The sequence below is a fragment of the Sardina pilchardus genome, chromosome 5 (assembly GCF_963854185.1).
Source record: "Sardina pilchardus chromosome 5, fSarPil1.1, whole genome shotgun sequence".
In the NCBI taxonomy this organism is placed as follows: domain Eukaryota; kingdom Metazoa; phylum Chordata; class Actinopteri; order Clupeiformes; family Clupeidae; genus Sardina; species Sardina pilchardus.
This window is the reverse complement of record NC_084998.1, coordinates 11165703-11276878: the sequence shown is the minus strand read 5'-3', so window position 1 is coordinate 11276878 and position 111176 is coordinate 11165703. Positions and strand designations below refer to the sequence as shown.

Sequence of the window (111176 nt, the reverse complement as noted above, 5' to 3'; positions counted from 1 at the left end):
GTGCAATGAACTTCAAAGAAATGTTGTGCTATTAGGCAAGACATACGCCTACAGGAAACAAAAACAAAAAAGGAGAACAACCACAATTCCTATTTTGGCAACAGTAAATACTGAGAGTAGGCCTATTGGAATCAGAGTTTATGTTTTTTATATTCATAAGTAGTTTCCGAAGCAGCAAACCAACATGTACTGTAAAACACATTTTTTCCAGTGTTATTTTGGTTACACACACATTCAGAATTCCTTCATACTGTACCTTTAGGTTAAAGTGCAGGTTTCCGATGACCCTTCTCAGACGTTCCAATGTCCAAAACGGTTCAAAATGTGTGTCAAACACATTTTGTGCATGTTGCAGAAGGGTGTGAAAAACAACTTTTGGGAAAAAAAGTACAATGCATTTATCATAAAGCCTCTGGGGTTTGCCATTATTTTGGCCTATGCTTTATAATAGCATTCATGAGATGGCCAATTCTACAACATCAGAAGATAGAGAGGACCCTGCAGTACCTTGATAGACTAGATATAGGCTACAGCATGGTGGTACAACATATGACTGCTGCTCAGTTCTACACATTCTCTCCACAAACATACAGTACATGTAAATGACACTTGTCAACTTTTCTGTATCTCCTGTTTGTGCAATTTATATGCATATACTGTATTTCATACTCGTGCAGCTCACATGTATATTGTAAATGAGTGTGTGCAAGCGTGAGTTTGCTTTTGTGTGTAGGAGTATGTGTGTGCGTGTATGTGTGTGCATGTGCGTGCGCGTGGCTCCATTGAGTGCAAGACAAATTCCCCTCTATTTCATGGAAGACATTAATAATAAGACCAAAACCCACTAATTTAATAGGTAACAGCCATTTTATTGGACAACATAAATGAAACAAAATTCACAATTTCATTTGCCTACAGAAAATTAATAGGAACTGACAAAATTGTATCATACAGTACACTCATGTACTGTATGTGAATCAGGCCGTGTACAACTTTTTCATTTAGATCTATGGAACAGGGTGCTGTGTATCATGTGTGGGGGGTGGGTGGGAGTATAAGTGTAGTAAAAATGTCAATCTGCAAGCAATATTAATTAGTGATATCTTTGGCTAATGCAGTGGCGTCACATAATTCACCACATTTTGAGATTTCAAAATATGGGTTGCTTAGCTGTTTCTGTGATATCAACAGCTACTATGTGATGATGCTACTGGTTGATATGATCTTGGGAATCATGGGAAGACGTTTGCTATAATGGTAGAGAAGGTGGTTGCTCGGATGTTTCTCTATGTGAATACATGAAATCTCTTCATAAGCTATAAAAGATACAGTATGTCCATAACAAAGTGCCATTAATTAATTAATTCAGAAAGGTATTCAGATTCAGGACAAGTGGACGATGTTTCTACCCAGCCACACAAAGAAGTTTGAGGGAAAAGACGCGTGCTGAAATAGGTTAAAGGAATCATTGCCCAAAGAAAGAATTGGATACTTGAGTAAGTCTGTGAGAGAATAGAAGAAAATATTTGTAACAATTATTGATTAGTCAGATAGATGGGAGATAAATACTGAGGTGGCCAGTTAACTGTTATGGTGCAAAAAGGACCATGGGTCCTTACATGCAACAAAGACAAAGGTTTGATTGCTAGCGCACATTCATTTGGCAATTTTATAACACACACCCAGACATAAGGGCCTAAGAGGGCAGACCAGCGCCTCATCTGGGTATATATGTCTGATTGAAAAGGTAAGTGGAAAGGTTCACAGAAACTGTTTTGAGGAAGGCGTTCTGCCAGTTCCCTTTTTGAAATATGACCTGCTATTGGTGCAGTTGTGAGTAAGACTGGAATATGTATTTACAGCTGAATGTGATATAGCCTTTGGGGGCAACTTCACTGCATCAAAAATAAATCAGCTATTAAAATAACCTTTCATTTTTAACTCAACAAAACAATAGCAAATTGTTATGTATAGGCTATGCAGCTATGCCGGAACCTGCACAGACTGTACACAAAACAAAACAGAACAGGGGCCTTATTGTGCAACAACAACAAAAAAATTATACAGAAAAGTATTATTTGAGTAATTTGCCCACATACAGTTTATAGCATAGTCCTCACTCTTAGGTCACTGAAAATTAGATAAAGACAGGGACAAGTGACAAAGGACAATTTCCCAAATGTCATAATTCTGTCAATAATCCTTTTGTTTTCTTGAATTTCCCCTTGGGGATCAATAAAGTATCTATCTATCTATCTATTTTAGTGCTCATTAAATATGTTTTTCTTGCAAATGTGGTTGTGAATGACCACATCATTGTCACAGAAAGACTGAATTGTTGCTATCTGCAAAGTGACTGGGTAACACTTATTTTTGCACTTAATGCCCTTTTCACATTTCATATAGCGTATGTTAAAAGTAAAATCTAATGCAAGACTTTCTTGTGAAAGACATGGGGATCAAAGCAATTTGTTTAAAAGATCATTTCTGATCACATAAAGTTAACACAGATGTTGAATGTAGCCTAAAATGCATTGTTAATGTGAAAAGCTGAATTTAGAAAATGTATTTAAAGTTTTTCAACTCATATTTAACAGTTGTACAGTTGTTCACAAAATTCACAAAGCTCCTATACAGCATGTTGAAGGGACAGTGATTTATAATGAGGACTAGATCATTTTCTAAATTATTATTTGCCCTGAAATCAATCCAATGTCTATACCTATAAATTAGGTCTCATTGGGTGTATGTAGAAATTGTGCTGCTGTGGACCACAATTGCTATAATTTAGAGGAGGAATCATCTTTTCCTAAGACGAAAAGGAATTATCAGTTACATAGTATATATATATATATATTATTGTATGTGGGATATAAGATTTTACAATATTAATATATTCACATTACTTAATATTTTCCATTGCAAAAAGCACATTTCTCTCAGCGACGGAAGTAACTTTGTAGTTCATCCAAAGAAAACATCCTGGTCATTAAAGCTGAATGAAAATACTGACACAAAATGCAACTGGGCACCAATACAGTCACATCCAGGAGCTCTCGACTGCCTGAATATGTTTTTGAGGTATACTGTGCTGCTCTGATGCTATTTGTTCTAACTAATGCATTCATCTGTAATCCTTGCTGTGAAATTACCTAAGAAGAATATGAATCGTGTCTTCTGTGCCTTCTGACCAAACAAATGTATTAGTGTGTACAGTTCTATAAGGTGTTTATAGTCTTTACCTACTGTATGTGCAAATAGAAGTTAATGGGCGGACTAAGAACATCCATAAGGATGTGTAATATGACAGAATGTGCAAGCATGCAGAATATTTGGTGTATCAGAAATACACACATATACATACATGTAAATGTATTCTGGGTGAAAAGTGTGACATTGCTCATCATCACTCATCATTTGGTGTCAAGTTTACATACAGTATGTGTATGTGTGTCTTTGAGTGCATTTCTGCTTCCATTCACTCAGAAGCCAGGAATGTGGCAGTATACCTCCAGACTGGAGAAAAGAATGTAGAGAAACCACAGGCCTACGAAAAGAAGAAGCGTGCAGATCCTAAAGCGCCGTGGACCCCCAAGTTCTCCCCCAACAGCTGGCTTTCGTCGAAGCATTAGCACACCGATACAGACAAAGGCAAAGATGGTGTAGAGGGTGACAGAGAAGGCTAACGATCCAGGTTCCACACGGAACACTTCTCCTTTGACTTCCCAGTAGACTGCTGCTGCTGACCATGCAACACCAATGCCCAAGAACACGTTCACAGCATTGCTGCCAGTCACATTCCCCACAGACGCGTCGGCGTACTGGTCCTGTACAGCAGCCACTTTACTCGCAAACGTATCTGAGGGATGAAATTGTTAAGAAGAAGCAAATGAACTAGACAGAAAATTCAAGTATTTTTCTCCAAGAAGTCATCATTTTCATTATACCACACCATACTAGCACAGGGACTCTTTGTAAAAAGAACAAACCAGCAATAAGTCCCAACCTCTTACTTTTTCATGCATGTAATTCGTTGATTGATCCTATACCATACTGTCTTACATAAAGTAAGCAAGTAAGTAGGTAAGTAAAGTTCATTTATAGAGCACATTTAACCACATGCTCACACTGTCCAAAGTGCTGTACATAGTGCCATAAAGGGGTACCCACCTGGTATGGACGTACCGAGGGCCACAAACACTATAGCAGTGACTGAGTCCTTTAAGCCTACAGTGCAGCCAAAGTGGGAGGCTAGGTCTCCAATGACAGCTGTAAGAAGACCTATCACACAGATTGACACAATGAAACAGGCCCAGCCATTCCAGTACTGAGTCGGCGGTACAAAGGCAAAGAGAACCTTCCAGAATACTGTGAGGATGTGCATGCAGTAGTCACAGCCAGATGGTTGCTGCTGTTCTCCTTCATTTTCTTCTTCACCTTCTCCGTCACCTGGAAACATGGACACTATTTTTCAAATGTGTTCCTATAAAGGCTAACTTTTGAATGAGATTAAAGGTGTGTAACTAAATTGTTTATATGTCTTTTGCAATACAATTGATGCATATGCTGCATATTTGTTGTTGACTGACACTGGGGTGACTTCATGTTTTGGAGATGACATGGTGCCAGTACAAAATTGCGATGGTTCCTAAAAAAGTTTGAAAAGTGCAATGCTTTTTTCATCTACAGATCAATTCAGAAGCATTTGGGGGGTTCTTCAATGTGTCAAGGGGGAGGGATGCTAAGTAAATATGCAGATGTACAAAGCTCAAGGTGCTACTCTGTCAGGATTGTCGGCCTTCTTTGTGAAATCCTTTTCATGTTCAACATACAAAAGCCTGGCCCCCAGAGGTCCTTCTTTGCGTGTCTGTTTGGACTTTAGTTCCATTATCTCTAAAATATGACTGTTGCAGCGGAGAAAAACAGAGGCAAGATCCTCGATTATTGACTGCCCCACATCAACCTCTCTGTACAGAACTTATCATCCAAAAATAGACCCCAGGTTATTCTTAGAGTGACATTGGCCTTTATTGGACTGAGACAAGTAGCAGCAAAATATCCCTCTTCTTGTCTCAGCCCAAGTACAAGCCCCACTCTCACTCATCTTATATATTTCTTCTATAATTCACAGCTTCTCAGTGTCCTCCGCTTCGTGTCGGGGTCCGGTTCGCTCTGTCGGTACTTATTTTCCCAATAATGACCAGCGTTCTATACATTATCCCTTACATAATCCACAGCTTCTCAGTGTCCTTGAGAAACCCGAGCACTTCATACATTCCAATTATGCTTAAAGAAGTATTTTGGCATGTACTGTAAATGAACACAATTAGTCCTGTGTACATGACATGCTACACAAAATACATTCGATCTTTTCTCTTAAATTATCTCACTACGGAGCTTACCTGCACGAACAGTTACAGCCTCAACAAACTGTTCCTTCCAGGAGCGAGTTCCAATCACTACAGCCATGTTGGTGTCCTTCATCAACTCATCCACGGTGGTCTGAGCACAAAAAATGTCATCAGCACTTGATATTTACAGATGGCTTTGCAAATACAGTCCCCTCCATAAGTATTGGAACACATGCTAAAGTTGACTATAAAGAGGAATATAAAATTCTCTTTTGGAAATTGATCTTAATGCCTTAAATTAGAAAAAAATATCCAACCTTTAAGGACATCAATGTTCTTGGTGAATGAATAATGTATCGTAAATAAATAAATGTTTTCCCTAAAATACAGGGGTCATAAGTATTGGAACGCCTATGTTAACCCTATGTGTTAAAATTCACAAAGAGGCAGGCAGATTTTATTTTATTCTTATTTTTTAAAATGCAGTTATTTCATGGATCCAGGACACGATATGCACCCTGATAAAGTCCCCTTCGACTTTAGGATTCAAATAACCCCACATCAACACATACCCTTCACCATACCAAGAAATTGGCATGGTTTAATTTCAGCTAGCCTATTAGCTAGTTTGAATTGCATTGAGCTCAATGAGAACGAAACCAGCTAGTGGTCTAACTGAAATATATGTATTGATTATAGCATATCACAATACAGTCTATACACAAGTTGTTTTATTCAACTCATTCTAATCATTCTAATCAACTCTCATCACTACATCAATAGAGTAAGCGTATACGGCCTGAGCAGCTTTGAATAATGCTAAGGTCACACCTTTTAAACTCACCTCAACATGACATTACATGTAATATTCTTGTTTTTATTATCATTATTAATATTATTATTATTATTATTATTATTATTATGTCACTATTGTATTGGTGGTATGTAGGTCTAATAGAGTGTTTGTCACTTTAAGGAGGTGACAGCAGCTTGATTATATTTTTGAATCGGAAGACTTGCATCTCACTGTTTTCTGCTGGGACTGCAATAAGTTATAATGTAAAAAGAATGTGCAGAAGAGGAAAAACGGACGGATTTCCGGTTGGACGCACCCTGACATATCAGGTGGTTGGTTACTTCACCAAAACAAAGTGCTGTGTTTTACCGTATGCCATCCTATAAGCTCATAATGGTTTTATTATTCCTCATACGTTTTTTAATTATTACTCTTTCAGGTATGCTAGTTGCAGTTGTAAACAATCACAAACTCACTTTCAACTCAGTGGATTCCTCTATGATGACCTTCACACGGCTGTGCTCTCCCAGGACAGGCTTCCCCATCTCGGCTATCCTCCTGGCCTCCTCCTCCTCCGGGCTCGGCGCATCTGCATGAGCAGATACAAAGTCATTTAGTCAATCTGTGTAAGTAAGTAAGTAAGTAAGTAAGTAAGTAAGTAAGTAAGTAAAGTTTATTTGTATAGCGCATTTTAACGTGCACAAGTGCAACCCAAAGCGCTTCACACACAAGACTGATACATAAGACAGTGCCGAAAACGCATTAGGCCTATGAATTATGTGTCTCATTAGCAAGTTAACACACTAACACAACACATTAACACAAAACTCCTTGGTCAGGTCTCGTTTCAATAAATAATAATTAAAAAAAGCACTGCAATCATTTATTGATTGTTCAATTAGCTGTCAACTATTGAATTAATTGGCAACTATAGTTTGGATTAGCCTGACACTGCCATAATACATTTAGAATGTGAGTCTGATACTGCACCACTGGGACGTGTTTATAGGGCGTGTTGCTCATGAACATGCTCCCTGAGTGTAGCTCTAACTGCCAGGCTGCTTATCTGTTGGCTGCAGTGCAGCAACTCAAGATAAATAAAACCTACTGTTTTTGCTTTTTACTGTACCGACAATACCAAGTAACTTCCAAGGAATTCTGCTTAGTAAGGCAGACTTCCTTCCTCGCCTCCTACTGTTTTTGCTTTTTACCGTACCGACAATACCAAGTAACTTCCAAGGAATTCTGCTTAGTAAGGCAGACTTCCTTCCTCGCCTGGCCTCACAGTTATCACTTCAGTTGCTTGCTCTTACTGAAACATGGACTAGACCAGAGAACATTGCCACACCAGCAGCAACTAATTTCCCCACACCAGTCATTCATCCCATTACTGACCACAAATATAGACCCCAGGTTGTTTTAACTCTTTGTGCTTCCAGTTAATACAACTATTCCCCAACATTCAGCTTGGCTCATCTTCACTAACCTCAAATAAAAAGATTTAGGAAGATCAGATCTTAAAGCAACACTTAAACACTTTTCGTCAAATGTGTAGTTTATTATGTCTCATTCCATTAAGCTACAGATCCACTACCCAATCTGGTAAACTTCAAACGGAGCATTTTCAGATGCTGAGTAGAGACGAAGGAATAGAAAATGTCCCAGAAAACTTAGTGAACAGTGAATGCAGCAATCCATAGTAGGCCTACAGTACATTTGTTTAAATGAGAACACCTAAGTCACAAGGAGTTTTGTTTGTTGATGTCACTTTTTAAAAACATGGCATGCTATTACACATAATAATAATAAAACATTATCATCTCCATACATCAGGCCCATTGTGATAAAAATGACAATAAAAATGTCAAAATGTTATACCTTCTATGGGCACATGCATAATAGGAACAATTTCATATTTTTGATCAGATTAGATAAATAATAAAATAGCAAAGCAAATTCACACTGATGTTGGCAGACCACAAGGATAGATATTCTTGAGAATAAAATCAGTGCAAAAAATCTTACCCTGATTAAGCAGTAGGTCTGCAGATAAAATAAGTAGATCAGCAATTAAAAAAAAATGATGTGATGTGATTTCACAAGTGATTTCAGTGCAATAATGGTAATATGATTCACACACACACTTTATTGACAATTATTGGGAGGTGCACACATACAGACACACACAAAGACATGGACAGATTATCATGACCATGGGCCTGGACATGAACTCCCCCCCCCCCCCCCCCCTCCCACACACACACACACACACACACACACACACACCACACATACAGTACACTGACCTGAAATTCCTCTTTTCAGCCATTTGGGCTCTTCCAGGACAATGTAGAAATTCTCTTTTTTTTCATGCTCATCAATATTAATAATGCGTACCTTCACCATGGCACTGTGAAGAGAGGAGTGAAATCAACATACTGTCAGTACTATCAAACATAGTTAGACAGACAGCCAGACAGACAGGGGCAGTCGTGGCTTACTGGTTAGGCTTGTAACCGGAGGGTTGCCAGTTCAATCCCTGACCAGTCCATGGCTGAAGTGCCCTTGAGCAAGGCATCTAACCCCTCACTGCTCCCCAAGTGCCGCTGTTGGGCAGTGTGTTAGTGTGTGCATAAAGGTGCAGTGGGTTAGTGTGTGTGCTTCACCTCACTGCATGCTGTGTATTTCGTGCAATTCACGAATTGGGATAAATGCAGAGACTGAATTTCCCTCACGGGATCAAAAAAGTATATACTTTACTATATGCTATATAGTTCAATAGCCATACAAATAAGGCCTAGTAATAGCCTAGCCTAATAATTTGGGTCTAGCACAGTGTCTTAAACTCTGCAGCATTCATACATGGACGACAGATATTACACACATTACACATACAATACACTAGAATGTGTTTATCAAACTGTGTGCCTGGTGTGCTGCAGGAAAATTTGGCTGAAATTGTAGGCTACAGTATATCTAAATCACATTATATTTACATTATATTCTTAGTGGTACCTGCGTTTTTGGAGCTTTGGAAATGGGTGTCAGTGCCTTCCGGAAAGGTCACTACATGCAATGCTGTACATCTGCCTAGTGTGCAGAACATGGCTGCATAACACTGGTTGGACTATAAAGCAACTCATGCACCCATGGCTTCCAATGCTCCTGCAAGCCTTTCCCCCATTTGTACAGCGTGAACACAGTAGTCCTTATTTCCACACCATAGCTGGTGCTTGTGGGCAGACTTACTACCTTGTGTTCAGACCATGTGCTCTCAATATGGGCTCATTGTCAGATGGACTTTACCCATCTTTATTCCTATATCAAATGCATGTGCTGAAGGGATGACAGAACATTTACTTTTTTATGAGCTTTGTGAGCAAACTGCATATTGAGGATGGATTGAGGATACAATATTGAGTACAAAACATCTGGCTCTCACAGTTAGGTCATAACAGTTCAAGGACATACTGTACTGATCAGTGTTATTAACTGAAATAGTTCCAAGCCTGAGCTTCCTACCTTGTCACTTCATTGATGAACTCTAGCTCTCCCTGTGTCGGCTCGTAGTCGATGCCGTGGCGTGCTGTTCCATCCTCAGTGTGATAAGGCACTGCGACAGTGCCCCTTACTCCTGAACTTCGTGTGACTGTCACTTCGATTGTGCCAGAACTTTCGCAGACCCTGAGTTCCTTCTGAACGAAGGAAAAGATGCCGGCGTGGTCATCATCCAAGATGGTCACCATCGCCAACTGAGGCTCTATCAGCCTGAGCTTACTGTTCTCTACCCCATCACCACTGGGGGGGCCTTCTGCCTCTCGTAAGTTGTGCAGACGAACAAAGAAATGCTCATCCTCTTCAAACATTTCATCGTCGATTATACCAACCTGAAGAGCAAAGAGACAGTTGAGCAAAGAGACTGTTCTTCCTCCGGCTATCAGGAAAACCAAACATAACTGTAATCTATGTTATTTTTCTCATCATCCTAGTGGTTAAAAATCTTTGGAAACTTTTCCTACTTCAATTAATCTCACCTTGATCTCTTTCCTTGTCTCCCCTGGTTTGAACTCCAGTGTTCCGTGTGAATACTGGTAGTCTGCCCCAGCATTGGCAGAGCCATTTTCTGTGTTGTAGTCCACAAGGCACGTACCGTTGCTTGTGCACCCCTGAAATGTCACCCACAAGCTGACAGTTCCACAATTTTCTGAGCACTGGTACTGTGCCTGCTCAAATGCAATGCAACTGCAGTTGGCCAAGTCCGGATCTTCGGGTGAGGATTCGGCAGCCGCTCGTCGAGCCTGCCCAGCTGCTGCGTACTGCTTGAGAACATTGCCGGCGCCAATCATCATGCGGGTAGCCTGAACCCGGTAGAAAGCCCGACTTTTGCGCTGTGCCATCATTGTGGAGTAGTTTGCCATTTCAATTAACTGGTCAAGGTCTTTCTCTGGGTACTTCAACCGCAGGTCTTTTAGCATACGTATCACCTGTTTGGGAGAGAAAGCATGTAGGACATATGATAGCTGAAGTCAACAGAAGCACAGAAAAAGTGAACGCAACAGCCTCAGTTGCTGTACAACTATCACTACAAACTTATAATCAAGGAAGTGTTAAGACTGACTAACTCCAACATCACTCCACACCTCTCAGGTAGACATAATCTTCTGAAGAATAAAGGTGAATAATAAAGGTGCATGGACACATACGTTTTGGACAATATTGCAAGGCAAAATGAAATGACTGAGGAATGGTGCTTGGACATGTTCCCATTGGCAACACATTTCTCTGAAACAGGCAGTAATGTGGTATCATTTTTATATACGGTATGTTTCTCATTTAATGAAATGTTTAGTTTGAGAATATGGCTCCCTTCATTCTTTGTCCCTGAAGCCTCCCTCTATCATAAGTCATAAGTGAGAATTATGTTTGTTGTAAGGTACCTGATGGTGTTGAACCTAGGGGGGATACCAACACAAACATGGCCTACAGTAGGTGAAAGGGTTTTGTAAATATTCTAATCTCTGTTAATACCAGCTGGTTAGATGGATGGATCATTGTTAGGGAGTCACATCTTGTGATTTTCTGTGGGTGTGTGTTAAGTATGCAGTAAGAACTGACCTCAAGGCTATAACAGACCATTTGTTTAAAGTATTCACAAAGTACAAAAATCAGACATTTTTCCCTCACTCTTTGTTTCTCTCACCTCTTCTCTGTTGGGTTCTTGTTCTTTGCTGTCCTCATCCAAGGATATGATGTTACTTGTGGAGTTACTTGTAGAGTTACTTGGATTTAATTCATGGAACTTTCCGTCCATGATGACGTCAATAGCCTTTGGAGCCAGGCCCCCTTCGGTCTCCACAATGATGCCATGCCGCTTGTCGGCACGGTAGCGCTTGTGGAGATACTTGTAAAAGAGAAGTCTGCGATCTGCAATCCAGGCCAGGAGTACACACACTGGGAAGAAGAACAGTGTGACAAGAGCCTCCCACACCTGCAACAAACAATCAAAAAGCACAGACTCTTATACACATCACTATACACACAGATACAGTACAGTAATATCGAGGACTAAACTCCGAAAATAAATGTTTCATTGTGGTAATCTCTAGTAGTCTCTTGGGGCACACACTGCAAAATCAGCCGTAACATTAAGACCACTGACAGGTGAAGTGAATAACAGTAATTACATGTATGTCATTATCACGGCACCTGTCAGTGAATTGGATCACAGCACACTGTGGAGCCGACATGAATAGGGCTCGGGATCATGACGTGAAAACTTCATGGGCACAGCCATATTGGCAGCCTCACTCCTTAGTTTACTATGGATTACTATGGATTTACTCCTGCCTATAAGTGTGTTCCTGTTACTTAGTTTTTGCCTTCTTGGTCGTACAGTATGTTGCTGTGTAGTGGGGTGTAACAGCGCAACCCACGATCGCAAGAGGAAAAGAATAGCTTATATATTTCTGCCTCTTGTCTTCTGCATCTGAATGAATGGATATTACATTCGGTGCGCTACCAACATGGCGGCAATATTCCTAGAATGCAAGGCGTGTGCCCGATCCCTATACACTGTCACTTTCCATGCATGTTAGCTCTGATGTTTTTAACTGGAAAACACCAGATAATCAATGGATTTTATGGAGTGGCGCCGGCAAAATGGATCTGAATGGCGAACATTGACATAGTGCAGTGAACAGAGGGAAACATCAAAAGCATTAAAACATACAATTACACCCCTCACACACCCTAACGCTAACCCTAAGAAAAAATACCACTGATAGTACATCAAAACAGACCTGAACAATGCCAGGGCTTATGACTGCCAAGATGAGATAAAGCCAGATGTAAGCAAAGATGCTCCAGAAAGCCGTCACAAAAAACACTCGCAAGTGCTTGATCTTCCGTGAGTCTTCATTAGGGATGGCCCATACACACAATCCAATAATCACAAACATATTGAACGCAGCACTGCCCACAATGGTTCCCGGACCAAGCTCCCCTGATTCAAAGCCATGGCCACAGACCTAGACACAAAAGAAGATTTAACAACTATCTCATGTTTTCAATTAACTATATGTATAAATCTTGCATTAATTTGTTCATATATGTAAGCCATTTTAGGACTTTGTGGTGGTCTTGATTATTAAGGAGGGTGTTTATGTGGCTTAATGTGAATGCATATTTGCATGTGAATGTGCAAATTTGTATGTACCTCTATAACAGATAACAGGATTTCAGGAGCAGAAGATCCTAAGGCCATTAAGGTAAGATTGGACACAGTCTCATTCCATATTCTTACGTTCATTATTGTTACCTCCCCATTTGCATTTGTCACTTTGACTTCTTTTTCCTGTGACAGAAAATTGAAAGAATATATCAAAGACAGACAAGAAGATTAGACAGAAAAGAGATTGAACAATACGCCTAACAACCATCTGAAATACTTTTAGATTTAGATAGATTTTCTACATACTCCATACTACTACAACTAGGCCTAACTTATTGCCTGTTTAGTATTAACTAACCCCAAATCAAATCTGCCCAAGCCTGACATTTCACTTAATCAAATATTGACATCCTTGAAAACACAGAAATATAATCAGGGATATATTCTGCACATGTGCGGGTTCTGAGGTAGATATAACTGATTTTACTGATGTGAAAATCACACTCTTTAAAACCTATTGCACTCCACTGTATACTGCCCACCTGTGGTGTAATTTTAGTGAGTCGAAAATGAAAAAACTTCAAGTGGCTTATAATGATGCACTGAGAATTGTGCTTAAAATTCCTAGGTGGAGTAGTGCCAGTGAAATGTTTGTATCCAACAATGTGCCCACTTTTAATGCTGTTTTAAGAAATTTTATGTATAGATTCATGTGCAGACTGACAGGGTCTAAGAATGAGGTTATTGTCTCCATAGTGGATGTTTCTAAGAGTGACACAAGGTACACATCTTGCTTTTGGAAACATTGGACCCATTGTCTGTATAGGTTATATAAATGATGCATCATATGCTTTATTCTTAAATGTCTTGTATTGTTATATATTTATTCTTATTTGTACTGTGTTGTCTCTATGGACCTTTGTGTCTTGAATAAACTTGATATATATATATAACAAATCATTACATCATGTGAGTGTGGTGCGTCACTGGACATAACCCTGAACGCAGCCCACGACTGTCCTCATAAAATCCATAAAAAAACACAAAGTCCAGTGTCCAGAAGTCCAGAAGTCCAACACAAAGGAAGGACCTCTGGCAACAGTGACTGAAGGAGGCAAAAAAACACCTATGGAACTGTTGACAGTGATTTTTGCAGTACGGAATTGCTGTAGACAACCACAGAAGTTTGTCAAGTCTGAGGTACACCTCATTGCATCCATACACTTTGTAAAAGAGTGTACTGCTAGAGATGGAGATGGCCAAATTGAGGAGCACATTGAATTTGAAGGCTCAGAAAGCGCTTCACAGGGCAGGGAACCTCACTAACCACCACCAGTGTGTAGCACGGCAGCCATTATGCACCAGAACCCTCCCCACACACCAGCTTGAAGAGAAGAGAAGAGTGTAGGAATGAATGAGCCAGTTACACTGGGGGATGATGAAGGGGCCAGGTTGAATAAACCAAGGTGGGAATTTAGCCAGGACACCAGGGGGACCCCCAACTCTCAAAGTGCCATGGGATCTTAAAGAGGAACTATGCAGGATTGGCGATTTCATCTCTGGTTTCGGTTTCGTTTTTCGTTTTCGCTCGTTTTATGCTTGCATTTTCTCTGCAGAGCTTCCCCGACAGCTTTAGCGTGTATATTTATACATGTATAGGCTATATTTAAATAAATAAATTGCAAGCGTGGGTCTTCCTCTCAGACTTCCAGATGTAAACAAGGAGCGATCGTCTCCTGCAGAAAGTTGCATAGGGTCTCTTTAAATGACCACAGTGAGTCAGCATTGGGGCATTGGCACACTGGCATCAATCTAATTTTGGACAGAGGGAAGAGTGCCACCTACTGGCCACCCACCAACACCACTTCCAGCAGCAACCTAGTTTTCTATGGAGGTCTCTCATTCAAGTACTAACTAGGCCCACAGCTTATAGCTTCAACAACTCAGCTAAGGCAGGGTATCCATTGGTCTGGCTGCTGGCCCATTGCTCAGGGTGGAAAGAGATGTGGAAATAAGCAATGGCGTCAATTTCTTTTAAAAAGAGATGGGGGCAATAAACTAGATTAGAGATTAGATTAAATTGTATTGTCATTTAGCAGAGGACAGGTACAGAGCCAATGATATGCAGTTGACATCCAACCAGAAGTGCAAAGAAGCATTAATTATCAAGAGCAGGTTGAGTACAGTTGTGTGGAAAATAGAGATTAAAAATGTACAGTGTATAGTAAATACAGGTTTTCCAGATGGGATGCATACAGATATAAGTAAAGTATAGCCTACATGAAGAGTATAAATAAACATTCTATATAACTAATATATATGTATATACATACAATAACCATCAACTTGTATGTTTTGAATAAGCATATGCATTTGCAATTAGTCTATGAAGCACGCCACCTATGTTTAATGGTGTTGAGCCTAAACATCACCACCACTCACTACGACTCTGCAATATTGCAAATATTGCAGCACATAAGTAATGTTAAAATAGTGTCAACATCAACAAGCTGTGCTCTTTCATGTCATATGCATGTAATATCTGCGTGAGGGGTACTCCGCTAGCAAGTAATGTTATTATGTTGTTGTTATGAAAGCTTGTATGGAAGTCTATGGTCAACGATATTAGGAAGAGGTAAAAGAAGCTTTATAATGCATTGTACTTCAAGCGAGGGCTTATGTGTTAGCCTACCAGCATAATGCTTTATGAGTGCAGTCATGCATATGTTTAGATAGCTCTATACATATTTCTTGAATTTCCCCTTAGAGATCAATATAAAGTCTCTATATCTTATGAGGCCTTACTAATACTTTATAGTCATATATTAATGCTTTGTGGATACTGTGTTAAATAAGCTTCATAGTTCATTGTGATATTTCAAGCTATAAGGCTTATCCAACATCATCATAATGATGATCATCATATGAGTGCAGTCATAATTATGTATAAAAAGCTATACTTATGTCAATAATTATGAGGCTCATGAATACTTTATAACCCTTTTATGAATGTGTTTATAAAGCTATATGGATACTATGTTCAAAGAAAGTGTTACTTGTGTCTGTGTGATGTCACTTGCAGTCTAAACACATTCTGTATTGCTTTGAAAACATTCTCTTCACTTACAAGCAATTGAGAAAAAGTAATGTACCTGTGAAGTGATGACCTCAATGGCAGCCATGAAGCGGTCTGCGATGATGGACACGCCAAGAAACATGTACAGGAGGCAGCTGAAGTAGAGCAAAGCCCGTCCTGCTTGCTCGCCCGTACTTACTTCCTGTGGCATCCATACAGGCAGCAAGATGCCCGGTTTACATATTACCAGCTCAGTGCAGGAGCGCTTTGGAGGCACACTGCTGGCAATACTGCTGCTGCTGTTCCCCTGAGATGATAGAGAGATACTGAAGGAGGCTGACACATTCAGCCGACAGAGCAATAAAAGGTACAGAAATAAGAGAGAAGACATTGTGTCTTTGCAGGGAGAGGAGAACTGTTTGAAAAAAAAGGAAAAAGAGAAAACACGGAGAGAAGAGGCAAAAATGTAATCAAATACAATATTCAAAAGACTGGGATTGGAATTGTACTTTTACAGAGCATGCAGCCAAAATTGATCATATTCATCACATTTCTGATGGTACTCAACAAAGGTTAATTTGACAACATAACATTTAATAAAACAAAACAGTCACATTTTGATATGTTTTACATTAGTATATTTATTTATTTTTTAGAACCACGCTTCTGACATGGATGAGAGAAAAATGGGTTTGTGTTTGATTTGTTTTTTGGGAAGCAAGAAAATACAGACTAACAGGGTGGAAAAGGACTGCAGGGACATATAATATATTACAAAACCAATGTAGTCCTACCAGATTTACTTATTTGACTAAACAAGGTCAACCCTAGTCTATCAAAGCAACAAAGAAAACGTTATTAGCATATTATAGTTTAAATGTATTGATTGCATTGGGGACTCACTGAATTTAATGCATAAGACAGACAAAAGTGCTTTAAAGAGACATAAAAAATAAAAGTCTTTTATGTTAAAGCAATAACACCTAAAAAGGTAATGTTGGCTCTTTCTGCTTTGTACCACCATGGGTATATTTCAGACTTGTGGGTCTGAAACACTGGTGTTGAGTTTGCGTTAGATATTTTGCCCATCTAACCAGCTTGAGTTGTTGAGTAATACCAAATTATCCTGCTCTCCAACATAACATCGACACCTAACCAGCCTCTTTATCTCTAACTCCAACTGAATAGCCAGAAAACAGTCAGACAATTATCATCAATTGAAGATAGGGACATGATGTTGGGCCTAACTGCATGTGTGGTGAAATCATCCCTTGCCAATTATAGATCTGGCTTGATCAGCCCAAGAGGCCACAGCTCAGTTAAGGGTTAATACTTGTTTTCTATTATTCAGATCTGTCCTCCTCTCTGACCAGTACTTGACCTTCCAATAATACTGGTCATTCCTCTGTCCTTTTATTGAATTTGGTATTTTCACAGAAGTCTTTTTTGTGAACAGCTATATAGGTAGCAGTTGCCTAACCAAACCTCTGAGGTAAAAGGTTGAAACACTTTATTATTTGACTAACCAATTTCAGATAGAACATTTACCTATTGATCTTTTTGTTCATTAACAACAGACATTGTGACTATATATGATCATCTACAGAATTCACTGCATTCACAGTGAGTCACTCCATCAAATAATCTCAATATATATATCCTCTACAGCCTGCTGCAGGTCTTCTGGGCAACTGTGACAAACAAAAAGGCAGTATCACATTTCTGTCTCTTTGCCAGGCATGTCCTGTTACATGGGTCCTGTTCTAATGCGGCTGCAAGGAGATACAATGAGCAGCAATAGTGAGAGGCAAGCTTGGGGTTTAGTGCCACGGTTCAATATGGTGGCTAAAACAGGAAGGGGATTTTCTAGAGTGTTGTTTGCTGAACACAACTGTGTTGCTAAACTGGGACCGCAACACTGAGAGGTGTCATTTCTGGATGTTGTGTCCACAGTCCTCCTCCCTCCTTTCAAACTCTAGAAATCTGTAATGGACTACTGCTGAAGGAGATGATTGCAATGATTTCTTGTAGCCTACATTTCACCCAAGAGACAATGAGACCAACACGTAAGTTCCAACAACATGCAGTACGTCGAATGTCCACCAGGGTCCCAGAGGTTAGTCAATTGCCATAGTCGAAATGGATATCATTATCATCATCATCATCATCATCATAGTCGAAATGGATATCATCATCATCAACCATTATTTATTCAGCAGATATTGACTGAGCATTAAGCTCCTCTACAGTAATGCCCTGAGTTTACAATCAAAAGTCAAGCGAAAACAAGGTGCCGGACAGAGAAGTGTGACTCGCAGTGTAGCTACTCGTAACCCACGTCAGCCAAAGATTCCGGCGCAGAGTCCACTAATAAAGTTAGTTCTCCATACTACTCCTGAACTAGATCTATGACACAGTTTTTGTCTGCAAGATACTCTGGCAATGAGCAATGATGCACATTACTTTTACCCCAGACTTTGCAGGTAACCAATCAAATCAGTGTGATATCGAACTAAACTGATGACGACAGCGCTGCAACGTTCAAAGTCAGTAAACATTGGTCATAGTGTTATCCAACTGCAGTGAGATTTTCAAATGCATGCTTGGTGCGGTGCCGCCCCTAGTTGGCTCATTAGGCCTACATTATTCGTGGCCAGACCCTTAATCTGAAAGATTACCAGGGTTTAGATTTTCCAGGCTACAGACACATCAGCATGTGCCATCACTACACAGGGACAGAAGTCAGGCCCAGGCACTCTCTATCACCCCCTTATGTGATTGGTCCTGTGGTTGGCATATTTCAGCTACACACACCATGTCGAGTGGGTTTGTGTATTTCCCCAAGATGAACAACTTTCATATGTACACTGCATTAGCCACACCCACTGGAAGTGAGGTATTAGGGATTTTGTGCATTGTGACACATGATCAAATTTCACACACTTTTCCTAAACCTAGAGGTTCTCAACTCAAAGGTTCTTTTGGGGGCTAAAACACACCAAAGAACAAACCAAAATGCCAAGGTACACAGGCTTATGTTTACTGATTGTACACATATACACACATTATTATCTTTGCAATAAAAGGAGTGTTCATTCGAGTGCCCATGTTGCTCCATACGGTGTTTTCATGAACTGAGACCAGAGATAGGCATATGTTCCCATGATGTTTATTGAGCTTTTTAATCAAGAAGCTGATAGAAGCTCTAGCATATATTAGCTAAGTTAGGGAGCTAGCGATTTAGCTAGATACAGTAGCAACAACATGTACGTATACAATCAAATTCTACCTTGCATGTTTTTAACACTCACTACTTTGGATGTTCAATGTTCATGTTTCAATGGAAAAAAGCATGTCAGTGTGAACGCCCTCGGGCTTCAGTTCATGGTTAGTTTTGACCTGATCAAGTTTTCCTGTAGGATTTGATCAGTGGCAAGTGGGCAGTAGTGATAACTTTAAGAAGTGGACATGTTGGTTGGTATTTCAAACCACAAAATAGTTGGTGAGAATTTCACATCATAAACAGTTTGACTTCTACTTTGAAGCCTTCCTCATGACCAGTGTTGGGAAGGTTACTTTAGAAATGTAATGTGTTACAGTTACAAGTTACCCTGTTTAAAATGTAATAGTAGTGTAACTATTTGAATTACTTTTTCTGAGTAACGTAACTAATTACTTTTGATTACTTTTTGATTACTTTTCAGATTTTTTTATGATATATATAGTCCCCAAATCCATGCGAAGATTTCGGCCTTGGTCTACAGGCTGCCGAGCAGTTCTGTACAAGCGCACAAGGCAGCAAGGGCATTCAATACATGAATTAGCATCACATTTTTTTGTGAGGATAATATAATGATAATCATAACACGTTTACAGGCAGGCATGTAGGCCTACGCTGATGGCTCTGTAGACGTGATAGAGCCTATCAGAAGGTCCCGTATCAAACTATGGCTGTGGAGGGAAACAGTTCTTTTTACATACAATATTCTTTGCAAGGTTTTGCTGACAATATTGAGATGTAATTCAAATTGTAATTTTGAAAAATTTCAAAAGTACCTGTAATTGAATTACACATTTTTCTACAGTAACTGTAATATATTACTGTTACATTTATTTTGTAATTAAATTACGTAACTCAATTACATGTAATGCGTTACTCCCCAACACTGCTCATGACATTAACTCTCCAAAGTATTCATGGGTTTCATCAGGTCCATTTGCACAGGTGTATCAATCAAGCACCATGCAGTCTGCATTGATAATCAAGGTGCTTGATTGTATACACCTGTGGAAAGGGACCTGGTGAAACCCATGAATAGCTTTGCTGGCCACTCTCAGATGCAACCAAGAACACCACTGTTTAACCAAGATTCAACAGCCCTCCTAAAGGAATGGAACTTGTGAGGTAATGGATCACTTACAATCACAATCAACATGCTTGACTGATGGTTCAAAGTCTGATCTAAGGAAAACATCCTTCACCAGAGCTTCTTCTGTTGTTGGATGAGAGAACTAACAGAATCCAAGGGGTTATGGATTAATGGTGTCGAATATCTTTTTCTTTTATTGAACACAAGTTTAAGTGTCAAATCTATTACAGAAGGAAGTGGGGAACTGTCACTTTATAATTTGTTGCTCTTGTTTGTGTAACATTTCAAATACATTTTTGGAGACGAGGAAAATGGTCAGTGCCTGATGGAATTCTCACCTTGACCAAATAAAACACACAAATCATAAAGGCTTTCTCTCAAATAGCTGTTATTCACTTACCAAGTAGCCTAACCCTTATCAAATGTTCATGCTGTCTTGAAAATGTGCAATTACTGTAGGTGTGGCCTGCATGTCACTTATACACTGCAATGCTGTAAAAAAGGCAGATCTGATCAACTTGAACATATTTAGAGATAAGGACCACAGAGAGAGGAACTTCATGCAGTGATAATGTTCCCATGGTAACAAAGGTCATGTCCAATGTAACATGATGTCTTTCAGAAAGTGACCATCTATGCCACCCCCTTGTGGCTTGGTTCAAACACATTATCTTTTAAACATTGTAGCATACAGTATGTTTTTTTTGTCTCTAGAGATAACCCTAGCCTTTTTAATGTACCACAATTGTTGACACCCTTAGGGAAATGTAGGCTATGAACAAAATGGAACCAGAGCCTGTCTCATTTATATTCAACTTCCTGAAGTTAATCAGAGTGTCTGTGAACTGTCAAGCAGTAATCCATGACTTCCTGTTTCACTAAGTTGTGAAAATAAAATGACAGAGGTCAAATGCCCTTGTCATTCTTTAACATGGGAAAGACGAGAGAATTCACAATTCAAATAAAGGGAAATTGTTGACCTCCATTGACCGCCAAGTCAGAGAATGGCTATAAAAAAAAAGGTACTAAAAATAGGTAATGAAAAGGAGAGTGAATAGCCACAATCTCCAAAGAATCTTTTCAATGCAAACAGTCATCAAGTGGAGACTTTGCATCATTTGACATGTTTATGTGAACTTAGTAAGTGTTCTCCTCAGATGTTACTATTGACACTTTACATGCCTCCTAAACATTCAAAGCTTTTCTTGAAGAGTTGGGTGATTGAATCAGTTATGGAACTACACAATTGATACCTTCAACCTAACACAGCATGTACAGGGGCCAATACACCTTCTTGGCCCTGTCATCACAAAGGGTCTCAATGGCTCTACAACTGTTAAGGACTTGGCCTTATGTGATCATTTCTGTGTGTGCTCTGATAAGTCTATGTCTCCACACACACACACACACACACACACACACACACACACACACACACACACACACACACACACACACACACACACACACACACACACACACACACACACACACACACTCAGAACAGATCTATGAGGGTAAAAAAGAGAAAACCAGAAATGATCACACTTGTTCTCTCTTTAAGAAAGCACTTTCATAGTCCTCAAGTCAGCGGTAAGACTCGGTAGATAATAACTGGATAATTCTCATTAAAAATGGCATATGTTATGAATGACATTGTTCCATTAAAGTTCAAGACAGGCACAGAAAGCACAGTGGTAACAAAAGCCAGTGGTTCTAAAAAAAAGAGGGCAGGAGGACTAAAAGACGAATACACACATAAAGTACAAATTTCAAATCCACTATGAAATCCATTCTGCACAGAAAACTCAAATATGCAAAGCAAAGCAGTCCCCTCACAATTAGCATCTGAACTTCTGAATTTTTCTGCAGATACAAGTATGGGCTTGTCACATACCATGACGTTGGCTGCCTAGAAAGGTCGCACTTTTGGCACATACGCTGTTTCTCAAAGTCAAGAGGGCATCCTTGATAGAATGCTTTCTTGCGAGTCGGTGCTAGAGGAACAAGGCTACACACCTTACCCTCCCCAGCCGTCAAGATCACATGCAATGGAACAGCCTAGCGAGTGAGGAAGTGCACGTCAACCGTGCACGGTTCCATAATTACAATCCGTAGTTAATAATTATGTTAGTGGCAATGAAAGTTTGGCAACGCCTAGTCTGTTAAACCTGTACAAACTTCGCATTGGGCGAAATTACTCACAGATCAATTAATAACAAAAGTCTATCAAAGCACAACTATTCATACACACTGACATGCATTTATGATGAACATGCACCATAATTTGATATAAATGCCTGAGCAAATACTATGATGACATTACAAAAAACTTCAGAAATCGTATTTAGCCCACATACTGCTTCTTTGCATCTTCTTTCCATCTCCCTCTCTACATCTTTAAAAAAAAAAAAAAAAAAAAAATCACACCACTAGAGAATTTCTAATCGTCCATACGCGAAGGATTGTGGGTTATTTCTTCACGCCGAGAATCCATCGATGCATCCTCCAAAATTCTCAGAAATTCTCAGAACGAAGGACTCAGTATACTTGATAGAATTGTAAAGCATCCTTGACTTTGGAACAGTGCTTAACGGGATTTGATGACGTAACGTCCTTGAAAAAGTGGCTTTGAAGGACCCATCCTTGACTTTGAGAAACAGCAAACGATTCTCTAGAACTCTGTTTTTCTTCGTTTTTCTCAGTTTACATTCATACGCGAAACGAAAGTTGTCCTAAATCTCCACTTTTGCCAGAGTTTTTTAGAAAGAATCGTATTCAGAGGCGAAATCACCGTTTGTGTGTAAACCGAAGGCACAAACGAAGGGAAAAGTCTCTGTTTTTCAAGATACCCGTGTATGTGTGAACGGGGCCTTAGTCGGTTCATACTGTCAGGTTTTAGGCAGGAGGACTCACGCGCAAGACTCTTCCAGGCAAAGTTTAGAAAAGCACACTTTATTGTGACGTGCAAACGTACTTAATAACAGACAGGATGACCAGAGAAACCGACAAAGGACAGAGGAACAGGGAGTTGACATACACACAACAGTTAACAGAAAGACAGAGGACTGGACGACACCAACAAGACATTAGGTGGATTCGACTTCATGTGGCCACCTGCAGCCGTCTTAAGCTGACTGCATACAGTACGTGATTATTTCTGAGATTCTGATACGTTTTCAACCCTTACGTCATGTACAATTCCAGTTTGACAACGTATCAGAATCTCAGAAATAATCACGTATGCAGTTAGCTTAAGATGGCTGCAAGCGGCTACATGAAGTCCAATAATAATGGGGACAAGTGCTAGCAGAAATGGAGGGAAATTAACAAGACAGGAAGTGCAGATATAAAGGGATGGGCGGAGACAGAGACACATGCTTGACAGGTTAACACAGAGCACATCAATAACAGCAATTCCAATAGTAAAAATCCCATTAATTTTCTCCACTGAGAAAGAAATTATAATTATAAGAGCATGAACATCCCAGGCAGACTTGCCACAAGCTATGAAATGGTGAAGTAATGTATGCGCTATCACAGACAGTAATACTCAGCAATACTGACTGTGTAGGCCACTGCCTTTTTTTTTTTTTTTTTTAAATAATGACATTCCAAAGGTTTAACACTTTATGAACACCACATGAAATATAAAAATAAGTTCACGGCATAATACAAGTTTATGTGAGACTTTTATTTGTCATTGAACAGTTGCCTGTACAATAACATTTTTGCCCAACTTTTGGATCAATGTTGAAATAGTTACATAAAATGTCATGGTTTGTCAGACCTAAAAAAGTGGCAGACCTCATTCTCCTGAAGGAAATACTTTTGCTAGCCACAGTATAATTGGAAGCAAGAGAGAAAGAGAGTCTGAAACAGACATGATGGTAGACAGACAGCCAAGCCAGCTGGTGTCCATTACCATGGTCACTCCTCCTGACAATCCTGTCACCTTAGAAGGAGGTGCAGTCTCAACTTCTGCACTGGTACTGAGTTGAACAAGTTATGCAATATTCAACACAAGAAAGCAGCAGTGAGGGAGAAGCATTTACTCTCAAACCACACACCACACACACACACACACACACACACACACACACACACACGCACACACACACAGAGAGACAGACAGACAGACAGAGAAAGAGTGAAAGAGAGAGAGAGACAGACAGACACACACACACACACACACACACACACACACACACACAAGCTTCAGGCATTGTTACTCTGTTACTAAATGGTTACTCTTCAGAGACTTACTCTGGTGTGAGAACAGCTAGAATTTCCTGCACTTATAAAAAGTACCAATTAAGTGGTGTGTTTCCACAGTTCTCTAATGGCTTAATGGGATATTCCGCCATTTTTGGAAATAAGCTAATTTTCCACCTCCCCTCGAGCAAAACAATTGATATTGATCTTTTTCCCGTTCATGCAGCCATTCTGTCTGGCGATACAACTTTTAGCTTCAGCCTAGCATAGATCATTGAAACGGATTAGACCAGTAGCATCTCGCCTGCTAGCATCATGTTTAAAAGTGACTAAGATTTCCGGTAATTTTCTCATTTAAAACGTCTCTTCTCAAGTTAGAAAGTGCAATAAGACCAACTGAAAATGAAACCTGCCGTTTTTCTAAGCTGATTGAACTACACTGTCATCTAGCGTAATAATCAAGGCAACTTGCAAACTACTGGCACTACTACTGCTTGTTGTCTATGGGGACTATTTTCAGATGATGCTGCGTGATATCACTGCGCCCATGGTACGTTTACAAGTTGCCTTGATTATTATGAGTGTTGTTTTGCTCAAGGGGAAAATTAGCTTATTTCCAAAAATGGCGGAAAGCATTATACTACAGAAAGCATTTCACTGGGCCTGTTAAGCTGACACCCTCCTTCATGGATGTTTCGTTAAATTATACCCACACAATCAGCCATGGTATGGTGCCCCTGATCCACTCATCTTCACACTTTCTTTGCCAACAAATACCGACAAATTCTTTGGTCATTCCTCTTCATCGCTGTGGCCGTTTTATGATTCGATCAGCAACATAACCAGACAAACTGCAGGCCCCTGCAGCGGGCACTGACAAATGGCAACAAACTCTTCAGTGGCCGTTTATGGTCTGCAACATATACAAACAAGATGCAAACCCTTGATGAGGGCACCAGCAAATTATTTGATTATTCCTCTTCGTTGCTGTGGCAGTTTATGATCCGATCAACATAACCAGACCGACCACAAGCCCTTGATGCGGGCACCCACAAATACCTACCAATTCTTCTGTTATTCCTCTTTGTTGCTAGCCTGGTAAATCCAGACCCTGGAATCTTTCAGATTAAGGGTCTGGCCATGAATAATGTAATGGCCCAACTCGAGGGGAGGCACCAAGCATGCATTATAAAATCTCATTGCATGCAACTGGATTACGGTACGACCAATGTTTACCAACTTTGAACAATGCAGCATTGTCATCATAAATTTAGTTTGCCTTTGGCTTGGTTGATTGGTTACCCGCAATGGTTGGGGTAAACGTAAACGTAATGCATCATTGCTCGTTGCCAGAGTATCTTGCAGACACAATTCAAATTGTGTTATCACGAGAACTCATGGATTTCCAGGGTACTTTGTTGCTGTGGCCGTTTATGATCCAATCAGCAACATATCTACATGCCAAGCAATATTATACATTATTCAGTCATTCCTCTTCGTTGAATTTAATGAATTGAATGTGGATAGCATCCATGGCCTTTAGCTCTCTCCAGCTGATCTTCCTCTCCTCAACAGGAAGCCACTTCATCCATTGTCCTTGCTTTGCTTGAGACATTACTGTTGAACGTCTAGTTTGCTGTTCTTGTACATGAACAAAGCTGGTCACCATTTGTCCCTTCTCCTGTACTGTGCTTTCCAACTTGTACCAAGCCACGCACTTCCACCTGTCCAACAATATCCAAATGTTGCAGTGTGCCTTGAGCATGCTTCACTGCTTCCCTTGGATTCCACGTAACTGCTTTCAGAGTGTCCACGACATCGTTGTTGCTAGCTACATGTAACTAGCAAGCTAGTAAACACACATTCACAGGAAAGCTGCTAGTCACTAATGAATGCCTCCCATCAGCTGCACACCTGGCTGCAACTCCTGCTTTTCACTAAGGCTGGGATTATACTTGCCGTTAGACCAAGCGTAAGCGTATGCGCCCGTGTGCGACCTGCTGTGTCCTGTGTACAGACTCGCTGCAGCATTACGCACCTTACTGGAGGTCTTCACCAGGGGGAGACTAGTAGCCTAATGTCAGATGTGGATGTGGCCATGTGCCATTGTTTACTCTCATGATTGCCCCCAGCTTTGATGTCGATAATGCATCTTGCAGTCACTTTGTTTTGGCAATGATCGCCCCCTACTTTCTTGTCAGTATTGCATCTCGCGGACGCGTCGTGTTCACTTGCGACGACGTGCACGACCGACGCACCAAACGACCGCAAAATACGCGAGGCAGCCATGATGCGTACACGAACGCGTTGTCTACAGCAAGTCTAAACGTGCCTTAATACAATCTCGGCCTATCCCTGGCCTCTGCTGAGAACCTCTGCCAGCCAACTCCACTCCACACCAGCCTGAGCCATGACACATAAGCAAGCATCATGGCAGGCAGACGCGACAACACTCAGGCCCAGTCCAACCTCTATGACTGGAAAACCGCTACACGATTCTGATGGATGATGAGGAGACCTTGTGACAACCCTCCTCTGCCCTCGCTGAAACCCTCATAGAGGCCTGCCCCCCCCCCCCACCCCCCGCGATGGACATAGGAAAACGTAAAGGAAAAATATCTAGGAGTCTCGTTACCGAAGAGTGTCAAGAGATGGTCCAGACTTAAACAGTATAGGCCTATCTACAAAGTTTCTACGTATTAAACAATGTTTTAACCATTTAACCAATATCAATCGGTTTAAATTCTGATAGTTGCTTTACAGTAAAATAGTTCATGAACATCCCTAAACAGAGATAGCTTTATAGAGATTAGAGTAATTTGAGAAAGCTATGGTTTATCATAGGCACTAAAAGGAATGCAGTGTGCTGTGGGGGAGATGGGATGTTTCAGAGTAGGCTTACCTTACTGGACACACACGATGGGGTAATGTTTCTAGTCTGAGTGTCAGGATGCTTTACCATTGGATTACTGCCTTTACAGTCCAGGAGTAATGATGGACAGGCAGTGTGTTGACTTTGGGGAAATGACATTGAGAAATGACCACACCGAGAAGTGTACGCGGCATTGTCAGGGTCTGCCCATATATATTATTACAACGATGCTTGTGGCTTCCTCATTTGGCACAGCACGTGCATATAGTGTGGGAGGTCATCAAATGACAAGATTTGTCACTGAAGCATAGTTTGCTATTTAAACTTGCTATAAAATTACCTATGAATTGGTTATACAACTGAGTGCTTAAAACATTCCTTACCTACAAAGCAATTCAAGTGACCATGCATGTCATAGCAATGAAACTGTTGTCCAAACAACCTTATGTGAACTGATGATATGCCAAATGGATTTGTTTTTAGCTTAATATTTCTTTCTTGAATTAAACAATGATTCAAACTAAAATCTCTCTGGCACCATTATGTTTCCAGACTTTCCTGTTTTGTTTCCAGACAACATCTTTAAGCATTCTCAAAGGATTTCCCCTTGCTTATTGGAAGGCAGTTGGACTGAATAAAAACATGTCTTTACATAAAGGATTGATCATTTCAAGCAAGCATATGTAACAGTGGCAAGGAGCACACTAACTACACAACTACACAATACTCAAGACTATGGGCTTGAGTTTGGCAGCGATATCATCAGCGGTGTATAGTGAGAAGCAAGGCGGGGACTCTGAAATGAGCAAGACCTCTCTAGTGAGGTGAAATTGAACAAACCAATCACACGCAACCAGTGTTCAATTCTGATCTATCTATCTATCTATATTTTATTAATTAACTTCGCCCCGACTCTTCCCACTTTGTGCGTCTGACTTCACTCCACCACAGTGTGCACAATACACTATACACCGGGTTAGGTATGTGATCGGTCTCAATATTGCATGCAGACAAAATTAAATTCCTTCCAAAGAACAAGTGCTTTCCTCAGCTGGATCAATTTAAGTCAAGATAAACAACAGCTTCCTTTCTTCATCGTGTTCTACCATTAACATTATTATGTTTATATTTTTGGTTAAGGCACTTAGTTGCAGTTTCTCAGGTACACTTTGCTATGATGTCATTAGTAAAATTATTAGGAGGATGTAGCGTGTGTGGTGTTCAATTGTACTGCCTTGTATTATTAAAGCTTATGTAGGCTATCCCATTTACATCAAAGAGGGCAAACTAAAGTAAGTTGCCTTCAGAAACTTCTTCTCAAAAGTCAGTTTCCATGCCTGTAGTATCACTGAAGTTTATCAGGAACTGGTATGAGATGTAGTCCTCAAGCCAATACCCTGAGGCCAAAATGACCCCTTCCTGTTTTCTGCTACAAAATATATCCCTATAGGATTGGTTATGGCATTTTTTTTTCAACACCTCAGTGCAGGACAACCCCCTACAGAAATAAAGCATATAGCCACCTGAGACTGTTTTAGACGTGAATGAGGCCATAAGGGATATCTTGATTACATTCATGAATCAATGAAGGCATTCGGCGATCTCACACAAAGCTTTCAAGTGAATGTTGAATATGCCTAATGCAAATCTTAAAACATACAGAGGAGCCAAATAACATTTTCTTAACCATTTTAAGTAAATAATAATGATAATAATAAAACAAAGATTGGCCAAAACAAGGCCATTTCCTCTGGACCTAAAATTCAATTTTTGAGTGGCATCAAATCTATGAAAATAATAGGCCTATTACTGACAATAGCCCAACTCAATCCTGATTTCATTGAACATTTTTGTCTACAAAAGTCTAAACCCAACTAATTTACATTCACAAGTTAGTAGCATTATTTGCTTTACCTGCAAAACAGCAGGCTAGATAATGCATTTAGATCCAATGCCAAACGGATGCTCTTCAGGTAATTTTCTACAGGGTGAACATACTAATTCAAGAAATTAAATGACGACCAATGAGGTCCCCTGAACCTGGGAAAACATGTTCCATCTACCAGAGTTCATCATGAGGGGGAAACAAGATGGAAATCAACATAGAATGATGGGCATGAATGACATGCACTCTGCATTAGATGCGTTGTCTGCATTGTTGAATGATGTCTCATGAGACCATGAGACATCATTCAGGCCTAGGTTTTGAAGGCTTACATCAGCTTGAGCCCCTATATTCAGATTCAAGACAGTTCAAGTTCTTTACATTTTCGTATGGAAATAAAACAGCAAATTAGAACGAGGAGTGTAAGCCAACAACACAGTTTCAGTTGGTATGGAAAGGCATGAGGCTACAGTTACAACAGCCCACATCTAAAGTTACGTCCCGTGTCATCATTGCTATGGAGCAGTCCCAATGTTTTTTTTTTTCTTTTCGTGTCTGATAATGTTGATAAATCTCTTACCTTTAACATTTAAGCCAGTGCAGGAGTCTTTGTTCATACATTGGTTTAGTGAACCAAGTGAAGATCACCCTAAAGAATCCGGACTGAAGAGGAGAATAGACTATTTGACAGGTGTGATCAGAGGACAGACGATTAACTGCGCAGCGGCGGAAACTTGAACAATGATTGGTGCATCAATGTAGGTCTGCCGTGAGCTGCACATGTATCACTAGTAGGCTGATAGACCGTAGGCTTAGGCTACATTTGAAGTTGGTTAGTTATGAATATACAATCATTGAACTGCAAGTTAACGACAAGTTAAGACGTCTTGCTTCACTGTTTTTCTGAAAAGAATTAGGCTGTAGAAGAAGGCTAGCAGACATGAGCCCGCCAGTTGTAGCCTTTTGACAGGTGAATTCAGCAGACGGTTTTTGTGTTATCCTACAGCCAACAATCTGGATATAAACCTAGAGAAGGGTAGAGTAGGCCTAGTGCAAGTGAAATGGCTAGTAGGCTATAGCCTACGTTTGATAAAAAAAAAAATGCTTACCTAATGTAATTCTCCCGCAATTAAATTCTCTCGCAGCTGTGTCTTATTTTATATTCGTCAGCGACACAATTCTAACTCGAGTTCATATTAAGTTCCTGAAACCTGAGCACGTCTGTCTCAGTCCGCATGTGCAACCTTCTAAAGTGATGAATGGGAAGTCTGCGATGAATCGTTTGAAATGAGCAAATCCCTGAAAGCTAGGCTCATCATAGGCTTGGAAATGCAGTAGCCTAAGACACAGTAGAACCGGGAAGAATAGGCTACTCGACTTCAAATGCCACTCCGAAACACTGCACAGGCAGCAACATTCTCACAAGTAGCAAAAAACTCTATGGCCGATGAGAGTAGGCCTAGTATAATTCTTCCAACAAACATAGAAGTTTCCACCATGTTAACTAATTACAACGATTTGTTTGGTAAATGGCCTAGCTTGGGATACTAACATGCAAATGTCAAAGTTTTTTTCCAATTTCGTGTAGGTGTTAGACCTAATTAATGTGTAGATCCGAACAGCAGGCCTAGCTGTGACGTGCATGCAGTCACCGGACATCGCCATCAAATTAAGGGATATTTCAGAACTATTAACGTGGACAGCTCCCCGCAGCGCAAGCGTGTTCATGTTACGAGTTTGGGGAACAGTCCGAAACAAACGAACAGGTGGGCGAATAGTGAATAGTGAGATATCGATGGCTTTGAATAGAAGTAGCCAATTCAACTTCAGTCGCCAAAGTAGGCTACAGATGCTGAAGGGCCTACTGTAGACTTGCTTTTTAAAATAGTAGGCTACTTACAGTATCAAAGTAGACTACAATTTGAAATTGCTTAAGATGTCTAAAAAAACGATTGGGTAGCTTAGCCTACAACTGCTACAGAGAAATGGGTCGTCTCTCAACTTCTGTAACACCTGTTGTATGCAAAAAGCGTCAAACATTTGACAAGTGAGGAGTGAGATGTTGTGGCAAGAAGACTCTTTCGCTTGAGTGTGCTGGCACCGCTGCTCCACACGAGGGCACCCTCAATTTGGTTATCCAGGATATTTAATCGGCGACGCTTCCTGGTTCACTGCAAAAGTAGACTTGCTAACGTAGATTTCTCGCTGTTTGTCCCAGACGTTTGGTGTCGTTTCGCCAGTGAAAATCTTACCGTTATCGGTGGCATTGGTGAGGACTAACGGTAGACTGTTGTTGTAGCCTATGTACCGGGAAAATACATTCAGCACTTTGGATAGTGTCTGTCAATACCTGTGCTTTTCGTGGATGTGTAAGTCGCTAGTGTGTAGTTAGCTGACAACAACCAAGCTAACGTTAGCCAGGGTGACATGTTAAATTCATATTAGGTTCTTGCTCATTGTTCTGGTTATATCTGTTATCAGTAACCAACAAGCAAAATATAGCTTAGTGAAGTAAGAGTTTAGAGTACAATTTTGAAAATGAGTGAAGAAGACAAAGATACGGGGGAGTTACCCACCAGTGATATGGAAAGTAGGAATTTGGTTACACCACTTGAACAAGAGAGCATGTTTGATGAGGATGAGGAGAGCGATAATGTGGAAACATCTGATCCGAGAGACAGTGCCGCAAGCCCCGAAGAACTCAACGACGATGAATCGTTTGGCGATAATGAGAATGTGTCGAAAAAGTGCACATACAGTGGGTGCACGGAGACCACTACGCAGGTGGCTAAAGCAAGAAAGCCTTGGATGTGCAAGAAACACCGTAACAAAATGTACAAAGACAAGTACAAGAAAAAGAAGAGTGATCAGGCAATGTCATCAGGAAAATTAGACGTAAGTAGCACCTTGACATTGTCTGCGCAGAGACCTTTAATGCACATTAGGTCTGCTCTGTTTTCACTTTCTGTTTCAGCGGATCAGATTTGAACTCATTCGCAGTGTAGGCCTACCTGTTTGTAAACAGTGACGTTAGGCTGCATCGACAATTTCCGTCTCGGTGATGGCCTACACAAGGGACAAACCTAACTGCCTTGGTTGTTTATTTCAGGAGAGCGGAGAGGACAGACCTGTATCTGTCACGAAACAGCGTCTCGGGACGATGGGTGACCGTCCGGCCAGACCATCACTCATCGAACAGGTTTTGAATCAGAAAAGATTGGTGAGCAAGAGATGTGCTTGATTTCCCTGTCTTTAACTTTCCTTAAGACCAACTGATGGAAAACTGAAACTCTGCTAGGGCTGTTAGCTTAGACAGTGTTAGAGTGTCAGTGTTACATTTATTTGGAATGTTAAGGCAGATTTGATCATATTTCACATGATCACCCTTGAAACTTAACAATATCAGCAGGTCAACCACATGATCAAGGACCCTGTGAGCAGAATGCACATTTCACCATTTTTTAATGTGTGTGTGTGTGTGTGTGTGTGTGTGTGTGTGTGTGTATGTATGTATGTGTGTGTGTATGTGGGTGTGTGTGGTTGATATTTTCTAGTCTCTGCTTCGGAGCCCGGAGGTCATCAGTTTTCTCCAGCAGCAGCAGAGGCTCCTGACTTCCCAGGCACATACCAAAACACAGTTGGACTATTGACCGTGATGGCAGGGCCGTGGTCTGTGGTATGTCTCCACTCCTGCTTCCCCCATGTCCCTCATAAATCTTCACAATCGATCTTCTCAAGAGGCCACAGAGGGAGTCCTGTTGATAACACTCTTTGTTTAACCGAGAGTGAGTGGAATACCTAGGACTGCCATCTATGTCACATTGACATGGCATTATCATTTGAGGGTATCGGGGGTGTACTGCACAATGTGTAGTTTGTATTATCCTGTGTAAAGCAACCTGTGTGAAGACTGTTATGTAGTTTCTCTCTTCTTTTTTTTTTTAAACTGTCCTTTTAACCGCATCATGAAGCTGCATATTTATCATGCAACAGTGGGTATCATTATAGTTTGATTTTATGAAACAAAGAAAACAGAGCCATCTGTGTGATTTTGAAGTGAAATATATATTAAAAAGGGAGTCTTTATTATACAATGGGTTTTTCTAGGAATGTGTGCCTATAGGTTCTCCTGGCATTACTGGTGTGCACTGCAAGGGTGGCTCTCATCTCATTCTGGCCTATTGATTATTGGTTGTCATACTGCGCCAGTACATTGGCCAGAGGTGCTAGGTGTCAAACCCTAAACTTTTTTTTAAATATCTGTAATTAATTTGAAATACATTTTGTTATATTACATGTTACGTGTTGTACTAGGTTTACTGAAATCATGTTGTGGTGTGATCTGTTATAGACATATGCTCTGTATGGTTTTGCTGTTAAATGTGGGCATGAGCTTGGGGGGAAAACAAATGGAAAGCTGTTTCATGAATGTCTGTGGTTGGCATCATTCACTGGTAGCAACCTTTTTTATTTGCTCCTGATGGCAGCACCATAATGATGATAAGCTCATGAGATTGCAAATGAATAAAACATGAACGTGAGTGTCATTGAGATTGAGTACATCTGATGCTTACTTACTGGTACAGTATATAGACTGCATTGTGTTGGTATCTGACTAGCTGCTCCAGTCTTCCCTTTAAAGTGTTGACCTTACATGGAGAGTGGATAGAATTTCATTGGCTCAGTATAGTCAGACTTGACAGGTGGGGTGCTGAGGCAGTTAGCCAGTCCTCTTTTTTTCCCAGTATAAGGCAGCAGGTAAAAAGAAACATTGCTTTTACAATCAAAACACTTGCTTCAAAAAGATAGAAACTCAGTTGAAGAAATTAACTTTATATATTAAAAACAATCCAGCAAAACATATACATGAAATGTTACACAGGTTGCAGTTCAGTAACCAACACAAGCACCATCTACGTAACAGAATACCAGGAGTTTTAGTACCTATGTAATGATCCCATACATCTCCAGGCTCTTGGAGTGTTCATTGACTGCATTGCACATACAGAAATTTCAAGCCAGAAGTAAAAATTCTTTAAAAAATAAAACAAAGCTTTTCAAAAGCTATTCTACAACTGTTTTGGAATATCAGCCAGTTAAACATTTGCTGTCTCACAACTGAAATGAACATGAATTGGACTTTGACAGTGAAGTGGTCACAGACCTAAATTTAGTGCATTTTCCTTATTTGAGAGGAACAGTATTTCAGTCTCGGAGAGCAATACAGTTCTGAAATACGATGCTTCAAATACTCTTTGATGTAGAATACCTAGATTGTGTCCACCACAAATACCCACACTACATGCTCCACTCCAGACAGGGTAATGTGCTTGCTATAAAAACAACACAATGCCGATGGCTTCTCAGCCTCCCTGCACTTTTGCTTGTCACGACACGGAGGAGATCGGATTGTGCGGGGAGCCCATTTGGGTCAGGACCTTATCCAACCACTGCAAAGGCCCATGAAGGTGGATTTCGATCCAGCAAGGGGTGCTGGTGACATCCTGCCGGTGGTACTCTGCACCCCAACCCTAGGAAACGACAGAAGATATCCAACTGACTCATGGAACAACAACTAAACAGCCGACATCAAAGCTAATATGATTGACAGAATATGGTAATAAATCAGTGGTTTACGCAAAGAGTATAACCGTGGCCGAAGAATAGCTACAGATATGTATCCAGCACATTTAAAGACCGTAGAAAACATGCACACTGGAACGTTAGGTCTGACAAATCGCATTTAGACCACTGTAATTAGATAGTAAGGACCATTACTGCTGTAGTGTTTTGGCAGTTGAGCCTTCCGGCAGCAGGCCAAAAATCAGTACAGCATGCCCAGTAAGCACAGCTACACACACTGACATGTCTTTCAGAACTCCTCCCAAAGAAACAAAAACTGCACACACGGCCCAATTCTCGATCAGATGACCTCTAACAATATAACAGTGACCACTTTCAGATATCACTGGGCACAACATTTGATGTTTGTCTCCATTACCTTGACGAAGCTCATGCGAATGGTGCACATCTTGGTCAGCTCGTAGACCACCTCAAAGCCGTGGTTGACAGACTGGGAGAGCAACTGGGCAAACAGCTGGTTGTTGAAGATCTTCAGGCTGCAGCCGCTGGGGATCTTACAGACAGTCGTCGCATGGAAACCGTGCTGGTAGTTGCAGTTCCGACTCTGCACAAAGATGCTGCTGTCACTCAAGCATTCCGCATACACCTCTCCACCCACATAGTAAAGATGGACGCCTAAAGGTAAAACAAAGGGAACAATCAGAATGTAAAGAATGGAACTACAAACGTTAATAAGTATAGACAACTTTCTACAGTCCCTAACAATCAGTGTTGGGTAGGTTACTTTAGAAATGTAATGTGTTACAGTTACAAATTACCCTGTCTAAATTGTAATAGTAGTGTAACTATTTGAATTACATTTTCTGAGTAACGTAACTAATTACTTTTGATTACTTTTTGATTACTTTTCCGATTTTTTTATGATATATATAGTCCCCAAATCCATGCGAAGATTTCGGCCTTGGTCTACAGGCTGCCGAGCAGTTCTATACAAGCGCACAAGGCAGCAAGGGCATTCAATACATGAATTAGCATCACATTTTTTGTGAGGATAATATAATGATAATCATAACACGTTTACAGGCAGGCATGTAGGCCTACGCTGATGGCGCTGTAGACGTGATAGAGCATATCAGAAGGTCCCGTATCAAACTATGGCTGTGGAGGGAAACAGTTCTTTTTACATACAATATTCTTTGCCAGGTTTTGCTGACAATATTGAGATGTAATTCAAATTGTAATTTTGAAAAATTTCAAAAGTACCTGTAATTGAATTACACATTTTTCTACAGTAACTGTAATATATTACTGTTACATTTATTTTGTAATTAAATTACGTAACTCAATTACATGTAATGCGTTACTCCCCAACACTGCTAACAATACAGTATATCTTGTTGAAATGGCAGATGAAAAGTCATGTTTTGCCTGAGGGGCAGGACTTGGTTTAAATCGAAGTGACATACTGTACAATACAATTACAGTATGTAGGCTACAGAAGATTTCATAACATTCATTTTCAATAAATAAATCACTATCAAGAAAAAAACAGATAACACAGCTAGTCAACAGGAATGCTGAAATGCCATCATGTTGAAGTACAGCTTTGAGGTTTTACAAGTCTGAAGGGAAAAAAAATAAATCTGGTCCTAATATTTCAAAGTGGCTTGAGCAGATTTATGACCACAACCGCAAAACAGGGAGAAAAAAAAATGCATCGAGCTCTCTGTAGCAGAGTGGAAATGAGACGGTAAATCTAGTAGATGTCTTTAATCAATTTATTATTTACAAACCTCACTTTGCTTTTTCATCGCTTGCCAAGCGGAAACCTTAATGGCACCCATTCTCCGTGAGCACGGTCCGTCTGGCTTATGTCACTATCCCTGGCTTTGTTCCGCGGAGAGGGGCTCAAGCTTGCGGACGAAAATGCAAACTTGGCTTCCCTCCTGCCAAAGCCCCCCACCCCCCCGCAGGCTGGGCGATTCTCACTGTCACTGCCGTCTCCCGTGGCAACGTTTTATCTCTACCCAGCCCTGGCACAGGGGCCAAGATCTAACACCGCGAGAAAAGCCAACATTTGGATAGTCTGGAGTTCCTCAGTCTAACGGGGCTCCTTAAATGTGGCGTCGACAGGCCAGTGCGGACTGGCGCCACACAAAGCGTGACAGACAACTGTTTCTTTTTTCCCCTTCCCCTTTCCTTTCTCTGTACCCTATTTGCAATAATAATGAGGTGAAAAAAAAAGCATATTCTAGAATCCAAGGACTCAGATAATGAGTGCAAGAATATTTTCCATCTGTGTCAATTTATTTATTCCTTTTGAAGTAGCCCTCCCCCCCCCTTCCCCCCAAAAAACAGAGCTAAACAACATTCACAAGGTCAACTTGAGCAGACGCACCTTTGCCTATGTGCCGGCGCGTGTGCTCTATCGTGGAGTTGCGGTTGACGTTGGAGAGCAGGCCGAGGCAGAAGCGGTTCTTGTTGTTGGACGGGTCGGTGAAGCCGTCCACCAGGATGCTGCGGGACGAGGCGTGGAAGGTCTCGCCCACGCGGTTGTTCAGCTCGTAGTAGGCCACGGAGCACCAGTACTCAGGCTCCTCGTAGCACACAGGCCGCATGTCTGCGAGGTCAGAGTTCACAAGTCAGACATACAGTACAGTAGGCTGTGTCTTCTGCCAGTACACTGCCAGCGTGCACTGAGCACTTACTTTCGTTGTGCCCACTTTTTGATGGTTAGTATTGTCCCAATATCTGCACTATACTTAAAGATAGATAGATAGTAATGCAATTTTTATTGACTTTTTAACACAATACAAAAAAAAAGATAGATAGATAGATAGATAGATAGACAGATAGATACTTTATCAATCCCCAAGGGGAAATTCAAAACTAAGTGTTTGAAGTGTGCAAGTAGCGGTTTGAGATACAGCCATGGTATTACTCACCGAATACTAGTAAAAACAGCAGTCAAACACTCTTAAAACGTTAAGAATTGAGAGTGAACATCAAATCTAACATCATACAATTCATCAAAGAGTCTGCTAGCATGTATAAATAGCATGGATAAATCAGGAAACAGGATCACTGGCTGCAGTTCCATAAGCAAAAAATAAAGAGTGGAGAAACAGAGTCCTACCTCTGTGTGGGGCAGAGAAGACAAGCTTGCAGGGATTATTGGAATCAGCCGGTTTCACATCCTCCGGAATGATAGTCTCCATCATGGAGTAGGGAGGAGGCGGAGTCTCTGCTGTTTGGGTGGTACAGAGATATTTAAAATAAGAGACCGAGCGAAGGAATTAAACATCATACATAGACATGTAAAGGTGATGATGAGCAAGTTTCTGGGAAAGGAATGATGGAGGGATGAGGAATGTTTCTAGGAAACCACACAACTGTTTCCGTGAGTTCTGGTTTGATGATCATGACAATATCATGACGCTCTCCAGACACAAAAGGTTGCCCAAATCAACAGGAATGTACCAGAGGAGCAATACTCAGGAACACTGCCCAGCAACATAGCTCAAAAAGTTGGCTTATGTATGTGTGTGTCACATCACTTTGGCAACAATAACTGCAACAATATGACTAAGAAGCATCACCAATCTTCTGACACAGCTACACACATGCACTTGACTCAATGAACTTAGCATGTCATGCTTATAAATGATCTGTTCACAATGACAAGGACATTAAAACTACAGTACTACGTGGTTATATAAAAGTTATTTCAATTAATCATGTTAAATTGTTGTCACATGTAGAGGTTGGACACTTGAAGGAGAGGCTTACCAGTGATGTGGTAGGGGCTCCCAGGGTCGGTGGCACTGCTGGGAGAGTCCGGATAGCTGGCGGCATTGGGCGACTGTGTGAGCGACCCAGAGGGGGAGGAGAAGGCGTTGCATGGCATTGTGGGAAAGGACTCGGGGTAGGTGGCGTTCTGGGGCATGAGGGGCTCGTTGTGAATGGAGGCGTTGCGGAACTTGGCCAGTAAGCTGTGCTGCGGGTTGAACTCGCTGTGTCGGGGCACGAGCACTGGTGGCAAGACTGGTAGGGAACACAAAACAGGGTATTGCTCGGAGGTACGAGAGGGAGGGCGTTATGTACCCTCTAAGAGCCATATTTTCCTCAAGGAGTTACAGTAGCATGAGCTTCATGCCAGTGATACCAGATCACAACATAGCAACACATGTCCTCCATATGCAATATGATGCAATGCTAATTGTGTCTATATTTTGTGCTTTATTTTCAAATGTAACTCGTGAACATCAACATTTTAGAAATAGGATGTCCATTTCATAGGTCACATTTTCTATACGTCAAGGCATTGGAGTGAGTGGGCAGAAATATTCCTCCAGTAATACACACGGGGCATCTCAAAGATCTTGGGGTGTCCAAGAGTAGCTATAGAGTAGCGATATTACCTGGTGTTTCAACACGTCGATAGTGGTACGGGTTGATGCAGATGTCCTTCTGCTTGGAGCCGAAGGCGAACTCGCAGCAGTCCAAGGCCTTCAGCTCGTGGTGAGACTGCAGGTCTGGCCAACGCCACACCCGGCAATAGATGACGTGAGGAAGGCCCTTCCGGTGCGACACCTGAAGCCTTCCGTCCAGCGAGCGCGGAATGGTCACACATTTCGTGGGCTGACCCGGGCAGCTCAACGCTCTCTCCAGCTCCTCCATGGCTCCTTTCTTCTTCTTGAGTTTCTTGACCAGGGAGTCCACGGCCTTCTCGGCCCACTTCTCCTCCTCGTCGCCCTGCTTCCAGCCCAGGAGGCGCTTCACAGCCGGGCTGGTGAAGGAGAAAAGTGAGGTGATGGATGTGGTGGAGTGCATGGTTGTGGTTGTGGTTGTGCAGTCTGTCCACAGGGGACACAGTCAAAATGACAGGAAGGCCAGAGGAGTGTTTGAACTCTGCAGCAAAAGTGGCCTGTTCCAGGGATCCACAAAACAGCAGGTGAGAGATGAATGAGACAATCCAGCAGGGAACTATTCTTTTTCCCAGGAAATATCTGGTGAAAAAAAATCATAAATATTTTTTTTAGAAAACTGATGGTTAATTTAATTACTTAGTCAATTCAATTAACATTAAAACATGATCAGACAGTTTGGATTTGCATGACTCTATGGGAGATAAGCAAGACCAGGACAAGATTTTTACTCATCCCTCTTCGCTTGGAGTGTCTCCAATAATAACATTTAAAACACTACTATGTGCATGCCATAACCTTATCACAAGTAAAGAAATTGTGTCTTTAAGTTCTGCCCCTCATTCATTAATGACTTGATAACTAATTCAAATATATTGAGCAGATTTTTTTCTCACTTTAAAAAAAAAAAAAAAAAAGATATAAATAACTACAGACACGGACAGCTCCAGCGCTGACCGCATGCCCTCTTGACATCTAAACTCCTGTATGAGACTATGCCTTAAATAACGTTTTGAAATCATTTTTACCCAAACCAGCTGAGCAAAACGTGACAGTTATTTAGTCGTGAGTTGCGTGACTCGTGAAATCTTCGTTATTTCCAAGCGCTGGTTCTGACAGTATGTAGCCTACAAAGCAAGCCTGTTCGTGGCAATGAGTCTAATAAACAGAAACAAATAATAAAGATATAAAATAGTCTTGTACCATCCTACAACAGCCGGACAGTAGCCTCAATGTATTCTGTTGGTAAGAGGAGGGCGTGTAAGTTCAGTGCGACATGAGTACTTTTGTTCCATTCTTGTTTTCGTCTTTATGAAACTGGCGTCACCAAGTCTACGAGCCGAGATAGGCATAATCACCTAATGCTGTATCATAAGGCTGCCTTGAAACAAGCTCTTGCATTGTGAAGGTTTACTTTAAGATTTTGTTATGACTGTTCATGCTCAACGTCAAAGTAAAATGCTATAAGATGACTATACAGGTAGGCTATAATTCCCAACGTTACGTTCTGAGACTGAACCGCGCATCATTGACAAACTTCTGCAGTCACGCGCTTTAAGCTTCTACAAGATAACCCCAAGTCCTTCAAGTTTTGGAATAAAAGTAGCGAAATAAGTTAGGATATAAGTCACGTGACACCTACATTACCAGACAAATAGTCATATGGCCACTTGCTCAGGGTATTACAGTAGCATTAAAACTACCTTAACAATACAAAAATATGTTTTCATTTCTTCCTCTAAATAACTGATCTGGATGAAGTAAATTGAAATGTCAGTTTACGTCTTACCTCACGTTTCTCCAACTTGACAGTCTCCACTTTCAGTATCCCTATGTCTGCCCAGAGGTGTACCGCGTATGTTTGCAGGGAGACGGAGACGCTCCAGTCGCATAAACCGGCGTCAGCCAGACGGGAGCCTCTCCGCCTTTGTGCGGAATTCATCCGCTGCCCTGGAACGTTCCCAGAATGGCAGACGCGGTGTGATAGTTTAAGCGTGCGTCAATTCTTGTTCAATATCCATACACAAATAGCCAGGTCCAGTGACTTCTTTACAAAAAGGCAGCGTTAGTCTTGTAAATGGTCTTATTCACCTTCTATCACACGAGTTCTAAATAATAATGAAAAATACACCTGCTTAGTTCAATTGTTTGAGCTGTCATAATAAAAAGTTGTGCACACTCTAAAAACTAGGCTATTCTCAACAACGCAAAAATGTAACCACCACCAACCAACTTGTTTGGCTATTTCAGGTGCCTGAGGGGGGAAAACGGTCTACGCTGGACGGATCACAAGTGACATTACATTGGTGCTTCCAGTTAAAGAAGTGGCTATTCTTAACAGCTATTAAAAGGGGAAATCAGGTGTATAATGGACATTTATCTAAATCCGCAACTTTCTTCGGTGCAGTTTCAGCGCTGAACAACCAGCAAGGACTTCACAGTCCTTTTCCATTTAACCACACTCAATTTGACCCCGTCATTGGCTTTGGCGACGAGCCAGAAAGCATCGATCGTTCAATTTCTAGTTCCATTCATTGCGGAGGGATACAGTTTGATTGTATGTGCGCCGAGTGGTCCAGTTAATGACGCAAGCCTGAATGGCGACAGAAAGTCTAGGAGTTTGACATTTTCACAGTTTACAGCTACACCGAGGGGACCTAACAATACAATAATGTGAGCAAACATTTGTGATGTGACGTGTCATCTCATTGTTGGATTAGAGTTATAAATTGATTCGTTTGCACAAAAGTGGAAGTAAAAAAGATTCCTGTGCGGTATAATACTATCCCACATTTGTAAACGAAAAACTGGTCTGCATTTTTTTTTTTTTTTAGATACCTGTGTAGTTTTAGGTTTCATCATTTCAGAAACAACCCCCAGATGAATGGAATGCCAGCAGTCTAACATTACACAAACAAGTGCATAAACTGCAATTTCAAACCGGTCAGAGACAGAAAGGGAGGGGGTGTGGAGGGATAGCTTCCTCAGACAGACTGACTGGAGAGGAGGACGGAGCAAACAGGATGTACTCCCCACGGTACGCAGCAGTCCACAAAGTGATCTACATTAACAGGCCCTTAATCTTTGCCAGACCTCAAACTGGCCTAATAGAAGTTAACAGGGAGATTTAATTTGGACTCAAGAACAAGAACTGTAACTGTACTTCAAGAGATGAACTTCCCTTAGTATTCCAAAAGTTGCATCACATATTTCACGGTCACTAACATGCCCATTTTCTTAAAAAAATCTTTTTTTTAAGTAAAGATATAATTTATTTTTTAATATGTATAGTGATTTATATGAAAATGACTGAGGTACTCTACAAAATATTCAAGTTGACAAGGATTGTAAGCATACAATTGTTGGCCTTTAGCGTAGATTAAAGGTGCAGTCTGCCATTGTGCAGGATTATCTTATGTTTATAGATCTCAATTTCTTAGCCAATGCTTTTTTCCAAAACAGCATAGGCCTACATTATATTTTAATCAAAGACCAAACATATCAAAAATATATCTGAGGTAGAAGCCCCCCAATCAGAAACCCCAGCGAAACTCCATAAAGTGTTTCGTTGTTGTTTGTTTCAGGTTTCGGAGCCTGGGCTGTTTACAGAGACATTTGATTTTACAGTGTACGCATGGGATGGGCAGCCAGCAGATCGTGACCTCTTCGCTGAATGTGAAATGCTATGGGCTTGAAATAGCATACGATTGCTGACTGCACCTTTAAGGTGAAGACATTAAATATTGAAAGACCAACATTTTGCCATTTCAGCTTTTATTATGTATTATTTGGCTGATTGCATTTGGTCTTTCACCAATCAAAACATTCTACATTTCTAACCCTTCAAAAAAAGACAGTAAGGAAAAACATACAAAAATTATGATCTCATAACAAGCGCTACAGTGCCAGTGTTTGACACATAAAAAGTAACTGTTCACTGACTGAAAATACAGTGCATGTAAATTGTGGCTATGCCATCAAACATGATAACATGGTGCAACTCACAAACATCTGCTTGTGAATTAGCATGAATTAAGGGCAGGGGCTCTACTGGGTTTTTCTGGGAGACTCCAGCCTCCAGGCACCAGTGATATAACGCAGTCTGATGAAGATGAGGTCTCTGCCCATCTGCAGCCAACTCCAGAAGGGTACCAATTTTGATCCTGACAAGAAATTGAACAGAGAACATACATCAAACAAAAAAACAAAAAAACCCACTGCAGATGATTACCAGGGGATATTGCAAGTGCATGGTTTAGTGACAAACTTGTGTGATTTAATCAGAATAAGTAACAACAAACAACTACAGTAAGTGATAACAAAACCATAGAGCCATTTGTCATGAATCACATACTTGGAATACCCCTTTGGACTGACATTTACACATGTTAAAGCAATACTTTTTATGATAATTTAACCTAAGTTATTTTTAGTCTTTTTAACTCAGTCATATTCATCTATTTTAATTAAATGATTGTTATGGACACATATCTTCTAATTGTCTGCATTACCATAACCATATTTTCTCAAAATGTGCCTGTACAGACCAACATAATTTGCCAAGTAACAGACAAAATAGAAGTAGCATACATTTTAAATAGTTAACAACCCATTTTAAACTCACCTTCAATCTCTGTCCAATTAACAGCCACCTCTGCTATTGGAATTTTGAAGCACTGGGCAATGTACAAAAGTTCAACATCAAAAGCCCTTTAAAAGGAATCACAGAAAACAGTCTCAGTCCAAACATAATTTGAAGAGAATTCTCCCCTACTTGCCATTTTGTTGTTCCCAGAATGTTCTAGTTACGAAAGCCTTTGGTTCCAGTAACGTTCCCTGCAAGTTACTTTTGGCTAGGTTTTGGTTGCCACTTGGTTTGGCAGGAAAGTTTTCATTATGTTCTCTCAACGTTAGCAGTTGGTTACATGTTGGTTCCCTCAATGTTCTCCTTAACGTTCCTTTCCCTTGAGAATATTAATTTAGACGTACCTAAAGTAAATAATGGTCTAATCTTCAAAGTATTTAAAATACTTAAATGAGCTAAACTACACCACCATACCACCAACAGTCTAGTCAAAGTTTTTCTAGCTCTCTTCTCAGATCAGAATGGCAATTCTCAAAACTGTTCAAACTCTTGTCATCTTATCACTTGTGTACATCACTGAAGCAGTTTCTCCCCATTTTGAAAAAAAAAACAAAACATAAAAACATTCTTTCGTATACCCATGCAACTGACAAATTGGCCTCATTTCATTGCTTGTGTCATCACATGCAAATGTCTTGAAATAGATGTTATAACTAGTTGTCATAGTCTGTCTAGTATGACTGTGACCTGACAGACAGGAATGTCAGAATGTATAGAAAGATGTACAGTGGTGCACATCTCTGACCAAATTTGTATATTGGTCATTTTTCATTTGCACAATGCTGTAAAAGCCTTTGTTTACTTAATACTGTCACAATCTCTTGTCAACAGAAACAATTTGAAACATATCCACAGTCTTGAAATCAACCCCCTCCACACAAAATAATGTACAACTTTGTGGCTTTGAAATAGAAAATAGTGCTGCCTTGCACATTTTTCATTACATATTATTGTGTAATATTGTGTGCACGCACAGACGGGCCTACAGTACGTCAACGAATCCCCAAAGAGTGGCAACAGCTGTGGGTGTTTGAGAAGGATCACTGTCACTGGTTTGCTAAATTAGACTCTGGCAAGGTCTGTTTGTTAAGAACAGACCTATATCTGTCTTTTAATTATTCCACCTTAAGTCTTTTATGTTTTCTTGTTAATATTATTAATTACAGTGCATGAAAATGCACTGTACTGTTCTTCCTCGGTCTTCTTCTTATTATTCTTCTTCTAACGCACGCAAATCAGCTTCAACCGCTTAACGCAGAAACTCCATTCAAATTTTGTCGCGTAGGTCTTACTTACGCGATGTGGGCTTTGTATTTTTCAACTTTGTAACCTTTATACTTTTTAAACTATGAATTAAAAAACGATTTCCCCATAGATTTAACATTGAGCTATTTCCCCATAGACTTAACATTGCTCATTATGACATCACGGCAGCAATTAGAATCTTACGCCAGGTGGCCAGTCCAGGTGCAGCAGCTCTCTCTCTCTCTCAGGCACACTGGCTCTCTTGAGACTACATTTTCTGTTCCCCTGTATCAACTGTATCAACATAAGTCCTCCTAATTCCATCCAACTTTATATCCATTCATCTTCTTCAAACCATTCACTCATCCACCCATTTTAAACAGTCTGCCTATCAACATCAATTAGACGCTCTACATTCAACTTTTAAACAATCTACTCTGTCTCAGGCTGGCTCTCTTAAGACTAGCCAGTTAAATTGATTACACCTGTATCTGTATCCACTACTCTCAGTAGAGAGCTGTGTCTCTCCATTCTACAAGAATATAAGGCCCATTCCATCCAACATTCAATCCATTCATCTACTACAGATGATTCACTCATCCACCCATTAAACTGTCTATCAACATCTATTAAACAATCTGTCTATCAACATCCATTAAACTCTCTGTCTATCAACATTAATTAGACTATCTACATTCAACTTTTAAATTATTTACTCTGTCTCAGGCTTTAAGAGTACACTCTGGTTCTCTTAAGACTAGCCAGTTAAATTGATTACACCTGTATCAACTACTCTCAGAGAGCTGTATCAGTGTCTCTCTTAACAAGAATATAAGGCACATTCCATCCAACCTTCTATCCATTCATCTTCTTCAGACCATTCACTCATCCACCCATTAAACTGTCAATCAATATCTATTAAACAATCTGCCTATCAACATCCATTAAACATTCTGTCTATCAACATTAATTAGACTTTCTACATACAACTTTTAAAGTATTTACTGTGGGTGCCTCTCAAGCAGCGTTTATATGTCCTCCCTCGCTCCTCGATCCTCAATGATCTACATAAAGAAAGATAGAAGAAGGGCTAGACTATCCCATTGTTGCCGCGCCATCATTCTTTATGTAGATCAGTGAGGATCGAGGAGCGAGAGAGGACGCGTAAACGCTATATGAGAGGCACCTTCTGTCTCAGGCTTGAAGCATACAATCTCATTAACTCTACAGATCCTGTTTCACTACTTCCTCTGTCCACAACTGTTTCAAAATAAAAGTCCTCACTGCAATAATACACTATTAAATCATTTAACCACTGAAACTACTCAACTATTTAACTGTTCAACCATTCCAACTGTCAGTTATCATCAACTATGCCTCCAGTCAACTACATGAGACCTCCATGTACCTAGCAACCAACATAGCAACCATTAAAATTAAGCGTTTATGACCGTTTCCATAGCAACCAACATGATTTTGCTACAGTAACTTCTTTACTCCTGATAGTGGCAGCCATGGATACCCTATCAACAAATGTTTCAAAATAAAAGTCCTCACTAGCAAATTAGCTAGTTAGCATAGTTAACATTGTTAGCATAGTTAGCATTTTTAGCATAACCTCTAGAAATCATTAGCTAAGTTAGCTAATCAACCTGGTTGGCATTGTTAGCAAAATTAGCATTGTTAGCATTTTTAGCATAACTGCTAGCAATCATCAACTAAGTTGGCTGATCAACCCGGTTAGCATTGTTAACATAGTTAGCATTTTTGCCATAACTGTTAGAAATCATTAGCTAAGTTAGAACTGGAATGTTTAAGCTTTAAACTGTCTACCTTCACACTATCAGCTTTCTTTAAACTATGCAACCACCATGTTTACCCTAGCTACACCTTAGTAACCGTATCTACATTATCTATCTATACATTTTTTTTTTTTTGCATTTTCATGCACTGGTAATTCCTTGGAATTGCATTTCTAGTTATTAATTATTCTTTATTGTTAAATTATTTACCTTGATTTATGCTTTCTTTTTATGTTTTATTATGATTATCATTATTATACTTTGCCCATCTATGCTCTTATCTACTATTATTGTTTGTTTTTTGTAAGTAAAGCACATTGAATGACCTCTGTGTATGAAATGCGCTATATAAATAAACTTGACTTGACTAGAAAATACTTACGGCGTTAACTGTCATGTTGACAAGACAAACTGTTTGAATTTGTCATTTTGATTGCACTGACCGTTTTGTTGGTATAAATATTTGCTTTTGAGGCATAAACTAAGCTTTTGCAGTTTGTACAAATGTGATTTGAGAAATGCGCCAAAGAGACTGAGAAAAACTGTAACATTGGTAAACGCTTGCTAATATGCTGACTGTCGGCTTTTGGCATTATTGTTAGTGAGGACTTGTCTGGCCATCACCATACTAAGCTCAATCTTTTAAGATTGAGCATTAGTCTGGGGGGAGTATGTGCTTTATTTCTACAGCACTAGAGGCATGATCAATGGGCATAGTTCAAATGACTCTGTACGCTTGGATAGTCTTTCAACTTTTGAATAAGCTAGTTTGTGATTGGACCCAAAGGTTGTGGACAGGCAGCAGGGGAGATAGATGTGTGCAGGTTTCCAGCCTGAGCTGCCGGACAAAATCTAAATTTGCCAGCAGGTCATGACATGAATGATTGGTGTATTTATGTGTTCCTCACATGGCCACATATACCATCAAAATGAGTTTGAAGATGATACCTTCAAACATACTTCAAAAAGTGGAAAATTGCAACTAAAATTAATCATGTTAACTATTCATAACATCAGTTTGTGTAGGAGTTATGTGCAAATGCCAATGAACAGAGATGGCATACCAGCGTTCTACGTGCAGGCTGCAGAACGTCTTCAGGGCTGCCTCTCGTGTGAAGAGCTTGAAGCCACACTGCGTATCCTTGATTCCCCTCACACAGAAGAACCAGACCAGGAAGTGGAACCCATACATCAGGAATGTGCGGAACATGGACCGCTGCAACAGAACAGAACAAAGTAGACAGTATTACAGATAAAATAGGCTGCAATGCAATGCAATGCAACAAGAGGAAGCAAATGAAGAGGGCTGGAGAAGTGGTGTTTACCTGAGCAACCGACTCCTCCTCTAAGTGGGCTCTGGATCCACAGGCTATGGCCATATTATCCTGCAAAAAACATCAGTGTGTTAAAACAAGGAAGAGTACAATCTCACAGTGGCAGAATAAGACACTGATATAACTGGAGGAGGCATATCTCACAAGATATCCGAGGCTTAAAGAGAAACTATGCAGGTTTGCCGATTTCTTCGCTGTTTTCTCGTTTTACACTTGCAGGTTTCTCTGCAGAACTTCCCCTACAGCTTACGCGTGTACAGTACATTTTATTTTACAACACTCCTCAATCGGTCAGTCTGCCTTTTCATGAGCATGGTTGCGAGGCTGCGAGACTTTGTTTGTCAGTGCACCGGTCCGCTGGCCGAAAGTTGCAAGGGTGTTCTTTCCGCTCGGCCGCCATTCAACCCGAAAAAAGACACATAACCATTCCAATGACTCAGAAGCTTTAGTTCCCCTTTAAAACCTCCAAAGTAAAGTATTTTTATACATTCTTTAGCATAGTCATGGTTATTGAATGGGGTTTGGCATACATACAGGCTTGGGACTGATGTCCTTTAAGCCTGCCTCCACCTTCTCAAGGTCTTCAAATTTGGTGGCCCCATCGGCGTCGGCCATGAGAATGAGTTTGCCACGGGAGCTGAGAGTTCCCTAAGAGACACAACATCGTAAACATAGCTTGGATTTATTTCACAGCAAGAGACTTTGGGTTTCCTCACAACTTTACGAATCTGACTGTTTATTGGCCATTTCAAACAAACAGTGTCTCCTTGCAGGCTCAATGACATTTGTTTTAATACAAGTCAACATAATAAGTATGACATGAACCATGTCTGTATTTATGCCTCTGACCTTCTAGAATAGTCTTTTCTTACACAGCAAAGGACTGTCAAAATGTTTGTTATTATACTGATGGTATTCATACACATGAATCATAAGGTAGTCTGCTATAATATTCAACAGAAGTAAACATATAGGAAGTATGGAGCAACATTACCATTCTGACTGCTCCACCCTTGCCACGGTTCTTCACCAGAGTTAAGACTCTCACTTTGTCTGCACCATACTTCTCTGAGTAACCTAAGGCCACCTTAAAAATAATAAGTCTTTCAATTAAACAAAGAAAGAGTCTTGAGCAAATTTAAGTAAATGAATGACATGAATTTCTCTTTGTCATGGTTTATGGACAGTTACCAATTGCAGTTATGGTGCCATTTATTACATACACTCTAGCAATAATGAATGACAACACCATTGATTTAACTTGCTTACTTACAGATATTTGAAGCGCCTTGTAAAGTGTGCATCCATTGACTAGCTACACCACACACCATTTTAGTTCTATGAAATTTACCAAAATGCAACCACACCTCATTTTATACTTAATGTATTAATGTGCATTTGTTGTGAAGACCTCACATGTTGGTACAACATTAATAAAGTATTTTATTTGTAGACATGTTTTCTGTATTCTATCTGATTAGACAGGAATGACCCCATATTTAACTAAAACTTGGATACTACCACATAAAAGGCAATGACTCCTGAATCTACTAACTGTGAACACTGTTTTTCATTGTTTCCCATCAATACTGAATAACAGAATGCAATCTTGTACCTCGGATGTCTTGTCTTTGCTGCCATCATCAACAATAATGACTTCATAAGAAAAGGAAGGCTTCTGCTTCTGCAAAGACACATTGAAAATGAAAATCAACTGCATGTCACTTGTTTTCTGTGCATTACTGCCCCCTAAAGGTGGGGAAATGCATATCATGTTTCTTCCCAAGTCCCCACAAGGGAAGATTCTTCTCAAATTCACACTAGATCTGCTTACATATAAATATTAAAGTATTGGTTGTTCATAGCCTAATTAGGATAGACAGATTATACAAGTGATCCTCTTGTACACTGTTTCAGAGGAGCAGTCAAGGATTTTACGCAGTTTGAAACCCATTAAACGTTTTGTGTTTACATTCAGCAATACCCTCACGACCACTAGCTGCCCATTCCATCAGTACACGGTTTCAATATGGTCTCTGTAGGCAGCACAGGCTCCGAAAGCTGGAAACAAAAAAAGTGGGTGGCAGCCTGCCCCAAACAAAAACAAAACCCCCAAACTGATGGTAGGGGTGAGCTACTTCTCTGTCGTGTTTTGTTTGACCCTTGGTGAAAATATAATGTAAATTTTTCTGCACAAAAACGTCTGCTAATAAATTTACATTAACATAAACAAATACCACTCCAGTATACACACCTGTCTTTTCTCCAAGTATTCCATAGTCTCCTCCATCATTACAGGCACTACAAAAAGTAACACAGGCAAAGATACACATGTAAAATGAAAACAAACCTACGTGTTAAATAAACCTACATGTGGTTGGCTATATATGAGAAGATGAGAAACCATCTTATACTAGAAGGTATAATACATACTGTATAACCTTTACTGAAGAAAATAATATGCTGCATAATTATCCCTTACAGAAGAGATGTTCTATATTATAGATTAATGCAAAAAATATGGTAATTTCATTCATAAGAACAGTCTCTGATAGTTTTCATCCTTTCACAGTTGAATTTTATGCTAAAACAACAGTTGCTACTATTAGCAGCACTACAAAGGGCTTACTGGCTTACCAACCAAACAGGTTACACAAACAGTGACCAGGAATGAATGACCCAGCCCATTATGATGATCAATGTCAGGGAACATATTATAATATGATTAACAAGATTGTGTTACATCTAGGTAACTTACAACGAGTAAGGTAACTTACTTCTTTGTTCCTCATTGTAAGCGGGCACTACGATTGACAGCTCCAGGGAAGGAGGGTCAAACAGGCTGGGGAAGCTCTCCTTCTTCCCCTGGGGTGTGAGGAAATATTTCTCCTTCTCATGACGACCTAAATCGACCATCCCAGAGGCACTGACATGCGCTATGATTACAACCTGTAGTTCAAATGAAGCAAGACAGTTCATTGTTTACACTGACTGAGGATGACCTCTGACCTGTTTTATACAGTCTAGTCGGTTTGAGACAGACTATATGCCTCTGGCATGCACTGTTGAGTACTGACACTTCCCAATGACTGATTTATATTCCTTTAGATAATCTAAATAATCTACTCACACATTGTTTAATCCATATAAACAATTTAAAGTTTACTTCGTGATACAGTAAAATATGTTTCTAAGTGACAGCATTCTGTTGTTGAAGGAAAGACAAATGGTTAAGCTGGCTGATGGCAGGTAGCATACAAATGACAACATCAGAGAAACACTTACCAATAGAAAAACAAGCGCGGCCAACGAAACCAGACATTGAACTAATTCACAAAGACAAAACTCCATTCTCCATTCCAACAAGACACCGGTGGTGAGTATTGGCAGCAATCTAGCAACCTAGATTCAACTAATCAACTAATATAACGTGTGACTAGATAGGCTAGTCACTTTCTGCTAACAAGTGTTTTCAGTGGTTCTACAACACTCATGGGTGACACAGGCTGAAAAACGAAAATATCTACAAAAACTACCCGCTAATTGAGAGTTGGTTATCCAGACCTCTGCGAATTTCTAAAAACCTCACATTAAACTTCACAAAGCCAGCTATGCAGTTACTTCCATTCACAGAGAAACACCTATGCGGAAGTCCATCATGACACCACATCATCGCTACCAGCCAAGAGGGAGAACACGATGGAAACTTTGTAGCGACAGGGGAACTGCGACCACTAGTGCTTGGAGGTCTGGTAAAATGAATGAATGACGACAAATTAAATTCACCTTGATCAAATGAACGTTGGATCTGCAATATTGTGTCATTGATATGTTATATCAGGATAGTTAAAACAAATCATTTACAGCGCACACATAATTCTTACACTGTGTGTCGAATCTGCAGACGCCAGAATCAACGTTACGTGCACTGCTGCACTCACGTGGTAAATCAAAACATCATGGCGGAAGGATTCAAGTAGGTGTTACACCTCACATTAATTAGATGTTTTGAAGTCAATGTGAAAAGCTTAGTTTTAATGTTTGCTATCGTATTAAAGGAGAGAAGAACTATGAGAGAAGCAGAATTAAATTCAAGAAATAATACCATGCAATAAAGCATCATAATTTAAACCTTCCGTGTGGTCACTTAGCTGTCAGCTAACGACAGCTAACATGTCTTATAACTTTTTCATAGTAATGCCTCCTGCCACTGGCAAGAGATTAATTGCTTGGTTCCATTTTTTCTAGGACTGCAGACCCGTTGGAATATCACAAGAGTTTCTTGGTAAGTTCATCAGACACAAGGGAACATTTGTGCTGTAGTACTCGTTTGTGCTGGTTGACAAAGTGATATGAACGTCAAAGCATGTTCTCTCGTAGAAAGAAAACTGTCGTCCTGATGGACGGGAACTTGACGAGTTCAGGACAACAACGTTAAATATAGGTATGTCTTATGTCATGTTTGTTGTTTATGTGGTTTCAAAGTGGCATATTCGGCTTCAAATACCCTGTTCTCTCCAGGTCCCATATCAACAGCTGAAGGTTCTGCCTTGGTTAAGATAGGAAACACGACTGTGATGTGTGGCATAAAAGCGGTAATCCCCAAATATATTTCAAATCAAGATGTTCCACACCACCCACAAATACATTAAACAAGTGAAATAAAAAAAAACATGCACTTCTGATTTGTTTTGTGTAGGAACTGACCCCTCCTCCATCTGATACACCAGATAAGGGCTACATAGGTAAGTTGTCTATGAGTACACATTGGCAGTACTGGTTTTGTATATTAACGCTCAGTGTTTTCTCATAGATGTTTTTTGCCATTTGTTTGCATGTTTCAGTGCCCAATGTGGACATACCCCCACTTTGCATGTCAAAGGTCCGGTCGGGTCCACCTGAAGAGCAAGCCCAGGCTGCTAGCCAGTTTGTTGCTGACATAATAGAAAGGTGTGTGATAATCTTGCCCCCACTAACGGCTGTGGTTTGCTGTTTCACTCAGTTTAAGTTGACACTCTCTTCTCTTTCAGTTCAGAGATTATCCGGAAAGAAGACTTGTGTATTGAAAAAGAAAAGGTAGAGCTGAATCATTTTTAAACAGGATTTGAGTTTTGAAAAGTTTATATACTGTATATATAAGTAATGAAGACTAACATTACACTTCACTGTGTTCACAGCTTTGTTGGGTTCTATACTGTGATATAATGTGTTTGGATTATGATGGAAACTTATTGGATACCTGCATTGTTGCACTGCTTGCTGCCCTTAAGAACAGTAAGTTATCTCCATTTCAAATGGAGGAAACGTATAACAAAAAATACACTCTACTTAAGTCTGTACAACTGATTTGTTATTTTGCTTTTAGCACTACTCCCAAAGGTCACAATAAACAAAGAAACAGACTTACCTGAAGTGGATCTCTTAGAGAAATGCCCCATTAATATAAATAGACATCCTGTTGGATCTTCATTTGCTGTATTTGACAAGTAAGCCTGCCTTTTTCGAAAATTATGTACACACACAATTCTATGGAATGTTTGTCATATTCAGTTTGTCAGATTTTGTGTGTCAATGTTTTACTATTGTGCTGATGATGGACCTCAGATGTAGAACCAATCTAATTTGTCAATCTTCAGAATGTAACATGGTAGGTGTGACCTGAGTCACAGGGCAACCCGGAAACCTTGTTCCTTTTTCCCCCAGCACAATCCTCATCGTCGATCCCACGGCAGATGAGGAGAGCTTAGCTACCGCAGTCATGACTTTGGTCATAGACGAAGAGGGCCGCCTGTGTACTCTACACAAACCAGGTATGAACACCTCTTATAAATATGGTTAGTGTTTCTATTCACATTGCGGCTTCTGTCTTTTTTTTTTTTTTTAAATCATTAGCTGTGCACTTGTTGTCGTTCTGTAGCTTGTGGCTTGTAGGTGTTCAACTTGAGTAAAATTGTTTTTCTAAGCTATATAAATACTGATTGCATATATCATATTATAACATATGATGTTATAAGTGCCATCAAGGTTAAGAGCCCCTACAGTAATTTCCCGCATATAAACCGCATTGTGTATAAGCCGCAAGGCAGTGTTTTATGCAAGTTAAAAGAAATAAAACCATATTAATATCATATTAACTGCACCCATGTATTAGTCTCATAGCTGAAAAAAACGTGCAAAATTCATGTTTAAACCGCGGCTTATAGTCGGGAAATTACGGTATTCTCTCTATTACAGGCGGTACGACACTCTCTGGGGAGAAACTTCAAGACTGCATGGGTCGTGCAGTCACACGACACCGTGAGATCAGCAAACTGGTGGACAAAATCTTACAGAGTATGAAGAAATGACGGCACACACACCAGTTCTGTTTTTCTTTTGTCTAAAAATTTTATTTTCCACTGTCAATATATACTTTGTTTTTCTATCACAATAAAACTGCTGACAAAGACCATTTATAAAAATCTGTCTTAGTGGCCAGAGATTCTTTTTTTTTCACATAGACCATTCCCTTCACCATCAACAGCTCAGGAATATACACAAGCTTTCTGTACTTACAATAAAATGATGGGATGTGCTCCATTTACAAAAAAAGAAAACAGTAATCAATGCATGCTATGAACAGGCCCTTCATTCAGTTAATGACTCTACTGTATTCTCAAATACATGAAGTTGAGAAACAGAAGAATCAGGCACATCCGTTAAACTCTACAGTTTACTATAGTTTTACTCCTCATTTCCTCCACTGGAAGGGCTATTCGTGTGCTGAAATAAAACAAAGCTGTAATGAACCCAACAACAGTCTGAAATTCAGCTTTGGACTACATGGTAAAACTGCGTACAAAAACGCTGAACGGTTTCTTTTTGTCACATAACAGCAGAGCAAGAATCAACAAGGCCCATTCTTAACACTGTTTATGAAATTAGGCCAGGGTTTAAAAGAAGAGTTTAAAAGTCACCTTCTATCAAGAAAGGAACATAATTTCTAACAACTACTGCCTGCCTGGTTTGTTTTGACCATTTCATCAGTTTGGTGTTAGGCATTTGCTTGCCTTTGATAACCTAAACCTACACCTTGAGAACGACTACATCCCTGGACCTTGTTTAATGTCAAAACAAATGCCATTTGGTGTATCAAGTTCTTTTGTTAAAAATGTATTAAGAGTTACAATCATAATTTACATACAAAAAAATGCGCAGCCTCTCTAAATATAGGTTCACCCTTTTAAAACGCTTTCGTCGAAAATGTACATAATGAGTATGCCGCCTGTCTCTGGGCCGGTGGATTATAAAAATGATAAAAGGTTGGTCTCTGGGGACATTTCCACAGACACATTTGTCTTTATTTAGAAGAGAGGATTTGCAGCGCCGTGATTCTGTGAATTTGGGGGTTTTGGGGTTGGGGTGTGGTGTGGGTGGTGGGGAGGGGGGGTTAGGGTGTGCTGCGCTTCCGTTTACTTCTTGCTTGGCTGGCGGAATGCTGCTGTTGCTGCGGCAGCCCCACCTGGGGTGCCGCCCCCGCTGCCATAGCCATTTGCTGCTGCTGCTGCTGCATTTGGTGCTGCAAGAATTGCAACTGAAAGGCAAAGGACAAAACAAAAGGTTAATGGATGCAAGCGAGCTAGCCTCACCAACGGGCTATTATCTATTCAAGTGGGTGTGATAACAAGAGAGAGAGAGAGAGCAGCAAGACAAAAAGGTTAGTGTTGATGCATGGATGAGAGAGCTTTGATGCGGAAACGGAGATAGAGAGAGGGCAGGAAGGAAGGAATGGATGGGGAAGAAAAACAGGCTACACACACACACACACGCCACACTTGAGGCAGTGGCCGGAAGTGCGCACAAAAGGGGTGTAGCCAAGCAGCACCAGTGGCACAGACAAATCTGCCACCAGGCCTTGTGCAGACCTCCGTGTGAGCCACAGACAAACAGAGACCTGTGGCCATGCCTGGAACTGCAGTAAGTCAGCAACTTCAACTCATCACACTCCTTAGTCAGGCTTTGAGTTACAGAGTGCAGCAAGAAGGAATGACTGTGTTCTTATATGTGAGTTTATCTTTATATGTGGTGGGTAAAATGGGTATATAACAGAGGGATAGTCATGATATATGACCTACTTGTATAACAAATATAACATCCTTATTTTTAAGTTTTTCACTTTTGTGCAAACATGCCTTGCAACCTTAGGAAACATGCCACATGACCAGCTGCCATTTCAGTAGTGAGTGCCACAAGCTCTGCCTAAGTGCATTACAGGAAGGAAGGTGTTTTTGTGTTACAATACACAATTTACAATAGCATTAACACCTACTCAAAGAGTAAAGATAACTTCTATGTACAGTACATCATGTGACTTATTGGCTGCTGAAGGATCTAGATTGAAACTAGCCATCCCATAAGGACATGGCTTTCTATTCTACAGAGTTTACAATGTTACAGAGATACTCCAATACAGCCTGAGGAGCAGGGGAAAGGATGAGAAGGCACGTTATCAGAACACTTCTAATGATATCGGCAGCCATCCTCATCGCAGCAGCCACAGCAGCTGGGGAGGGCGGGAAGCACATGGCAAAAACACAAGAGAACGTCTAACAGGTGAGCTCAGTCAAAGTTGCTGCATTACTTGGATCTGTGGCTGGTGCTGCTGTTGCTGGAGCCTTGGAGACGGCAGGCTGGGCCCGGGCCTCTCCAGACCGCAGCCCAGCTGCGACAGCACTATGGGCAGGCACCCACGGTGGGGGGAAGGGGGCAAGGGGTGGTCGGGGTTGTGGAGATGGGCCAACAATAGGGAGGGGAGGAGAAGAGGGATGGGGAGGGGAGGGTATGGGGGGGAGGCAGGGTCAACAACAGAAACTCAATACAGAATGTAGCAGAAAAAAAGGATACGTTTTTTTTTTTTTTAGATATGTTTGAAGAAAACAATGAATCTTCTGATTCATTTTTGATGAGCCTACGTAAGCTGTTAGACTAAGATGTATTAGTCTATTTTTAGGCTGTTAGTACATATTACGTTTAAAAGGCAACTCCACTACAGTTGTAGGCTAAATGTTTACTACATGTGGTGTTAGATGAAGTGTGTGGATGCAACTGAACAAAGATGCAAAATTCCAAGTTCAGAAAGGAAAAGTCCTTCCATGTTTGGGCACCAGTTTTCACAATTACCATAGAAATTGCCACCCTGAGATTTTGTGCACATCTAGGGAGCGCAACAAGCCAAAAAAGTGACTTAAAATGTTTCACTCATTTAAGTAGCATCCTTGCTGTTGGCCCAAAATAGCTGACGGTCAGCTAGATGGCTGCCAAATGACATGTAACGCCACCATTGTTTTTCTGAACTTGGGCTTTGCAGCCTTGGTAACAAGAATGACATTCTATAGCACAAGTGCAATCATGTGTGTGTGTGTGTGTGTGTGTGTGTGTGTGTGTGTGTGCTTGTGTGTGTGGCCATACCAGCAGCCTGAGAAGACATGAATCCTCCAACTCCAGTCAGGTTGATGACGGCTGTTTGCTGGGCTCCAAGGCCCTGATCAGCGGCAGTTTGATCAGTCTGGTCAGACAACAGATACAATTTAATTTGCTGACACAGCTTTGTGAATATGTGAAATCAAAACTGCTGAACTAAATACAAGTTTAGATTCTTTGTATTGTAAAAGCAGATGTCATGCAATTAGGTATTATCACACTGGTACTATGTGTAAGAAGATTCTGAGGAGTATAACACAAAGTATTGTGGACTTTTTGATCTGAAAACTTTCTGATCTGAAAACAGCGGTATTACGGAAAGCGCCTGACTCACCAGCTCCCCCTGTTGTAGAGGGCTGGATGTGGTCGACTGGCTGTTCTGCTGCTGCGGGGAAAACTGGGACAGCTGTGGCTGTTGCAGTGGGTTGAAGATCATCTGAGGGATCTGAGGCATAGAGCAATATCATCAGCATAAACTTCTCATGACAACAGCGAAACCCAAGACTCTCCTTTTACAATGGTATCCTACATGCTGTATTTCTCAGGGAACAAGAGCCAACATCTCACCTGGAGCAGATTCAGAGGTCTTAATCCTTGGGTGTTGTTCAGACTGAATGGGCTCCCTGTTTGACATAAAAAAGCAACACTCAAACCAGAACTCAACTCTTGGCTGTAGAAGAGGGGTGAGGGGTGGAACAATACAGGGGTGGAACAATACAGTCAACTAACGATTCGGTTTAATACACGATTCAGGACTCAAGAGTTTGACACACTCACTATGCAGTCTATCCAACATAGACTGAAATCAAACCAGGATCTCAAAGTTATCTTAAGTTAACTACAAATAAAATTGATCAAAACCCCTTCTTAAAAATAAAAATCTTCACATACTGTCTTCTTCAACTTTTGAACCTCTTATGTTACCAAGCCACAAAGCTCAGTTAAATAGAGTATTTTTTGAAAAGAACTTGTGTATTTTAGGCCATATTGGGGCGGCAGTGGCTCAGGAGGTAAAGGAGTCGTCCAGTAACTAAAAGGTTGCTGGTTCGTCCAACTCCTTTTGTCTTCTTTTGCATGGCAGCCTCCACCATTGGTGTGTGAATGGGTGAATGTGAGGCATGATATGTAAAGCGCTTTGGATGCTCACAGAAACCGATAAAAGCGCTATATAAATGCAGTCCATTTATCATATTTTGTAATAGCTATTGGACATTTTTGGACCGTGAAATGCTATGGGGCATTTTGACACAGTTCACAGTTGTTGAACACCCCTAGAAACAATATCTCACTGCCAATTTCAAATAGCTTAGAAGAGAAAATGCTGAAGATCGGCTCTCAATAACCCCCCCCCCCCCACACACACACACACACACACACACACACTATGCAAAGAGTATTTAGTGAGGGGTAGTGAAGGTGTCATACCAGCCTGCGCTGTGGACTGCATGGTGGGCAGAGCGCCTGACATGAGGCCACCAGAGGGCAGTATTCCACTCAGGTTGATCCCTGGACTGCAGCCCAGCATGGGGTTGGGGCCTCCCATCAACGTCTGTGGACTGCTGTGTACGAGACAAGGCAAGCAAGCACAAACGCCAGCAGACACACGCATGACAAGACAGAAAAGACAACACATACAGGAAAATGTGATATTAGGTGAAAGCCTGTTCAATTTCAGCGATTTTAAGTATCAGACTCTATTGAGTACTTAACGAATTCCATTTATGAAACAGCCTGACAACTGACAACTGTATGTGTCCGTAGGTTTAAATGTAACTGTATTTCTTTAGTTTGTGTGAATTCCTGAGTGCTCACGCAGAAACAAAATCTAGAGGAGAGCTGAAGTCAGGAGCTGAGACGCAAGGTGCCAATACTGGACTAGCATTGCACAACATGGTCATGTACTGTATGTGGCCCATCATTTCATTTGGTCACATTTGACACAAATGTGGAGCTCATTTACGTGTCCTCCTCAAAGCGCACACTGCCACTGACTACCCGTAATTTCCCGACTATTAGCCGCGGCTTATACATTGATTTTGCAAAAATTCTTCAGCTATGAGGTTCATATAGGGGGGCAGTTAATATGGTGTTCATATAGTTTTGTTTCTTTTAACTTGCATAAAACACTGTCCTGCGGCTTATACACAATGCGGCTTATATGCGGGAAATTACTGTACACTAACTTACCAAACGGACCCGACCACGTTGATGAAGTTGAGCCCGGTCGGGCTGGCCATGACCTGGGAGGACGTGGTGCCGGTGTTGATGGACGTTGGCAGGGGGATGGTCATGACGGGCAGGGCCTGGCTCAGCGCCATCTGCTGCTGGGCGAACGGGGCGAGGAGGGTGGGCGTCTGCTGCTGCTGCTGCTGCGCCACCACGGCTGCGTCCTGCAGCGTGGGCGTCAGCGACGTCAGCGGCGTGGCACTCAGGGCGTCGGCCGGGTGCGGCGTGGAGCACGGCGTGTTCGTGGGGGTGGGCGTCGAAGGCTTTGGCGTCCCTGACCCTGGAGGCACATAGAAGCAATGATGAGGTGACAACCGCACGAGACTGCACACGAGTTCCAAACCACAACAAGACAAGGGGGCCAAAAGCATCTCTCAACTACACTGCCCTCCATAAGTATTGAAACAAACCAGTGTTCCAATACTTATGGAGGGCACTGTATGTGCATTCATACACATGAATTCATTACTAATGTGCTAAAGCATCGAGTGTCGACAGTGCCTTTCAGACACCCCACATTGCGCCATCTCAGACTATCAGCATGTGGACATTGTCCAGAGGTAGGCATCACAGGAAGTACTTACTTTGTGATGAGCCCATGGGGGAGAGGGCGGCCGGGGACAGCAGGCCGACCTGATCCATGGAGTGCTTCCGGGTCAGGGACTGGTTTTTAGCAGGCGGGGGAGTTGGGCACTTTAGATGACCTGAAGAGGTCTGTGAGCTATATGGATTACCTACAGGAAGGAGGAAACATTTGTTCTCAATATGTTCAAAGAAGAGCATCCCAGTCTGGGTCAGTAAATTACTAAATATATTTAAGAGTGAGGGTGCATAGATACTGAAGGAAACTGTTTTTGTCGCAGAGATGCCAAATCAATTGTTTTCTGGTCTGTTAGCTATGAATGCGGGCGGTGGTAGGTAGCACAGTGGTTAAGGAGCTGGGCTAGCATGCAGTATCCAGAAAAATTGTGGGTTCAATTCTTGGCTTCCACCGCAGTATCCTTGAGCAAGACACTTGACTTGACCCCAAGTTGCTCCGAGGACAATGTATCAATGTCCTTGTAATACAAGTAAGTCGCTTTGGAAAAGGCGTCTGCTAAATGAATACATGCAAATGTAATGTGCTGAGGTATTGGGGAGGGTTACCTGAGGAGCTGGTGCTAGTGGCTGGAAGTTTGATGGGAGGTGGTCGGTGCCTCACTCCCTTTCCCAGAACTGAGGACTGCACAAGTCCTGAGAAAGTGTCCGTCTTCACACACAGAGAGAGAGGGAGAGTTTTGTTAACTTTTCATTCAAAACGTTGGTGTGCTGTCTACAATATCGCTACTACAGGCAATCTGTAACGGTGAAACAAATGTTGCTCAGCCGGCTTTTAGGGCTGTTCCCAGTGCAGTGGCCAGCCGGAGTGCTCCTTACCTCCGCCTCACGGTTCGGAGAGAGCGGCCCCTGGGACACGGAGCTTCCCGAATTGTGGGACATCTTCACCTGACACTTAACGTCCCTCTCATACACTTCCTTATACTGCTTCAAAAACCTGAGACACACACACACACACACACACACACACACACACACGAACACGTCAAGGACTGCAAAAATGAACAGACGACAAAACTATAAAAGAAAATGTGAAGATACAAACATAACTGAAACCTACCGGTCAGCATCAGTCTTTGAACCTATTAGGAACCTGGACCCACATTTAGGGTAAAGAAGAGACAGACATATAAGGTCATTTCAGAGGTATGAATGCATTTGACCACAAATTTATTACATGTCTCTAGATGACTGAATAAGTGTCTGAGTACCCGGTGTTAAGATAAGGCTATGTATATGGTTTGCATGCATATACAAACCTGCACCAATGTATACTAATCTAGGCTGGGCAATACACAGAGATTTATGTATTTACATTGCTGTCGTAAAAACATGTGTACATGTGAGTGGTTGGAGTTTGTGCATCTGTTTGCCAGACTTAAATATGCAACATACACATGTGCGCGCTACACACAGAAGAGGAGCGGCTTGCTTACGGTGGATGGATGAGGTGAAGGTCCGGAACGTCCTCCTCAGTTTTGGAGTCTTTGGCGCTGAAGATTTTACCATAGAACAGGGGATCTCCCACCGACTGGAAGATGGTCACCTTCGTCTTCTGAGTCTGACCGTTTACCTCACACTCAAAAGTGTAGTCATCTTTCACCTCCTGGAAATGGACAGGTGAAAGCAACAACGGCAGGGGGGGAAGTGAATGAGCAGGCCTCCACTCACAGATGTCAGACACATTAGGATTCTACAACATCTCTAGGAATGAGCCAATTTCACAGTGTGAGCTGTTCCAGAGGAAGTTAGCTTACACAGTGGCGACATCTTGTGAAATAGGCTAATTGGGAAAAGACGAAGATCAACACTGAATTCTTAAAGCTTAGGCCAAAACATAAACGCTATGGTTTACCTGTGCTGGCCAAACCGTAGGCTGTGAGTCTTCTATTTTCACTGACTTCTCCACCACTGCATACTTCTCCACCTTCAACCAAAGGAAAGGGGCAGTTGTGTTAACTCAGATCAAACGGAGCAGAAAAAAAGAATAGACTTTGCTTTGAAATCATGTGTTCCAAATGAGAGAATATTAAAAAAATAAACTCACATCGATTTCTGATGGGACGGTGAGCTGGCAGGCACTCTGTTTCCACATGTCAACGCTCTGTTCACGACATGACAGCAAGGACAGGAGGAAGAGGAGAGAGAGAGAGAGAGAGAGAGAGAGAGAGAGAGAGAGAGAGAGAGAGAGAGGATAGAGAGAGAGAGAGAGAGAGAGGGAGGGAGGGAGAAAGAATTGTGCTCATAAATAACATCTTCACTACAAGACATTTCACACGCATACTAGACATATCTGGAGGTCGTGGGGGGGCTCACATTGCCGGCCTTGGAGATCTTAAGGTCTATTGAAGGTGCTGGTTTCCTCTCCTTCCTCTTCTGCAGGTAGTCAAAGAGCCGGAGCTGAGGCGGCGTGGGGAAGTTGGCCATCTCCAGCTGCCGGTTTAGCGCGGCACGCGAGTGCCTCTTGAAACACCTGTCAACGCAATGGAACATGAGTTTTTTTTTTTTTTTTAAGTATATTTTTTTGGCCTTTTTGCCTTTATTATTATAGGACAGTGAAGAGGTAGACAGGAAACAAGTGGGAGAGAGAGATGGGGTGGGATTGGGATATGACTGCAGGCCGGATTCGAACCTGGGTCCCCATGGGCACTCGGACCCGTAAATGGTCAGGCGCTGTAGCCTGCTGCGCCACAGCACCCCCAATGAAACATGAGTTTTACTATCGCAGTGTACAGTTGGAGCCAATATGTAATAGACGTTTTCCATCTCTGTGAGTTAGTTATGCTACATACAGAGAGGGTTCATGTTCAAAGTGTTTGCAGGCATTTTGGAATGCGTTTTGGACTTCCGTCCATACAAAAACTCTGTTGTGGGTTACTGAAAATGAACTCCAGGCAAAATTGATAAGTTCAAAAAGAGTTGCGTGTGGACAAGGTACAGAGAATTTTGTGATTGTGATTGATATGCTTTTTCCTTTCATTGAAATGTCTTTAGCTCTGTGAATAGTCAACATCACCATCTGTTTGATTGTATTGATATGTTTGTTGTTGACCTTCCCTTTCCCTGCTGTTTTTGTGTGTCAGTGTTGATGGAATTATTTTAAAATGACCCCGCTACATGTGGACATAGCATAAACGCCAAAAAGATTTGATTGTAAACTCCTTGAATATGTTAGAAAACTACGAAATTGTGTAGTTGTGAAAAATCTGCTTTCTGGAGTGGATCAGCACAATATGCATTTTGTGGACAACATCTGGTTGAATAGGTGTGTTTTTCTGAGTAGTTATTAACATCCTTTTCTGTGATGTATGTGTCAATTAAACTAAAAGATCATTTTTATTTTTGGTTTACAGGGTCTTTAAACAACAACAGCTCTGTATAATTTGCCAGATGTGGGATTTAGATAAATACAATTAAACAAAGAAGTACTGTCTGAGTGACTAAGATCGATGAAGACACTCAAGGAAAAACAAGAGGCCTCCTTTCATCCTCTTTGAAACTCTTGGCATTACTGTTGACAAACAAACAGACCACAGTCCGAGCAGACAGCCAGACAGCGAAGCCAAGGACCTGGCCTCTCATTTCTCACCACCACAACAATCACCACCTCATCTGCAAATCAACATTATTCCAGCATCTCCACTCGCTCTCTTCATAGAGTGCAAGAACAGCTTGTTCCATACCCAACAACTTGCAACTTGCATCATTCTTCAATGCAAGCTGACTTAATAAATAGGAACACAACAAGCAAACAAACTCAAACAAACACAGACACACACACATCAAAACAATATCTCAGATCTTTACAAAACACACCACCCACTTACACAAAAATTAACCCTATTTTTTCTTTTCATGTGGGGGTCAAAGCTCAGACCACACTACAAAACCACAGGCGGCTCCAGACCACACACACACACACACACACACACACACACACACACTAAACTGAAGAAAAACATGAGCAGACAAACTGTATGTTACCGTTTCATGGAGCGTGTGTTCATCTTCTGTTTGTTGTAGAGAAGGCGGTTGGCTGTGCAGGTCACAGAGATAGAGGGGTCCAGGCAGAGAGGCTCTGCTGTGGCCAAGATCAGCTGAGACTCCAGCTGCAGCTTATCATCCTGACAGGGGAGACAAAAACAACAAACATGCAGGAAAACTACAGTTGGAATGCACGGCTATAGAATTTAATATACAACCAATATTGTTTTTTTCTTAGAAAGTGGACACCTGTAAATTGAAGCAATCTACTTGGATATATCAGGCATTCAAAGCTACTGCATGTTTATCTAATTTCTCCAGGGCTCTAAGAGTTCTGTAGCAAAATTAGTCAGTTAAAGTCCATACTAAGTTAAACTGGAAGACTAAGGTTGAACAAATAGAACTTATGGAATAACAGCCTTTGTCCTGCAAAATCGGACTCATATAATGGTTGGGGTAACCCTTCCAGGGCGTGACTCACCTGGGTCCATCTATGATGGTCACTCGTCATCGAATGGACATCACAGATAAGGGTCTGAAAAGACCAGAGATGGAGTTCAAGAAACAGTAGTGTGAGGTTAAGTGATTTTGAAATGAGACGGTTTATCGGTACATTTCTGATACCACACAACTCCCCAAATGTATATTTAAGCTAGGTCCTCGAGCAGAATGATGCTCTGAAACATGGTTTGGTTTGAATTTCCCCTCTGAGCTGATAATGAGGGTAATCACCTGCATAGTGGGTCGTAATAAAATGTGATGGGTTTGACAGGAGGGAATCTTGGTGTTCCCCGACTGCCTGTAGTCTCGGACCTCGGCAATAACACAGCCACAGTGGAATATATTCACCTTTGAATAGTTCAAAAGAGAAGGCACCGGGAGATATGAGTATTAATACAGCTGACAGACACCAACTCACCAACATGATGACACCATTTGGAAAACAATACATTAGTACTTTAATTATACTGATCATTTACAATAAAAAAGCACGTTAGAACTTGTAACTATACTGAGGTGGAAAAATGCCCCTTCATCAGTGCAGTTCTTCCATAAAGTACATCAATTTCAAAACCCACCGACAGCACAAACACTAACAGTCACAGTTATGACTGGGCAAAGGTGAAAGTCACCTGTGATTTTTCCAGAAGGTCAACTAGGACAGGGGGCAACTCCTCAGCATCGAGGTACTCCAACAACTCAGCTTCTTCATATGGTAGCCGAATCGTCTCTGAATCTATAAAGACAGTGAAAGAAACTAATATGTTTGTGGAACTAGGAAACAAGTAGGTAACTTTTCTACAAGAATAGACTCTACAAGTGAAGTGTACTTAATAGGTCCTGACTATCCTGAATTAAAATTAAGCAAGAACATAACCTACCAGATCCATTCTTCCCCCTCAGCATCAGTGAGTACCCTTCATTCCCAGGGTATAAGTTAATCACAAGGCATGATATGGACTCCTGCGCAACCAACTTCTCAAGTAGATTGACATTTCTTCTCAGCTTCTACAGAAAAACACAACCGAGCATGAGCTTGTAGGGAATTGTAAGCAGGTGTGGCCACAGTTTAGCAACCGCCACCAGGGGAGGACAGCTCGACTGAGGTGCAAAAGTGTGATGAAAGAACAGTCAACTCAAACAATGTATACCTTCAACTCTGGTTCTTTTTCACATTCTTCAATGTATAACTCGTAGAGTTTCTGATATAATGATTTCCTCCCGCTAGAAGAGGCCCTCCTCTTTGCAGGTCGCTGACGAGCGCTTTCAACGATGTACTGAAGAAAGATGTAGCGTTTTATGAACATCTTGCATTGCAACAATGCAATAGACTTTATAATGCAGTGCACACACAAATCTATTAATCTTCACAAGTAATAGCAACATTTACCTCGGCCCGATCCAATGCATATTCCAAACACTGCTGCTGTGGATTCAGAGAAAGCTATTAGCTCCTTCTAATGCCACGGAGGACGCTCTTACATTTATGCCAGAATACATACACACACTGAACTAAAGTTGAGAAAACAAGACCAAAGACTCAAAATTAAAAGAGAGACTTACCATTGTTGTACAACACCAGTTGCTACGTGACAGGAGACGTTGCTGCCCTTTCCCCCGACACTGTCACCTCTGCAAATTTACCATCCAAGCCCTAAGACAAGCGAGCAATATCTTAAAATGCGATCCAGTTTGTCTTTATGCTTTTACTTGCATCGCAACCAACTTATTTCATCGTTGCCTTCCTATTGCAACACAGCGATGGCAAACTGTAACCTTTCAACTATGAAGTGACTAGGGTTAGCCATAGACAGTATAAGCTAGCTAGCGAGACATGGCGAGCAAGTTCCCAGCCATCACTGTACTGCAGAGACTTGAGTATATATTAAAAGTGCTGATGAAAGTTCAATAATCAATAACTGTGACAAGGAACCCTACGTCAAATCGTGTAGCTATGATGATGCCGTAACATTGGTCATCCATGTGTGATCATTCTTGAAGTCATGTTAACAAGAGAGTGGCCGTTTCACAGGCTAACTGGAATGCCACTTACCCTGCAATGTCTTCAGGTTAGCAAGTTAAAATGGTGGAAATGCACAAAACCCAAATATGAACAAAAACGCCCGGCGCCATCAAGTACTTACACCGTGGATCGTAATCCCATTGGATGTACATTCCGTGCAACAAGCAAAAATATTCCAATTCCTTCAATGAAGTGAACTCGCGGCAGCCATTTCTCCAGCGTAACAACAAAGCCAAACTTCCGGTGTAAAGGGGGCGGGTCTTGGGCACAGAAGTCAGACACCATCCGCTGTAGTTTTTCCCACTTCTCTCTCCTTGGGAATCAACGTTCTTCACACAGGAACGACTGTCTGAGGCCTACCTTAAAAGACTACCAATCAAATGTAGCTCTAGTTCCAAGGTAAGTTGCAAAATTTAATATCCAGTTCCTGGATATGGTCCACACTCTGTGAAAGCTTAGCTCTGCAGTTCAGCCCATGTTCCTCCAACACAATGGGATGGAGCGCTCCCTTTTCAGTTCTTCATTTCATTTCATTTTTTTCCAGTGCCTACAAAATCTGTCCCAATTAAAAAGATTACAAACAGCATCATACTACAGAATGCATCTTATTCAGGTTGATGAGGGTGTGAGACTCACTGTGAAAAAGCAACAACCACTGGGAAAGGTAAAAACTGCAGTAGGCTCACAAGGGCTATTCCAGAATCCTGTAGCATGGTGTATTATTTTTACACTGAAGTAGGCTAAGTAACATGCTGGCCTGCAGACGTCTCATGTCAGTTTGTGGAAAACATCCACATATATAGGCCTACAAATGGACTGGCAGTTCCCAGGGTCAATGAGAGTGACGCCATCTCAAGCACAATATTTAGGCTACATTAATTAATTTAGAAGACAATTACCAACTACCATATGTCAATTGATATTAACAAGGGCATTGTTGCTTTGTCCCGGGAACAACTCAGGAATTACCTTGCTCAAGGGCACAATAGAAGCCAGGAATTGAACCCACAACTTTTCTGGTTACTGCATGCTATCCCAGCTCTTTAACCATTACAATATCACTGCCCCATGTCATAGTTTCTGCTGCAGTGTGTTTCTGTGACTTTTCTCGTGAGGGCTCAAAGCTGAAAATCCAAAAAAAGACCCCCTTGACAAACATGTGTTATATATATATATTTTTTTTTTTTAAATAAGTGATTACGCTCTAAGTGACCCTTTCTTACGCTTCTGTTTTTGACCAAGTATTATTTGTTGATGCCGTTCTAACTGACTCGCATCTTTCCATCTGTTGGGCTTTGTGAAGACTTGGCTGGAGGTGTGTAAAGGTTCAAATACTTGAGAAGGGAACCTGCATTTTGTTTTGTTCTCCTCTAGAGGGCACCATTGTCTTCTAGTCTATACTAGTCTTTCAATGGGTTCACTTTTTTATGGAAACCGGTCAGTTGTTAAACTCTACATAAAATGACCTATCTGTGTTATGAATGACTTCCACATATGATCACCAAGAATAGACAATCCTATTAACAGTATGGATATTATATTGAATAAATGTTGTACCCAATTATAGTCACTATTAGTCAGGCCCAGTGCATTTCTAAACAAAGACCAACTTAGACTTACTGAAAGTATATGTATATATGAAAAAGCAATGTATTCTAAATGTTTTATTCAGTTATTTATATATGTGTTTGATTTTCTATATACAGTTGCATGTTTGTTTGTTTTTTTATCACTACGCTACAAACTGCATTCAGCTTTTCTGTTGCTTTTTGCTGGCCTAAACCACTCCATCTGTTTCAGTGGCACTGCAGCATGAACAAACCAGAAACTGACATCTATGGAACGTTAGGGCTACCATGCAATCAACTCCCTTTTCAACCTCACTGCTGTAAACATCTTTCCACAAAATGTACTAAATGAGCACAATAACACATTTACGCTTTCCGCCAAATGTGGCTCATTAGAGTGACACTGAGAGATAATGAAACTGGTCCTATTAATGGAAAAAATGTATATAACACCATCACCAAGGCAGCATTTCAGAATTGAAAATCCAAAGGCACCCTGGGGGTTAATTTAAAACAGCAAGGCTTAAAATGCATGCAGTACCACATGGGAAAAAAACCATCAGGGCATGCTCAGAGTTTTTAAAGGAGAAACAAATCAAAGAAAAATTAGTGTAGCAGAGACAGAATGTTTTTTGATGGGCCTCGTAAACATGCTACAGCTTGGAATTTATATTCCCATGAAATTATATATTCTGCTGATTAACTCTTATCAGGATAAAACTGTTGACCTCAACTAGATCGGATGTAAACTGTGTCTATAAAATCTATAACACACAGTCTTGAAATCCTAATACCTTAGCTCTCTGAAAAGAAAAAGAGTAGACACTTTCAGTGAAATTCTAGTGAAAAAATCTGTACTTCCAATCAACATGCATTAAGTGCTTACAAATGTTTCTTGGTCAAGCTTCAGAACCACAGAAGAACATTTTGTAGTCATTAGTTGCCACGTCATAGCCTACTCATCAGTATAGTACAAACAACTAATTCTGAGGTACAGTCAATTCCTGTTATGCTGACAATGAAATTATAAGAAATAGCAATGGCGTTATTGACACACCTTTGTTTTAGCCATCTGCTCATATTACATGTCACTCCTTCTAGCACAAGTCTGAGAGTTTGTATTTATGTGCCGATCTGCCCTCCAAAGGGGTAGGAAAAGGGAGAAGTGATCCCTTTCCCATGGAACTGTTTCTTTCAATTGTAATCTCTTGCTCTTTTGAGTGGCCAAAAAGTTGTGGCTGGTGGAAAGTTTCAAGAATAATTATGTCAAAAATAGAACTGGTCTAGCCAATTATTCAAGTTCGTGCTGAACCAAATGTCACAAATCCATTTCTTCCTGGCTTGAAAGTTCCATCCTGGACCATGGAGTAAAGTGGCCTCCTGAAACCTCAGTTTCCTTGGTTTCCAGACTCAGTGTCCTGTCCCAGTGCAATGGGTGGGCTCCATGATGGGCTATAACGGCTGCCTACCTATAGCTGCTTGAAAATCGCAATCGCTGACAATGAGTGAGTCACACGTCAAAACTCCTCACTACTGTGATGTTCAAACTGTTAATGAATACACTGGCTGTGTCCAGAAGTCAAGCGTGCACGCTGGGCAGTGTGCATTTTCCGGAAGTTACGTCAGAATAGACTGTCCGAAAGTCAAGCGCTCTCACTAGTGGGTACTTCGTTTGGCGTGATTTCCAAGCGTGCATCGATGCATCTTTTTTGGCCTCAGATATCCCATAATCCATTGCGCAGCGCAGGTCAAGCTCCACACGTCATGCAAATCGTCAACACACCCCCCTCCCCGAGTCAGGTGACGCCAACTAGTTAGTGCTGTCCAAATGTAGGTAGGGACGCACACTGAGGAGCAAGCTAACTAATACGCTACTGGGAAGAAGGTACTACCCAGCGTGCACGCTTGACTTCTGGACACATCCAGAGTCTCTGGGGTTTGTGTCCAGTCGCCATGTTAGAAAGTTATGTTGACCACATGTCTATTTAATGTGCTCCTCAACATACTGTAGGTCCAAGATCAGCTGTCGTGCATCAAAGGAGCAAGGAGATACTCATTATGCATTGCTATTGTAACGGGACTGTAAGTCAGTGAACGCCACCATGTTCTGTCACGCGAGTTAGGTTCTAAGAGTGCACACCTGAAGGTCATGGAGTCTGGATCCTTTCTTTGTGTTGACGATGGTGCAGTCTTGACTAATGAGCTCATGGAAACATCTGATGAGCCGAACGCTGTTGTTCCTATACAGCTCCATCTGCTTCATTAGCTAAGCATGTTGGAGAACTTGATGACACCTGGGGTACAGAGAGGAAAGGCAGATAGCGGGTACTTCGCAAAGGGTGCAGTAGCCTACCTTAATCAGCAAAATCCACTGTGGTGAATAATGGCAGTGTGGAAGAATTGACGATCCTTTGGTCAATGATCCATTCTGATTATCTGGAATCCTCTCAAGTAAAAGTCAGATTTGTGGAAACTGGTGAAGATTTACTAAATTTAGTAAAAGGCCCTTTGGACACAGAGTTCATTTCAGACATCTGTTTGAATTCAGCTCTTTAATACATTGTTTTATAGCTTACCTTTAAAATATACCAATAGCACAACTCCCTCAAACCAAAGCTGGCAAGGAGAACTACAAAGCCTCACCACTGGCAAAGAGAGAGGCAGGATGCAGTTTGTTAAGAATGAGAATTCCCTGGGCAAAATCCTCCATGATTATATTGAGCAGCATAATTGTATTGTTTGCCTCCAAACCTTGTGTAAAAACTCTTTGCTCGGCCACTAAGTAATGCTAGTTGGAAATGATGCTGCAAGAATGTCCAGTCAGTCATGACCATTTGAAGCGGTTGTATAAGTCTGACAGTGGAACCGGTTGATTTAGTTGCAGACCATGCACTTAAAGTCAATTTATCATAAAATAATTTTAAAATCATAAAAACATTTATTTGTTGTTTGTAAATAAGTGTAAAAAAACAAACACGAAAAAAAAACCCATTTCTTTTATTTATTAGTGACGAAGTTTTCACTCTACTCTTTTCCAACCACTTCAGCCTGTTAGTTATAGTGACTCAGCTGACTTGCAAAAATTATTTCCCAGGAGGGAAATGGACTCTACCTTTTTCCTAATCAAGACACCCCATGAGGCCGCTTGCATGTCCATTGTGTCTGACTGTGGGAAAGATAGCGGTGCAGAGACTTAGGGCAGGTGTCCAGTTCCCAGTGTGTTTATGGGCATACCTTTTTTTGCAGTAGAGGCACAGAGCTCATAAACCAACTAGTCCCTCACTCTCAGAAAGATTCTTTTCTTCAGCGCAGTCTCATGTTGTTATGGGTGGCGTTCTTTTCCCTATTGCCATTTCATTCAGTAAAGTAACAACAGTCCAATAAAATTCAGCCGTGTGGAATGTGGAAAGCATGTGGCGAGGAATTTACAGATCACACCAACTTCAGTTGAAAGAAAGAAACACTGGACAAAAACTTTAACCTGTGGCCTCATTATATTTCTTAACCAATTTTGGTTTGATTTTCCTTCACAAGTCTGTAAGCTCTTTGGGTCATCACAAGGGCAATCTTGCTCAGTGTTGCCATGTTTTTCAGCAGTTGGTAAAGTTTTGCTTTGGTGTAAATATGCCCATAATCAGATCATTTTAAAAATCTGATTTGTTTTTAGCGTAATTAAGAGGAGAATGAAGAACAACCGCTTGTGTGCAGGTTTTGTATATACTGTAGGTAGTATTCAGAAACACTGGAGATGATAGATGATGGAAAACAGAGTGGGTAAATGGCTTTAGAGAGAGAGAGAGAGAGAGAGAGAGAGAGAGAGAGAGAGAGAAAGAGAAAGAGAGACAGTGAGAGATACAAATTGCCTATGCTCTATTACATTCTCTATATCAGTGGAGAGGCATAAGGCTTCCAGATGGCAACCACACCATCGGCCCTCTTCCCTGAATGAGAGGCAACGTGCTCTTTCTGCAATCAAATGCAAGAGCTAAATCCACGTAGACTAAACAGTACCAATCCGCAGCACATCTCCCAGGCTTAAAATAACACAACGTGGGCACACTGCATTTGTCCAAACACTTCACTTACAAGAATAACAGATTAGAAATGCCCTGTCTTTTTATAATATCATAATTACACTATGGCGTCCTCTGTGGAGGAGGATGTTGTTAAGATAGTCAAGCCCCTTACGGATAAAAAATCACTGCAAAATGAAAAGTTAGGCAGTCACACTTGTAGAGAATAATGCATGTGTACACAAGCAGGGCTAGATAATTAGAAAGAAGGATGGACACATCTTTCACAATTTGTTGGTTATTTGAATATATATTAGGGATATATTACAAGTCAGTTGGATAAACAATAATTATAATAACTTCCCTGCTTATATTATTTCATTTGAGTCAATATTTATACGTTTTCTGAAATGTTATACATTAATATGTAATTGAGCTGTTATCTATTGAAATATGGTAAATAAATGCATACATTTCATATACAATAACCTTAACACTGGATGAAGTCAGGTTCGAAATCCTTCTTTTTGTTTTTCATATTGGTAACATCATGACATGAGAAGTATTCTGCCTGAATGGTATACTTCAGAAGGAGCAAAATTAGAGGGTCTGGCTCAAGACGTAAGGCTGATGTCATGGAAGGATATGATATCAGGTGCCGCTCCTGTGGCTGAATATTAGTTATTGCTATTGAGTCATTTACCTTGTTGGTTTTAGTTAGTGCCTTATGCTACTTTGAGCTGATGGAGCTGTCACATTAAATTTCTTCCACAAAAAATCCTCGCCGTTCATTTTGTGGCCTACTTCGTTCTGACTGGCAATGTTCACTCAGATTAAACAAGATACAGTATGCTGTTGTTGTTGCCAACTCCTGGGCTGGTATCGTAATCTAGAGCACGACCAAAGCAGTGGAGGTGTAATATAGAGCCAGAGGGAGTAAGTTCCATCCCCAATCATTTCAACGGCCGATTCGAATTTAATGTGGCAATAAATTTAATTCATTTCAATCAGGTCACTCGCGCTTTATTTTCTTTCTGCAGCACAGTCTGCAACACAGATATCTAATAGTTGCTACAGTAGTCAGCACAAGGAGCCCAAACAAAGACAGCAGCGTCACGATGACATCTACTGAGTGGTAGGCGTACCAGGGCATCTTGTAGGAGTCAGTGCGTAGATGGGCGGCTCCCTTGTTCCTCATGACGAACTCGATCCAGAACACGGCCTGGTCCAGCGGGCCCATGGGCTGGTCCCTGTGGAGTCGGGACAGCCTCTGCATGTTCTCCCTGTAGCTGGGGTTCTGTGTGATCTCCTGCAAGCTCGCGTGGAAGGTGTGCTGGTTCAGTTCGGACAGGTCCAGGATCAGCCCACCGCCCCTCTCCCTCACGCGCAGCAGGTTGTCGAACTGGTCGAAAAACAGCGGGACGCCGAGGACAGGCACGCCGTGGTAGATGGCCTCCTGAACTCCGTTCGTGCCCCCGTGGGCGACAAAGGCCTTGATCTGGGAGTGGCCCAGGAGGTCGTTCTGGGGCATCCACTGCACCAGCATGGTGTTGTTGCCCAGCGTCGATGGCCTTTCGCCCAGATGCCTCCAGATGACCTTTTGCGGCAGTTTTGCGAATGCGGCCGCTATCTCGTCGGCCATCTCACTGGGGAGTCCTTTGACCAAAGTCCCCAGGGACATGATAACAAACCCATGTTCCCCTGCGCTCTGAACGAAAGCCTCCAGGTCATCTGGGAGGGCTTTGGATGGCTTGCACTGGAACCCCCCCATGTAGACCACATTGGGCATGGTGGGCCGGGGAAAGTCAAAGACAAAGTCCAGCCTCATCAGCCAGATGTCAGCCTCCTGAGTGTAGGCGAGAACATCGCAATCTTCATCAAAATGCTTATGGCATAGCTCTTTATAATGTGGTCTCACTACATACATGTCCTGAATCAGCATTATGCCGTAAAAGAAGACGTTCTTCACCCTTTGGGAAAAAGTCATGTCGTCAGAGTTGCCTGATCCAGGAACAGGGATGTAGGACAGAGGGGAGGGAGCGATGGCGAAATGACCCTCGCCGCTACAGATCCAGCGCGCGTTCAGTACGAGGGGAAGCTTGAGGTAGTGGGCTAGCATGACCCCTGCAGAGATGGCCGGATCAGTGAGGACGAGGTCGAATTTTTCGTTCTGCAGTCGTTGAATGAGCTCTCTGTCGTCGATCATTCGTGACAGCAAGTTGCAAAGGAGGTGGTGGGCATTCGACAGCATATCAAAGAACTCCCACTGAATGCTGAGGAATTTCAGCACAGACGCCTCCCCCTTCAGAAATTCTATTTGCCTCTTTAAGTAGACATCAAAAAAATCATCAAATCGGATCTCGTCCGGGACGGTGATGACGGTGCAGAGGGGAGATGTCTCCGGAATGTACCAGCTCGTGGACGGACGGATGAGGGTCATGCTGTGACCCTTGGCGTGCAGCTCCTCCATCAGAATTTTCATGTTGACCCAGTGGCTGCCGTCCACGGGGAAGACTAAGATATTCCCACCGTTGCAGGTTTGCACAAACATAGCTAAAAGAAAAGCAGCTTTCAGTGCTACATTTTCTACAGATTGCAAAGTACCGGACCCCATGATCTCTGAAAAAGAGAGGGAGTGCAATCTCAGTCTTCATTTTAAACACAGTGTAATCTTTGATTAGTCAAAGAAAGTCCATTTTTGAAATTCTTTAAGTCAAAGGTTAGGTCATACATAAATGATTTGCTCTAAAAATGCTGACTCGCTGGTAAGACACAGAGAATTAAAACGTTTTTTAATGTACAGTACCAACATTTTGCCACAATATGTACCACAATAGTGAATTGATAGGCTACAGCTTAGAACGTGCATGTGAATTGATATGTGAAACGAAAATACAATGTAAACATTTGTCTATAATAGAATAGATCATGAAAACACTTTTACAGAATCTGACCGGCTTTTGCTAGCATGTATGCAAGCCTTTTGAGTGATGTCTATAATTTCAGAGCTAACAGGACTCTTCAGGCTAACTCTGCCTGATGAAGGTCTCACGACTGAAAGCTTGCACTCGGTAAGGTTTAAAAACATGTTTGCACAAAGACTTGAAGTGTGCGGATTTTTCTTTAAAATTACAAGAGCTAACAGGATGAAATAACCTCACTTACAAATATCTGTGGGAGCCAGTCCAGTGGGAGCCAATTCTTGATTACCAAAAGCTACTTTGTCATCAACAACTTTGATGTCGGCATCTGCCTCTGCACGTGTATAGCATTATTACCAAATCTGCATGTGTGTGCTTGCTTGTGTATGAGTGTTCAAAGTACAATTTTGCGACATGTTGATCATTAACAAAGAAAGATGTCACTTCCGGACCACCCACTCCTCATAGAAATGTATTTTTTTTTTTTACACAAAGCTGCTGTGAATGGGAAAAAGGGTGCATTCTGATATGTCAGAGTATTTGGTTATTACAGCAAGTCAAGGCTGATGGGTTCTCACATGTTCAGTGAGAAACATTCCACTTGGCAAGCCAATGTCACATGCATTGACTTGTCTATTACTCTCCATGTCGAACACTATTGTCATATTTAAAAAAATGTTGCCATGTCAGCCCCTTCAAACAGGGATATTATTTGCTGTCACCACATAGGCTTTTTATAAATTGACAGAGGGCAGTGTAAACTATGTAGGCTAATCTAAGTGCTTTCTGGAAATGGCATTGAAAGACGTGTTACACACTCCTTGAGGTGTGACGCTTTAGTCATGCTATGGTGGAAGGAAAGAATAAGTTTGAAGATTCAATGGTGAAAGTCAAGGGCAATTTGTTAAGGAAAAATAAGGGGAACCCCTATTACATTCAATATAAATGAGTCTTTTGACAACATGGCAACTTTCAAAACACAAATACATAAAGTACATGGATACACTTCAGCATTAACTGAACCTAAAAGTGTGAAGTATATTGTATCCTGGCTCTCATTAAGCACTGAATTGGCTCTAAATGAACTATAGCATATAAATAAATATTTTCAATGAATGAATGGATGATTAAAAAAACTATTCTAGCTCTAGCTTCATTACTCCAGATATAAATCCTCATAATATGCAGCTGAGGTGTTTTACTGCACTTTGGGATGTGTATAATGTGTACCGCTATGCGGTGCATCTACTTTTCCCATTTTTATTTTCAGTGCCACACATATTTGAGGCAGGGAGTTAGTTCTGTGTCTCTGCATTTCTCTCAGACTGTGCTACGTTTCTTGATTTAATTGTGGATGAGATTTACCATAACCTGTAAGAATTTAGTCATAATTGCTTGTGATGTGCATGAGTAGTCCATTTAGTGTCACTCGAAGCATAATTACAGCAATCAAAGCCTTGACATGAACACAAAAACACAAAGCAATTCTGGCATGGACTGATGGTAAGGGCTAATTGCTGGAGTCGGGGGGTTTTGTTTACTTGGCCATATCCCTCTGTTTGGTTGCTCAGGGTAATAACAGTATCCCCTCTTTCCCCGCGTACCTCCTGTTCAATATTACATAACAGCTGAATTGTTTACATGATGAAACCTCACCACATTGGGTTGGTGGGCAGTACTCTGTGCCCATTCAGTTCAACCATTTCTGAGATTCTGTCTAAAATATTTTCACCTTCATTTGACACATTCTTGTCCATGTTCTCTGAGCATAAGATCAATTTCAAATCTTCAAATAACTCGAGATGTGTCCCAGATAAGAGCTTGTGCTTGTGTTAAAGTTTGTGTGGTAACACATCTGTTTGAGACGGAGATACAGTGTGCGTGTCTTGGATATATCAAGGATGGGAATCACCCAATTAATCACAAAATAATCAATGCCAAACCCCTGATGACATGAGCCACATAAAAGCTGTCACTGTCGTATTGTTAAAGGCTTACACTACCCATGCTCGCTCTCCGTCCGGCTCTGTAGAAACCTGGTGTGCAGACCCGACACATGCTGTGCTAAATCAACATTGTTCCATTTGCCAGTTTATGGAGATGGAGCCAGTGCTTGAGTTTATAAACATTTTGTTTCTTTCAATCTTGTTCGTTAACGAGGGGTCAAATTCACTCAGTACTTCAGAGGCCATGACCCCAACTTCAGTGTCAGAGGTAACTGACGAGACAACCAATTCAGAGAGATATATGGCTCGTCATCATGTCTATGGCACAGACCAGTCTGTATTATTCCATTATTCCAGATTCCATTAGAATTGTAGCATGCAATCATGTGTCAGCTGGTTATGATTTTGTGATTGTTTTGTGCCATATCGTATTTAGTTGCTTCTTTTCCCACACAGTCACTAAATGTTCAAAGTGTTCTATTTGACAGTAACCATTCACTCATGGTTATCTTGGAGACAGCGTACAGGCTAAACATCTACAGACTTCTTTCCATACTGCAAAAATAAACAGTTGAAACATTGGAAAGAATTCTATAGGCGGTCTTCTATATATAGAGATATCAGTTGTGTTCATAAGGAATAACGTTAGTGGACAGTTGCCAGCATTGCTACATGTCAGATCGCATTTCACTCTTTTCACGTGTTTCTGAACCGTTTTATCTCAGAAAGACCTTGATGTGAAATGCATGCAGAGTATCGAGACCATAACTTTTCAGAAGCCAAGCCTTTTTCATGCTGCTGATGGGATTTATAAGCAGGCCCTTGTTGAGTCCCCTTTGCCCCAGGCCCCCTACCGGAGTCAGGCGAACGCGATCGCTCATGCACGGTCTTCAGCGCTGCAGCGCTATTGAGAAACGGGACGTAATGCTTGAATGTGTGCCATTAGTGCAAAACAGTTTCAAGGGAAATTCGAGGATAAATCTGGAATGAGTGAGTCTGTGGTTTGTGTTGAGTGTGTGTGGTACAGTACGTGTGTGTGTATGTGTGCCTGTGTGTGCGCGCACGTGTGTGTGTGTGTGTGTGTGTCTGTGTGTGTGTGTGTGTACAGAGAAAGGCTCAAACTCCCAGATCGAGCCTGGAGAAGTTCTCCCCATGGGAGGATGATGAGAAGAAAAAAAACCATGATGTAGCAGTTGAAGAGCCATCCTTGCGGTCATGCTTCAGTATTGTAAAGCAGTTTAATTTGGCCCTGATGTTGTGATCCCTGCTGTCTGATTTACTGCTCTGCTTCACAACCCCACGAGATCTCAACAAGGTAGTTTGTTATGTGTTGGTCAGGTACATTTCGGTTTCACAATATTGTTTGAAACTAATTGGAAAAGTATGTGCGATTCATTAAAAAAAAAAAAACATCGTTTTCTGTTTGAGCTCAACATTTAATTGTGCTTTACAGTCACAATGTGTACTTTGTGCTTTTTCAGTCTACAGAAATGTTTTTTTTTGTCTGAATGATTGACCTTGAGGAGAAGAAAGTTTCTAGAACATTAGGGTTTATGTGTCTTTTATTGTGTGCAGAGGGATAGGCTAGTGTGAAGCCGTATACCATGCTTGCCAGTAACTCATAGGGTGATACAGTATCTAAGATTTAGTTATACATCTCCCCATCCTTTGGAATGATTTACATTCTAGAAGCTTCTGTCTATATCCATAACGACTATGCCGTAAAAGTCGAGACCCGCATCAGAGCTGGGCTGCCTGTAAAGTGATGCTGTCAGAGGCTCTGAGATCTGTGAAGTGAGACTGATAAATGGGACAATATTTCAGTGACAGACGGTTGAGGTTAGGGAGAGTTCCTTGGCCTGTCACTGGCCCTTGACGGCCAAACGAGAGGCTTTTTGTGGCGGCGCTAGTAAGTGCTGACAGAGATTACTTTTAGATTTGTGCCGTTGGTGTGAAGCTTCTTTATTTCAGGTGTCTGGCTGGGCTCCTCTTAGAGGCCTCCGCAACAGAGGCAACATGAAAAGCTTAGCCTGTGGAGATTTGACTAGATAAAACCTGATAAGCTCCTAGCAAGTTTCTAGGCAGCTGATGATTAATGTGACAGGCCCAGAGAGGTGGGTTTGTGAGAGTGTGCGTGCGTGTGTGTGTGTGTGTGTGTGTGTGTGTGTGTGTGTGTGTGTGGTATGTGTAGGTGTGTGTGTGTGTGTGTGTGTGTGTGTGTGTGTGTGTGTGTGTGTGTGTGTGTGTGTGTGTGTGTGTGTGTGTGTGTGTCTGTGTGTCTGTGTGTGTGTGTGTGTGTGTCTGTGTGTGTGAGAGGGGGGTGTGTTGTCAGATCTTCTCCGATATGCTGTTGGAGCACCCCAGAGGCGGCATTCACGCAGGATTCCTTTTCCACTCCTTCACTGAAAACAGAGGCATTCCTTACATCATGGATAATACCACTTAACCGGATTCTTGGGTCAGTGGAATGGAAAGTCACAGATCTGTTTCCATCAAAATACTTCCAATATGATCCAATATGATGAATTTATTGCAAAGCAGGTCTAAAAGGCCCTTAGAGAGCTTTCCTTGCATTAGGAGATACACTCTGACATAGACATAATGACACAAAATACAATAATCACACATAATGACAAAACTTCTGTTCATCTTTTGATTAGAATGCATTTTGGATTTTTATGTTTTGGAATCTAAGCACCATTATGTTAGAGGTATTTGGGATGGTGTAGTGAGACCCATTAAACGATTCCAAGTTAGAGCATTCTCCTGCAAATGTATATGTTTTTTTTTTCTATTATTGAATATTTTATTGAACATGGGCAGTAGAGGGAGCAGGTTGGAGCAGGTTGAGAATTTTGCATGGTATATCGAGGATACACATGTCACATCAACACAAGCCTGAGGGCGGAACTAAAGCAAGTTCCTGTTGATACTACAGCCTATAAAAATCACTACAAACTGTAAACTTGTGTGTATAGCTATGGGGGTGATGGAAGTGTTTTGTACCAGTGTTTAGAGTGAAAGAAGAAGATGGGGGTCTTAAATATTTAAACCGTGTGTTAAATATATACTCGCATGAGGTACATTTGATGTTTCCTAACAGTTCTGTGATATTTCTTCATCTTAAATAAGTATTCGTCCCCCATATCTCTGAGGTATGTATATAGTGGCTGGCACGAAAGAAATGCATGGCCATAGTCATAGTGATTACTGATACAGCAGTCAAATCATGCCTGCTTGTACTTGCATACATGTGGCAAAGGTATTATATCCTTTTAAGGTTTTGTAACCTTTGTTGGTAAACAAGGCTTTTTCAAGAGTGACAAGCTCCTTATCATCTTGTTACTTATTTTCTGGGCAGTGTTGCTAAGATATTATCTTTAGAGTACTGTGATAAAGAGATCATTTTTTTTCTAGCCTGTAAATTCTCAAGCAAATATTTCTTACTGCATTTAGCTACTTAATGGCATCGAAGAAGAAAAAGGCCACACTTTGCATACAGAAAAAAAATGCAAAGTGCAGCCTTTTTTCTTCTTTGATGGTACATACTATATACGTTTTGCCAAGCACTCAAATAATTAAGAAGCTGCGGTCTAAGGTCTGTGCTCTCAGAGTGCTTTTCTAGTTGCATATGAGTTCAAATAATAGGCAAGTGCAGATGCATATACTGTAGGCTTTACTCTGCTAGTCACAAACAGGTTTAAGGTTTAGCAGAATCCATGTTCCATACAGTCTTGCGTGCAAGCAGATTCCTTCAAATGCGCCACTGACTATCAAAATACTAATGTGCTGTTTGAAGTTGCGCGGTTAAAGGGAATGACAGTTGTCATTCTCATTGGTTTAAAGGATGTTATGCCCAAAACACACTCATGATTGATTCAGAAACATAACAACAGGCCTTTTTGCATCCGACGCCCAGCATTTGATCACAAAATCACGCCACTGAATTAGTGAATATGGACGCCTTTAATGTTACACTTTGCATCTCTGACCATCCATTTCTGATGGCCAAGATAGGGCCCAGTGTGGTCTAACTCGTGGTTTTGATAGCAAAGCCACACTTGCTCGGTGTCCCAGGTTTCCACAAGTCCGCAGAAAACAGTTTCTACCCCGTAGTCACTTTAGATCCTGCTAAAAACTGATACATATGAAATGAAAATGCTCGCAGAATGTGGCATGTTTTGTGTGTGTGTGTGTGTGTAGTTGCATGTTTTCCTTTTAGACTTTTGCTTTATTTATCATTATTTACTTATTATTCTACAAGGATTACAATGTTCAAATGTTCAGTACAAATTATTTTATTGAACTCTCTTTTGCACACATAAAGACAATGCACTTTCAAATTGCGTTGTACATTTACAACGACAATAAACTAGATATTTTATTCTATGTTTTCCTATGTTGTCTGGTCAGTCCTGAGACCAAACCTTTCCATCTCAATCTGCTTTGGTTGTTTGACAGAATTGTTCAGTATCTTGGACAGTAAAATTGGACTTGAGTGAAAGACATGTTGAATCATGTTACTGTAACTGCACTGTTCTATCGTATTTTTATTATCTTGGAGAGATACTCCTGGTTACAGCCATATTTTTATTACCTCAGGAAGTGGGGCAGTTCCACAAAGCAGCTTGCTTCCAAATATTATAAATACGATACAAGCCATTTCACTTTACCATCTGTTCTTTGTTACCTCAGAAACAGCGCATACAGTGGGTGCCACATCCCAGATACTGATGAGGACGGGGCTTTGAGTGCTTCTTAAGAACCGCTTTTACAATTCTCGCTTACCAGCCAGTTGACACAAGAGGATCTTTCTCTCTTTGTGAATAGAAACCGAGCCATATGTTAAGAGCATACTGTAATATCAGATTTTTCACTGTCAAGTGTGTGTGTGTGTGTGTGTGTGTGTGTGTGTGTGTGTGTGTGTGTGTGTGTGTGTGTGTGTGTGTGTGTGTGTGTGTGTGTGTGTGCGCGCGTGCATGTGTGTGTCCTCCTACATTCAGCAGAATATGAAAAAAAGTAGAGCTCTGCGCAGTTTGGATTTCCTCCCACCCGTCCGTGGGTGTCTGGAATGACTAAGCCGTATGGACATGCGACCAGCTCCATTTCTCCCTGATCAGACACAATGGCAGAGCCAAAGGGTCTTGACGCTGGCCGCATGCAGCGGCTGCTCTGAGCAGGAATCGGGAGGATGCAGCTGGCCCCTTCATCCTACACACTCCCCTGGTTTCAGGAGCTGGACAGACACACTCTGATTAAGTCATGGCGAGAAAGTAAAGAGGAGGCTGAGTGATATTTACTTAACCCCTTCTGCGCTCTCTATAATATTATTGTCTTGGCTCAAAGTGATGCACACTTACTGTACCTTGCGTCAGCCGTTCCCCACTGAGCACCAGTCTTTTCATACTGTCCTGATGGAAGACTGCTTTTCATCACGACCACTGACTCATAGCACAAAGCCAGCAAAGACTAGTAAAGATACATGATGCAGATTATTAGCATATACAAAAGTTGTCATATGGATAAATGCATTTCTTTCTTTCCTTCTTTCTGTCTGTCTTTATTTCTGTCTGCCTATATTTCTATATGTCTGCATGAAAAAGAATGCCGAACCACACGGATTGCACATAAATGTACATTGCTTATGTAATGTGTGATTAACCACAGTGTAAACATCACGAGCAAAGTTGTTATGGCCTTGACATTAACTCCTCTTGCTATAGCAATGTGCCAAACCAAACTGCCAACGGTTTCCAACAACAACATGTGCCATTCACGCTGATGACATAATGAACCAAATCCAAGCCATTGGGGGGGAAACTATTCCCCTTATATGTTTGGCCCACCAGCCAAGTTATTTCTGTTTTCAGACAGGCCACATATTGGATTGCACAATCCAGAGATGTGTAGCACAGGGAAACCATAGCTAATGTTAATAAGCCCCATGTGCTGTGTCTCCGGTCTCTCCTGTACGCCCTGGGTCTCCTCTCAGACATTACGGAGCAGGGACCTCTGACAGGTCGGCGGTTCAGGGGAACTACTGGCTGGATGCCATCATCACCGGGTTACACCTTTTTGGAGGAAAATCCCTTGAAGGCAAAAGAACGCTAATGAGAGCCGTCCTGCGGATTTGACGCAAAACAGGGACAAAGGAAGTCTTATCTTATCAGAGGTAACACAAACCCAGGAGATAAACGTAATTTCTGGCTAAAAAGGAAGTCAAGCTCACAAGCCTGTTTTTATACCCTACAGTTACTCTTCCTTGCTACTTACAGGATATATAATTTTGGCTCTGGAGTTTATCCCTTTTCTCCAGTTTTCATCAATCAACTAGAGCTTGGTCCTACAGGCCAGAGTGTCATTCAGGTGTTTGCTGTGTCCAAATTATCCCATTTGTAATTGTCTCCTTGGCTTCACTCTCCAAGGTTGCCCTCAGGAATTCAAGTAATATTCTCTCTGTCAGCCAGAAAGATGAACAGCTTTTAGCAGGTAAGTTTCTTTTTTTTTTTTTTTAATTATTTTTCATTTTTTAACTCCATTGTTCACTGTTCCCCTGTGATTTACCAATTTCAAGTGTTTGTCTCTGATAGCTTAGCCAAATAAACTGCTTTTGGAAACGTACCAAAAAAACAAATCTCAAGGCTTTTAGAGAAAATTTCCACATAAAAGCTTTTGATAGAAATGACACCTGGAAAGATTTGCCAAGGTAATTGACAAAAGGCAGGTTGGAACCTTGACCTCGAAGTCACCTGAACAGCAACTGTCTAGATTCAGCCATACGCCTGTAACCTATGGAGTTTCGTTTGTGCCAAAAAGTTCAAACAATACTTTTTCAAATTCAAACAAAAATCAATTAATCAAAATACCAAATACAAAATCTAAACAAAAAAAATAAAGTCGAAAAAAAAAATCTAAACTCGCAAACAAATTATTTGTGTAGTTGCAAAAAAAAACTGTTTGAATAACTTGTCTTTTGGTTTACAATAGCAACAGTCATTTGCAGCGACATCATTCGTTTGTTTGCTCCTGGCTTTTTCAGTTTCGATTCTGGCTCTCGCGTTTGCGCTGCCTGTTTCTTTGCTTGCGATTCTGGCACAAACTTCACATGTGGGTGGGTGTCTGTGGGGTGCATTCCTATTGGCTGATGCGTTTTGACTGACAGCTTTACTATGGATTCAAGCGCAAGAGCTACCCACCTCCCCCCCAGGTAGTGGTGCAACGCTCTTTTTGGCCACTATGTACAGGTATATGCGATGTGGCGCTATTGAGCACAGTATGTCAACCGCCATATGAAGAAGAAGAAGATATTGACCACAGTAAGTAGTTCCGTGGAGCTAGCTACACCAAAGCCATCCTTGGGCTACACGCGTTATGGACTCAAAACAATGGGTTTTCCTCACTACTCATTAACCCAAGGTAAGAAGTGTAATCTAATTTGTTATGGGTCTAATTTTCACGTTTATGTGGGATGTTATGGCGTAGTTGTTACAATACTGACGCTGGTTTTAAGGTATCAGATGGCTATCTTAGCATCGTAGGTTTGTCCACATACAAACGAGGCTTTTGATGAAATGTCGCACTACAGTAGCCTAAATTATGAATTCATACCATGTATTTATTTGTTCAGAAGTATATTGTTAATGTCCTCGCGTTATATAAGCGTATGTGTCCGATTATGTCATGAAATATCGCTATGTTGTCAACGGTAGTCTAGCATAGTATGAGCGCGATGGTGCGATCTATCTGTGGTCAGTTCATCAATGGCCCTGGCGATCTCTGGAGGTCCACTCTTTGTGAACGTTTGGAGACCACAGACATAGTGTAACCTTAGTTAGAGTATTGGTTCATTTGCCTGAGAAAGACCCAAGGGTCGAAACGTTACTTTTTGTAAACATGGGAGCTCAAGCAGTGTTGCCAACGTTACCTTCTTCTGTTACATCTCCCCAGGAAATGTTATTAAGCACTGTCACCAGCTCTGTCTTTTGATTAGTACATGTCTCATGTCTTTTGCTTGTGCTTGTGTGCTTGTGCAGAACAACTCATCGTGATGGAGCACCTGTACTCCCTGATACAGCAGGATCTGAGGGGATTCCTCAGACAGGACGCAGATGTGGATTGACAACATCCTGCAGTTTAACTTTATTAGAATAAGTGTTGTTTTGAATAAAGAACAATAAAATTGTACTACTTACTACTTACTACATACTACTTACTGTATGTTAACCTGACTCACCACTTGAATTTCGTTCCACCTAGCTCCTCACATTCATCTGGAACTACTCCATTGGAAATGTATTTCAGAAGGCAGGGCCTTGTCAAAACACCTTTCATATGATTGGATAAACTAATTTATTGACATGCTACTACAACAGGGGTGGGCAAACTAAGGCCCAGGGGCCACATGCGGCCCTCTGCTCTGTTTCATGTGGCCCGCCATGAAGTCAAACACATAAAATTAAATGTGGCCTGTTGTTACATAAACCTGATATACATCCATCACACAGCATGGTTTCATAACTGATGTGCTATGTTTGTCAATGAAAACAAGAGAACAGGCCGCACTATGCATAAGCAATCACCATTTATTCACACAGACGCGTTTCGGCGCTCTGCCTTCCCAGTATGTTTGTCAATACCATCATCAAGCTGTACTTTTGGGAACTCTGACTGAATAAATACATTTTTTTGGAAGGTAACATCACTTTTTCATTGCTTAATTAATCATAGCATATAAGCTTACCATTCTTAACATCCAACTACTTGGTAACTTTCTAATGTAGCTTGGCATTTTCTGCCTCTCGGATGCGCGCGCAGCCAGTATAGTTGGTAAACGAGAAACCTATGTATATCAACAATAACAGCAATATCAACAGTCACAACAGTGTCCACGTCCACTGGGTGTGCAAGGGACCAGGCAGAGTCAGCTAGTCATGTGCGGAGCATAGCTGTGTTTTTTGGTTTGTAAAGGACACAGCAGGAGAAGGGTGAGCTGGGTTTGTGGCGGCTGGAAGTCTGCAGGTGTGCAACGGACCGGGCAGAGCCAGCCGGGTGTGTGAGGGAGAGAGCAGCGTCTGTTGGGAGTGTGAAAGCCACAGATTTCAGAGCCACCCTGAGGGGCTGGGCAAAGCCTGCTCTGTGTGTTAGAGACACAACAGGATCTGTTGGGTGTGTGAGGGATGGGGTACAGCGCATTGTGTATGTGAGGGACACAGCTAGATCCATCGGGTGTGTGAGGGATGGGGTACAGCGCATTGTGTATGTGAGGGACACAGCTAGGTCCATCGGGTGTGCGAGGGGTGGGGCAGGGCAGAGCATGCAGGTACTGTGGAGCAGAGTCTCTCAGGTATGTGAGGCACACAATAGGATCCACCAGGTGTGTGAAAGACGCAGCGGACTCTGTCTGGTGTGTGGTGCTGTGCTGCAGATGGAGAAGAGGCCGTCAGCTGTGCTGTGTTGTGCTGCAGATGAAACAGGGACCGATGGTTGTGATGGCAATGAAGCAGAGGTTGACCAAAGACTGTGTGGTGTGTATGGGACAGAGAAGAGGTCGGTTGAACAGGTCAAACTGCAGGATGTTGTCAATCCACATCTGCGTCCTGTCTGAGGAATCCCCTCAGATCCTGCTGTATCAGGGAGTACAGGTGCTCCATCACGATGAGTTGTTCTGCACAAGCACACAAGCACAAGCAAAAGACATGAGACATGTACTAATCAAAAGACAGAGCTGGTCACAGTGCTTAATAACATTTCCTGGGGAGATGTAACAGAAGAAGGTAACGTTGGCAACACTGCTTGAGCTCCCATGTTTACAAAAAGTAACGTTTCGACCCTTGGGTCTTTCTCAGGCAAATGAACCAATACTCTAACTAAGGTTACACTATGTCTGTGGTCTCCAAACGTTCACAAAGAGTGGACCTCCAGAGATCGCCAGGGCCATTGATGAACTGACCACAGATAGATCGCACCATCGCGCTCATACTATGCTAGACTACCGTTGACAACATAGCGATATTTCATGACATAATCGGACACATACGCTTATATAACGCGAGGACATTAACAATATACTTCTGAACAAATAAATACATGGTATGAATTCATAATTTAGGCTACTGTAGTGCGACATTTCATCAAAAGCCTCGTTTGTATGTGGACAAACCTACGATGCTAAGATAGCCATCTGATACCTTAAAACCAGCGTCAGTATTGTAACAACTACGCCATAACATCCCACATAAACGTGAAAATTAGACCCATAACAAATTAGATTACACTTCTTACCTTGGGTTAATGAGTAGTGAGGAAAACCCATTGTTTTGAGTCCATAACGCGTGTAGCCCATCGATGGCTTTGGTGTAGCTAGCTCCACGGAACTACTTACTGTGGTCAATATCTTCTTCTTCTTCATATGGCGGTTGACATACTGTGCTCAATAGCGCCACATCGCATATACCTGTACATAGTGGCCAAAAAGAGCGTTGCACCACTACCTGGGGGGGAGGTGGGTAGCTCTTGCGCTTGAATCCATAGTAAAGCTGTCAGTCAAAACGCATCAGCCAATAGGAATGCACCCCACAGACACCCACCCACATGTGAAGTTTGTGCCAGAATCGCAAGCAAAGAAACAGGCAGCGCAAACGCGAGAGCCAGAATCGAAACTGAAAAAGCCAGGAGCAAACAAACGAATGATGTCGCTGCAAATGACTGTTGTTATTGTAAACCAAAAGACAAGTTATTCAAACAGTTTTTTTTTGCAACTACACAAATAATTTGTTTGCGAGTTTAGATTTTTTTTTTCGACTTTATTTTTTTTGTTTAGATTTTGTATTTGGTATTTTGATTAATTGATTTTTGTTTGAATTAGAAAAAGTATTGTTTGAACTTTTTGGCACAAACGAAACTCCATAGTAACCCATCATATAGGTATTCGTGATGATAACGTCACAACCCTGAGCCATCTGCTAAAAGGATTCTGTCAGCATATAGCAGCAGAATCACAGGGAGGGAACACCCAATATGCAACATATGCAATCAGTTTTTCCAGTGCCCCTTCTCCAAGAATTCCTGAACCTGTCCCCTTCTCTCCCCAACCTTTTACAGTGAGGGAGAGCAGAGCATGCAAACCAATCAATCCCTCTTGACTGAGTTCCTGTGTCAAAGTGAGGAAGATTAATTTATCTGTTCCTGATAAAAGAAATGATCTGAAAATAGTCTGAATACCTTCTTTTGTCTTTTGATATCATACCACTGAGAAGGGGTCTTAGAGGGGGCCATTACAGCATCCTGCAGAGTTTAGACAGTTCAATGGCTTCTCTTTGACTTACTGGTTTAGTATTTAATTGCCTTGGCGTACCTTGGCGTATCAACCAACATTATTACAGAGTTATTCTCATCTGAATACCTTAGAGAACCCTGGACTTCAGCAAACCAATATCAAGCAAAGATTAAAATCAGATCGGACATTCGAGATATCAGTCCAAAATGAGAAGCCTTGTGATGAATCAGACAGAGCAGAAAAGAAAAAGGAGACGTCTATTTTCAAATCTTTGGCGAGTATGCACCGAGTCTGCACGTCTTGCATAGATTTGACCTTTCTCCTCTATGTTCTTTTTACGCATTTTAGTGCCAGCTGCAGTTCATTTCATTATGTCCTTGTTTAGAATGCAAAAGAGGAAATATAATACTACAGTGTTTTTACTCGATTCATTTTGTTTGAGAAATCTTTCAATGGAACCCAGTCACCACTGAAGTGTGTTTTGTGCCCACGAGCTGTTCTTACACTAGTTTTCCATGGCTGTAACTCGTAACTATGTTATGTGAATATGAAAACTCTCTTGCATCATTCCAATTCCCTGACTACATTTGCCCGTGACCTCGGAGTAATTCAATACTCCCAAGACTGGGGCAGCAATTGAAACTATTAAGTGGCTTTGAAGGTGCTGATCCAGGTTGCCCTTTTTTGCATGCTACCGTAGACAAGTCCAGACCCAACATATTGTGAATGGAAAAAATTAATATGAAATGATTCAATTGCTTGGCTACAGTGCCATTGTAACAGGTCAGGACTAGGTGCATGAATGATATTGTGGACAAAGGACAAGTCATTTAAAAGCCAATGATATCATACCACTGTTTGTTTATCCTTTATCCCAGAGGCAAATTCTGACTAATCACTCGCATGGCTCCATTGTATATTCAACATCAGGCAGAGGAAAGGAGTAGGTGACAAAACACTGGTCATGTCTGGACAAGATCGTAAGTGCTCTGTTTGTCGTCAAGTGAACATTTTTCCTTTCAACAGGTAATGGTCAGTAAGTCTAACACATGTGTTGTGCTGGCTGGCTGGACATCATAGAATGATTTATCACAAACTATATTTTCTTTGTAGACTGAACATAAATTACTCTGGTACAAAATATCACAAACCTTAAATTGTTCATTGTAATATTGTGTTCTAATGTCATATTCATTGATGTCATTGTAAGTTGATTTGGACAAATACATCTGCTAGGAACCACAAACATAATCATAAACGTACAATACAAATAACATTGCCATTTGTTATAGGGAAAGTTTTCTTTACATCCACATTCCACACTGTTTTATGACTTGATTGTATATGCAATCATATAATTAACCCATACATTTATTGTTTATGCAATTATATAGTTGAACAATATCATGTCTTCCTAATACTGTATACCTGTAACATACTGTATCATTATTCCATGTACGCTACTGTACAGGTGCATCTAAAGAATTATATAATGTTGTGGAAACGTTTTTTTTCCTGTCATTTCTATAAACTCTCATACTGTATATCCTATCAAAAATCCAGTATCTCATAATATTAGAATACAAAGAAGTGAAGTCATTGGAAAGCCACAAAAAGCTTTTATTTATTCAGATCAGAGAGAGTTTCCTGCTTGGCGAGTAGAAGCCAGGGAAGAGACCACTGTGGCAATTACACACATCCTGTTATCCTGAGACTCAGACCATTTCACAGGTTATTGGGGGTATGTGCCAGTTATCGCTTCCTCTTGAGGGAAGCTACTGACAGAATGACATGGAATCAATAAGTTGCGAATTTTCCACAAGCCCCAGACACTAGTTAGGAGCCCTGTAGCCAAGCGGTGGGAATGACAGTTGGGTCTCTGGGCCGTATGGATATGAGGACACCATTAGAGAATACAGTTTAGCTGCTTTAGTGCTCCAACCTGAGGAGACCCTTCCTTTGAGCAGCCCGTATAGTGTCAGCAGAATGAAGGTAGCCCATGGGGGTCAATGGAAGTTCAGTGTCAGAAGATAACATTCATTCCAACGACAAACCCGTCAATTACTGTAATGAAGCCCCCAATTTAAACTTTTCTCTTGCCTGGGTGCACCAGGGCCTTTAGTGAATACCTGCCCCCGTGTCAATTGACTTGCCTTGAGAGCAGGAAATGACTTCTTTTGTGAGCGATCCCAACGTGTTGACATCTCTCATTGTAGGTGGCCACAAAGGGGGGAAAATTGGGAGCTGAATGTCTCTTTCAGCATGAGGGCAGGTATCAGGAGAGCTCATTTACTTGAGGAAAACATTGACGTCTCACATTGGTGTGTCAGAGCATCCAGTGGAGAGAGAGAGAAAAAGAGCAGATGCGTGTGTGTGTGTTGGTGTGTGTGTGTGTGTGTGTGTGTGTGTGTCTGTGTGTGTGTGTGTGTGTGTGTGTGTGTGTGTGTCTGTGTCTGTGTCTGTGTCTGTGTCTGTGTCTGTGTGTGTGTGTGTGTGTGTGTGTGTGTGTGTGTGTGTGTGTGTGTGTGTGTGTGTCTGTCTCTGTGGCTGTGTGCGTGTGAGACAGAGACAAAGAGAAAGTGTGATTGAGCTGGCAGCTGCCTCAGCGCTGGCTTAAGCGCACGGCTTTATTGAAAATTAGAACGAAAGAAAAAAAAAGAGAGAGAGAGAGAGAGAGAGAGAGAGAGAGAGAGAGAAAGAAACAAATAACTGTAGGATCTTTTCCACGGATTCTGTCACCCTTTGGAAAATGGCACAGACCCACTCCACGTGAGAGGAGAGGCTCTCGCCTCGGTGGTGTGGCGATGGCCAGCGAGCAGGCAGGGGCCAGAACCGTTCGCACACTGACTCCAGGAGCCAGGAGTCAGGCGCTAGGCACATGGCCTGGACAGTCCAGCCAGAGACCTCATCTTCCCATTGTCCACATGTCATCATCGCCAGCATTATGCGACCGCTTTCCCCACTGTGGAAACAGAGAGTCAGAGGGAAAAGAGGCTTTTAAAACACAGATAAGTGCAAAGCAATTTGCCCATTGCCACATTATTATTCGTTCCATCAGCAAACATCAAAGCCAAGCAGTTCCATGTTTTAGGCAGAAAGAGGGTCCAGAGGGAGTTATCTGGACATGTTTGGTTATGTTCTATTTTTGAAAAAGCAAATGATGGAATGTTGACCAAAATGCAGAGGAAAAAACACAGACTCGTACATATCTGTCACCAACTTGCGGCCCACCCATCCGTTTTACTATATTCAATATTAGGTAAGGTTTGTGCGCTCTCTGGGTACAGCGATCTCTGTCCAGTCATACGTTTACAGTATTTACTCACACAAGATTCAGTAAGCACAGTGAGGTTATTTGAATGACCCTTATGTCCTTCATGCTTTATGTTCATCAATGTGTATTGTCGTCCTCTGTGACTTTTAAACAAAAGTGTTGTGGCACACTCGGAACTTCAAGATAATAATTTCTTTATTGACCAACGTTTCGGCTTACGCCTTCATCAGGGTCATTTTCTGTGACTTGTCACTGCAGGACTAGTCATCTTACTGACATAAGGCAAATAAACACCAGCAATGGCAGGCCTGAGCTTGAGACCATTTGATCCTATACACAGAACCTGATTGCCCACAGACTTTGTAACCAAAGCCATAATGGTTGAGGTTCGTTCAGAGAAGTGAGGTGTCATATTTCTGAATAGTCTATTGTCTTTACGTCTCAACAGGGATTCCGTGTTACTTCATAAATGGAACACAAATTTCACACCATGACTTCTGGCAATCAATCAACACAAATCTTGGAACGCAAAAATGTGAACACAAACTGTCCCAGACATTCTAAATCTTCATGATTACTTTCTCTCTGTGTGTGTATGTTTGAGAGAGAGAGAGAGAGAGAGAGAGAGAGAGAGAGAGCATGCTCCTTTTGGCTGACAGGATGTGACCAGCTCCTTTGATTTGTTGCCACTGCGATCAATCACTGTGTTTACAGTCGCCTTGAGACACACTCCCGCTCAGATTCCCCAACTTCACTGAAGGTGCCTGAGGGGGGGGAATACTCCATCACGCCTTTTCACCCTCCACGCTCCCAGCATGTTCACAATAATAAAGTCAACCAATTACCAGAGCGATTTAATTTCATATTTTACCTCATCACTAACTAACGGGCCTCAGGCAACGGTATTTAGTATCGAGCGATTACTTCTAATCCTCCCTAAAATGGGACATGCCAGTGAAAAAATAAACAAGAGGAAGAGAGAGTGACAGGTCATTTCAGCAGTGTTTGAAATGCATGGTAATGACTTAATAAGTAGATTTCTGTTGGTAAAACAGCAGGATATTCAGTGACACAGTGGATGTGGCTAAATTGTCTTTGCACCACAAGGGCCACAGTGTGACTCCAGCTACATTGTCCTCTGCTAGCTTTTGGCCTCCTCCCTGTTGTCATAATAGTAAGTGTGGGGGGACTCCAGTCAGCGTTTAGACCTTTTAGTGCATTCATTTTTCCTAAATTGCTTTTGGCAAATTAGCCAACTATAAACTTGGCACTTTGGCCCAAGTTGGCACTTTCCCACAACTGTGTGAAAGCCATCTAGTTAATAGGGACATAAATGCCTTACGGTTTGTATTATGTTTGCTATTTGTTGTTTTTATATACTTATTATTTGGCTGGTTTAATCTGAAACACTGGCAATAGGCAAGTGTTCCTGTGACTTCAATTCAATAAGATGAGAGGAGGACTGCAGAGAAAATATTACAACAAAGAATACTTGGCATTTAATCACTCAGCTAAATAAACGAATGTTAAAGATAAAATGTGCCTGCACTTCTGATTAATTATAGGTTTAGTTCACACTTGCTCTTATCTTCATATTCTAAATGTCCAGACCCCCACACAGCTGGGCTGCCTGGTTAAGGTATTGGGCGGTCCACCCCTATAGGAGGTTCTTATGGAACTCTGTGGCCGAGATAAAAAGGTCCTGCAGAACTCCAGACTTGCTCCGTGTGTGTGGAGCGAGCCGGTGAGTCACCGTGGTATCAGGAGGGGGAGTGATGGGTGGAGGGTCATATTCCCAATCCTGCAAAATGTCAGGATGTGGGGGGTTCAAAGTCCGTATTCCATATACAGTGAGCTTCCAGGAGGAGCAAGAGAGCCTGTAAGAGAGCTCCCCATGTGGTTATAGATTCATAGGAGGCAGGCTAGCTTTACTTTTCAGGCTATACACTTCCTAAACTTGCTCCCAGGCCTCTCCTCTTCCCTCTGCTGGGACTAATCCTCCACACTCACTAACACCCCTGTCTGTCCTGTTCTTTCTTGTCCTGTTTTATATTTTGTGTTTTCTATGCCTGCATGATGAAATTGTAAAATTACTACTCTTCAGACATTTTTCTATGTCTATGTCTGGTGCCATCATTGTTGCATTTTGTTATCGTACTGTACATATCTTGATGTATTGTTGTATGTTGTACATTTTACTTGTCATGTTGTATGTTGTCCATTGTACTGTACTTGTCATTGTCTTGTTACTGTGCTGATGCTGAATGTTGTCAAGGGTTGCAAACTAGTTTCCCCTTTGGGGACTAATACAGTTAATCTCTCTCTCTCTCTCTCTCTCTCTCTCTCTCTCTCTCCAATACACATAAGCAAAACACAACTAGCTTATAAACTGTATGTGACCTCCTGCCACATTGTACATGATGCTGCCACTGCAGTCTTATGATCTGTGAATCCATTGTTCCATTCAGTCCCATAGGCTCTTTTCTCCCAATCCGTGACTAATCAAGATAAAAGCGCTTCTTACCATGAACCGACCCTCTGGAAGTACACCTACATTTTCCATTCTGTAAATCCCATCGCGGCGTTGACACCGATTATGCCTAATTCTGTGCTTTCACTAACAAAGTCACAGCATTTCCAAACAATGGAATCCTTGCAGGCAGAGGCTAAGTGAATAAAACGGAATCCTCAAGCCAGCTGTGATGACTTTAAATGCTGCACTCACATCAGATCAAATATAATTTGTCGAGGAACAAACAAGGAGGCTGCCAACTTCCAAACATCAATGCCGAGATTTATATATAAATATTGTCTGGAAAGGTTTCATATTAAAATCGTATATGGGTTTGTTTGCCAAATGCACAAACAACATAAGGGACGAGATAGGAAACTATGACATACTATCTACAAGCACACAGGGATTTTAGTAGACCTAGGAGTTATGGGAAGCATCCTGATCGCAATGACTGGGCCATGGAGAAAAAATATTTTCGGCAAACAGCACAAGGTGTCTATTGGAGAAACGGCTTGGTTGCATGAGGCTTCGATTTATCTCTTGAACTGATTCCCAGCCTGTTGGCGAGGCAGCGGAATGCTTGTGTGATGTCACCGGAGACCCATTCAGTGAAAACCCTTTCGCTCTAGGAGCTCTGAAGGCGGCATCCATCATGCCACAGACACGACACAGGCAACCGTGTTTACACAGCATTTATGAGGACTTTACTTTATGCCTATAGCACACAGTAGGATGTGATATATCATATACAGCATGTGATACTGTATGTGTGATATATGCTATGGAACACAGGCATATGCTGAAGTGTATTATAAGCGACTTATACAGTAAGCTACTACAGTGGACAAACAATGTCTCAGCACGAGAACCTTAAATGAACTTATGGGTTGGTAAAATATCATAAATCATTACCAGTTGGTATTGGTAATCTGAAATGGTTAGCTTTGCATGTCATCTTATCATACAGATGTATCAAATCAGCTTAAACCCATTGCCTACGATTAACATTAAACATGTAAAAGTAGTCACAGAACAACGTTTGAATTTGATGGTAAATCAAAAACACTCTGCCACTGATACAAAATGTGGAAAAAAAGATGCAGTTTGTTGAAACATAAATTGTGTTCATCTTAATGTCTCCTAACATTGACTGAGCCTAAAATGAAAAACCGGGTCACACTTTACTTGAAGGTATCTGCATGAGAGTGACATGATACTGAAATGAACACATGATGCATGAACCCCTAACCCTGTCATAACAAAAACAAAATGACGCTCATAAACATCATTAACGGTTATGATTTATTGTTTAAAACGTTTATGACACATTCATGAAAGTGCCATGTAGATAGCCTGGCACGCCCTCCCAGTGACGTAACACCTTCGGCTTTTTCTGTCTCTGGTCTGGTCAACTGCTAATCGGGAAGGATTTCTGAGTTCCCGAAATCTGCGGAACTGCCCCCTTTAGTCAAGAACCAATTAACTTTGAGCAGCTCCAACGGCTCTGGGTAGAGGCGTGTTCAAGGCAGAGGAAAGAGTGTTGTTATTGGTTTAAACTCGGCAAACCGCTTTCTGACATCGACCAGTAGCAAATCGAGGCACTTAAAGGAGGCGGGTCAACCAGCGCTTGGAGAAACCGTGTTAGCACAGGCTCTTGGTCAGACTAAAGTCTCGCAGAGCCTTTGAAAGTCGATGGTAATCAGGCTACCATGTAGATACCTTCCAATAAAGTCTAACCAAAATCTGTACAAGAAAATTCAAGGTCTGAGCAGGTGTCCTGGCCAGTCGCTTGCTCTCAGTTTCTTCAGCATCTTCCAGACATTTCCAGGCCAGGATTGATGCCAGACATTTAATAACATTCCCCACACCTTAAAACTCAGCGTCATGTAATTAATTAATAAAAAAGAGGACTTCAGCTGCTTTAAGACGCTCTGTCCACAGCCAAATATCCACAATGCTGTTAGAGTCATAAATCATCTGATGGTCAGTTGAACCTTCCCAGCAGCACTCAGAGGGATCTTGGGAAATTTGTGAATGCTGTAGGCTAGAATAAAAAAGAAAGACAGTGAATAAAACACAGAATGAGAGAGAGAGAGAGAGAGAGAGAGAGAGAGAGATTGTGTGTAATCTGTGGAGACTCCTGGTCCATTATCACATGGTCTTTCCCTTGGCACGCTCACTCGTCAGGAAAGAGCGAATTCAAACCAAACACACCTTTTCTTCTCCTTCTTCTTGTCCAGTGCAACGACTCATGGTGGGCTACATCCGTTAGTGATGGAAACCCCCCCCACACACACACACACCGGTCAGACACTTGGCTCTGGAATTGGACATTCATTCTCTGAACAATTACTCTTGACAAACCCCAAACTGATTCAGGAGAAAAATGACTCTGTGGGGGTGGCTGGGGGGGTGTGAATGTTCCTTCAGCTGTATCAAAGCAAAACAGTGATGAACCTACCACAGTGAAAACCTACTCGTCTCTCCCCCACCATCAACGTCCGCCCACCTTCCGGTCATTGTCTGCCAAAGCGGACGGTAAACACGGCCTTTAGGAAGAACGTGTATGATCCCGTATGCTCGTAACCTCTATGAGCTTTAGCATTTCATTGTGAAATTTCAAAACAGGCTCTGACACAAAGCATACATGACACAGAATATACACCAACAGACCCGTGATATATATTTACATGGTGCCACAGTATATTTGTGGCATCAATAAGGAAAGAATGTGAACAGCAGAATAACACTACTCCATCTACGCTCGTACAAGCTCTGTCTCCTGAAAATGGGAAGCGGGTCATGTGGTCAACTACATGAGTGTGGCACTAAAACATTTATGCATACATGCATGATCTTGTCTGGTCTTTGCTGAGATAGGGAACATGGCTTAGGGAGCATTGCTTATTCAAGAGTTCTTAAATATAGGCTATTTGATTCATGACAACCATTTTAGATCTTATTTTATTGTGGTGCATATAGCAGGTAGTGAAACAACTGAATGGAGAGATGAGGACACCTTCATCTGTGGTACAGTAAATTCTGTGCGGATTATTTTCCTAGAATTTAAATCTGAAAACACAACAGAAAAACCTAAAATGCTCATGTTATGCACTGCAGCAAGCACTGTGACTCTGTGATAGCCCAGATGATTAGAAACACAAATCAACAAAGCAGGTTATTTTAATAAAGAAACTCTTCCGCAGGTTTCGAGTGTTAAGAATAAAAGCGCAAATCACAAAGGTTCCTGGCAGGTTGTTTTGAGCAGAGCAATTTAGGGCACCACTTAGTGTACAGTACACATGCAGTGTCGATCCAAGCACTCAGTCATAGGGAGAACACATGCAGCAAAGAGTTATGATTATTAGCTTTCCCTTTTATTCCCTCGGCTTATGATGTAAGGGCAGCTTGGTAAGAATTATTACCTTAGAGAAGGAGAGAGAGAGAGAGGGAGAGACAGAGAGACAGAGAGAGAGAGGGAGAGAGAGAGAGAGAGAGAGAGTGAGAGAGAGTGAATGAAGAGTCCAGCCCAGTGTTTTATTGAGACAAAGAGGATTTGGCTTCAGTTTTGCTCAATATTTTGTCTGAGCTGACAAGTGAACTCTAATGTGTGAGCTAACATTCCAAATCCAGCATCAGCTTGGTCCTGTTTCCTGCCTGATGCTCTGTCACTTTCTTCTGTGCTCCTCTCTCTCTCTCTCTCTCTCTCTCTCTCTCTCTCTCCAGGACAATCACAGTGACACCCACAGGAAAGACAACTCATTCTGTACAGGTACATTGTGTGTGTCTGTGTATGTGTGTGTGTGTGTGTGTGTGTGTGTGTGTGTGTGTGTGTGTGTGGGAGAGAGAGAGAGAGAGAGAGAGAGAGAGAGAGAGAGAGAGAGAGAGAGAGAGAGAAAGAGTGTGTGTGCTTGCCTGTGTGTGTGTGAGTGAGTGGGTGAGTGAGAGAGAGAATGCGTGTGTGTGTGTGTGTGTGTGTGTGTGTGTGTGTGTGTGTGTGTGTGTGTGTGAGTGTGTGTGTGTGTTTTGATTACCTGGCAGGGAGGCACACCCAGGGTGTGAACAGCACTGCCACTGCCTGTCATCTGTCAGGCTCAGAACTGAAAAACTGAGCCTCTAGGGAGCATGAATGTTGGCTCTGTCATCAGCTGTGCCTGTGCACACATGCATACAGTATACACATGACGCACGCACGCACGCACGCACGCACGCACGCACACACGCACGCACACAAACACACAGAGAGAGAGAGACTTATGGAAAGGGATGCCGTTGACCCCCCTAATATGAATTAAGATGAAGTGAAATGATGAACTTCTGTCCTAAGTAGGTCTGAAATACACACACACACACATACACACACACACACACACACACACACACACACACACACACACACACACAAAAGGAAAACACATGCAATATCACTGAGTTGCAAAAATCACAGGCTCAGTTCAAGTTTAGACAGTAACACGTACAGTATGAACCTGTAGCCTATGTCAAATGATATTGTTTAGAACACACACACACACACACACACACACACACACACACACACACACATTGAAAGCAGAGGAATACATGAGGCGGATTGTCTGAAGGTCTCTGCTCAGTCATGGTTGATTGGCAGCACTATTTTCATCATCTCAGGTATTGCAGTAGTAGACAAAATGGTCACTCACTGGTAGTATGCAAATGCTAGGCCTCCTTTACGCTATGTCTCCAAGCGTATGGATTTTGGATCCTTTCCGAATTCCCCAACCCCCTAGGAGCACATTTTAGTGCCTTCAAGTCAGCACATTAAAGAAACAGGCCAAGCGGTAAATCAGTGCGTAGATGATTCATAGCTTTTCCTGATTGAAAATGAGATCATTGAAGCAATATCGAGAGTTGGGGGGGAAGAAAAACAGGGGAAAGTACCACTGATGTTTAGAATCAGTGAGAGTTAGGCTACAGTCATTTTGTAGATTTTCAGAGAAGTCAGGCTGTCCAAGCAGCTGCAGCCTATGGCAGTGAAGAGGTTTACATGTCGGTTGACTTCTGTCCAAGCCCAATCCAACATATTGTGGACTCCCTCCAAAATCTGCACAACCGAATCTCATGGACAAAGGATTAACTATAAATATTTTAACAGAGGCCAAAATCAATGTCTTTAGCATAACATTTGCTCGTCTTTTTGAAATGTAAAATATTTTTTTTGTTGTGTCTTAGGTTTGGATTCACATTTTGTATGTGGTATGCTTTAGTTCTGTCTTTCAGCGTGACTAATTCTGCAGTCCTTTTTCCGCATGATGGTGATATCACGCCAACAGTATTACACACATTGCAAAATAGCCTGGTTTATGGATGATTTTCCTCTCCATCTCTCTCTCTCTCTCTCTCTCTCTCTCTCTCTGCCTGCCCTCTGAGATTTATACAGTTTATGGGGGCTCCTTTTATAAGTCACGTGAGGGGGATTCCCACAACAGAAACGTGCAATCTCTCCCAACAGGTATCAGTCATTCACATCAGCAGTGACTGAACACAGATTAATATTTGACATTATCGTCTTAGAATGATAAGACATATTTGTCAAATTAGTTATCGACATACAGTATTCTTGTGACAAGTTCATAAGGTGAGATGAGGTGTCTCTTGAAGATGCATTTTTGGATGTTATATTTAAAGAGCCGTGTTCCCCTTGTCAATACAACTCTATGGAATTCTAAAACTTTGAAGCTGAATATCTCAGAACTACTCACGTAGTTAAAGCCCTATAATTCTAAGGGGACAATATGTAGATGCCCTTGTAATTGATTTTATGGCACTCTTAACCATGTACAAAAGACTGTGAGTCATTGTTTTTTACCCTTTGCATCCTTGTATATGTTGTCAGCTGCGAGCTTTCAAAGATCACGTAAATATCATCCGAAAGGCCATTTAAAGTGATTTGTTATGCTCAATAAATCATAATGAGCTTCATTGCCTGTAATGAAATTCGAATATAAAGCCTGGCTGGCATCTGTTTCAACTGGTACTTAATTTAAAAGATGTCAGAGATATCATTCATCATACACAACATCTGTTGATGATCCAATTAGGTTCTCATAAACGCAAGATGTCTCAAAGCATGGCAGCATATGTTTTATGTCAGTTATCTTACTGGAAGTTTAAATGTTGAACGGTAAAGATCTTAGAGCTTAGTTGCTGTCTGGGAGCAGCATGATGATCTTTTTTCCCTCTCTCTAACAGCTTTTGCCATAATAGAAAACACAGAGCTCTTCAGGCAGCCTAAACATCTGGAGTGTCTGAGATTTGTCCCTGAATATAACGAGCCAAGAAAATATCTTAGCGTCTAGAATCCCGACCTAATATCCATCCTTTTTTAAAAGATTCGGTCGAAAACTGTGGCCGGCAGAAATGCCAAGTGCATCTAACCATGAATTACACACACTGGAAAACAAGCATTACTTTTATAGCATGTTAATGCGAAAACCCAAAAGCAAACAATTTTCCAAGTATAATATCTCTAATAATTCTGCCCATATAAATAATAGCATTCATATTCAATCCTGTAATGATTTTGACCCAGAAACACACGATAATCATCATCATGTGAAGCCGTGTGTTGAGTTACTGTGCTGTGCAGTGAAGCCCTGGCTGACAGGCATGTCTCTCACTGCCCCTGTCTCGACACTCTAGATGGCCCAGGACTCTGAATGGCAATCTGTCAGCTACAGGACCTCTCCCCTATGCCATTACTTCCTGCAAGGAATCATTCATTCCCTCACTCACATCTCAGACAGTGAGAGGAGTTCAGTGTCAGACCCTCTATACGCTTAAACACCTGGGTATCGCCTCTCGCAAAACTCTGTTTAGAAAAAAACGTTAGCTGATACGGAATCAAAAATATGTTTACATGCAGTGGTTGCAGCATAATTCATTTCAGATTGACTTAACCTTTACACCTTTTATCACATTTTCTTATGTGACATAAGATTATTATTCTTGATGAAAGAATGTTAAATGAACAAGTAGGCTATGTATACATTTTGACCCCACTCATAGGAGAAAATGTGCAAATACTTTAATAATTTGCAAATAATTTAATGAGCACAGTCCTCTGTAGCCAGTTTCACCTGTGCTAAATTAAGAAAACATCACCACTGCTGACATCATATTGGAAAACCATGGCCATCATCACAGGGTCAGAGTATGTAGAATATTACGGCATGGCCTTGAATCTGGTGATGCTAAATCCCCCTGACATCTGTTTTCTGGGGAGTGATACCACTGTGAAATAGAAACAGGTGTTAACTTGTTGCACAGTGAGTTAGAAAATTAAGAGCCCAAGGCGAATACTGATCTATATGTGAAAGGCTGTGATTGTTGTGTAATTTGCAGGCTTTAAAATGACATCACAGCAGATATAGAAACATTTATATCCTCTTTGTCTTTTTCGGAAAGCATGTAACACCTAGTCTTTTGCGAGTGCTCTAAAAATAACAACAGAGAGAGCGAGAGAGTTGTGATCTAAGTGGTGACCATTTGGTGGACTCATGTGTACGTATCTCCAGCTCTGCACCACCAGACACACCACCACACACACACACACACACCACACACACACACTCTCTCTCTCTCTCACACACAAACACACACACACACACTCTCTCTCTCTCTCTCTCTCTCACACACACACACACACACACACACACACACACACACACACACACACACACACACACCTTGGCTCACATGACATGATGCATGGACCGAAACATCCTCCAAATGGCTTGAAACCAGCCTGATCCAGAGTGACACTCCTGCTGGAAATGATGATGAGGGGCAGGAAAATGACCCAGAGCTTTTCCGCTTCGCTGAGCGCTCAGGTGCTTGCCAAATCATTCCTCTTGCTGATGGCATGGGTTGGCATGGAAGGTGCGCAATCTGTGTGTGTGTGTGTGTGTGTGTGTGGTGGGAGCATTTAAGGTTTCCAACTCATGGGTATCTTCATGTCAATATGAGAAATCCGATTAGCGGTTGAATGATTCTCTTGAGTCACTGCCAGCGTTTAGCCTACAGACAGGACAAGGTGTCTCTCTAATGAGATAGGAAACATATGAACATTTACGTTCAGTTCCCCTAAGATTAAAAACAAATACTAAATGGCATCAGACTCCCATTGCCCTTGAAAAGAGTTCCTCTGTTACACACATACACAAAAAAAACGCCCCAAAACACCCAGACTATTTCCTCATGGTAACCATTAGCATATGTTGTGGTTCGGAACTATTTTTGTTGCGACCACAACCCAACCATTTTCACCATATGCCGCATGGAGAGTTTAACACCTCCTGGACATTTAAATGTGGCCATGGGTTGTATGATGCACAGGTCACATGGTATTGGAGCTGTCTGCCCCAGGGTCCTAATGGTATACGCTGATGAGCTCATTCTCTCCACATACTGTACAGGGAAATATGATTAATCATCTTCTCCACACATGGTCTGCAGTGGGGAGGTTGTTCTATAGGGACTTAGGAGTGTACAGCACGAGTATGAGTATAGAGTAACACTTTATCAGTGCAGTGTGCTGAAGTCTGAAGTCTGTTTACTGTGGCTGGTCCTCCACGTGAAACAAAACAGTTCTCCGTGCTTTTTGATGTTTTGATTTGATTCATGACAGTAGGAAATTTCCCAATGTTCTTTTTGAGTCGGTTGCATGAGGTGAGCTGTCAGTAAAGGTTATTTAGTCTACTTATAATCAGACTCCCCTCTCATGTGTTCTCCTGAAATGTAGTCTTGTCTCTACTGTTGTGATGTGGTACTTTCAGACAAGCTGTTAGTGACGATGAAAAGTGTTTGCTGTTCACGTATCTTTCATGTGAAAAGAAACAGTGGTCCCTCCTTAGAGGTTATGATTAATTCCTGATGGTTTAAAAAGTATTCTGTGTACTTTTTGTGGAGGTTGCATGCGGTGAGTTGTCAGTGATGATTATTTAGTCTAGTAACTCAGATGTCTTCGTCATGTATTCTTCAGAAGTGCAGTCCACCTTTCTGTGGAAGGCTGCTAGCCACGCTGGATGCACATATACCATCTGTAACCTCTGTCTTTGCTGTGTTTTTGTGCTCTTTACTCACTTATTTCTGTCCGAGGTAAATGGAAAGAAATATACAATTATACACTGATAATTGTATGACGAGGCCATTTAAAATGGCATTAATATCTCATTATAATTATGTCTTTGTTTGGTGGTAGGCGCACTGCACTGTCCAACAAAATTCAACTGCACGATCGGGTGCAGATGAAGAAGAGGGACTTAAAATGAGTAGAATGATAATTAATTACTCATTACACTTTGTTGCAGTGATCTGTTTTGAATATGGGCTACTTAGATATGTGTTTGAGGGTTTAATATCAGATTGTAAAATTCCCAAACCTGATGAATAAATGGTAATGATTAGAGACAACTGTTGTTTATCAGCAGCACAAATAAATGATTGAAACTTTGTAGTGAAATCCCCATATTAGTGCATGGTTTTAATATTCTTGTTCTTTTATTGTTTCTATTCTCTGTCACCTAATTTCTCTCCTTCTTTCATGTGGTAATGCAATTTAAACCCAAATTCAACATTGTCCGTGAATCTCTCCAAAACACTTTCATTGGCCTACAACCAAACGCACATGTGTTATGCACAAGTCTAGCTGGAAGAATCTTTTTGACCTGTAGTGTAATGGACATGCAATATATAAAATAGGGCAGTATTTTGATTTTTCTCTTGGCCCCTCCAATCTGATTTCAATTTTCAATCTGAGACCTTTCCAAATTTGCATTAAATCCTTCTTTTGCCCTTAACAAATGTTTTAAAGAACACAACGCTGAACTCAGGAGCAACTCACTGAATTGTATTAGTACCCGCCTTTTCTTTTTTCTCATTTTTGCCTCTCTCTCTCTCTCTCTCTCTGTTTCTCTCTCTCTCTCTCTCTCTGTTTCTCTGTGTGTGAGTGCGTGTGTGTGTGTGTGTGTGTGTGTGTGTGTGTGTGTGTGTATATGTTCATGTGTATGTCTGCACATGTGAATCCCTTTAACCTAATAAACCTGGTAAACAGCCATGACATTATACTATTTGAACAGTCTTCAAAGAGTCGGTAACATAACAATTCAAGCCATTTGTCTTCTTGTCAAATACTCTGCCTTCAGTCTGGAATGCGGCAGACTTAATGAAGCACTGCATATATCCCATGCCAAAAGCCCTGTGCTCTGGCCTTATAGACACTAAAAAAACCACTCAAACAAATAAACTCACCGCAGATTTGCAAGGGTACAGTGTGAGAGCGACCCTCATATAAGGTCTTTTCTCAATCACAGATCTTGTGAATGTGTCTAGCTCACGGCAATGGGGAGCCTCCTGGCTGTGGTAAGTCCTTACGTGACCATTTGTGATCAATAAGTGATGCCACAGGCCAGTGGTCCGAGATAGGATCATCTCAGTGTCAGTGGTATGATACAGCACCAATGCCTAGGGCAGCTCTGCAACACAATCTTGTCCATCTCTTATGTAGAACTTGAGTTATTACTTTACAACAGAACTGAGTAAAGTGAAATATGGTGTGAATTCAGACTGCATGCAAGTCTAGACACTTACCTTATAGGACAGTAATTCTCTTGAGTGCTGTCCAAGTTCTAAAAAAATAAACTGAGTTTAAAACAATGCTGTCACCACCTTCACAGATTTCTCAAGTGGTTGAAATGTATTTAAATTTAACTCACCCACTCTTAACCAATGCATGTTTAAAGTTTGAGCCATGTGTTTCTATGCTTAAATAATCAGCATATGGTAGGTGTCCAAATTTTCTTGCCGACGTTTCGATCTCCCCTATAGTTGCCACTTGTGGGCGTGAAGTAATGTTCAAAATCTACAGTGTTTACATGTAAAGAGAAATATGCAGGTTTGGCCATTTCTTTGCCGGTTTCTCATTTTACGCTTGCACGTTACACTGTTTAACATCTTTTTAAAATATGCAATGGCAGTGCCACCAGAAAAACACATAGACAGGCCTACACCAGATATAAACAACATATCTCTAAAGCACTTTTCTGTCTAGGCCTTCAGTACTTTATGTTACTTTACAAGTGTGAAATAATCTGGCTACTTCATTTACCACTTTGGGGTGGTGGTGGCTAAAGAGCTGGGCTAACATGCAGTAGTCTGAAAAGTTGTGGGTTCAATTCCCAGCTTCCACCGTTGTGCCCTTGAGCAAGGCACTTAATCCAGCTGCTCTGGGGACAATAGCCCTGTAATAGGCCTATAATTCCCATAAGTCGCTTTGGACAAAAGTGTCTGCTAAATGAGTAATGTAGATGCACTTTGGCAGAGTGAGACATAAGATCTATTTAGGCTATCTACTCTACCGCTCCAATCAGTTCAGCTCCTCTATAGCCTAGGCTACTGCTTTCCCATACGGTAAGCATTAGTCAAAGCCTGTGCTTCCAAATGTGAGCTTGAGCAGGATAGGACTGTGATGATAATTCAGTCCATCCGGGGAGCATGCATCCCTGTCGCTCGCTTGCACATCTGATTGATCCACACAGCATCTTTTTTCAATCAGCGAAACGGCAATGCATTGAACCCACAAGTGGTACAATGGACTTTTTTGTCACTTCTCCAGAACACGGGAGATGAGTATGATCTCAGCAGCCATCTCCCGGAGCAAGCGTGGAGAATATTGTGAAATTAATGGGTTGCACATGGCCGTGCGAGGGCGAGCACGTAGCCCCCGTGAGGACTGGCACAGCCTAGCGAGAGCCTTGGTCCTACATGCTAAAGCTATTACTCTCTGGACGAGTCTGGAGGACCACGGAGCTTGTCATAAACAAGCGTGTTTCCCAGCAGTCAAAGGTTAATGACAACCGCACTCATTCATCACTCGCTCTGCGCACCTCGACTGTGGAACAGCCAAAAGCCCCAAACAGTGTACAGTACGTCTCAGGCGCATAACAAAGCAGAATCAAAATAAGAAGAAGAAGAAAAGAAAAAAGTATTTAAAAAAAAAAAAAAAAAAAAACTCTAAGCAGAGAACTAGCATGTGAGCGGGTCTTCAGCAGTGTCGGCCTCGTGGAGTCTGTTGCAACTTTTCTGCCTTATAATGACATCCATCCGGAGGAATCCCACTGTGAGGGAGGGAACCCAAGTGTTTCTGGATGTGCATTCGCCGATCATCCTGCCTCCTGCTGACATAATCCTGGAGTCCTCCTCTGTCATTCTGCCCTGAGAGGGCTTCCAGCTGAAAAATACTCGCTCCTTCAATTCCCTTCCCTACCTTGCCTTCTCCTACAGTTTCTGTCCAGCGGACATCTGGAAGTGGTGAAGTGAGTTGCTGTTGTAGTAAAAGTGTGTAGCAGTTGATGAAAACAACCAATGTGTCCATTATCATGATCGGCTAATTACCGTTAGCGTCCCATGTGCCACCCTTACTAAACAATACAGTTGTAATCTTTTTTTAGGCGACTCAAGGAGGTTGTGATGACATCATTATTGGGATGTCTTCATGAGACAGGTTACACAACCTAAATTGTTAACTGGCAATGACCAGAGAGCAGTATGTCCAACTCAACTTTTCAGGAATTCTTATGGTGATGAAAGCTTAAGTCCTGCAAACCAGACCAAATTATACCGAGTTGACCAGAAGCCATGCACTGTGGTTTTCAGTGCTCACGGAGCTGCAGCTGTCTGTGACAATATGGACACATGTTAACCACAGTGGCCTCCTTTTCCATGCCTTTGGATAAATAGCAAGGACTGACATTATCAAGAAGCTATGCGGTAGCTCCTGAGGAGAACTAGCAAGCTGTAAATCAACATGACTCCACTGAGACTGAAGACACACTGGATCTGCCCATCTGTGTAAACATCCTGTCTGTATATTCTCTCTATGTCCCCAAAGAAACCAAAATAAAAAGGAGGAGGGTAGCTTTTGATATACCTTACGGCAAACTAAGTCACTACCCAAAACTCTGTGGGTGGCATGTCCTCTTGGGTTTTTGAGAATTAACATTTACAAACTGTTTCCTATCCGAACATAAGGACTATTTTTGGCTAACTTCAGCTACATTTTAAGAGCACTTAAGATGTAAAAGTACTGCCATATTTTCCGTACTACCACAACCTGGGGGCAGAGGTTACAGCATCACAAATTCTTTATTTGGGCAAAGGATAAAATAGAATATAAATAGGAAAATAAGGTGAGCAAATGTTTTGCATAAAACCCTTTAGCATACACATAAATGATTTTACATCATATCCTGTGTCATATTAAATCAGGTGTTGTGATTTCTAAGAAAATCTTGATCTGAAAACTACTCATAAACCTCAATTATCCTTCAAGCCTCCAGGAGTATTTGGACAAATAACTGCAAAATACTGCCTCAATTCAACAAAGCTTTAATTTAAAGAGGGTCTTATTCCAACACCCAAAGGAAGACTGGATTTCCGTTCAAGAATACATTTTTTATTTAGCTCTCTATGTGTTTTCAAACAGAGGTAAAGGTGCAGAGATTTGTTTAAGACACCAACCAGGCCTTTAATAATGATGGAAAATGAATGATAAATAACCAGCCATTCAGTTTGGAAGCACACAGGTTAAACATACGCCATCAGAATGCTGAAAAAAACCCACCAGGTAAGACGGAAAAGATATTATTGAAATCCACAAAGATAAGATGTAATTTAACAAAACTATAGTAAACTTGAACATTCTGACAAATTGTCCAGATTACAGCAAGTAACAACAAATAATTGCAACTTCTGCGTCAGATGTATAAAAAAAACACATTAAAATGTGTGAATGTAAGCACCTAATGTAAGTCATACATTATTACATCCCATTTCAAAAGAAGCAATGCATCTCTTTTCAAAACAAACAAACAAACAAACATTCAAACAAGGCAACATCACTGACGGTTTAAGATAACTCACATATCCCTCAAAGACCCCATACACCACAGCAGAATTTCAAATTCCACTTATATAAACATTTTAAATACACGTTAGACACTGCATATATCCCTTTGCATTTTTTTTTTCTCTTTTTGACGTTCTTGGTGCTATTCAGTTCATTATCCTCTCAGCTTCCAGGCGTATTGAGATCAGTTCATTCAAGGGTCAACAAGATCAAGTGTAAATCCCACTCCTCTTGAACTCCCTCAGAGAGGAGAACAAGGCGAGTGTCCGTTAGATGTCACGATCTCAGTTGTTCCTCATCCGTGTGTCCGTGTGTGTAAAGAAGTCACCGGTCTCGTGTGTGTGGTGGACTCTACTGTTTACGTTTGGGGTGGCGTCTCACCAGTCGGTTTCGTCTCCTCATGCCTGCTTGTTTGACTGGCGGAGGGTGAGCAAATGTTAACGTTAGTCTGTTGGTTTGGCTTCTCACTCTGTTAAAGGTTTTTTTTATATGGTCGTCTGTGTGCGCAGTGATTGTAAGCTGAAGCAGAAGGGGCTGTGGGCTACTGTGTTTGCTTACCTGGTGCTCTCTTGGCTTGCAATCGCGTCGGTCCTCCCTCTGCAAGACAAAATGACACATGCATCAGTCACAAGATCAGTAACATTAGTCATTGACCGGGTTTCCCAGATTCGTTAAGAAGCTCTTAAGTGCTAAGAACTTGTTAGGAGCGTTCTTAGAACGTTCTTAGAGCACTCCTAAGAAGTTCTTAGCACTTAAGAGCTTCTTAACGAATCTGGGAAACCCGGCCATTCGCAGTTAAAAGTGGAGCATGTTTCATCTCCAGTCTAATGTTGTTTGATTGAATTAATCGTGTGGTAGCACTCTTACCTTGGATGATTTTGGTGATTTTCTCTGACTCTGCTTCAATCAGGTCTTCGTTTCCTTGGAAGGATGTGATCCTGGAGAAATCAGGCCCTTCAAGACAAAAGCGTTGAGAAAAGCAATCAGTGAGCATCCTTTACACACAACTGGATTTCAGGCACTAGTATGAAGAGATGTTGGGATGGGATGTTTCTCAATACCTTCAATTATTTGAGGTTCTTTTCTGATCAGCTTGGTGACAGTTGTGAGTCCAGGGCCACCTGCAGATTGCAACAACAGAATCAACAGACATCTACAACATGCAGATTGCAACAACAGAATCAACAGACATCTACAACATCACGTCACAAGTATGGGCCCTAGGTCATAAATGATTGGACATCTTCATGATGGGCAGCAGTGGCCTACTGGTTAGGGCTTCGGGCTTGTAACCTGAGGGTTGCCGGTTCGATCCCCGACCAGTCCACGGCTGAAGTGCCCTTGAGCAAGGCACCTAACCCCTCACTGCTCCCCGAGCGCCGCTGGTTGGACAGGCAGCTCACTGCTCTGGGTTGTGTGATTCACCTCACTGTGTGTTCACTAATTCGGTTAAATTGGGTTAAATGCAGAGAACTGAATTTCCCTCATGGGATCAAAAAAGTAGATATTCTATTCTATTCTATTCTATTCTATTCATTCATGTTTAGGAAGAGCCCACAGGCTTCCAGAAGCTTCTATCCATACTGTATGTGTGGGGCCACCTTTACAGGCCAGTTTTTAATAAATTGTCATTCATATGACGTGGCATCCATTCTAAAATAGAGCTCTGTGTGTGCCGTCTTTCTGAACAAGCTTGAACTCAGTGTGAGGACTTTCTGTAGAAGGAGATAAAAAAAATTCATTTGAGAGTACTAGTCCCTTAGTAGGTGATTTGTGTAATGGCTACCTTTGCCTGACATACTGCGGTTTTGGGTATTGCATCAGATGTTGTGCTTTTTTGTTATACTGTAGGTCTGGTTGGCCTTTGTTAGAGCCACTGGGGGTATAATGTAATCTACACAGAAGGGAATGGTGGTTTGTTACATTTTGTTAGCTTTTATATTCCTTTGTTTTAGGCATACCTCCCGTGGGTTGGAGCAAAGAACAAGGTTGGCAAGAGAACAAATAAAAGTGGAAAATTGTAATGATAACAGTAAATGACAAGTAAAAACAGTCAAGAGTGCTTTTTCAGTGACAAATGTTGGCAGTTGCACTCCAGTGTCAGATTTAAACGGGCCCTGAGGGTTCCAGGTTTGCTGGATTCGGTTTCAGCATGCATGCATATACTCTCAGAGTCAACAGAGAGCCTGATCCATCGCACATGTACTGTCATCCGCTGGGAAAATAAATCTGCCATCATAAATCCATGCATATTACGCAACAGCCTATGGTGCAGTTAATATCACCAACCATCTTTTGTTCTCTAAGAATTTGGAATAGAAGTTCTTGCTATTTGTGTTGATGGCTGTGGCTTTTGGACCACAGAATCTTTCAATAGGCTAACCCACCCAATATGAATGACCTTTTACTTGGATGATATTTAATGCACCATCATGCACTTTGAGGGTCTGAATAAAAGTGTTTGTATAAAGTTTTGTCATTTTGGATGTCAAAATACAAGAGTGCAATTTCCTTTATCTCTTATTTAGACCTTCAAAAAAAAGTTTTTTTTCAAAGCATGCCAACAGTCAGTCTGGTATGCTTGAGCGCAAAGATTGGTTGCTCCTCATGCCAATTTGCAGCGAGGGTCCGGGCAACCGCATCATCGACTGACCTCCC

General features: G+C 41.4%; 8 protein-coding genes and 1 long non-coding RNA gene across 15 annotated transcripts in view; 3 read left to right on the top strand and 6 right to left on the bottom strand.

The window, feature by feature from the left end:
- Nucleotides 1-1725: 1725 nt before the first annotated feature.
- On the bottom strand, nt 1726-29977 carry LOC134080159 (sodium/calcium exchanger 3-like). Of its 3 annotated transcripts, none has more exons than XM_062536434.1 (12): nt 29816-29977; nt 15970-16308; nt 12863-13000; nt 12447-12674; nt 11348-11635; nt 10182-10631; nt 9670-10034; nt 8454-8557; nt 6624-6736; nt 5403-5502; nt 4171-4449; nt 1726-3859 (listed from the first exon to the last, which is right to left on the bottom strand). In XM_062536434.1, the coding sequence occupies exons 1-12, from the start codon at nt 29822-29824 to the stop codon at nt 3483-3485; spliced, it is 2790 nt and encodes a 929-aa protein (XP_062392418.1). In that variant the 5' UTR covers nt 29825-29977; the 3' UTR covers nt 1726-3482. The 3 variants fall into 3 exon arrangements, with proteins under 3 accessions (XP_062392418.1, XP_062392420.1, XP_062392419.1); XM_062536436.1 differs by having other exon boundaries at nt 9670-9842; XM_062536435.1 differs by lacking the exon at nt 29816-29977 and adding an exon at nt 22161-22294.
- Nucleotides 29978-31403: 1426 nt separating this feature from the next.
- rfxap (regulatory factor X-associated protein) lies at nt 31404-33782 on the top strand. Its single transcript, XM_062536433.1, has 3 exons — nt 31404-32130; nt 32345-32455; nt 32790-33782. Exons 1-3 carry the CDS (start codon nt 31774-31776, stop codon nt 32883-32885), a joined length of 564 nt encoding a protein of 187 aa, XP_062392417.1. The 5' UTR covers nt 31404-31773; the 3' UTR covers nt 32886-33782.
- Nucleotides 33783-34048: 266 nt separating this feature from the next.
- Nucleotides 34049-41148, bottom strand: smad9 (SMAD family member 9). Its single transcript, XM_062536432.1, has 7 exons — nt 41035-41148; nt 39240-39827; nt 38608-38862; nt 37955-38065; nt 37217-37438; nt 35237-35493; nt 34049-34766 (listed from the first exon to the last, which is right to left on the bottom strand). The coding sequence occupies exons 2-7, from the start codon at nt 39649-39651 to the stop codon at nt 34623-34625; spliced, it is 1401 nt and encodes a 466-aa protein (XP_062392416.1). The 5' UTR covers nt 39652-39827; nt 41035-41148; the 3' UTR covers nt 34049-34622.
- A 1757-nt stretch (nt 41149-42905) lies between these two features.
- alg5 (ALG5 dolichyl-phosphate beta-glucosyltransferase) lies at nt 42906-51937 on the bottom strand. Its single transcript, XM_062536431.1, has 10 exons — nt 51557-51937; nt 51049-51220; nt 50526-50572; nt 49887-49955; nt 49266-49358; nt 48806-48919; nt 48263-48322; nt 48002-48153; nt 43870-43955; nt 42906-43408 (listed from the first exon to the last, which is right to left on the bottom strand). Exons 1-10 carry the CDS (start codon nt 51620-51622, stop codon nt 43293-43295), a joined length of 975 nt encoding a protein of 324 aa, XP_062392415.1. The 5' UTR covers nt 51623-51937; the 3' UTR covers nt 42906-43292.
- A 254-nt stretch (nt 51938-52191) lies between these two features.
- Nucleotides 52192-54756, top strand: exosc8 (exosome component 8). The gene is made up of 11 exons (XM_062536430.1): nt 52192-52247; nt 52520-52556; nt 52652-52715; nt 52793-52866; nt 52971-53016; nt 53116-53221; nt 53302-53347; nt 53449-53545; nt 53637-53757; nt 53975-54081; nt 54506-54756. Exons 1-11 carry the CDS (start codon nt 52231-52233, stop codon nt 54616-54618), a joined length of 828 nt encoding a protein of 275 aa, XP_062392414.1. The 5' UTR covers nt 52192-52230; the 3' UTR covers nt 54619-54756.
- Nucleotides 54757-54978: 222 nt separating this feature from the next.
- supt20 (SPT20 homolog, SAGA complex component) lies at nt 54979-67318 on the bottom strand. 5 transcript variants are annotated; one of them, XM_062536424.1, is made up of 24 exons: nt 67183-67318; nt 66602-66692; nt 66429-66464; nt 66190-66315; nt 65920-66046; nt 65671-65774; nt 65270-65386; nt 65019-65072; nt 64538-64677; nt 62870-63026; nt 62601-62657; nt 62409-62480; nt 61990-62159; nt 61614-61646; nt 61373-61490; nt 61103-61205; nt 60541-60690; nt 59918-60236; nt 59156-59289; nt 58298-58353; nt 58065-58175; nt 57719-57815; nt 56892-56983; nt 54979-55844 (listed from the first exon to the last, which is right to left on the bottom strand). In XM_062536424.1, the coding sequence occupies exons 2-24, from the start codon at nt 66602-66604 to the stop codon at nt 55701-55703; spliced, it is 2520 nt and encodes an 839-aa protein (XP_062392408.1). In that variant the 5' UTR covers nt 66605-66692; nt 67183-67318; the 3' UTR covers nt 54979-55700. The 5 variants fall into 5 exon arrangements, with proteins under 5 accessions (XP_062392408.1, XP_062392411.1, XP_062392412.1 ...); XM_062536427.1 differs by having other exon boundaries at nt 59156-59286; XM_062536428.1 differs by having other exon boundaries at nt 66429-66461.
- A 6299-nt stretch (nt 67319-73617) lies between these two features.
- Nucleotides 73618-75946, bottom strand: ugt5d1 (UDP glucuronosyltransferase 5 family, polypeptide D1). Its single transcript, XM_062536423.1, has 2 exons — nt 75808-75946; nt 73618-75261 (listed from the first exon to the last, which is right to left on the bottom strand). Exon 2 carries the CDS (start codon nt 75254-75256, stop codon nt 73655-73657), a length of 1602 nt encoding a protein of 533 aa, XP_062392407.1. The 5' UTR covers nt 75257-75261; nt 75808-75946; the 3' UTR covers nt 73618-73654.
- Nucleotides 75947-84866: 8920 nt separating this feature from the next.
- Nucleotides 84867-85693, top strand: LOC134080151 (uncharacterized). The gene is made up of 2 exons (XR_009939170.1): nt 84867-84925; nt 85543-85693. It is a non-coding gene; the product is annotated as an uncharacterized LOC134080151 (long non-coding RNA).
- Nucleotides 85694-107982: 22289 nt separating this feature from the next.
- The window catches only part of postna (periostin, osteoblast specific factor a), a 23605-nt gene continuing 20411 nt past the window's right edge, over nt 107983-111176 (bottom strand). The window contains exons 20-23 of the mRNA XM_062536422.1: nt 109580-109639; nt 109386-109472; nt 109077-109115; nt 107983-108934 (exon numbers count right to left, since the gene is read on the bottom strand). Coding sequence (XP_062392406.1) covers nt 108870-108934; nt 109077-109115; nt 109386-109472; nt 109580-109639 — 251 coding nt within the window. The 3' untranslated portion in view covers nt 107983-108869. The remainder of the gene's footprint in view (nt 108935-109076; nt 109116-109385; nt 109473-109579; nt 109640-111176) is intronic.

What these genes read in the sequence shown, in the direction of transcription:
- LOC134080159 (XM_062536434.1), bottom strand. An exon ending in TCCTGTTATCTGTTATAGAG is followed by an intron (nt 12,675 to 12,862) that starts GTACATACAAAT and finishes TTTTGTGTCTAG; the next exon opens with GTCTGTGGCCATGGCTTTGA. An exon ending in AAGAACCCAACAGAGAAGAG is followed by an intron (nt 10,632 to 11,347) that starts GTGAGAGAAACA and finishes TCTCCCAAACAG; the next exon opens with GTGATACGTATGCTAAAAGA.
- rfxap (XM_062536433.1), top strand. Translation starts at nt 31,774, where the DNA reads ATGAGTGAAGAAGACAAAGATACGGGGGAGTTACCCACCAGTGATATG. An exon ending in TGTCATCAGGAAAATTAGAC is followed by an intron (nt 32,131 to 32,344) that starts GTAAGTAGCACC and finishes TGTTTATTTCAG; the next exon opens with GAGAGCGGAGAGGACAGACC. An exon ending in TTTTGAATCAGAAAAGATTG is followed by an intron (nt 32,456 to 32,789) that starts GTGAGCAAGAGA and finishes GATATTTTCTAG; the next exon opens with TCTCTGCTTCGGAGCCCGGA.
- smad9 (XM_062536432.1), bottom strand. Translation starts at nt 39,651, where the DNA reads ATGCACTCCACCACATCCATCACCTCACTTTTCTCCTTCACCAGCCCG. An exon ending in TCGACGTGTTGAAACACCAG is followed by an intron (nt 38,863 to 39,239) that starts GTAATATCGCTA and finishes GTTCCCTACCAG; the next exon opens with TCTTGCCACCAGTGCTCGTG. An exon ending in GCGCCGGCACATAGGCAAAG is followed by an intron (nt 35,494 to 37,216) that starts GTGCGTCTGCTC and finishes TTTTACCTTTAG; the next exon opens with GCGTCCATCTTTACTATGTG.
- alg5 (XM_062536431.1), bottom strand. Translation starts at nt 51,622, where the DNA reads ATGGAGTTTTGTCTTTGTGAATTAGTTCAATGTCTGGTTTCGTTGGCC. An exon ending in CCGCGCTTGTTTTTCTATTG is followed by an intron (nt 51,221 to 51,556) that starts GTAAGTGTTTCT and finishes TTTGAACTACAG; the next exon opens with GTTGTAATCATAGCGCATGT. An exon ending in AATACTTGGAGAAAAGACAG is followed by an intron (nt 49,956 to 50,525) that starts GTGTGTATACTG and finishes GTGTCTTTGCAG; the next exon opens with AAGCAGAAGCCTTCCTTTTC.
- exosc8 (XM_062536430.1), top strand. An exon ending in GCTTGCTGCCCTTAAGAACA is followed by an intron (nt 53,546 to 53,636) that starts GTAAGTTATCTC and finishes TTTTGCTTTTAG; the next exon opens with CACTACTCCCAAAGGTCACA. An exon ending in GTGTACTCTACACAAACCAG is followed by an intron (nt 54,082 to 54,505) that starts GTATGAACACCT and finishes TCTCTATTACAG; the next exon opens with GCGGTACGACACTCTCTGGG.
- supt20 (XM_062536424.1), bottom strand. An exon ending in AACACACGCTCCATGAAACG is followed by an intron (nt 63,027 to 64,537) that starts GTAACATACAGT and finishes TTGCGTTGACAG; the next exon opens with GTGTTTCAAGAGGCACTCGC. An exon ending in GCAGTCCACAGCGCAGGCTG is followed by an intron (nt 58,354 to 59,155) that starts GTATGACACCTT and finishes TATGTCAAACAG; the next exon opens with GGAGCCCATTCAGTCTGAAC.
- ugt5d1 (XM_062536423.1), bottom strand. Translation starts at nt 75,256, where the DNA reads ATGGGGTCCGGTACTTTGCAATCTGTAGAAAATGTAGCACTGAAAGCT.